The sequence below is a fragment of the Bacillus rossius genome, chromosome 11 (assembly GCF_032445375.1).
Source record: "Bacillus rossius redtenbacheri isolate Brsri chromosome 11, Brsri_v3, whole genome shotgun sequence".
In the NCBI taxonomy this organism is placed as follows: domain Eukaryota; kingdom Metazoa; phylum Arthropoda; class Insecta; order Phasmatodea; family Bacillidae; genus Bacillus; species Bacillus rossius.
This window is the reverse complement of record NC_086338.1, coordinates 25,618,870-25,763,048: the sequence shown is the minus strand read 5'-3', so window position 1 is coordinate 25,763,048 and position 144,179 is coordinate 25,618,870. Positions and strand designations below refer to the sequence as shown.

The 144,179-nt window shown below is 45.8% G+C and overlaps 3 protein-coding genes across 3 annotated transcripts; 1 reads left to right on the top strand and 2 right to left on the bottom strand.

The window, feature by feature from the left end:
* Nucleotides 1-29,119: 29,119 nt before the first annotated feature.
* On the bottom strand, nucleotides 29,120-83,378 carry LOC134536710 (uncharacterized). Its single transcript, XM_063376580.1, has 9 exons — nucleotides 83,197-83,378; nucleotides 77,329-77,528; nucleotides 76,365-76,469; nucleotides 75,566-75,733; nucleotides 74,812-75,072; nucleotides 61,981-62,120; nucleotides 56,840-56,947; nucleotides 31,202-31,350; nucleotides 29,120-29,307 (listed from the first exon to the last, which is right to left on the bottom strand). Exons 1-9 carry the CDS (start codon nucleotides 83,231-83,233, stop codon nucleotides 29,240-29,242), a joined length of 1,236 nt encoding a protein of 411 aa, XP_063232650.1. The 5' UTR covers nucleotides 83,234-83,378; the 3' UTR covers nucleotides 29,120-29,239.
* An 18,989-nt stretch (nucleotides 83,379-102,367) lies between these two features.
* LOC134536435 (ice-structuring protein 4-like) lies at nucleotides 102,368-103,146 on the top strand. Its single transcript, XM_063376150.1, has 2 exons — nucleotides 102,368-102,425; nucleotides 102,767-103,146. Exons 1-2 carry the CDS (start codon nucleotides 102,368-102,370, stop codon nucleotides 103,144-103,146), a joined length of 438 nt encoding a protein of 145 aa, XP_063232220.1.
* A 27,122-nt stretch (nucleotides 103,147-130,268) lies between these two features.
* LOC134536705 (protein SREK1IP1-like) lies at nucleotides 130,269-139,221 on the bottom strand. Its single transcript, XM_063376573.1, has 2 exons — nucleotides 138,985-139,221; nucleotides 130,269-130,842 (listed from the first exon to the last, which is right to left on the bottom strand). The coding sequence occupies exon 2, from the start codon at nucleotides 130,820-130,822 to the stop codon at nucleotides 130,403-130,405; it is 420 nt and encodes a 139-aa protein (XP_063232643.1). The 5' UTR covers nucleotides 130,823-130,842; nucleotides 138,985-139,221; the 3' UTR covers nucleotides 130,269-130,402.
* Nucleotides 139,222-144,179: the final 4,958 nt, after the last annotated feature.

The following is a 144,179-nucleotide window of genomic DNA, read 5'->3' as shown; positions in this document are numbered from 1 at the left end:
GGACTGCAACTGGGCTGGACTGCGCGACGGTCATCCTTCCCGGGCTCGAACTGCGACTTTTCAATCTTCGACAGGATTCTTCTTTCTTCGGAATTGTAAACGGCATTTAATTTTCGTAGTTTCAATGCAAATTAAAGTCATTTGACGATCTTTTGAACATGGATATTTGTCGACTTCTCTTCTTAAGTAATTATTTAAAATCTTGATGTCTGAGTCTTATCTTTGTCAGTGGCGAGGCGTGAGGTTTACATGAGGGGAAGCAATAACTACGTTCACACCAAAACATGATGAGGTTGGGGGGGGGGGGGAAGTCTGGGGGCCCTCCGCCGGGAAAATATGGATTTCAAGGTACAAAATGGTGCTATTTAAGTAGTTTTCTTAACTGAACATTGACTATTCCACAGGTAGAAAAATTGACATTTTTTTTAAATACATTATTTTTGAAAAATAATGATTGACTTACATTATTCTGATAGAAAAATACCTACTCTACATTACTTATATACTAAGTGGGAGTGTAGTATCATCGTACACCCACAAATCCCCCACGCACTGCCAGCCAACAGCCCACGGGAGAGATGCGCGCGCCCCGAGAGACGACCGCCGACTGAAACGCGACATCGCCAACTGCCGTGCCGAACTGTACCGGACATAGCCGAAGCAGTCGGCGGAAAAATTCCACCGTCTGCTTCGGCCATGTTCGCTCCAGTTCGGCAAGAAAGCGTTACCTTCGTAGCTTCTACCGCGTATTTTTCCAGCCAATCCCCTCCCTGAACCTTTGTACCATGCCACCCCCCCTTCCGAAAGGAAACTACTGCAGCAGCCTTCCTGCTGAAAGCGATCCTACCAGCGCTTCTAAACCTAGCAACGCTTCTAAAACAGCATGTTTTTGTGTCAACGAGTTCTTTTTTTATAGCGCACAGTGCACAGTATTGGGTCCCAAGAAGATAGTGTAAAAAATACATACACCTAACTGCACGAGCCAAAGTAAAATACTATTCTGAATAAAATATTTATTTAAAAAATACAATGTCTGGAAACTGCCTGGGCAAGCACTGCTTGTCTTGCTTGCCCTGACGAGACGCCACTGATCTTTGTCGATTAAAATTACTATTTTCTCCAAAATCTCAGTTAATATTGGCATTAAAAACCATTTTCAATCTTCTATAAATATTCAATTATAAATCAATGTCAAAATCGTTGCGTTCTAGCTGTTGTCTTTGCCGTCGTCCGGGGTCTCGGGCTCGAGTCCCGGTGTGGCTCCTAGTGGGAAAAGGCGGTTCTTGCTACGTATTGTCCGGGTGGGCGCCAGACTAGCTCGGTTCTAGTCGTGAGTTTGGGGGTCGTGGATGTATGTGCCCCTGCGTGGCCCACTAGGGCCGGCGGCGGTGTTGCGTGAGATGATTTTAAATAAGAGGCGTGGAGTTGAGGTGGTGGTGTCGTACCTTTTATTCATAGGAACGAGTCGTACACAATACAACACTCTACAGAGGTCCCCGGGGGGGGGTTTACTCGTTATTCCGTGGCGCCGTATGGTTTGTGTTCCGCGTTACGTGGCCTCGGACGCTGTTACGTCTCATACGTCTCACTGGTTACACAGGTAACGTAATTTCGTAACACAAAGGCGGGACACAAAATACACTGAATTAAGGGGGTGCGCACAAGTTACGTTGCACTCGTTACTCGGGTAACGTAAGTTAGCAATACAAAGTACGGGACACAAAAATACACTGAATTAAGGGGGCGCGCACAAGTTACGTGGCACTCGTTACTCGGGTAACGTAAGTTAGCAATACAAAGTACGGGACACAAAAATACACTGAATTAAGGGGGCGCGCACAAGTTACGTGGCACTCGTTACTCGGGTAACGTAAGTTAGCAATACAAAATACGGGATACAAAAATACACTGAATTAAGGGGGTGGACGATTGGAGACGGCCAATCCCGTATGCAAATGTCTCGGCGCGGGTGTTGTGCCCACTGTGGTAAAACACGCACCGCAATTAAGTTTGTCCAAGTTCCCTTGCGGGTTTGTGGTCAGCGCCGTGCGCGTGACCTTAAATAAAGTTCTGTAAGTTGCGGGAGGCGGCCCGTGCCGTATACTGAAGAGCAGCCCCGCTGACCAAGTGTGGTGCGGGGTGTCTTTAAATTGATGCGGCCGGATTAGGTCCTGGACCGAAAAAAGGGACCGGGTACTCACGGAGAGGTTAAGTAATAAAAGGGGTTCTGTTAATTAGTGACTATATTTACCGGACGTTACTTTCGATGTAGACAAAGGATGTTGCCTCTCCGTGGGACGTAGGTCCGCCCCGGTCCGTGAGCTGCGCTGAACTGCCGAACTGGCCTGGCGTCCGAGGGAGGCTCGGCCTCTCTCGCGCCAGGCGTGACCTCATTACGCTAGACTCCAAACGGGTGTGTCTGGAAGAGATTTTATTGTCGCTAAAATCCTAATTTAATGTTTTAGGAGGAATGGGTACGGTTCTTCTCTTGTCTACTCAGGTTTCCGCGGCTTTGTCTTTGGTTGCTGTTCGGGTCGCCTGACTCGGGTGGGCCATGGCCAGGGGTGTGTTCCGTTAGCGGGAGCGTATACTGGCGGGTGCAGGTCGGGCTCTGGGGTGGTCGTCGGCCAGACGACGTCAAACGCCCCCCCCCTGTGAAGCCCGACCTTGCGCCGCTTATGGTCCCGCTAACATGGGGCCACCCCTAGCTCCGGCCACTCCATCCCGGCGTGGTTCGCGGCTCAGCAGCTGGTTGGCTCCGCGTACTGGACCTGGTGATCAAGGCCGACTGGGCCAGCGTGCGCGCCGCCCCGGTTGCCGTCGTGGCAGGCGTGCCGGGGGCGGCGTCGTGGCGCCTGGGTGGGGTCAGCGGCTGATAGGGTCAGCGCACTGGACCTGGTGAACGTGGCCGACTGGGCCAACGTGCGCGCCGCCCCGGTTGCCGTCGTGGCAGACGTGCCGGGGGCGGCGTCGTGGCGCCTGTGCGGGGTCAGCGGCTGATAGGGTCAGCGCACTGGACCTGGTGAACGTGGCCGACTGGGCCAACGTGCGCGCCGCCCCGGTTGCCGTCGTGGCAGGCGTGCCGGGGGCGGCGTCGTGGCGCCTGGGCGGGGTCAGCGCACTGGACCTGGTGATTGTGGCCGACTGGGCCAACGTGCACGCCACCCCGGTTGCCGTCGTGGCAGGCGTGCCGGGGGCGGCGTCGTGGCGCCTGGGCGGGGTCAGCGGCTGATAGGGTCAGCGCACTGGACCTGGTGAACGTGGCCGACTGGGCCAGCGTGCGCGCCGCCCCGGTTGCCGTCGTGGCAGGCGTGCCGGGGGCGGCGTCGTGGCGCCTCCTAGCTCCGGCAACAGCTCCACCCGGGTGGCGCTCTCGGTGGCCGCAGTTGGTAGGGCCCGAGCACCTGTCCCGGGTCGTCCCACGCCGAACATCTGGGGGTCGACTCGTCGAGGTGGCCTTGCGGCTGACAGGCTCTGCGCCTCGTTCCCAGGTCGTAGTCGGCCAGGCGAACTGGAGGTCTGTGGGCCCGTCGGGGTCGTTCCGCGGGCTCGCTGGCGGGTTCGCTTGTCCCCAGTCGATGTCCCGGTCCGCGGAGGTCCTCCTTCGGCGGCGGTTGACAGTTTGTGGACTAGTACGGAGTCCGTTCCCGTTCGGGTATGGCGGCTGATGCTGAGGCGGCGATCTCCGGGTCGGTCTCTCCGGGTTGCGTGACGATCGGCGTTGGCCCGTCGTCGTTGCCCGCATCGGATTGACCTATGCTGTGCGACAGCTCGGCGATCTCCACGGCCTCTGCTTCATCGCCCCGTGGGTAGCATTGCGGTGGGGGGCTCTCGTACACCCCGCTTCCCTCCCAGGGTACCACTGCCGTCTCCGGTGCGTTCTCGTGGACCTCTTCTGGTTCGTCTGGCACGTCGTGGGCGGGGTCGCCCCCGGTGTCCCCCGTGGCCATGCTAAGGGCATAATCGTCGAGGTACGTGGGCGGGCGCCGCCACCGCCGTGGTCGTGGCCTCGCCTCGTCGTCTGACGCGGCCTCTGCGGGTGATGTCCCGGGCGTGTATGCAAGTTCGTCGCGGGGCCTGTTGGACGTGGTGTTCGTGAACACTAGGGTGCGGTATGGGCGCGGTTCGGGTCGGCTCCTAGCGGGGGTCGCTTCTGGCGAGTTGTCCTCTTCCTGGACGGCGTCGCTCTCCGGCGTACGGCGTCCGTTGTCGTCCGGAGTGGGGGGTCCTGCGTCCCCGTCTGGGTTCCTCTCCCCAGGCAGGGCGGTGAGCCGGATGTCGTCCCTGTGCACCTTTTTCAGGCGCCGTCCCTCCGTGCGGACTAAGTACGTCGTCCTGCCTAGTCGTCGCCGTACCGTGTATGGCCCGCCCCAGTGCGGGGCCAGGCCCGCGCAATAGTTGCGGGGTGCGGCTGAAAGTGGGTGTAGTCGCGCGAACACCTGATCGCCGACCTGCACGGCGGGTGGCGGATGATCTGTGATTGGGGTGATCCGGTTGGCGTACCTCTCCTGCCTACGTCTTGCCTCGTCGTGCAGAGTCACCCGTCGTTGGTCGCGTTCCTCCGTCGTCTCGTCGGGGTGTGGAGTGCCGTGTGTGGCCCATTCTCCCGGTAAGGGCAGGTTGTGACCCTGTATCATTTCGGCCGGTGTGCGGCCGGTTGCGGCGTTGGTGCGGCGTCGTACACAGAAGAGGGCGTCAGCCACGTGCAGGTCCCACTGCGTGTGGTCTGCCCCCAGCCGGATCCGGAGCTGTGCCTTCAGTTCCTGGTTCCGGCGCTCTGTCGGGTTCGCTCTCGGGTGGTAGACGGGCGTCGTGTGGTGCTCGATCTGGTGTTCGTCGCACCAGCCCTTCCAATGTCGCCCCAGGAACTGACTGGCGTTGTCCGTCAACACCGACTGGGGGTATCCCCAACGGGACAGGAATTCCCTGGTCAGCAGGCTGATGATGGTAGGTGTGCGCACGTTCCCGCATGGATACGCCTCCGTCCACCGCGTGAAGAGGTCCGTCACGACGAGAAGGAAGCGTTTGCCGCGCGGCGTGCGGGGGTAGGGGCCCATTACGTCTAAGGCTATCGTTTGGAAGGCGGTGGTGGGTTCCCTGGGTCGCTGTTGCTCCTCGCCGTCACGCCGCCTCGCTTTCCTCGCCTGACAGACCTCGCATTCGCGCACGTACGTACGTACGTCGTACGTGACGCGGGGCCAGTGGTAGTGCCGGGTGACTTCTCGTCGTGTCTGATCGGTCCCCGGGTGTCCAGCGAGGTCGTGGTCGTGGAAGAACCGAAGGACCGCTTCTCGGGCTTCCGTCGGGACGTAGGTCCTCCAGTCTTCCTGGTGTCCGGGTGTGTGAGTCTGAATCAGGCCGTCTTGCATGCGCCACGCCTCGTGTCCGGCGGTCGCTTGCTGGCGGCGTCTTGCCGCATCTATTGACGTTTCCTGTGCTCGACGTACCCGGTCCTAGACGTCGGCCACGGTGTTGGGTGGGTCTTCGTCCCCGTCCGCGTCGGCCGTGATTCGTGCGCATGCCGAGTCGTGCGATGCGTGTCCGTGTGGTGTGTCCGGGGGTAGAATCTCCTCCCAGTCGTCCTCGTCCGTCAGCTCTGTTCGGTCGTCGGGTTCCCGCGACAGTAAGTCGGGGAGCTGGTTCTCCGTGCCGGGAACGTGCTCGACGTCGAAGTCGAACGACTGGAGGAATAGCGCCCATCGTATGAGTTTGCCTTTCCGCCCCTGCATCGTACGCAGCCAGGTGAGGCAGCTGTTGTCCGTCCTCAGTGTGAAGCACTTCCCCTCCAGGTGGGGCCGGTACTTTTTCATGGCCCAGACTACGGCTAGGCACTCTTGCTCGTTGCTGTGATACCGGTGTTCGGCTGGTCCGAGCTTCGCGCTAGCGTAGTCGATGACCTCGCGGACCCCGTTCGGGTCCGTGTGAAAAAGCACCGCGCCCACACCGAGTGCGCTGGCGTCGGTCTGAAGGTAGAGGCGGCGTCCGGGGTCTACTCGTGTGAGGGTGTGACAGCGAGTGAAGGCGGCTTTTATTTCTTCGAAGGCGCGTTGCGCGGGTTCGCCCCAATGGTACCGTGCCCGTGGTGACAGGAGGTCGGTCAGTGGTGCGATGGTACGGGAGAAGTCGGGGATGTACCCCCTGAGCCAGTTCACCAGGCCGATAAACCGTTGGAGTTGCTTCCTCGTCCGCGGTGGTGCCGCTTCAGCGATCTTGCGCAAGTGAACGGGTTGGGGTCGGTTGCCAGCAGCGCTTACTAGGTGGCCCAGGAATTCGACCTCCTGGGTCCCGATATGACACTTGTGGTGTGCGGCCGTGAGATGGTGTGTGGCCAAGCGTTCTAGGACCAGCGCCAGGTGTCTGGCGTGGTCCTCCCACGTCTCGGAGAAGACGATCACGTCGTCGAGGTACGCGATCGCAAACCGGCCCAGGTACCCCTCCAACACTCGGGTCATCATTCCCTGGAACGTGGCCGGTGCGCACTTTAGCCCAAAAGGCATGGCGCGAAATTGAAACTTCCGCCCGTCTGGTATCGTGAACGCGGTTTTCCCCCTGTCTTCCGCCCGTATGGGCACTTGCCAGTACCCAGCCTTCAGGTCGAGCGTACTGAAGACTTTCGCGCGGCCGAGTCCGGCTACGGTGGCGTCGACGCTGATTTGAGGTGGGGGTGAGCTAATCGTGATCGCGTTTAGCGGCCGAAAATCGACGCAGAAGCGTAGCGAACCGTCTTTCTTTGGGGCTAATACGACGCAAGCATTGTAATGACTGTTGGACGGCTCGACTACCCCGTCGCGAAGCATGTCCGCCACTTGCTCCCGGATGGCCCTCTGTTCCCGGAACCCGTAGCCTCTCGGGGCCTCGTGTACTGGGTTGTCGTGGGTGGTCGGGATGTGGTGTTCGGTGATGGTGGTGCGTTTCAGTGGGTCGGCTACCGCGAAGACGTCCTGCCTTTCTGCCAACACGCGTTCCACTGCTGCTCGGTACTCGTGGGGGACGTTGTGGCGGAACTGGTCTAAGGTTACTTTCTCCCCCTGACTCTCGGGGGTAGTGCCTATGGCGTACACCGTGAGCCGCTCGCGGGTGCCAATGTAAACTCGTCTGGGTTTCATTTCGATCACCGCATCTTGTCTCGCTAACCATGGTTGGCCTAGTACTATCCCTTCGTGTAAGTCCTCTACCACTAGGGCGGTTACCGTGGTGACGTCGTCCCGAATGCGTACCTCGAGTTCGGCTTGCCCCACTGTCCTTCCCGGTTGCGTGCTGGTTGCTAACCGTAACTCGGCTTGGTGGGGCTGCAGCGCGCCGGGGGGTACCAGGTGGGGGGCCACGAACACGTGGCTCGCGCCCGTGTCTACCAGGGCCGCCGTGGGTTGCCCGTTGACTTCCACTGGGATACGGAGTAGGCCGTCGCGAGGGCGGACTAGCTGGTTTATCTGCGGTGTGGCTGCTTCCGCGGCGGGTGTGGGTTGGCTCGGGTTACTCGGAGGCGCGGGTTTTACCGCCGTGCCCCCGGGTGGGCGTTTCCCGACTTGTTGGTGAAGGGTGGTGTTTGCCGGCGTGGGCAGTCGACATGCCAGTGGCGGGTACCTGCGGGGCAGCCCAACTGGCATCGCGGTAGTGGGGGTTCCTGCTGTGTCGATGACCCATCGGGCCTACCAGGTGGTGGTGCGTCCTCGATGGCTCGTCGCGGGCGGTCGGGTGGGTAGCCCCCTGCTTCCCGGTTCTGGACGCTGGCTATTCTCTGACCCATTGGGCGTCTGGCCAGGTCCCGGTCGGTGTTCGGGGGGTCGTAGTGTCGCAGTCCCCGGATGTTCCGTTCCGTGTCTATGGCTTGTCGGACGTAATCCTCGACTTCCTCTGCGCGGTAACACCTCATGAACGGTTGCAGTTCATTGTGTAGGAGGGTGGTAATGGTTGCGAGCGCGGTGGCTGGCGCGGCGCCGGGTGCTACTCGATTGAACAGTTGCATTTTCTTGGCCAGAAACTGCTCGACGGGTTCGCCGTCGCGTTGGCGTTCGCCATAGAACTGTGTCGTGCATTGGACCAGTGCGTGTTCCGTGTCAAATCGGCGGTTGAATGACGTGGCAAACTCCTCCCAGGGCATGCCGAAGCGTCCCCAGATGTTCCACCATTGGCGGGCGGTCCCCTTCAGCTGTTCGCTCGCTCGCCCCGACCATTCATCGGTCGGTATTCCGGACCGTGCCAGTCTAACCTCGCAGTGTGTTAGGAAGTCTCTGGGTACTTCGTGCCCTATTCCGCTGAACTCGGGTAGTGCTAACTTCCCTGTGTAGCACGGGTTGCGTGTATGCATCCCCATGTTTGGTCCGGTGATTGCGCTTGGTGGTGGGATGTATTTGGGTGCCAGATTGGTCCGGGCACTCGTGAGGCCCATAGTCGGTAGTATGCCTCCCAGTGTGACGTTAGCTTGTGCCTCCGTCTTAAGCGGTGCCCATGACCACGGTAATTGGGTGTGCGGCTCGCCGAGTAACGTCTCGCTCCAGGGCTTGCCCCAGGTCTGTTCGGTGACGTTGTCCCGGGTGTTCGCGCATTGGCATGTCCTGTACCACGGCAGTGATCCCGTCAATAGGTCTATTTCCCTTGGTAATAGGCAACGCGTGCACACGAGGTCTGTAGGTGGTGCCTGCATGTTGAGCTGTATGTTGTACGTTCAAGTTCGCCGTCTGTGACGGGCTGTTCGTAGTCTGGGCGCGTGTTGTAGCGCGCGGGTTTTAGATCGGCGGCGGGCAGGTGCCCGGACAGCCGCACAAAAAGGAGGCGAAAACGGTCCGCGCGGAGTGGGGGTATCGGGATGGTTGCCCGAAGCGGAGAGCGTGAAGCGGAGTGACGAGGTGGGGGTAGGTGCCCGGACAGCCGCACAAAGAGGAGGCGAAAACGGTCCGCGCGGAGTGGGGGTGGTGACGTCGCTCCGTTGCTCGCCTCGCCGTGATGACGTGCGGGGGTGGGGGTGGTTGGAGTGTCCTTTGTCCGCTCGCCTCGTCGCGCTGGTCTGTCTGGCCTTCGACCCTTCCTGTGTCCAAAATGGCCGTTTCGTGTCTCCGCTGTCGCCTGTTGGTGAATTTATTTCGAAAATGTCCAGAAGTGAAAAAAAAAAAATTTTTCACGTTATTTTCTGCCCCACGCAACGGGCGCCAAATGCCGTCGTCCGGGGTCTCGGGCTCGAGTCCCGGTGTGGCTCCTAGTGGGAAAAGGCGGTTCTTGCTACGTATTGTCCGGGTGGGCGCCAGACTAGCTCGGTTCTAGTCGTGAGTTTGGGGGTCGTGGATGTATGTGCCCCTGCGTGGCCCACTAGGGCCGGCGGCGGTGTTGCGTGAGATGATTTTAAATAAGAGGCGTGGAGTTGAGGTGGTGGTGTCGTACCTTTTATTCATAGGAACGAGTCGTACACAATACAACACTCTACAGAGGTCCCCGGGGGGGGGTTTACTCGTTATTCCGTGGCGCCGTATGGTTTGTGTTCCGCGTTACGTGGCCTCGGACGCTGTTACGTCTCATACGTCTCACTGGTTACACAGGTAACGTAATTTCGTAACACAAAGGCGGGACACAAAATACACTGAATTAAGGGGGTGCGCACAAGTTACGTTGCACTCGTTACTCGGGTAACGTAAGTTAGCAATACAAAGTACGGGACACAAAAATACACTGAATTAAGGGGGCGCGCACAAGTTACGTGGCACTCGTTACTCGGGTAACGTAAGTTAGCAATACAAAGTACGGGACACAAAAATACACTGAATTAAGGGGGCGCGCACAAGTTACGTGGCACTCGTTACTCGGGTAACGTAAGTTAGCAATACAAAATACGGGATACAAAAATACACTGAATTAAGGGGGTGGACGATTGGAGACGGCCAATCCCGTATGCAAATGTCTCGGCGCGGGTGTTGTGCCCACTGTGGTAAAACACGCACCGCAATTAAGTTTGTCCAAGTTCCCTTGCGGGTTTGTGGTCAGCGCCGTGCGCGTGACCTTAAATAAAGTTCTGTAAGTTGCGGGAGGCGGCCCGTGCCGTATACTGAAGAGCAGCCCCGCTGACCAAGTGTGGTGCGGGGTGTCTTTAAATTGATGCGGCCGGATTAGGTCCTGGACCGAAAAAAGGGACCGGGTACTCACGGAGAGGTTAAGTAATAAAAGGGGTTCTGTTAATTAGTGACTATATTTACCGGACGTTACTTTCGATGTAGACAAAGGATGTTGCCTCTCCGTGGGACGTAGGTCTGCCCCGGTCCGTGAGCTGCGCTGAACTGCCGAACTGGCCTGGCGTCCGAGGGAGGCTCGGCCTCTCTCGCGCCAGGCGTGACCTCATTACGCTAGACTCCAAACGGGTGTGTCTGGAAGAGATTTTATTGTCGCTAAAATCCTAATTTAATGTTTTAGGAGGAATGGGTACGGTTCTTCTCTTGTCTACTCAGGTTTCCGCGGCTTTGTCTTTGGTTGCTGTTCGGGTCGCCTGACTCGGGTGGGCCATGGCCAGGGGTGTGTTCCGTTAGCGGGAGCGTATACTGGCGGGTGCAGGTCGGGCTCTGGGGTGGTCGTCGGCCAGACGACGTCAAACGCCCCCCCCCTGTGAAGCCCGACCTTGCGCCGCTTATGGTCCCGCTAACATGGGGCCACCCCTAGCTCCGGCCACTCCATCCCGGCGTGGTTCGCGGCTCAGCAGCTGGTTGGCTCCGCGTACTGGACCTGGTGATCAAGGCCGACTGGGCCAGCGTGCGCGCCGCCCCGGTTGCCGTCGTGGCAGGCGTGCCGGGGGCGGCGTCGTGGCGCCTGGGTGGGGTCAGCGGCTGATAGGGTCAGCGCACTGGACCTGGTGAACGTGGCCGACTGGGCCAACGTGCGCGCCGCCCCGGTTGCCGTCGTGGCAGACGTGCCGGGGGCGGCGTCGTGGCGCCTGTGCGGGGTCAGCGGCTGATAGGGTCAGCGCACTGGACCTGGTGAACGTGGCCGACTGGGCCAACGTGCGCGCCGCCCCGGTTGCCGTCGTGGCAGGCGTGCCGGGGGCGGCGTCGTGGCGCCTGGGCGGGGTCAGCGCACTGGACCTGGTGATTGTGGCCGACTGGGCCAACGTGCGCGCCGCCCCGGTTGCCGTCGTGGCAGGCGTGCCGGGGGCGGCGTCGTGGCGCCTGGGCGGGGTCAGCGGCTGATAGGGTCAGCGCACTGGACCTGGTGAACGTGGCCGACTGGGCCAGCGTGCGCGCCGCCCCGGTTGCCGTCGTGGCAGGCGTGCCGGGGGCGGCGTCGTGGCGCCTCCTAGCTCCGGCAACAACTCCACCCGGGTGGCGCTCTCGGTGGCCGCAGTTGGTAGGGCCCGAGCACCTGTCCCGGGTCGTCCCACGCCGAACATCCGGGGGTCGACTCGTCGAGGTGGCCTTGCGGCTGACAGGCTCTGCGCCTCGTTCCCAGGTCGTAGTCGGCCAGGCGAACTGGAGGTCTGTGGGCCCGTCGGGGTCGTTCCGCGGGCTCGCTGGCGGGTTCGCTTGTCCCCAGTCGATGTCCCGGTCCGCGGAGGTCCTCCTTCGGCGGCGGTTGACAGTTTGTGGACTAGTACGGAGTCCGTTCCCGTTCGGGTATGGCGGCTGATGCTGAGGCGGCGATCTCCGGGTCGGTCTCTCCGGGTTGCGTGACGATCGGCGTTGGCCCGTCGTCGTTGCCCGCATCGGATTGACCTATGCTGTGCGACAGCTCGGCGATCTCCACGGCCTCTGCTTCATCGCCCCGTGGGTAGCATTGCGGTGGGGGGCTCTCGTACACCCCGCTTCCCTCCCAGGGTACCACTGCCGTCTCCGGTGCGTTCTCGTGGACCTCTTCTGGTTCGTCTGGCACGTCGTGGGCGGGGTCGCCCCCGGTGTCCCCCGTGGCCATGCTAAGGGCATAATCGTCGAGGTACGTGGGCGGGCGCCGCCACCGCCGTGGTCGTGGCCTCGCCTCGTCGTCTGACGCGGCCTCTGCGGGTGATGTCCCGGGCGTGTATGCAAGTTCGTCGCGGGGCCTGTTGGACGTGGTGTTCGTGAACACTAGGGTGCGGTATGGGCGCGGTTCGGGTCGGCTCCTAGCGGGGGTCGCTTCTGGCGAGTTGTCCTCTTCCTGGACGGCGTCGCTCTCCGGCGTACGGCGTCCGTTGTCGTCCGGAGTGGGGGGTCCTGCGTCCCCGTCTGGGTTCCTCTCCCCAGGCAGGGCGGTGAGCCGGATGTCGTCCCTGTGCACCTTTTTCAGGCGCCGTCCCTCCGTGCGGACTAAGTACGTCGTCCTGCCTAGTCGTCGCCGTACCGTGTATGGCCCGCCCCAGTGCGGGGCCAGGCCCGCGCAATAGTTGCGGGGTGCGGCTGAAAGTGGGTGTAGTCGCGCGAACACCTGATCGCCGACCTGCACGGCGGGTGGTGGATGATCTGTGATTGGGGTGATCCGGTTGGCGTACCTCTCCTGCCTACGTCTTGCCTCGTCGTGCAGAGTCACCCGTCGTTGGTCGCGTTCCTCCGTCGTCTCGTCGGGGTGTGGAGTGCCGTGTGTGGCCCATTCTCCCGGTAAGGGCAGGTTGTGGCCCTGTATCATTTCGGCCGGTGTGCGGCCGGTTGCGGCGTTGGTGCGGCGTCGTACACAGAAGAGGGCGTCAGCCACGTGCAGGTCCCACTGCGTGTGGTCTGCCCCCAGCCGGATCCGGAGCTGTGCCTTCAGTTCCTGGTTCCGGCGCTCTGTCGGGTTCGCTCTCGGGTGGTAGACGGGCGTCGTGTGGTGCTCGATCTGGTGTTCGTCGCACCAGCCCTTCCAATGTCGCCCCAGGAACTGACTGGCGTTGTCCGTCAACACCGACTGGGGGTATCCCCAACGGGACAGGAATTCCCTGGTCAGCAGTCTGATGATGGTAGGTGTGCGCACGTTCCCGCATGGATACGCCTCCGTCCACCGCGTGAAGAGGTCCGTCACGACGAGAAGGAAGCGTTTGCCGCGCGGCGTGCGGGGGTAGGGGCCCATTACGTCTAAGGCTATCGTTTGGAAGGCGGTGGTGGGTTCCCTGGGTCGCTGTTGCTCCTCGCCGTCACGCCGCCTCGCTTTCCTCGCCTGACAGACCTCGCATTCGCGCACGTACGTACGTACGTCGTACGTGACGCGGGGCCAGTGGTAGTGCCGGGTGACTTCTCGTCGTGTCTGATCGGTCCCCGGGTGTCCAGCGAGGTCGTGGTCGTGGAAGAACCGAAGGACCGCTTCTCGGGCTTCCGTCGGGACGTAGGTCCTCCAGTCTTCCTGGTGTCCGGGTGTGTGAGTCTGAATCAGGCCGTCTTGCATGCGCCACGCCTCGTGTCCGGCGGTCGCTTGCTGGCGGCGTCTTGCCGCATCTATTGACGTTTCCTGTGCTCGACGTACCCGGTCCTAGACGTCGGCCACGGTGTTGGGTGGGTCTTCGTCCCCGTCCGCGTCGGCCGTGATTCGTGCGCATGCCGAGTCGTGCGATGCGTGTCCGTGTGGTGTGTCCGGGGGTAGAATCTCCTCCCAGTCGTCCTCGTCCGTCAGCTCTGTTCGGTCGTCGGGTTCCCGCGACAGTAAGTCGGGGAGCTGGTTCTCCGTGCCGGGAACGTGCTCGACGTCGAAGTCGAACGACTGGAGGAATAGCGCCCATCGTATGAGTTTGCCTTTCCGCCCCTGCATCGTACGCAGCCAGGTGAGGCAGCTGTTGTCCGTCCTCAGTGTGAAGCACTTCCCCTCCAGGTGGGGCCGGTACTTTTTCATGGCCCAGACTACGGCTAGGCACTCTTGCTCGTTGCTGTGATACCGGTGTTCGGCTGGTCCGAGCTTCGCGCTAGCGTAGTCGATGACCTCGCGGACCCCGTTCGGGTCCGTGTGAAAAAGCACCGCGCCCACACCGAGTGCGCTGGCGTCGGTCTGAAGGTAGAGGCGGCGTCCGGGGTCTACTCGTGTGAGGGTGTGACAGCGAGTGAAGGCGGCTTTTATTTCTTCGAAGGCGCGTTGCGCGGGTTCGCCCCAATGGTACCGTGCCCGTGGTGACAGGAGGTCGGTCAGTGGTGCGATGGTACGGGAGAAGTCGGGGATGTACCCCCTGAGCCAGTTCACCAGGCCGATAAACCGTTGGAGTTGCTTCCTCGTCCGCGGTGGTGCCGCTTCAGCGATCTTGCGCAAGTGAACGGGTTGGGGTCGGTTGCCAGCAGCGCTTACTAGGTGGCCCAGGAATTCGACCTCCTGGGTCCCGATATGACACTTGTGGTGTGCGGCCGTGAGATGGTGTGTGGCCAAGCGTTCTAGGACCAGCGCCAGGTGTCTGGCGTGGTCCTCCCACGTCTCGGAGAAGACGATCACGTCGTCGAGGTACGCGATCGCAAACCGGCCCAGGTACCCCTCCAACACTCGGGTCATCATTCCCTGGAACGTGGCCGGTGCGCACTTTAGCCCAAAAGGCATGGCGCGAAATTGAAACTTCCGCCCGTCTGGTATCGTGAACGCGGTTTTCCCCCTGTCTTCCGCCCGTATGGGCACTTGCCAGTACCCAGCCTTCAGGTCGAGCGTACTGAAGACTTTCGCGCGGCCGAGTCCGGCTACGGTGGCGTCGACGCTGATTTGAGGTGGGGGTGAGCTAATCGTGATCGCGTTTAGCGGCCGAAAATCGACGCAGAAGCGTAGCGAACCGTCTTTCTTTGGGGCTAATACGACGCAAGCATTGTAATGACTGTTGGACGGCTCGACTACCCCGTCGCGAAGCATGTCCGCCACTTGCTCCCGGATGGCCCTCTGTTCCCGGAACCCGTAGCCTCTCGGGGCCTCGTGTACTGGGTTGTCGTGGGTGGTCGGGATGTGGTGTTCGGTGATGGTGGTGCGTTTCAGTGGGTCGGCTACCACGAAGACGTCCTGCCTTTCTGCCAACACGCGTTCCACTGCTGCTCGGTACTCGTGGGGGACGTTGTGGCGGAACTGGTCTAAGGTTACTTTCTCCCCCTGACTCTCGGGGGTAGTGCCTATGGCGTACACCGTGAGCCGCTCGCGGGTGCCAATGTAAACTCGTCTGGGTTTCATTTCGATCACCGCATCTTGTCTCGCTAACCATGGTTGGCCTAGTACTATCCCTTCGTGTAAGTCCTCTACCACTAGGGCGGTTACCGTGGTGACGTCGTCCCGAATGCGTACCTCGAGTTCGGCTTGCCCCACTGTCCTTCCCGGTTGCGTGCTGGTTGCTAACCGTAACTCGGCTTGGTGGGGCTGCAGCGCGCCGGGGGGTACCAGGTGGGGGGCCACGAACACGTGGCTCGCGCCCGTGTCTACCAGGGCCGCCGTGGGTTGCCCGTTGACTTCCACTGGGATACGGAGTAGGCCGTCGCGAGGGCGGACTAGCTGGTTTATCTGCGGTGTGGCTGCTTCCGCGGCGGGTGTGGGTTGGCTCGGGTTACTCGGAGGCGCGGGTTTTACCGCCGTGCCCCCGGGTGGGCGTTTCCCGACGTGTTGGTGAAGGGTGGTGTTTGCCGGCGTGGGCAGTCGACATGCCAGTGGCGGGTACCTGCGGGGCAGCCCAACTGGCATCGCGGTAGTGGGGGTTCCTGCTGTGTCGATGACCCATCGGGCCTACCAGGTGGTGGTGCGTCCTCGATGGCTCGTCGCGGGCGGTCGGGTGGGTAGCCCCCTGCTTCCCGGTTCTGGACGCTGGCTATTCTCTGACCCATTGGGCGTCTGGCCAGGTCCCGGTCGGTGTTCGGGGGGTCGTAGTGTCGCAGTCCCCGGATGTTCCGTTCCGTGTCTATGGCTTGTCGGACGTAATCCTCGACTTCCTCTGCGCGGTAACACCTCATGAACGGTTGCAGTTCATTGTGTAGGAGGGTGGTAATGGTTGCGAGCGCGGTGGCTGGCGCGGCGCCGGGTGCTACTCGATTGAACAGTTGCATTTTCTTGGCCAGAAACTGCTCGACGGGTTCGCCGTCGCGTTGGCGTTCGCCATAGAACTGTGTCGTGCATTGGACCAGTGCGTGTTCCGTGTCAAATCGGCGGTTGAATGACGTGGCAAACTCCTCCCAGGGCATGCCGAAGCGTCCCCAGATGTTCCACCATTGGCGGGCGGTCCCCTTCAGCTGTTCGCTCGCTCGCCCCGACCATTCATCGGTCGGTATTCCGGACCGTGCCAGTCTAACCTCGCAGTGTGTTAGGAAGTCTCTGGGTACTTCGTGCCCTATTCCGCTGAACTCGGGTAGTGCTAACTTCCCTGTGTAGCACGGGTTGCGTGTATGCATCCCCATGTTTGGTCCGGTGATTGCGCTTGGTGGTGGGATGTATTTGGGTGCCAGATTGGTCCGGGCACTCGTGAGGCCCATAGTCGGTAGTATGCCTCCCAGTGTGACGTTAGCTTGTGCCTCCGTCTTAAGCGGTGCCCATGACCACGGTAATTGGGTGTGCGGCTCGCCGAGTAACGTCTCGCTCCAGGGCTTGCCCCAGGTCTGTTCGGTGACGTTGTCCCGGGTGTTCGCGCATTGGCATGTCCTGTACCACGGCAGTGATCCCGTCAATAGGTCTATTTCCCTTGGTAATAGGCAACGCGTGCACACGAGGTCTGTAGGTGGTGCCTGCATGTTGAGCTGTATGTTGTACGTTCAAGTTCGCCGTCTGTGACGGGCTGTTCGTAGTCTGGGCGCGTGTTGTAGCGCGCAGGTTTTAGATCGGCGGCGGGCAGGTGCCCGGACAGCCGCACAAAAAGGAGGCGAAAACGGTCCGCGCGGAGTGGGGGTATCGGGATGGTTGCCCGAAGCGGAGAGCGTGAAGCGGAGTGACGAGGTGGGGGTAGGTGCCCGGACAGCCGCACAAAGAGGAGGCGAAAACGGTCCGCGCGGAGTGGGGGTGGTGACGTCGCTCCGTTGCTCGCCTCGCCGTGATGACGTGCGGGGGTGGGGGTGGTTGGAGTGTCCTTTGTCCGCTCGCCTCGTCGCGCTGGTCTGTCTGGCCTTCGACCCTTCCTGTGTCCAAAATGGCCGTTTCGTGTCTCCGCTGTCGCCTGTTGGTGAATTTATTTCGAAAATGTCCAGAAGTGAAAAAAAAAAATTTTTCACGTTATTTTCTGCCCCACGCAGCGGGCGCCAAATGCCGTCGTCCGGGGTCTCGGGCTCGAGTCCCGGTGTGGCTCCTAGTGGGAAAAGGCGGTTCTTGCTACGTATTGTCCGGGTGGGCGCCAGACTAGCTCGGTTCTAGTCGTGAGTTTGGGGGTCGTGGATGTATGTGCCCCTGCGTGGCCCACTAGGGCCGGCGGCGGTGTTGCGTGAGATGATTTTAAATAAGAGGCGTGGAGTTGAGGTGGTGGTGTCGTACCTTTTATTCATAGGAACGAGTCGTACACAATACAACACTCTACAGAGGTCCCCGGGGGGGGGTTTACTCGTTATTCCGTGGCGCCGTATGGTTTGTGTTCCGCGTTACGTGGCCTCGGACGCTGTTACGTCTCATACGTCTCACTGGTTACACAGGTAACGTAATTTCGTAACACAAAGGCGGGACACAAAATACACTGAATTAAGGGGGTGCGCACAAGTTACGTTGCACTCGTTACTCGGGTAACGTAAGTTAGCAATACAAAGTACGGGACACAAAAATACACTGAATTAAGGGGGCGCGCACAAGTTACGTGGCACTCGTTACTCGGGTAACGTAAGTTAGCAATACAAAGTACGGGACACAAAAATACACTGAATTAAGGGGGCGCGCACAAGTTACGTGGCACTCGTTACTCGGGTAACGTAAGTTAGCAATACAAAGTACGGGACACAAAAATACACTGAATTAAGGGGGCGCGCACAAGTTACGTGGCACTCGTTACTCGGGTAACGTAAGTTAGCAATACAAAATACGGGATACAAAAATACACTGAATTAAGGGGGTGGACGATTGGAGACGGCCAATCCCGTATGCAAATGTCTCGGCGCGGGTGTTGTGCCCACTGTGGTAAAACACGCACCGCAATTAAGTTTGTCCAAGTTCCCTTGCGGGTTTGTGGTCAGCGCCGTGCGCGTGACCTTAAATAAAGTTCTGTAAGTTGCGGGAGGCGGCCCGTGCCGTATACTGAAGAGCAGCCCCGCTGACCAAGTGTGGTGCGGGGTGTCTTTAAATTGATGCGGCCGGATTAGGTCCTGGACCGAAAAAAGGGACCGGGTACTCACGGAGAGGTTAAGTAATAAAAGGGGTTCTGTTAATTAGTGACTATATTTACCGGACGTTACTTTCGATGTAGACAAAGGATGTTGCCTCTCCGTGGGACGTAGGTCCGCCCCGGTCCGTGAGCTGCGCTGAACTGCCGAACTGGCCTGGCGTCCGAGGGAGGCTCGGCCTCTCTCGCGCCAGGCGTGACCTCATTACGCTAGACTCCAAACGGGTGTGTCTGGAAGAGATTTTATTGTCGCTAAAATCCTAATTTAATGTTTTAGGAGGAATGGGTACGGTTCTTCTCTTGTCTACTCAGGTTTCCGCGGCTTTGTCTTTGGTTGCTGTTCGGGTCGCCTGACTCGGGTGGGCCATGGCCAGGGGTGTGTTCCGTTAGCGGGAGCGTATACTGGCGGGTGCAGGTCGGGCTCTGGGGTGGTCGTCGGCCAGACGACGTCATCTTAATCAAGTCTCAATTCGTTCTAAAAGAATATTTTCTTAGTCACTAGTAAACGATTTTCTTTAGTTTGTTGATAAAACAAAACTAGTAAAATTACTAACCATTACTGACGTGTTCATCTTTAAATTTATAGTGGTTTCAAAAAATACTGCTATGCTAGCCTTGACACTATTTTAAAATAAAAATTAACATAGAGTAATACATAGACAAAACGATAACCAAAGAAATTTACTGTCAGAATGAATCATAGATTACAAATATAAACATACGGAATAAAACGTAATTAAACAAAATAAATATTAAAGGAAATTAAATATTTACTTTCTATAAAGTTTATACAACTGCTGGCTTCATTGTTCGTTACTTATAATTGTTTGTTACTGTCAAATAATTAACCTGAACATGTAAATGTTCAAAATGTATGAAAATAGAGTTTGAAAAATTTGTAAATGCTAATAGTGACTACCGAAAACTATTATTAATTTTTTTACACAATTTGTGTTAGCATCAAAAGAGTTGGAATATCCTTTTGTCGTGTGGCACCTGGCTCTTCCAGAATGGCCTTAAGCATCAATCCTAAGTTCCTGCCTGGGTAAGAAGGTGTGGCCTGACTGGCGCGAGTACCCTCAGAATGGAGGTTCCTAAGAGGGGTAGTTAAGGTCTTCCCCTATCGTGGGATGCCCTAAAAATGGCTCCCAGTGTCCCTTGTCTGATGCCTCTTACTTGCTGCGGCTGGTTTGGCTCTGCGGTCTTTATCTCCCTGCATTATAAGGTCTGACTTGCTTGCTGGCTGGCTGGCTGGCTGGCTGGCTGGCTGGCTGGCTGGCTGAGTAGGTAGGTCCCCGAGTAACTCTCTCACCCCGAAAGGACATTCTCAGAGACGTGGTACGAGCTTTATTCTAACACTCAACTTTTAGGCCAACAGTCTCCCTATACACTCTAGACTACTGCGGACTTGGTCGTCATATTCCAGATCGCGGCTGCTGACAAGGAGCGGCGGGCAGGCACGGCTGCCAGTGAAAGTGCGGTGAGCATTTTGTGGCGCGGTGAGCAAGGCTCGGCTGCTAGTGGTACCTCTAGGACACCAACTGCCCTCCTGGCCCAAGGGCCGGCCTTTTATACCCCTCCTGAGAGCCCAGGCATGATGTTGGGAGGGCTGGAGTTCCAGGAATCGCGGGCGCTTCCAGGAATTCCAGGCGGCCATAGGGCGGTGCGCATAGCGCTGGCCTGGTGGAAGAGAAGTAGGCGGAGTGGCTGGGATTGGAGGAGGAGTGAGGGGGATAGGGGGAGATTGTGCACACACTCGGCTGGGGCGAGAGAGGGGTAGGCGAGGGGTGGTGGCCACTGGGTGGAGTGTGCGCGCGCACCCAGCTGGTTGCCAGGGGCAACCTAGGATGCGGTGTGGTCGCCCTGGTGACGGGTGACTGATTGTGGCTAGGCGGGCCAGCTGTCCCAGCCGGCGGAGGCGGCCCACACACGTGTTATAGGAAGGGAGGGGCTGATGGCTTCGAGATTATAGGTGTGCACGGCATGTCGCACGTCAAACACCCCCCTCCCCCTTCGAAAAGGCAGCAACCACTTCCCACGTGTGCGTGGCCGCGGGGTCTTCCCTGTGATCCATCCTTCCTCCATTGTCGTGGGGGTTGATGCCTTCCATCTGTCTCGGTCCTCTGGGAGTTGGGGATGGGGGGTGGGGCATGGAGGGCCCTCAGGTTGTGCGTGAGGGCGGTGAAATGAACCCTATTCCTCCTTACCTACCGGTAATTGGTGGGAGAAGTTCTTACTTGAGTGTGCTTAGTAAAAAACTAGGGGACTTTAACTTGATCCGCTCTTTCTTATATGGCGGCTGTACAGCACTCACGCGTGCAGGTACTGGCACTAGACTTACGTGGTAGTGAACCAGAGCCCTGGCTACACCATTTCTAGGGTGAGAGGTTGGAGATCTCTCAAGAGTTAATGTCTTTCAGGTTGGGGAACTTGGTGTGCCCTATCAATTTTTACAATACCTTTGAAGTTTTGGGTTGGTTCCTCTTATTTACATCTATACATTATGGTCTGATATGTAAGCATTAACATTTTGCTATCCTGCATGCCTCCACAATACACTCTAATCCTGGGGAAAGCTGTCTCACATTCATTTTTACAATATTTACACTTGTCTGGTACCCTTTGTTACATTGTCATCATTTAATTTAGCCTTTGCTTTGCTCTTATCATTGACAATGCAAAGGATGTAAACAGTATCTCGTTTATCCTTATTTGCTTCGTCAATTCTGGTTGGTTCATGTTCATTTCCCTGATCCTGCCCCCCGCATGCAGGGTTTGACAGGTGGCCTAACGAAACCCGGGGGGGGGGGGGAGGTGCGATGAAGAACATGGCCTCATACCCCCTATTGAAAATGGCCATCTGCGTACTTTTCACTGATCTCACTGGTTGTTTCTGGGGTGACCCTCCTAGTATCGACCGGGCTGGTTTTTCCGGGCAGCCTTGCAGGATCGCCATGGCTGCTCTCGTCTGTGGGGTTGCGGCTGGGCGATTGTGGGCTGCCGCCATGCTGGGGTGGTGGTGGTGGCATTTACTGCTGGAACTGGGTCTGCCTCCTTGGTTGGCAGATCCCTCAAGTGGCTCCCCTGGGTGGCTGGCCCAGTATCTCTGCTGGTCTGGCCGAGGGGGGCGTGCTGTTCAACATGTCTTCTGCAGTCCTGGCTGGGGGAGGCACTGCTACTCCGCCTTCTGTTTGGTGGCTGGGCTGATCAGGGCTGGGAGATCCTCAGCCACCTGGGCGGTCTGGGAGGGGGTCCCCACGGATTTCGACAATCCCGCCTGCCCCTGCTGTATCCCTGGGGATGGACAGGCCAAGGTCGCCAGTCTGAACGGCACCAGGGTGGACATCGGAGGCCGTGCTTCTGTGACCTCATGGTGGGGGCCAGTGGTCGGTTCGCCCAGGAATTCGACCTGGAGCTCTGGATGGGTTACTACATACTCCTGCTTAGTTCTGCTCCCTGCTCTATGGGGAATTGGGTCTCGAAACCCCGGAAGCCTTCTATCTCCTCATTTTCCACGTGGGTTACCAGACCTTGCCTTCCGTCCACGTCCGTCGCCTTCTTCATCTGTTTCAACGGTACTTTCCTCAACTTTCCTCTGTCATCTATCACCTATACTGTGCTGTTTTGTTCCCTGTGGAGGGTTGTAGGGCCTTCCCACTTGGGTGTGAAGGATGCGCAAACTTGCCTGCCCTTGTTGCTTAGGGGGTGGCTCTGTACCCAGACCTGGTCTCACCTTGTCCAGTGAGTTTTTTCTTCTTCCGGCTGTTGGTACTTTCTCCTGATGTACCTCTCCTGGTTGTCTTGAGCTTGTCTCTGTCTTTCCTGTGCGGTGCATCCTGGAGGCTCGCCTGTGGGTGGTTGTTCCATCCACCACAATTCTCCAGGACATCTGAGTGTCCTACGGAGCAGCAGCTGGCTTGGGGACATCCCAATAGCTTCGTTTTGCCTTCTCCTCAGGGTAAATAGGATGGCCGGCACATGCTTCTCCCATGAGGTGTGATTTTTTTAGATCCAGAACCTAATTCCCTTCTTGATCTCCTGGTTCCTTCGCTCTGTCGGGTTAGCTTGTGGATGGTAGGTAGGGGTGGTCCATTGCTCCACGTCACATTTCTTACAGGCCCTTACCCACATTTTCCCCGTGAATTGGGCCCTGTTATCCGTGAGTACCCTCTTTGGGTAGCCCCATCTTGCTAGGACCTCATCCTCCATCACTGTGATGATGTGTTTTGTCTCGGCTTAAAGCCAGAGGGAAACCCTCGACCCAGTGGGAAAACAGGTCCGGTATGACGACGATGTACTGTTTACCCAGCTTGGTCCACGGGTAGGGTTCCATCAGGTCTAGGGCTATGGTGTCCCAGGCTGCTTTAGGCTGCCTAGGGTTCAGTGGCACCTTTGGAGGTGGCCCTGTCTTGGCCTGGGTGCAATTAGTACACCAATTGACATGTTCCCTGACCTGCTTTGTGATCCTGAGGCCTTACTTGAGACGCTCGGGTTTGAAGTCAGAATTCGCAAAAGGGTAGATGCAGTGCAAAGCACAGCCCCTAAGCAGGAAAAGACGGCATGGAAAATAATTAAGTGCATCACTGCCTGTTTGCTATTTAATTTAACGGCATGGTATTGACTTGGTACATTGACGACAGGACAACTGACACAAATTTGCAGATCGCGATCTAGCATTAAAAAAAAATACATCTAATATAACCAATCATTAACAACTACCAATTACGCTTAATTTTACAAACATTTAAGAAAGCTTAGATTTTCCCTAACAACTCCGTTAAAAGTAATCATGGATAACGTAGTTGTCTATAAATGTTTTTTTGACACATTCCCAATTCTCTTCGTCAAATCGGTCTCTAGTTGTGACGCTATAATCCGTGCCTAACATCCCACACCACAGCATAAAAAAAAACGTCCAAGTCTCACTTGCAGTAAATATAGATTTCTCATGTGGCCCAACATAAAAAAAGAAATAGAGTTTAGTTCACGGCGTTAAAGATTTCTGATGCTATTTAGGTCTGAGTTTGTGATCACTATAGTCGCTCTGCTTTTCGTTCCATTGAAAACTCAACCCGATGTCTGGTTGTTAATATCAAGTGCGTCGAGGCTTACTTTCAACCCATGCAGCATGCTGGATGACAGCCCCGGGCTGGGCACTGCTCGAAGCCAAGGAGAATGGAATACTGGTTTCCATTTTGCAGCAGTCCAACACGCTTGCTCCCGCAAGCCGAAGTGTACTCCACCAGCCGCTAGCCCCGTCTGCCCGCTAGCCAGCCGCAGTACTTCGCTCGTCCACACCTCCCCATGACGTCACAACGCTCCGCGCGCGCCGCGGTGTTGGCTCGTGAAACACAAAAGCAGATCCGCTAATGTCCGTAATGTTCTTTTGTTTATTACCATACTTCAAGGCGAGTTGGAGACAAGTGCCAAACTAACTATAATATCATATAATATAATCTAAACCAAATTAAATTAAAAGACGTTAATAATAAAGACGTTCAAACTACAAATTAATTATAAAAGTGAAACTAATGGAGGCGTAGCAAACGCCTCAATCCCATGCCACCAATATCTCTCTGCTATAGCTTCCAGTGTTCCCTGGGCTCCTGAGTGCCCTGCCTGGTCGTGGTCATGCATGTGATGTAAGAGCGACTCTCGGTAGGACGGGGGAACCCATAGCTTCCAATTCTGTCGTTGTGGAGAGGTGCGGGTCCAGATCGCCCTGTCCTTCTGGTAGTGCTCGGGATACTGGTTTAGCAAGTGTCTTTTAGTTGGATTGCTTTGTTGATTTTTCAGGAACCTGTCCTTTTCGCTGTCGACCGTCGTTGCCTGGAAATGGATCTTGGTCCTTGTTTGCTTGGTTTCTGGTTTTTGCCTCGGGGGAAGATTCTTTCGGACTCTACTTTGGCTTGGTATTCCCTTGGGGAAGGGATGGGGAATCTTGACAGCATGTCTGGGAGCTCGTTGTCCTTGCCTGGGCAGTGTTCGAGCTCAAAGTCGAATTCCCCTAGCAGGATGGCCCACCTAGTAAGTTTGGGCTTGCTATCTATCAGGCGGTGGAGTCATGCGAGAGCCTGATTGTCCGTTCGTAAGGTGAAAGGTGCATCTTCCAGATAGTACCTATATATCGTTTGATGGCCCAAACAATGGCCTGACATTCCAGCTCATTGCTATGATACCTCGTTTCAGCATCGTTCAAGGTTGTTGAGGCATAACCTATTATTAGCTTCTGTCCCGCCTCTCCCTGTTGGTACAATACGGCCCCGAGTCCTTTTAGGCTGGCATCTGTTTGTAGTATCATCCGTCTGCCTGCCATGGGGCGGTATAGGGTTGGCAAAACTGTGAACAACTGCTCGGTGGATTCGAAGGCTTGTTCCCATTCGTGGGTCCACTCCCACCTTTGTCCCTTCCGGAGGAGTGAGAGCAGGGGACCGGTGACCTCTGCCATCCTGGAATGTAGTCCCTTAATCACCCTCAGGTGCCTAGGAATTTTTTTAGTTGCCTGGGTGTCCTTGGTGTTTCCGCTTCCCTGGATGGCTCGGATTTCCTCCGGTTGGGGTTGGTTACCCTCTGCAGTGACAATATGTCCTAGGTAGTTGACCTGCGGCATTCCAGACTCGCATTTCTCCATGTGGCAGGTAAGGTTATGCATCTCTAATCACTCCAGAGCTTGTTTGAGATGCCCCAAGTGGTCCTCCCAGCTTTTGGAGAACACGATTATATCGTCCATTTAAGCGACGCAGAATTCTCCTATATCTCCTGACAGTACTTCAGTTGCCAAGTGTTGGAAGGTGCTAGGCGCATTGTTTAATCCAAACGGCATTACTCGAAACTGTAACTGTTCTCCATTTGGAGTGGTAAATGCTGTATACTTGCGGTGTTCCCGTGCTAAGGGTGTTTCCCAATACCCAGCCCTGAGGTCGAGCCTGGAAAAAATACGGGCGTCTCCCAGTTCCCTCAGGGTGTGGCCGACATCCACAACTGGTGGTGCCGCGCTGTAGGTTACTTGGTTTAAGGGGTGGAAGTCTACGTAAAACCGCAGTTCCCCACTGTGCTTAGGGGCTAGCACAATCCGGGAATTGTATTGTGAGTTAGATGGTTCCAATATCCGTTGTTGCTTCATTTCGTTCACTTGTTGGTTTATGATTCTTTGTTTTCCTACGAAGGGCTCTCTGGTCGTTCGTAGATTGGTAGTTCGGAGCTTAAGTGAATTTCGTGGGATGTTGTTTTGGTTTGCCATAGGGGCCCTGATTCTGAGAACACCTCCTTGTGCAGGTTAACCACTTGCAACAGCTGTTCAGCTTGCGGGGATTTTAGTGGATGTTTTATGTCCTCTATTTGCATTGCTGGAGGGCATCCGGCTGGATCCTGCCCTAGCCAATGTTCTGTAGATCTGCTTGTGCTGCCAAAATTCACTCTTTGTGTGGTGTAGTCGAGGATGCACCCTTGTTCCTGTAGCCAGGGTTGCCCCAGGATGATCCCTTGGTTGATTTGTTTGGTTATGATAAAGGGTGTGGGATGAGTCCCTGCTCTTGTCTTTAGGGCAGTTGGATGCTGCCATCTACGTGAATCTCTATGGTTGGGTCTGCCAGCAGTACTTTGTATGTTATTGGTTGGATCTCTTGCTCCTTATCTGACTGTATCTGGCTGTGATGTATGAAATTTGCTGTTGCTGCTGAGTCAAGCAGGGCTACTGCTTCCTGCCCGGTTATGTCTACTATAATTCGGGGTATTAGGTGGTCGGTGCTGACCCCGTTCGGGCATTGAATTGTGGAGACTGTTATTGTCTGATCGGGTTGGCTGGTCCCCTGGTCCTTCCCATCTGCTCGTTTCCCTGGTTCGGAGGGGTTTCTGAGGCTCCTGGGTGGCTAATTTTTCTGGAGGCCTCTGTTCAGTGTTGTTCCCTCGTGTCGGGTAGTCTCGGTTCAGGTGAAAACCTGGGCAAAACCAGCATCGTGGTGGCCGGTTTTAGCAGGGTGTTCGTTGGGCCTAGTTAGGCCTGGGCCTTTGTGGGTAAGACCCGTGATTGTGGGTGCCGGTCAGGGCTGGGAGTTTCCAGCAGCAGGCCTACTGGATCAGTCCTGTTCCAGCTCCTGTGCTTGTTCTACTAGTTCTTCCTCTGTCCTGGCCGGAGGTGCTCGCAAGAATGAACATGTGCTTGGTTGCAGCAACTCTATGACGAATGGGATGCCCGTCTCTTGAGGCTGTTCCGGGTATAGGCACCGGTAAATTTGCATCTTTCGACGAATGAGCATTTCTGCTCCTCCTGTGGGGCTTGCTCCCTGTTATAGAACTGTCGGCTCAGGTCTTCCACTAGTTCGGTTCCCGTGTACTTGGATATCAGCCTCTCCCTAAGTCCCTCCTAGGTTGATATATGAAGCCCCCGTATTTGTCCCACCAGGTTGCGGCATTTTCCTTGAGCTGTCGTCGGCCTTATTGCAGCCAGTGACCACGGGGGAGTCCTGATTCTCGAAGCTGGGTATCGCACTGGGTTATAAAATCATCGGGGTCCTCATGTTACCGTCCTGCAAACTCTGACAGGATCAAGCTATTAATGCCAATATTTGGTGGTGGGAGAGGGGTCCTATAGGCCGGGGCAGGTTGTGTCCTGCATGAGGGACACCTGTACTCCAAACCTTCGATTCCTATGACCTCCTCCTTCAAGCCGAGGCAAATAATATGATAGGAGCGGGCACAGTTTGTGCAGTTTACTCGTTCTTGGCTGGTGCCCTTGCATAGGGGAGAGGCACATTTCTTGGCCTGTTGCAGGCAATGGGCACACGTATATTCCATGCCCTCCCATTTGCGGGCCTCATCGGTCCAACCGAGGCACCTCCCATGAAACTGCTTTGAGCAGGTTTTATACTCGAGGTAATACAGCCTCTCCCCGGTACAGGTGGGTATTGGGCATTTTTGGAAGGCTTCCATGGCGGATGGTAGAGGGGCCTAACTCCCTGGTGCATTATTGGCAGCCATTGTGAATACTGTAGGGTTCTTTGGACGCCACTGACTTTTTACTAGTCTCTGAACTGTTGGTATTATCTGTGAGTTTACTCTATTCCTCTCAGGGGGAAGCAGTGGGTGGCCATCTCCAGACGTGTCCCCAAAATGGCCCCACGTTGGGTGACACTAATTGTCGCGTGGCACCTGGCTCTTCCAGAATAGCCTTAAGCATCAATCCTCAGTTCCTGCCTGGGTAAAAAGGTGTGGCCTGACTGGCGCGAGTACTCTCATAATGGAGGTTTCTAAGAGGGGTAGGTAAGGTCTTCCCCTACCGTGGGATGCCCTAAAAATTGCTCCCAGTGTCCCTCGTCTGATGCCTCTTACTTGCTGCGGCTGGTTTGGCTCTGTGGTCTTTCTCTCCCTGCATTATTAGGTCTGACTTGCTTGCTGGCTGGCCGGCTGTATGGCTGGGTAGGTAGGTCCCCGAGGAGCTCTCTCACCCCGAAAGGACAATCTCAGAGACGTGGTATGAGCTTTATTCTAACACTCAATTTTTAGGCCGACAGTCTCCCTATACACTCTAGACTACTCCGCGGACTTGGTCGCCGTACTCCGGATCGCGGCTGCTGACAAGGTGCGGTGGGCAGGCTCGGCTGCCCTCCTGGCCCAAGGGCCGGCCTTTTATACCCCTCCTGAGAGCCCAGGCGTGATGTTGGGAGGGCTGGAGTTCCAGGAATCGCGGGCGCTTCCTGGAATTCCAGGTGGCCGTAGGGCGGTGCGCACAGCGCTGGCCTGGTGGGAGAGGAGCAGGCAGGGTGGCTGGGATTGGTGGAGCAGCGAGGGGGGTAGGGGGGAGATTGCGCGCACACTCGGCTGGCCTGGCGAGAGAGGGGTAGGTGAGGGGTGGCGGCTACTGGGTGGAGTGTGCACACGCACACAGCTGGTTGCCAGGGGCAACCTAGGATCGGCGTGGTCGCCCTGGCGACAGGTGACTGATTGTGGCTAGGCGGCCAGCTGTCCCAGCCGGCGGAGGCGGCGGCGGCGGCTGCCCGCAAATGTGTTTTAGGAAGGGAGGGACTCACGGCTTCGAGATTATAGGCGTGCGCGGCACGTCGCACGTCACTTTCATTGCTAGTTCTTCACTGAATCCAGTCTGGGAATTTCAAGGTTCTTTCGTTAAGGTTCTATCAGTTAAGGACACATCCTATTTGGACACAGCAAATGCAATTTCTAAAACAAAAAATCAATAGAACTAAAAGATTAAATAAATTTTTGCAATTTTTAAGTGTTATGTATCATATTTTTTTTAGAAAAGTATATTTTGGTTAAATGATCAAAGATAATTATATACAAGATGTGTGTCTCTTGTGGTGTTAAGTGTTAATGTTTGTGCTTAAAATTTATGCCATCAGTTAACACTATACACTATAGTAAAAAAAATTTGCTCAAGCTATTGAAAAATTTTATTTATGAAGTTTGTTTGCTGTTATTATCAAGGGCATACAATTTAAAATGATGTCATTTTCAATCATTTTGTAAAATAAAAGTGTATTCTGCTATTTAAAATTTTCTAGGCAGATTTATTTTTAATTTATTGTAATAAACGAGTAATATGTAAGAATATATTTTCATTGATTTGAACACATTAGATCCCTTGCTCTTTCTGTATACTGAGAGACAGACAGTTCCAAGTACCTAGCTCTACTGAGATAGAAGCCCCCCAGGCATAATCGTAGTTTCACAATGTTTTTCTTTTCAGGTTCCAAGCAACAACTTTTGACGGGCTGCACAGAGCCCTCGCCACAATATAAAACATAAACCTTGGAACACAAAACATCTACGAATTCCTACATAATTTATTTGTAAGCATTTATGCTTTAACTGACAGAATGCTCGGTTCAACCCATAGTTTACAATTTCCTTCGTTCATATATCATATATACGATCGTGCATTAGCAGTACTGAATCTAAGATCACATGAACCGAGATAGAAAAATAGCAATAAGAAACCAAGCAACTCTATAAAAGACACACTGATAATTCCAAAAAAAGTATTTTTTATTCCACTATTAATTTACTACACATGTATGACAGTACACAATGTACGCCAATGATGCCCAGGTTTGAGAACAGATGCTTTTGAAAGGCACTGCAGGAGAGTCATTGAAAGGCGGTCAGGTCGTCAAGAAGCATCTTCACTGTTTGATCTGCTTCCTGGAGCACCAACTCTGCAACAGACACACAGTTCACTGTAGGATTAAAGCAGTTACTGAGTAGTTCTGCTGGATGCTCAATAGCATCTAACTTATTGGTTCTCCTCCTATACACCAGACACTGATCACAGCAAGGTTAAAGCAGTGTTTGAGTATGAGTTCCAGCAGCACTGCCATAGAAGATATACATGAAAATGCATGATATAGGTACAACATACATGGTATAAATAGAACATTATATAGATGAACTTTAAAATGATTATATACCTACATATTGTTTGCATATAATTGACATATTTAGATATTTCAACCATTAAAATAAATGTAAATTTCCGAGTAGGTGCTTTCAAGAGGTCTGATTATTTTCTCCATGTGCCTCCAGTTATTTTTGAGACATCAATTATTGTCCATGAAATTTTTCATATGAGACTTGAGATAGGTATTTAAAAAAAAATAGTTGTTTGGTTTGTGAGTTCATGTTACTAAAGATTACTTAAATATATTTTAATCAGGTGGCATTCGAACAAAAAAATTGTTCATTCGATAACTATAAGTACAGATGATAAATGCTAAATAATTTCCCTTCTCCTTGAGGTCTAGCTAAGCCCGCCTTCCCTTGCGACTGTAGAAGAGCATCCCAAATCCCACATAACACTGTGCTTTCAAAAAACAGCGGATTATTAATTTTTCATGCTTGTATTATTATACATGGCAACTTATGCTATGTTGGATACAGATAATTCTTTTTATAGCTGGAACACACTTAAACATTCTATATCGATTGGTGAAAAGCAGAAATATTTTCATCTTTTAATATTTTTAATATGAAAATTTAAATCTTGCTGATGGATTATTTAAAATCATATTTAAGTATTTGTTTCAATTCAATCACTAAATATGCATCTGAGAATAGTCGCAGAAGCTAATATGTATTATGGTGTAGTTACTGCAGTAAGGAATGTATCTTAAGAATGAATGCTAAGCATCATTATGCGACGGACGCATGTTCGTCACCGTTTGACCTTCATCAGTTTTCGGACTTCGTCGGCATCAGATTAGCGTTCATACCCGCCTCCCCTCTATTCATCACTTGCTCCCCTACCCTCTCCAATATTCCCGTGTCCACCCCTTCCTTCCTTCCTTTTGCAGGGAGTATTTTCTTGTTGCGAGGACGTACTCTGCCTACCTTATGTACCTCTTCCGATCACACTTTTTACCGATCACTCGTTGGGAAAAGGCCAGCTTTCCCTTAGCCTAGCCTGGTTCCCGGTAAGGGGGTTCGGGTCGGGCAGGTAGGTGAACCAGAAGCGAGCTTCACTTGGCAACGCGGGAGATTATTGAAAGGTTCACAGCTGAGTGCTCTGCTTTTTTCAAAGCAGGGTGCCAACCCCCTTTGATGGCAGCCAGCAACACCCATGAACTGCAGCCCTTCACAGCCTAGCGAGCGAATTCACAGCGATGAATAATCAGAGTTCGATAGCTCGCAAATCAAACAACTTATAATTTCAGGATCGACAGCCCTCCTTCCTGGGTTAGACGAGGATGGTTTTACATCTGTCACTCGGAAAAACAACAAGTCTCTTAAGACTAATACCTCCACTCTTGAGGAAGAGCCGTGCTATAGTCGCGTGTCTTTCATCATTAAAAACATGCAACAAGTAGGGAAAACCGACATCGGCCCTATGTTCGAGAAAATGGTAAGTCCAAAACAGGATTACAATTACAAGGCGAAACGAGGTCCATGTCAGGTTTGAGACACAAGCAGACCAAAGCAAGACAGTTGCCTGGATTAAGACCATCAACATCTCACAGCACACCTTCTCGCAACATGCCGAGCGCGGCATTAAGGTTTAAAAATCATATATTTAGCTTATAAACAGTGCGATGGCTGGCAGCGATGGGTGTGTACCTGTGTATGGCTGGCACTCCTGCAGGACGCTGTACAGATCAGTGAGCTGCGACCGCAAAAGTTCCAGCGTCTGGTTGTGCTCTGCAATGACGGCGCCCATGGACACTGCCGCTGGAGCCTCGGCCTCCGGCACCTCCTCGGAGCTGATCCTGCGGGACAGCACATCTCGTCACATCGCTCGAGACCGACAGGGCGACCCTGACTTCAAGGATCATCCTGTTTCATTCTCCCTTCTTCCCCAACAGCTCGAATAAACCTATTTCCCTCTCTGCCTTTTCCCCTAACCTCCTCTGTATCTGCGCATGCGAGGTTGGTGGGCTAAAATTTCTGTTAAGGAGATGTAACCCTGAGCTCCTTGTTATAGTCAGTTCTTTAACAGCATTCATGATGTGAGTCATGGCGAAACCTTATTTCGTTTTTGTGTGTCTGCGAGGTGTGTGGTGGTGTTGTCTTCTCTAAATTTTAGTTTTAGCTAACCACCATCAAAATAACTGTCCTGGTTGAAGTGTTAGTGTTGCTCTGGTTTTTTGCTACCTAATAAAGTAGTTTAATTTTTCCTTGCATGTGTTTTGCCATTATTAGCCTCGGCATGTTTCCTTTCATATAACCTTATCTTGTCTATTATTAAAGGAATTTTGAAGTTGTGCCGTTTCAGTGCTACTTTCAGGCATAAATTTACGATTTAATAATTAATTTTTAATTTTTAAAGAAGGAAACCAAATAATAATTTTGCATTTATAATTTAATTTAATTTTTTTCAATTACTGTACACTCTGACGTAATCTTGTGCAACCCAGTGCATCTGCGCTTGTTCGCAGGCTTCAATTAGATACTGTTTGCTGACGATTTGTGATCGCAGCATCTCAACCGCGGTTTGAATCATGTTTTCTCCCTGTAACAGAATGACTTTTCGTGCTAGCGAACGCTACCCCAAGCCCACTGCTAGCAACTTTCATTTCTCGGAGGCAAGCAAAGGTGAGCCTTTTGCCAGCATGTACAGGACTATGTTACAGCTCTCGGCGACGCCTCGGGACGGTCCACACGACGCCTTTCCCAGGCATCTTAGCAAGTTTATACCCCCTCCCCTCAGCTCCCACCTGTGGCTTCACGAGAACTTCCACTCGGAGCATCGACCCCCCAGTGAACCCAGGCGGGGACATTGTCTCCCCAAGGACATTCGCCCTTGTCAAACAGAGCCCTCAGCGAAGCCTAGCGGCGGGAAAAATTACTAACCTCGCTCTGTCCTCCGGTGGCGTGTGCCCTCAGTGCACTCTAGCGGACGTTTCTGTGACCCTCCAGGCAGGTTCTCATTTTGGCCACCAGAGCGCACTACTCATCCCTCCCATAAGAGACAGCTTGTCACAATCGACCTTGGCAGCAGTCGCAGTGCGATTGCGATCTTAGGTCGCCTGCGACTCGCGTGAGAGCGTGGCGAGCGTTTTGCAGTCTGCTTCGCCCCTTCGGGCATTTTCGGACACCTTCGGGCAATCACCACCCCCCTTCTTTGGATGGGGGCAGTTACTTCCTTTAATTAGGCGCCCCGACGCCATTTTCGAAGATTCGGTGGGCAGCATCTGGTCTGTGCGGACCACGCATCGCGATCCGCGAGAGTCATTCTCTGTTGTTCGACCAAGACTCGACACTACGTAATGTAGTCGCCAACGTCAAGGCATAGAGGCCTATATTTTCTTATTTTTAAATTTTGCTGCCCGTAATAGTTTTTTGTTAATCTAAATTATTTCATTATCTCTCATCATGACTACCGCGAACTTCTGTGCCGGGAGCTGCCTTCTGTGCTCCTGGAGCCAGGCTGCATGACTTCACCCCGCTGTTTTGGGTAAGTGGTCGTCATACCTCTCCTCCCCAGGCGCGTAGGAACCGGGGGGGGGGGGGGGGCAACCCAGGTGACTGCCCGGCCATAACATTTGATGGCCGGGCAAAGTGATGGATTTGCCCGGCCATTGCATCAGATGAACAAGAGGCATTGTCTTCATTGCAATGCTAAATGGTTTTGTGGGATTTTCTTGTCTGTGCTCTACTTTATTCTTAAAATAAATTAAGACTTTTCGATAAGTGTACAGGCACAATAAATATGGCAACTGTTCTTGTTTTTTTCTAAATATTCAGGTTTCACAGTGCTGATAGTGGAAATATTATTGTGGGATATAAGACCAGTAAATGTTTCCGCTCGTTGCAGTAGCTTACGCTCCGTTTTTGTCCACCCTTGTCTACCTGACCTTCAGACCCTTGGATTCACTCCGCCTCGTTTCTACCTAACGGCAGGGCTGCAACTAGGGGGGAGCAGCATCTGCAGCGACCCTCTTGAAGCTCATTCACGAACACAGACTTGAAGAAGGATATCCAAAACTGACCACAGCCCTTAAGATATTTCTTACTCTTCCTGTACTTCAGGCGAAAGAAGTTTCAGCAAATTGAAAATAGTTAAAATTATTTAAGAAATAGTATGAGGCAAGACAAACTGTCGAATTTGAGCATTATTTCCATAGAACACAAGAGATAATCCTCTATTTGCTATGATGATATCATCAAAATATTTGCTGCAAAAAGGTCTCGCAAGTTGAATTTGAATCTTTAAAAAACATTTATGACGACAATTTAATAAACAAGTGTAGTGATTATACGGACTACTTTATGGACATAGTGGGTTCATGCATGGAAGTTACAGTAGCACAGAAACTGTTACATGTAGGTATGGAAAATGCTTAAATAGCACCATTTTTCCGTGGGAGGGCCCCCGGACCCCCCGCTTTATTGGTGTGGTATGTGCAAAAAAATAGGGGGGGGGGGGGCGCATGAATCCATTCATGCCCCGGGTGCCAGAGACTCTAGTTGAGGCCCTGCCTAACGGTAACGACCTGACGTGCAGAGCGCTTTCCACATCAGTCATCATTCAACAGCTGTACGTCTTGCTTTAAGTCCAAGAAACTTTGTGAGCCGTACTACAGAACTTTTTAAAATAAACTTATTTATCTGTAGTATCGTGAGTGAGTAGTGCGGAATGGCAGTGATGAAAAACATTTATCGTTTAAGGAGAAAATTTATAACAGTATTTTAATTTTTGCGGCGTACAATGACTCAGAAAAGCATCAACTTTTTCTTCAACAACCGTTCTGCACAGTCCTGCAGTTCATCACAACCACCGCCTAAAAAGCATTGCACATTAGGTTGTAATGCCTGTGAAGACAAAGATCCTAAAGAAGAGTTGGATACCTTTAACTCAGGTATTACTTTTGAGCAGTTTAGACTGAGACGAATTTTTACATGATCCCGAAAACCATATGTAATATACCTATTTAACATTTAAGTTTAGTATGTCGGTACATTATTTTTTTCCGCTCGTCGCTCGTGATTATTCCATCGAGTAATAAAAAAATTTCTTTGAATATACAAATCATTGAACAAGAATTTATCAAGCAGATTTGCAGTTATTTTTAAGCATCTTCACTTCACATTTTAAACTTATTCTTAAGGGGAGTCTGACAGTAAAAAAATTAAAATATTGACTTTTTTAATTTTTAATACCAAAATAAAATTTCGACTTTCCTGAATAAAATGATATAAATGTTATTGCGAAAAGCTTTTTTCCATCTTTAATTTTAATCTTTGCCTTTTCTACAGCTCTAGATAACTTGATGATATCTGGGGACTAAATTTGAAGGTGCTTGTAATTATTTATGTACTCTGTGCAGTGGGAAAATTCAACAAATTGCCTTTAAAATGAATTCTACGAGGAGAAAACTGAAAAGCGAACACTGTTTTGTGATGCCGAGCCTTAAGTAAATTTGTTATAAAAAAAGTTAAAATTTCTGCTAGTAGTACATTCTATTTTTATGTACGAAAGATGCTTAAATAGCACAATTTTGCTCCTTAGAATACAATTTTTTTTTCTACCAGGGGAGAGCCCCCGGACACCCCCTTTGTTAAATCCACCACTTATAATGATACTTTCCTTTGCCCCCCCCCCCCCCCCCCCAATTAAATATTTGCTTCCTACGCGCCTGCCCCTCCCCCCTTTTTTGCCTTACCCTGGGCATAGTCTTGCCCAGGCTTAGCCGCCTGTTAACCAGTCTAAGTAATTTGGGACTTTGGTTGCAGGCGGGGTGCAAGTTTAGCTGCAAAACTAGCTGCAAGATTAGGCGCAAGAATAATGGGCAAGATTAGCTTCAAGACCCAAAATTAAAATGGAACTTCACTGCCAAATTAGCAGTCCGTGATTGGGCTCATGCAGTCAAACGTTTTCTCCCCTCTCCAGTCGAGATACAACTTTCTACACAAAATTATTTCTTCTGGACTTTAATCCACCGAAACCTCCGGTGCCAGGACACAGGATATAATTTGACGTCGTACCTCCTCTTTATTAAACAAAAACCCGGGTCACAGTCCTGTCCGCGGCGCAACACCCCAGCCATGGCCCTGGTAGTGCCACCACTCGCCACCAGATGGCAGTTGTAAATATAAAGAGACAATGTATTATAGTGATTTTATATGTTATTATTGTAAATATTTAGGTAGATTATTAAGTGGATATTGTAAATATGTTTTGTGGATGTGGAAATAATATTGTAAAATGCAAAAGATCAAAAGAAATAGAAATATGTAAAACTTTAACACAAATGGTTCTAGAAGAAACTTGTATAAATTGTGCGGGCTAACAAGTCTAGACAGATCTCCTCTCCCAGCCAATCTGGGAGATTAATCACCATTGTAAACTCGCCTCTCCCAGCCAATCTGGGAGAAAAACCACCTTTGTAAAGTCTCCTCTCCTAGCCAATCTGGGAGATTAATCACCATTGTAAGCTCTCCTCTCCCAGCCAATCTGGGAGAATAAATACTGACACAGGCAAAAGTGGTATTATTGGCTTGCCTTCCTCCTTTTTCCCTTCCTCAGCTAGCGACTCTTAGTGAGACCGCGGGCTTCCTTCGTTTTCTCTCATTCTACCTCTCTCCCATTCTCCTCAGATAGCGACTCTTCGTGAGACCGTGGGCATCCCTCTCTCCAACTTCCAACCTTTCCGCTAGCGACTCTTCGTGAGACCGCGGGCATCCCTCTCTTCTACACCCAATCTTCCTGCTAGCCACTCCTTGTCCGCACGTCCTCGGTCAGCTGCACTGGGCCGAACGGTCCACTCCCGCCTCAGAGTGTGAGGCTGCTCTACCAAAGAGCTGGCGCCGGGCAAACAACACAACAACTGAACGACCGAGCGACGTCCACCCCGTCTCCACAGCTTCACCAGAGACGAGGCCGCGACATTTGGCGCCCGAACGTGTGGCACTTCATCATCGAGACTACCAGAGTTCATGAACAGTCAGCAGCATTCGGCGACCCGAAGTGTGTATATTCACTAAACGAGTATAGAAGACTGTGTGCAATACAGACAGTGTAGAAATTCATAAACAATGCTACCACACAGACTGACAACCACACGCGAAACAGGTCAACCACCAAGGGACTTTGACCTAATGACAGGAGGGGAACAGTGGCACAACACATCTGAGTGCAAACCAGTGAGAGCAGATTTAGCAATGGGTACATTGGTTTGGGATACAATAGCAACACCAAGGCCCACACAGGCACCAACACAGAAGGCAGGGGCAAACCTCATAGACTGGGAGGTACTTGCAAGCCCAGCAGTGCAACCAAACGTGCATATGGGGCGGACAGCTACCGCAACAGGACGCATAGTGCTACCAGAGTTCAGTGGGCTAGCGCATGAGGACCCATGCGAGTTTGTGCAGTGGTTTCAGGGACGGTTGACACAATGCGGGGTGCAGATTGAAGAATGGACACAACGCACGAGTGAACAATTGCGCGGGCAAGCTCGTGAGTGGTGGAACCTGTGGGGACGCTATGACATGCAGTGGCAGGAGTTCGCTACCCGCTTAACACGGTGCTTCGACGACCGCATGGCAGTCATGAGCTGTAAGGCTCGCTTCTACGGCGAGACCCAAAAGTACTCAGAGTCAGTAGAGCAGTTCGTGGCAAACAAGCTGCGGCTGTACCGGCGCATAGCCCCAGGGGAAGACCCCGAGCAAGCTTTGCCAGAAGTTACTGCATTAATGCGAGAAGAATTGCAACCATTCCTCAGGTCATACTGCAATGGGACGGTAGAGGACTACGTACGACAGGCAACAGCTACAGAAGGCAACCTACGACACCTCCTGGGACGTCGGACCGGGACAACTATCCCCGAACGAGGACCCAGACATCAGGTTGGAGCACCGGCAGGGACAAGCAGGGCCATACCGCAGGAACGTCCATGGCGGACAGCAACACAGGCGATCGAGGGCCCACTTGGTGGGACAGACCAAAACACATCTCCAGGATGGCGGAATGCAGGCAATCGGCGCGATGGAGGCCGACCACCACAGTGCCGTCTTGGATGCCCACAGGGCACGTATCACTGGCATCAGGACTGCCAGAGACACCAACAGCAACAACAACCGGCGGGAAAACGGGCAGTAGGGGGTGTAGGACCTACAGACTTAACCCCCGTGCCAGCCAATCCCCTGCCGCAAGCCACAGAGAACAACTTTGAACAACTGGGGCAGCTCACAACGATAGAAAACCGACTGATGCGGATCCCCATCACCCTGAACGGGAGACAGACTGCCGCACTTATAGACACAGGGGCGAGCCATGTATTCGTCGCCCAGCACTGTGTACCACCCGCAGATATCACACCCAGACGCTGTGCCCTGCGCCTTGCTACGAACACTGAAACCGGGACAGCCATTGGAGATGCCATCATCACTGTGGGTATACGGGAGATGGTGACCCAAACTTCAGCAGTTGTGGTAGAAGGACTCAGAGAAGATTTGGTACTCGGACAGCCATGGTTGGTAGAGCAGGATGCCTTGATTTCACCAGCATCAGGCCTGGTAAATTTAGGTAAACGTGAGCGCCTGGCAGTATATACACTAGGAAGCATACCACCTTCCCACAGGTCACACGACCACAGGCCAAGAGACATGACCTGTCGCCTGCTCACTGTGGGAGATGATGACCCACCTCCAGCGGACCTTATCGAACTTAAACAACGAGTTCTCGACGCCCAATGCACCTCCTCAGATGCTGAGCATCGACGAGCAAAGCAAGCAGAAGGACTGGATGAGATATGGACCATGCCCGGCGAATGGACGGCCCACGAAGTGACAGATGAAGAGGAAGACCCCGAGGATCGCTGTCGGCAGCAAGCGATTGAGCTGACAACAGCGCGAGAACACCAGAGGGCCTACACTCAGCAGATAACCCCGCAGACCACACGACAACCACCGGAGCTACATCCCGGTGACCACGTGTATGTCCGCACACATCCCCTGTCCAATGCAATTAGGAACTACTGTGCTGGACTGAGCCCCAGGTGGTCGGGACCACACCGCATCCTGAAGCGGCTAAGTCAAAGTACGTATTTGGTGTGCCGGGGTAGGCAAAGGCGAAAAGTACACCGGGACCACATTCGAAAAACAGCACTCCCAGAAGGGGGCAATGCCATGGAGGACCCTACTCCAGATGTGATAGGACCGATGCTGGACAACCACCAATCTGTCACACCCCAAGGAATGCAGCATCTGTTCGAGGGATCACCGAGCCCAAAGACAAGAATGGAGATGCCAGCAGAAGTGCCTGCCACGACCCCGAGGCGACAGCACCAGAGGCACCCGGCACGAATGCAGATCCTTGATGTCACGGGGACACCAGAGGCGGGCATAAACACCACAGAGGAGCAGCCCCTGGTGACAGAACCAGAAGACATTGAGACAGCAGAACCACCCTCCCCTACCCGAGGTGGGTGGGGGCATGGAGCCTCCCTCGCCGATGCCGAATTCCGGGTCAACGTGGAGGAACCAGCTGAGGATAACCAGAGACACCGTCGACGACGCCGCTGGCCCCCACTGTACCGGGCAGATTACGTCACAGGCAGCGAACTGGACACACTGGTGAATGGCGACCCAGGGAGTCCGGAACCAGCAGGCTGGCCCTGACGCTCGCAACTACGAGGAGAGAAGGCATCATGTGCCTGCTGGAGGGCGCGCGGACGGCCTAGACCCGGGCTTTTCCAGGGGGGGGCGTCTAACGTCGTAGTACCTCTTTATTAAACAAAAACCCGGGTCACAGTCCTGTCCGCGGCGCAACACTCCAGCCATGGCCCTGGTAGTGCCACCACTCGCCACCAGATGGCAGTTGTAAATATAAAGTGACAATGTATTATAGTGATTTTATATGTTATTATTGTAAATATTTAGGTAGATTATTAAGTGGATATTGTAAGTATGTTTTGTAGATGTGTAAATAATATTGTAAAATGCAAAAGATCAAAAGAAATAGAAATATGTAAAACTTTAACACAAATGGTTCTAGAAGAAACTTGTATAAATTGTGCGGGCTAACAAGCCTAGACAGATCTCCTCTCCCAGCCAATATGGGAGATTAATCACCATTGTAAGCTCTCCTCTCCCAGCCAATCTGGGAGATTAATCACCATTGTAAGCTCTCCTCTCCCAGCCAATCTGGGAGAAAAACCACCATTGTAAGCTCTCCTCTCCCAGCCAATCTGGGAGAAAAACCACCATTGTAAGCTCTCCTCTCCCAGCCAATCTGGGAGAATAAATACTGACACAGGCAAAAGTGGTATTATTGGCTTGCCTTCCTCCTTTTTCCCTTCCTCAGCTAGCGACTCTTAGTGAGACCGCGGGCTTCCTTCGTTTTCTCTCATTCTACCTCTCTCCCATTCTCCTCAGCTAGCGACTCCTCGTGAGACCGCGGGCTTCCTTCTCTCTCTCTCATTCTACCTCTCTCTACCCACCCATCCGCTAGCGACTCTTCGTGAGACCGCGGGCATCCCTCTCTCCAACTTCCAACCTTTCCGCTAGCGACTCTTCGTGAGACCGCGGGCATCCCTCTCTTCTACACCCAATCTTCCTGCTAGCCACTCCTTGTCCGCACGTCCTCGGTCAGCTGCACTGGGCCGAACGGTCCACTCCCGCCTCAGAGTGTGAGGCTGCTCTACCAAATTGCTGGTGCCGGGCAAACAACACAACAACTGAACGACCGAGCGACGTCCACCCCTTCTCCACAGCTTCACCAGAGACGAGGCCGCGACAAATTAAATTTCATTTGAAAAGAAAATTAAAAACAAAATTTAATTGTTTCTTTCTTTTGAGCCTGCGAGCTCACTTAAAATCAGAGTCAAATCCAAGAGGTATGATTGTTTTGCTTTTATATGTATTTTGTTGCCCCGGGGCTCCCTCTTTTTGTAATTAATTTGTTTTAATACATGTGTACTTAAAAGATACAACAAAACTAAGTTAATTATTTTAGTAAAAGGGCAGTTATATAAATCAAACCACCAGTCTTGTTATTTCATTATTATTCAACCTCGATCCACATAGCCTCCTAGAGTTCCTAGTAGGTTATAAATAAATTCCTTTGTACGATCTCTGGGCATCTCTGTGATTATTGTTGTTGTTGTTGTTTTGTTTTCTGGGCTGACACTTCCAAGGCCTTAATTTTTAATTAATAATTTGTTGAGTGTTTACCTGCAACCCAGCGTACGTTACAAAGTGAAACTTTCTTTCTGCCGGTAAGTAAGAGCAGAATCTCAGTGTAACGGAAGTGATTAGGTAACGTAGTTAGCATATTTACAGGATGTCTACCAATCCTGGAAATCCTGGAAAACCTGGAAAAATCAGGGAATAATCAGGGAATTTTTGTTTGGTAGGTTGTAGTTGGCAATATGTTTTTTGTTTATTGATCAGCTTGCATTGACGTCGCATAAAGTGTATCCCCTCCCATTTTTATTTTTGAGTGGCAAATAACAAACATTTCCCAAATCCATTTTCTTGTATTTACCATCGTATTCGGAAGTGGCATCAAATCACATGATACAAACTGGTTCAAACTGGTCTGTTATCCTGCTGACGTGACGTGCTGTGGCATGTGCTTCCCACGTTCGGATTATACCGACAGGTGCATTTAATTTTAAGTATCTATGGATGCCCTCAACGTAAACTGGGCATTTTTGTTAGCTTTGAAAATACGTATCACAGACACTTGTGGTGAAGATTCGCCATCATTGCTAGAAATTGGTAGCTGTGGGCTTCATACGGTCCATGGTGCTTTCAAAACTGGAATTTCTGCTACACAATGGGACGTTGTTAGTTTTTTAAGTCACAGTTACTATTTGTTTAAACATGTACCTGCAAGGAGGGCAGATTACATTAGAATAACTGGATCAGAGCTTTTTCCCAAGAAATTTTGTGCAATCAAATGGAATACTTCAGTTGCTGAGCATGCCATGAAAACGTTACCCCACCTAAATAAATTTGTTAGTGAAGTTTCTATTTCATCTGTCTCTTTCAATGTAGTGAAAAGTGCTCATGAAGATAATCTTCTAGAAGTAAAATTGACATTCTTCCACTTTTTGGCATCAGAGCTGGAATTGTTTCTTACAATGTTGCAAAGTGAAGCACCCATGTCATCTTTTCTCTATGATTCACTGGTAGACATTTTATTAGCTTTGGCAGGAAAGTTTTTGAAACCAGAGTTACTGAAGAGCTTTAGGGAGAAACACAATGTATCTCGATTGGATGTTGATAACCAAGAAAATCTATTGACTGCTAACAATATCAAGTTGGGTTATGCAGTACGCCATGCCATCAAGAAAGAGAAAGTACCAGAAAAGTCTGCCCTGTTACTGATAAATGATGTTAGGACTTGTCTAAAGGTTATGGTAAAAAAAACTTCAAGACAAAAGTCCCCTGAAGTACAAACTTACCAAGGGAATTTCCTTCTTATGTCCGTCTAGGGCTTTAAATTCGGGTGTGAGGAAACAGCATGTGAAGTACAGTTTAGAATGTTGTCTTATAAGCAGGCGGATATCAGGACAAGAAGCTGATAACATTGAGCAATCATATGAGTTGGTATGTTCCTCGCAAGATTCTGAAGCACTGTTCTCGTCTTTTTCTCGAGAAGATGGGCGCCTTGATCACTTGTGGATGCTCATTCTTAAGGCACATACAGTAGCTGCCAAAACAGACATTCTAAAGTTTGTGAGGATGATATTGGTACTTTTCCATGGAAATGCATAATTGGAAAGAGTATTTTCAGTGAATTCTAATCTGCTAACTGAAAACTTGCAGGAAGAAACACTGATTGCACAAAGACAAGTGTACGACATTGTTCAAAGTTCTGGAGTTGTAGAGCATGTTGATATCACCAAGTCCATGTTACAGTATGTAAGAAATGCTAGTTGTAGGCGTAAGGAAGCCCTGCAAACAAAACAAAAGAAAAGGAAGCTACAGACAAGAATAAGACAGAAAAAAGAATAGTTGAAGAGGAGATCAAGGCATTGCAGTTGAAGAAGGCTCGAGTGTTGGATTTGGCTTGTTCTGAATGAAGCAAGTGCAATAGACGCAAAAGTTTAGTCACTGCGAAATTGATGGGAGCTTCCTTTTACTAATGTTTTTGCAAAATTAATCGTGTGAAATATTTGTAGCAGCATGTTTTATTTGCCATCAATTGAGTCACTTTGGCCATGTCTGGAGGAAGGTAATTTTTTTACTAATTTAAGTGAGTTGAAATACTTTGAAACCGGTCAATGTACTGTTATGCAGTTTTTTTGTTCGTGGAATGTCGTAATTGTTTTAAAGAAAACCTGGAATAATTCAGTTTTAGACCTGGAAAACCTGGTAAAGTCAGGGAATTTCATTTGCTAGATCTGGTAGACACCCTGTATTTAACATAATTAAGGTATGTAAAGAATATTGCTTGATGGCGCGGGGTTAAAAAAAAGTTTGGATTTAAATATTTTTACAGCCAGTTTCAGATAGCAGCAGCAACACACGATTTTGTATACTTCCCAAAACTTTTGCATAATTTGGATACGTTTCCATACTTTTGGAATCCTTTGGTATCTTTCGCATTCATTTGCATACTATCGCTACTAGTAATTCACAACTCAAAACTCTCAACTCTGAGGTTGATCCGTTGTTATCATTAGAATTGTGACACTTAGTAGAGAAATTATCAATATGATTAAGATTAAGATTTTGGGTAACATAAACCCATACATTTATTTTTGGATTCCATTGAAGATATGGGCAAAAGCTAGTAAATAAAGGCATATATTCGACCCATGATTATGTGTATTTCAGATATTAGAAGGCATGTCTTAAAAATTCATATTGCTCTAATTTGAGAAGATTCATTTCTAACCCACGTGGGGCAGTCTTTCACCCATGTTTTATTTTCTCTATGAGGAAATCGATTCTTTCGCCCATATCAACTGTAACGTCGTCCAGCCGAAGGCCACCCTAAGCCCGACCTGCACCCGCCAGTATCCGACCCCGCTAATGGAACACACCCCTAGTCATGGCCCACCCGAGTCAGGCGAGCCTCCGATGCCAAGGTAGAACCAAGGGCCGTGTGTAATTAATTAAACACCTCGACCCCAGTTCATTCTCGAGTTTGTGCTTGATATTATATTGAGCTTCCCTACCCCAACTAGGAATCAGTGTATTATGCTGCACAGGGCCTGTGATGTGAGACCAGCTAGGGGCCCCTCCAACGACGAACTTCGCCGACGGTCCTAGCAGGCTACGCAGGGGCAACGCACCCACGAAACCCAAATTTTATTAGACGCTGAGCTAACCTGGCGCCCTCCCGGAACACAATTTCAATAAGAGCCAGTTTCCCACTAGGATACACGCCCGGCCTCGAACATGAGAACCTGGACGACGGCAACTGTACAGAGAATTGTTTGAGGGCTTTTGCTTAGCAGTATGAAATTGTCACCGCATAGAGAGCTCGCTACAGCTATTGCTATATGTACATTTGTAGCCACAGATATATCTCGCTGGAGCTAACGCTACATGTAAGTTTATGGCCGCAGAGAGCTCTCTAGAGCTATTGCTATAAGCAAGTTTGTCGTCGACGAGAGCTCGCTAGAGCTATTGCTATATGAAAGTATCTCACCGCAGAGAGCTCGCTAGATCTATTGCTATATGCCAGTCATGCCATGTCAGTTCTTCAAGGAGTGATGCGTCCTTGGCACAAGCTCCTCTGATGAAACCAGCGCACCAGCCCCTGATCCTTCTCAATCTCGACTATCCCCAGCCCTAACTGTCGTGCGATGAATTCTTCCCCGAATGTGGCAACCAGCATTCCACTAGCCTGGCATGTTAGTCCTGCAAGGAGTGATGTGTCCTTGGCACAAGCTCCTCTGATGAAACCAGCGCACCAGCCCCTGATCCCAACTGTGACTATCCCAAACCCTAACTATCGTGCGATGAATCCTTCCCCGAATGTGGCAACCAGCATTCCACTAGCCTGGCATGTTAGACCTGCAAGGAGTGATGTGTCCTTGGTACAGGCTCTTCTGATGAAACCAGCGCACCAGTCCTGATCCTTCTCAACCTCGAGTATCCCCAGCCCTAACTGTCGCGCGATGAATCCTTCCCCGAATGTGACGCCTATCATTCTCAGCATCCTAATAACATTTTTAATATCTTTGTCGCTAATTCTGTCAGGATTACCAGAGAAAAGTTTCAAGCTGTAATATAAAGAATTAATAAAAATATTCTTATTTTTAAGACTGACATTTTTTTTAACAAATAATAGACATTTAATGCATAAATTCTCACTACATTATAATTTATAACATTGATAGTATTTACCAACCTTTTTTCAAATTTATCAAACCCGAAACACTTAACAAACAAATGTAAATATTTTCAGAACATCATATTCTAAAGCCAAAAAATAGTTGGGGTACTTGACAGGCTGAATTTCACCGTCGTAGTACCATAATATGGGGTGACTTTGGCCCAATCGTTGTAACGGTCAAAGTGTTACATGCATAATTTTTATTTAAATGTTCAGTGTTTTTTATGTGGCTAGGTACTGAGGCAATTTTACATTCGTATAACACAATCAAAATACAACATTTAGGTAATTTTGAAAATGTCAGAAAATTATTGCATATACAAAGTTTGAGCCATTTTCACCCCAAATGTGGGTGACTTTGGCCCATTCTTGTAATTTCCTAAATAAGTCAAGCAAATAATGATCTGGGCCATATGCACCCCATAGATGATGAACAAAAAATGTCCAAATATAAAATTGACGTCGGCTGACCGAAGGCCACCCTAAAGCCCGACCTGTAACCGCCAGTATACGTTTCCGCTAACGAAATGCACCCCTAGCCACAGCCCACCCGAGTCAGGCGAGCCACTAGCAGACAAGGTAGAACCCGGCCCCATAATAAACAGACCGACATTACAGTCGACCACTTTGATAAAACACACACAGAATATAAACAACATTACGTATAAGTTAAACGTTCGCTTAATGAAAGTGCGACGTAGGAGTGCCCGGGCACTCACGTGGGAAAATGTGTCGATACGTGTGTGTGTTTTCCCCTGGCGGCCTTCTGCCTAGATTAGTTAAGTATTTCATGTGACATAATTATTAACCCCTTGTGTTTCGTTATTAGCCCCCACCGGAGCAGTCCGGCAAGAGACGAACAGTCTCTGGTGTGACGTATAGTTTAAAAAACATAATTCGTAAACATACTAACTCTAAATTGTAGAAGGGATGAGTAATGTTAATTAAGCCTTAATAATTAATGTAGGAATTTAGCGCCCTTAAAATCTCTTGTTAACTTGTTAAATTGGAAAATAACGTAATGAGGTCAACCCTAGCACGAGGGACACCGAGCCTCGGCCGGACGCCATGACACAATGGCAGTACAGCGCGACTCGCGGACCGGGGCGGACGCACATCCCACGGAGAGACATCATCCATTGTCTGCATTGAACTCACTTCTGGTAATTATAGTCACTTCCTCGAAACCTCTTTTTATTAATCTCTCCGTGCGTACCCGGTCCAAATTTTCGGTCCAGGACTTAATCCGGCCGTGTAAAATTTAAAACTCCCTGCATCACACTTGGTCCGCGGGGTAGTTTTCAGTATACGGCACGGGCCGCCTCCCGAATCACAGAACTTGAATTAAAGCCAGTCGCCCCGGCGCTGACAACACCCCGTAAGGGAACATGGACGAATTTAGCTGCGGTCCGCGCTCCACTACAGTGGACGCGAACACCGCCTCGAGACATAGATATACGGGATTGACCGACTCCAATCGTCCTCACCCCCCTTTTGTGTAACCATGCTCAGAACCGCCTAGTGCACGTTAATACGTAACATTTTAGTAATTTTGTGCGACACCTTGAACCTGGAACATTCTTGAGTAAACTTGTGCAACGCGCCACCACGTAACATTTTTGTAAACTTGTGCCACGCATTCATTTTCAGAATAACTTTGTGTAATTGTGTAACTTATGTATTGTGTGACGTCACCCTCTGTACGACGTAGTGTGTAATCCACGGTATTACACCAAGCCTACAGTTGCATGAATAAACGACACACGTCATTTGCCGCATTACTTCAGCACCTAATCAATTAACCATACAACTCCCAACCACCACCAAGTAGGGAATCCCTCATATCCCACGCAACACCACCGACGGTTCTAGTGGGCCACGCAGGGGCAACCGACCCAACGACCCACCTCTCGACTAGTAACAGAGCTAGTCTGGCGCCCACCCGGAGACATTCCATTGAGAATGGCGTTTACTGCTAGGAACCACACCGGGTCTCGAACCCGAGTCCCTGGGCGACGGCAAAATTATGTTATCTTTAAAAGATTTGTGCAATGGGAGCGCATGACTTGATGTAAGTTTTTGGACATACGCCATTGCTAAGAACTTTTTCTGTTGAAGAAAAACTAATAAATAAAATAAATAAAAATACACAAGAAAGACAAAAAACACACAAAATTAAGCAAACAATTGCTGTTGTCAACAAGAATATAAACACCACAAAATATTCCGAAACGGAAATATGGTCAACAAACAAAGAAAAAACAAAGAAAAAGTACTAAGTGAACAAAAAAACACACAAATGATGACAACACAAAAATATTGAAACCAAAATAATTCAGCACAACAGTTGAAACGAGACAAAAACACGACAAAACGAAAAGACAAAAAAATACAATAGTTTTACGTCTTTTCGTTTTGTCGTGTTTTTGTCTCGTTTCAACTGTTGTGCTGAATTATTTTGGTTTCAATATTTTTGTGTTGTCATCATTTGTGTGTTTTTTTGTTCGCTTAGTACTTTTTCTTTGTTTTTTCTTTGTTTGTTGACCATATTTCCGTTTCGGAATATTTTGTGGTGTTTATATTCTTGTTGACAACAGCAATTGTTTGCTTAATTTTGTGTGTTTTTTGTCTTTCTTGTGTATTTTTATTTATTTTATTTATTAGTTTTTCTTCAACAGAAAAAGGTTCTTAGCAATGGCGTATGTCCAAAAACTTACATCAAGGCAAAATTATGTATAAAAAATTATCTTATCATTTCCGAAATAAACTATTTGGAAAAAAAAACTGTTTGATATGAAGTACTTAGGTTTCTTTGTTAAAATCTGTAAGATCTGTGTCCTTTTATTGTCATGTTTATAGGTAGGGCATTTTTCAAGATATTAAAGTCAGTATATTTTTTGACGTGACAACGTCTAATAAATTGATGAACGCCGGCTGCACGCACGAAAAAGTGTCCCGTAATGCACATTGTCCCACTACGGATGTCCCACTACGGATGTGTCCTGTTTGCTCATTGTACGCATGCGTGGCATCTCTCTTCCACTCGATTGGAACAACCATCGTTTTGACTTTTCAATCATATTTTCGTCGTTTGAATTATTAATATTATGTAATTTAACGATCGTCCACCGATTTTCAGCACAATCGGTACGGTTATTTAAAAGTAATGTTGAATATTCAAATACGTTTTGAACCAACAATGGTGTTATACAGTTACACATAATAATTCTAATTACACCCGGGATCTTTTGCACAATGTTTTAAAAAAATATTGTAACACATTATAAATAAGTTTGGTGTATTTGGGATGCGTATTTGTTATAAAATCGTGTTATAAAAGCGAAATAATATTATTCCCCTACCGTGAACAAAATTTTTATAAATATGTATATAACACCTGAAACTATTATTTTTCAAGTATGGCCACGTGGCCGTGCGGTTATCATCGCTAACTAAAAAAACCAATTCAAATGTTGTCGGTTTGAATCCCGGCAGCTGCGAATTTTTTTTTTGTACTTGTAAAAATAAATACGGCGCACGCAACATTTCAAAAGTAATAAATATATATGAATTAATGAACGCAAATAAAAGTAAATTTATTAATTAAATTGTACATTCCATTTCACTCCTTCTTTGTATCCATACAAAATAGTGATAATTCAATAAAATTGATTCAATTTTATTCATAAAAGTATGTAGAGGTAGATTTTATCATACAAAAGATAGAATCATTAAAAAAAATTTCTTCCTCAAAGAATATAATGTTTTTAATGCCTAAATGGTTTGGTTGCAAAAACCTATTACGGCTCAGTCTCAGGCCGAATATGATATTTACTTTTCTTCTGGATCAATCATTTCATCAATGTTTTGTTATGACGTTGTCACGTTAAACTATCGTCCGTAAACCGACTTTACAGACAACCAATTTTTTTTATTTTTTTTTTTTTTTTTTTTAAGATTGCGAAAACTTGTTTAGATTATGAATACACTGTTTTAATACAAATTTGAATCTTGTAAATTAATTTCTTTACCACAGCAAGTTTCCAAACAAATAGAGAATATCTGTGCTGAGATCGACCATACATAGGCGTTCTTCAGGTCACGCCGCTAGGATCGCTGCAGTCGAATGTCTTCAGCGTTCACCATGTTAAAATTAATGGGTTTATTATACTGTCTAATACAATATCTGAATCACTAACCGGAACATCATAGTAACAAACCTTTTTTGAAAGTGAGTTAACGATGGAATTAGATAGTATATTTTATTATACATGGAATGGGAAACATTCATACTGGTGACGTCTAACCCACTGCCTCGCGGATCGGTATTGAATGATTGCGATTGTGCCCGGCGCCATTCAGTGATTTCGTGCACTGATACACGAGACTATCTCAGGGGGGATGTTGGCCACATGGCTGGAGGCAGCGGTACGTCGGCAGCCGACTTCTTGTGCCCTTACAGGCCGTCTCAGGCATCACACACACAGTAGTTAGTCAACAGGAATGTTCAGAGAGTACGGAAATATACTATGAAGTACACTCGCGGGGTTTATTCTACAAGTAGCTGACCAGTCCGGTGCATGAGAGAAGCTGGTCTGGCGCGAGTCGAGTTGCTGGCGAAGGCTCCACGTGTCCCGGCGCGTGCGTCCCTCCCGGAGGGTTGAGTTATACTGGCTGCTCGCAGCTGCCCGGACCATTCCCGCGCGAAATCCGCGCGCCAAAACCGAAAGACCGGACAGGCCAACTAGTTTGGCGTAATTGCACAGTGAACAATTTTTAGCAGACAAAACAAGCCTTCCATGGTTTTTAAAATTATTACTGTAAATTGTTACCGAATTCATATCTATAAATCGGCGAAGCTTTCCCTCGTCCTGAATCGATAGCGCCGTCTCGCGTCTATCGATATATCGTTGCGGCGCGGGCCGGTCGACGCACTGCACTGCACATGTCGACACCACGGCAATGGGCAGTAATGGCCTAAGTGACCGGAGGGAGCACCAACAGGTGTCAGCACTGGAAATAACTATTTGCTCTGGGATGAATGTTTTCTAATCACTATTTAGTAGAATAACGTTGTAACTGCAAGAAATGTGGCTCTGACTGTTGTGCTAATTGAAATGATAACCGATGAATAGCAGTTAAAGTGGCGGATGCCTATATTTTTCGAAAATAGGTCACCTTTTCCGGAAAAACTACCACCTAGCAGAATCAAGTTGTAAGTGATACTGATGTATATAATATTTAAAGTGTGTTAACTAATTGTTGAATATTGAAGTTACCGATGTAAAATATTTAGAACACATTCTTATATGAGCCCCGATACACTTTTGGAATAATAGTATGATTAAAGGGCAGTTCTATTTCAAAACATAAACACAAAGATATTCTTAGGCATGTAGATGTCACATCTATAGAGATTAAACCCCAATTTAAAATTCGTTATCACGAAAAGTAACAACAAACAACATTCTAAATAAGTTTTTATATGATAGGTAAATGAATACCTAATTTGTAGCGATTTTACCGAGTTTGTTTTTTAAGAAAAAGTTATCCCCTGTTAGATTTTTGTGCGAAAATGTACCTATGAAATACTAAAAGAGAAATCATAAATATAAATTTGCAACATATGAAGATTTCTGCTTTCCGTTTTTGCAAGGAAAACTTTGCCGTCGTCCGCGGTCTCGTGTTCGAGTCCGGGCGCGAGTTCTAGCGGGGTGGCTGGTCTGACTAACGTTTTATGTTCCGGGAGGGCGCCAGGCTAGCTCGGTGTCTAACCAATGAGGGTTCGTGGTTCGTTGCCCCAGCGTGGTCCGCTAGAACCGTCGGCGGTCTTGCCTGGGAATTTACGTTAAAGAAGAATGTGTGGGATTGCCGTAGTAGCGACGTGCCTTTATTCAAGGGATTGACGTCACACCATACAATTACTGAGTACAGACATGCCCCTGAGGGCTACTTGTCCGTTGCGGGGTGCAGGCCGGTACATGTTCAATGTTTCGTGGCACTGGTTTCTCGGGTAACAGTATGCAGGCCAAGTACACTTGATGCAAGAGAGGCGCGCACAGATGACGTGGCGCAAAGTTACATTAACAAAGTACACTTAATGAAAATTAGGCGCGCACAGATGACGTGGCGCAAAGTTACGTTGACAAAGTACACTTAATGAAAATTAGGCGCGCACAAATGACGTGGCACAAAGTTACGTTAACAAAGTACACTTAATGAAAATTAGGCGCGCACAATTGACGTGGCACACAGAGTTTGTGGGTGACTGGAGTTGGCCAGTCCCGTAAGCGATTGTTTCTACGCTGGTGCCGTGCCCACTGGGGTGGTACACGCACCGCCACTAAACTTGGCGAAGTTTTCCTTGCGGGTTTGTGGTCAGCGCGAAGGCGCGTGGCCTTAAGAAAGTTCTGTGGTTTGCGGGAGACGGCCCGTGCCGTATGCTGAAGAACGACCCTGCGCACCAGGTGTGGTGCGGGGCGTCTTTACGTTTACGCGGTCGGATTAGGTCCTGAACCGTAAAAAACGGACCGGGCACGCACAGAGAGGTGAATAGAAAAAGGTTTGGTTTATGCTAAATGACTATATTTACCGGACGTTACTTGCGATGAAGACAATGGTTGTGGTCTCTCCGTGGGACGTAGGTCCGTCCCGGTCCGCGAGTCGAGTAGAACTGCGGAACTGGCATGGCGTCCGGTGGCGCGTCGGCCCCTGCCGCGCCAAGCTTGACCTCATTACGTTAAAAACTAAATGACTGCGTCTGGAAGAGACTTTAAGGTCGCAAAATTCGTAATTAATTGTTTGAGGGGGAATGGGTGTGGTTCGTCTCTAGTCCACTCGGATTTAGTGTGCTTTATAATAATAATGTCTGGTTTGGCCGTTCGGCTCGGTGGCTCGCTCGACTCGGGTGGGCCACGGCCAGGGGTGCGTTCCGTTAGCGGGAGAGTATACTGGCGGTTGCAGGTCGGGCTTAGGGATGGTCGTCGGTCGGACGACGTCAAACGCCCCCCCCTCGAGAAGCCCGACCTTGCGCCGCTTATGGTCCCGCCACGTGGTAGCACCCCTAGCTCCGGCAGCCCTGTCCAGTTGCGGTTCGCGGCTCTGCAGCTGATAGGCCCCGCGTTCTGGAGCAGGTGTGCGCGCCCGAGGGTCGGCAGCTGGTAGGGTCGGCGCTCTGGACCTGCTGTGCACGCCACCCCGGCTGCCGCGGTGGTGGACCGGCCGGGGGCGGCGTCGTGGCGCCTGTGGTGGCCAGCGGCTGATAGGGTCAGCGCCCTGGATCTGATGTGCTCGCCACCCCGGCTGCTGCTGTGGCAGGCGGGCCGAGGGGCGGCATCGTGGTGCCTGTGGGGGCGGCGGCTGATAGGGCCAGCGTCCTGGTCCCAGGTTGTCCCACGTCGATTGTCCGGGTGCTGGCCTGTTGACGTAGACCCTCGGCACCTGGTACGGCGTGGATGGGTACAGCCTCCTCTCCCGTTCCGGTGTGCCGGGCGGGTTTGGAGTAGAGGCCTCCTCGTCCTCGTCGTCCAGTTCCGTCACAATGGGGTGGTGTCGGCGTGGTCTTCTGCGGTTGTGCCCTAAGCACCTCCCCGGACTCGTTCTCGGGGGGTGACAGTGGTTCCGAGTGTGGCTGCGGTGTCTCGCAGCGAGCGGCGGTGCGGTGGTGGCCAGGGTGCCGGCCGGCAGGGGCGGCGGCGACCAAGGTCAGGCGGTTCTCGGCAGGCGGGCAGTAAGCGCGGGCGGCGCTCGGCACGGCCCGGCTCAGCCTTGCCGACATGCGGGCGTTTCGCGGCCCGTCGTGCCAGACGGATGACAGGTGTCATCGGCCGAGTGACGGTCACGTGCGGTGGTGGGGCGGTCGGGCGTCCAGGTGCCGTGGCGTCGACCTGCATTGCGTCAGGCAGATGCAGGGAGCTCAGGCGACCCGGTAGCCGCGGTGACGTCACGGTGTTGTGGCGCGGCGCCTGTGGCGACTTGAGCGCGCGTCGTCTCGGCGGCTGCTGTGGCAGGCTGACCGAGGGGCGGCGTCGTGGCGCCTGTGGCGGCTTGAGCGCGCGTCGCCTCGGCAGCTGCTGTGGCAGGCTGACCGAGGGGCGGCGTCGTGGCGCCTCTGGCGGCTTGAGCGCGCGTCGCCTCGGCAGCTGCTGTGGCAGGCTGTCCGAGGGGCGGCGTCGTGGCGCCTCTGGCGGCTTGAGCGCGCGTCGCCTCGGCTGCTGCTGTGGCAGGCCGGCCGAGGGGTGGCGTCGTGGCGCCTGTGGCGGCTTGAGCGCGCGTCGCCTCGGCGGCTGCTGTGGCGGGCTGACCGAGGGGCGGCGTCGTGGCGCCTCTGGAGCACAGAGTGCGCGTCGCTTCGGCAGCTGCTGTGGCAGACCTTCCGAGGAGCGGCGTCGTGGCGCCTCTGGAGCACAGAGTGCGCGTCGCCTCGGCGGCTGCTGTGGCGGGCCGGCCGAGGGTTGGTGTCGTGGCGCCTCTGGAGCACAGAGTGCGCGTCGCCTCGGCGGCTGCTGTGGCAGGCCGGCCGAGGGGTGGTGTCGTGGCGACTGAGCCTCGAAGCCAGGCGGGCACCGCGGGGCGAATCCAGGCGGCGGGGCCTCGCACAGGCGTCTCGGCGTCGTGGCCCTGGGCGTTGCCTTGTCCAGCGTCCCTTTTGAGGCCGCGTACTCATGTGGCAGTGAGGACGGCTGCACGACGTTGAAGCTAGGCGGTGGCGACGGTGTGGCGCGACGTGTCGTTGTCGAGCCTGGTGGCGTCCCGGATGAGGCAGGTGTCGGAGACGATGCGGGTTGCGTCGGAATGGTCCTTCGCGGCACGGTGACGGTGGTCAGGTGCGGTGGCGAGGTCAACCCGGCGTCGTGAGATGTCTCCGACACGAGGCGGGTTCGGGACGTCGTGACAGACTGCGGTGGGATGGTCGGCGTCATGCGTCGTTCGGTCGGCTTCGGCGGGTCAAGCGTCGTCACTGTCATGTTGAGTGGCGTCTGGTCTGCGAGGGGTGTTGAGGCTGGTGGCTTTGGGCCCGGGGGTGGAGGGAGCAGGATTGGCGGCGAGAGGTTGACGAGCGTCGGCGTCGGGACGGAAGGCGTCCTTGGTGAGGCGTAGTGCGTCGGCGTGAGTGGCGTCAGGTTGAAGGTCGTCGGCATCGGGACGGTTGTACATGACGGTGCGGATGTCGTCGGGGCGTGTGTTCGTGATACGTCATGCGTCTGCGTGAGTGGTGTCTCGATGTCGTGAATCGTCGCGGCGTATCGTAGGGGAGGAATTATTGGCGTTGCTTCCGGATACTGCACTTGGGTGGCTCGTTCTGCGGTACATCGCGCGCACGTGAACGTGAAGGACTCGCGCCTCAAAGTCCCTTCACGCTCGTTGGTGCAGTCACGATGCCATAGGCTGGCACACTCGTCGCAGTGGTAGCCCCTGCTACTTCCTCCGGGACACGACAGGTTTCCACACATCGTCATCCCGTATGTGCGATACTCTTGACAATAGCCACACTCGTACCCCGCGGCGATCCTGCCGTTTATGTACCATCTCGGGTAGAGGTGGTAACACCCGCTGCATTCATCTGCATACATCTCTTGTTATCGTGCGTGTTCAGCTGTGTCGATTCGTGTTTTTCACTCGTGGCTCTGTGCGCGCTGTGCAAGTCTGCGCGCGGGGTTGCACTCGCCGGCTGGGCAGGTGCCCGGACAGCCGCACAAAACAGAGGCCGAAAATGGCCGCGGCGCGGGCGGGGTTGCGGATGGGTGTGCGAGGCGATGGCCGAGAGCGCCCGGACAGCCGCACAAAGCGGACGGGTGGAGGATTGAAGCAGGGTGGGGGGGGGAGGGTGTTCGGTCCTTCACGCGAAAGAGAAAGCGGGATGGTGCGGAAATGGAGAGGGGTTGGGGGTGGCCGCTGGGCTGTGATGTTCGCCTGCGTCGCACGCTCTGCTGGAATGTCAGCGCTGGGGGTGGGGGTTGATGGATCCTTTGTCCGCCGCTCTTGGTGCGTCCAAGATGGCCGTTTTCTTGCCGTTTGCTCAATTTTCACGTTTTTTTGCTTAAAATTTTGCCACACGCAGGGGCGCCATTTGCCGTCGTCCGCGGTCTCGTGTTCGAGTCCGGGCGCGAGTTCTAGCGGGGTGGCTGGTCTGACTAACGTTTTATGTTCCGGGAGGGCGCCAGGCTAGCTCGGTGTCTAACCAATGAGGGTTCGTGGTTCGTTGCCCCAGCGTGGTCCGCTAGAACCGTCGGCGGTCTTGCCTGGGAATTTACGTTAAAGAAGAATGCGTGGGATTGCCGTAGTAGCGACGTGCCTTTATTCAAGGGATTGACGTCACACCATACAATTACTGAGTACAGACATGCCCCTGAGGGCTACTTGTCCGTTGCGGGGTGCAGGCCGGTACATGTTCAATGTTTCGTGGCACTGGTTTCTCGGGTAACAGTATGCAGGCCAAGTACACTTGATGCAAGAGAGGCGCGCACAGATGACGTGGCGCAAAGTTACATTAACAAAGTACACTTAATGAAAATTAGGCGCGCACAGATGACGTGGCGCAAAGTTACGTTGACAAAGTACACTTAATGAAAATTAGGCGCGCACAAATGACGTGGCACAAAGTTACGTTAACAAAGTACACTTAATGAAAATTAGGCGCGCACAATTGACGTGGCACACAGAGTTTGTGGGTGACTGGAGTTGGCCAGTCCCGTAAGCGATTGTTTCTACGCTGGTGCCGTGCCCACTGGGGTGGTACACGCACCGCCACTAAACTTGGCGAAGTTTTCCTTGCGGGTTTGTGGTCAGCGCGAAGGCGCGTGGCCTTAAGAAAGTTCTGTGGTTTGCGGGAGACGGCCCGTGCCGTATGCTGAAGAACGACCCTGCGCACCAGGTGTGGTGCGGGGCGTCTTTACGTTTACGCGGTCGGATTAGGTCCTGAACCGTAAAAAACGGACCGGGCACGCACGGAGAGGTGAATAGAAAAAGGTTTGGTTTATGCTAAATGACTATATTTACCGGACGTTACTTGCGATGAAGACAATGGTTGTGGTCTCTCCGTGGGACGTAGGTCCGTCCCGGTCCGCGAGTCGAGTAGAACTGCGGAACTGGCATGGCGTCCGGTGGCGCGTCGGCCCCTGCCGCGCCAAGCTTGACCTCATTACGTTAAAAACTAAATGACTGCGTCTGGAAGAGACTTTAAGGTCGCAAAATTCGTAATTAATTGTTTGAGGGGGAATGGGTGTGGTTCGTCTCTAGTCCACTCGGATTTAGTGTGCTTTATAATAATAATGTCTGGTTTGGCCGTTCGGCTCGGTGGCTCGCTCGACTCGGGTGGGCCACGGCCAGGGGTGCGTTCCGTTAGCGGGAGAGTATACTGGCGGTTGCAGGTCGGGCTTAGGGATGGTCGTCGGTCGGACGACGTCAACTTTTACTAATCAAGAGTGCCAAAAAGAAATATCTGTTGGATATTCCTGCTGAAAAGAGAAGTTTCTTTGAAAACTTACTAAGTTTTGCACTCCAGTGCGTAATAGATTTACTGAGGTATTTCATATTTGACTTTACAAGTTAACGTGTACGAAAAAATATTTTCCATTGCAACCCTATATATCTGCAGAATTTGATGTAACGGTACGTAAATAATTTTTTTTGTTTAAATATTTCTTTTATTTATAAATTTACTGTTATGTTTTATTTTTAAAAAATCAGACAATATTATTAGTGTATTAATTAAGAGCAATGTTGTTACTAGCCACTACAACAGCTTAACAAATTCGATTGACCATAATAATTTGTAAACTTTACATCAGCACTTTTTAATGATGGTGTTATCTTATGTAATTTATCCAATTTATGTACAGAAATTATATTTGTTAAAAACTAAACAGGTAATTTCTTCTCTTGTAAAATTTACTTTTTGTTGGATACAGCGTTGCTCGAGAGAATGATTAATTGGGCTAAAGCAGTAAACGTACTCTTTCATGAGGTTGTTGATGGTAGCGAACAGCCACGCCTCGTTGTCATGCTGGTGGTCGTCGGGTTGGTAGTCCACATCACACTTGCTGTGGTACGGGTCCTCCAGCCTGTAACACAGGTGTTCAAGTGGCCCTTGGTTCTGACAACTCCTTCAGAGTTGAGCTCTTCACAAACACCTGCGCGCATGTTCCATTCTTAACTTGCACGCAAACATACGAGAACAAACATTTATTTCATACAAAAAACATTAATATCCATCAAATGATCAGTATATGTGCGAATGTTATTAGTAGGTAGTATATATAGAAAACGAGCTCCGAGCCCTGGTTCATGGTTGAGGTGTGGATTGTGGTCAGTTACCGACCACCATCTAATGTCATGGTGGCCACATTGGATGACCTTTACCTCACCTTTGACATTTAACCTTGACCTTTTATATCAGTCGCCATATTGGTTTCCGCCATCTTGAATTCCACCACTTTGCATCCTGTTATCCTGACATTGCATTCTGGAAGAGAATGAGTGTACTGCATGATGCTAGCGCTTCTAATAACAAAAAGTATTGAGAACAAGATGGCCCCAGTAGGTACCCTTTAACGTGACACTAGCGCTCCTTGTACCGAGTATTGAAGAATAAAAGGTGGTTCAGTCTCGAAAATGTAATGCTATTACTCCATTAAATAAAAAAGTTACAAGTCCAAATATTTGTGTTAATATTTACATAAATAATTTAATTCTCAGTCTGTTAAACATCTCAATGACAGTGCGGTAATAGGCGTATGTTTTGCAACCCAGAAGTCAGAGCTGTCAATTTTTGAATCTCCTCACTTTCAATGTATTTTGTATGAAATATTAAATTAATTATTTTGATTGGGGTCAATGCAACACTGGTAGGTAATGTAAAATCGACCTTATGTGAGTGTGACAGAGCGATGCTGGCGCTCTCTAGGAACAAACAGCAGATAAAAATATGGCATTATACAAGATGGTGGCCTGCAGCAGAACAAAATCAAGATGGCGACAGTAACTTCACCTAATATGGTGGCCTCCAAGATTGCAGACATGTCGGAATCGGAAAAAGTATATATGATATCAGATCCAGATGGAGGACGTAATGTCAGAATTCAATATGGAGGAGGATTCTACTGAAATGAAAAGTGGAACGATCGTGAGTGGGGTGCTTGGAATCAAAATGGTGGAATTCAAGATGGCAGAAATACAGATGAATGAGATCAAAGGACAATATCATGGCCATGGTCAAAGGTCAAGGTCATCCAAGATAGTCCTCACAGGTGACAGATGGTGGTCGATAATTGACCCTACCTACACCTCAGCCATGAAACAGGGCTTGGAGCCCATTTACAATACTAAAGTTATCCTATTTTATATGAAGGTAGATGATCAGGTGATCCAAAGGCATACTCAGACTTGTTAGAGGTAACCATCTGACACTTAACTTAACAGCTTAACCATGGAAACTTTGTCTCATACCATACAAAATATAGCATAATGGAAAGGTGGCTAAGAGTACGCACTTTAAGGAAACACGAAAATATCTTGACATGTTTAATTCAAAACAGTAAACATAATAAGCATACAGTTACTATAATGGTTCAGTTTCACAAAAATATGTACAAATATGTTTCATAATTGCTTACAAAGACAGTACAAGTTGTTCAGTGTAAAAGTGCACTCTGCGTACTCTTGGACGACATGGAGGGCAAGAGTACGAACTTTTTCGGGCAAGAGTCCGCGAAAATCATCATCAACAATGATCGCATACATATGGTCCCCTGCCTTCGTAGTCGGAACATGCCTCATGCCACCATGCACTTCAGCTATTACACTGTACCCAGTCGTCATCAAAATCACATCCACAGCCTGGGCATTCATATTTCCCCCCTTGATTATCTTCTAGCACATTATCCGATCTTAGTTTTGCTGCCACAACAATTCCCTTCCTCTTCTCATCCAGTTTTCTTTTTCTTGCATTTTTCATTATTTCCTTTTCTTCACTCTCGCTTTTTCAGTTCCATATTATTCTTCACTGGTGTTGACGTCAGTATTTCTGATTTTTGTGCTCGTATTTTTCGTTTACCTGCCGAATTGTCCTTTGGAGACGGTTGTATCTCGGATATTGGTGTGTGGGACAGCTGAGATTGATTACCTGTCGAGGTATTTGGTTGGTCATGTAAGTTTATCATAGCCTCTTTGTTAGCTTCTGAAGGCTGGCAAAATGGGATCTGAGAAGTGTCATCTACTTCTTCACAGCCAGCTGCATGAAAATCAGGCCTAATATCACAGTCATGTATCTCGCGGAAAGTAACCAGAGAGGGTGTGAAATCGTCAGCAGAAAATACATTTGCGTTGATAGGGTATATACCAGTACATTCAAAGGATGTTATTGCTTTTTCTACAGTGGCGGTTCTACCATAAGCACTTCGAAATAAACCTGCAACGTGTTTAAGCTGAACAGCAGATGCATAGTTCCCTGGTGTTGTCATCCATGCCTCCACATCTCTAGCATAAGCACATTTTAATGGCCCAAAGAATACTTTGCCCAATGGCTGAAGCATATGGCTGGAATGAGGAGGAAGAGTTAACAATGTAATGTTATGTTCCCTGCAAAACAGAATTGCATCCAGGCTACAGTGAGAGCGGTGTTTGTCGAGTATCAACAATGCCGAGTCGTCGGCTGATGCTTTCATGTGTTTCTGATAGTGCTTTAGCCATTGTACAAACAGTTCTGAGTTCATAAATCTAGAATCCGATCTTTGAGGAAGGGTTCCTTGAGGTGCGTCTTTGTATAGTGCATCGTGCATTCTTTTCCTTGGAAAAATTAATGCTGGAGGAACAGGAAAACCTGTAGCACTAACACAACAGACAGCTGTAACATTGTCACCTCTTTCCCCAGAGGACACTTTGCATACAGCCTGTTTACCTGTTGTTGTGTAAACTTTGGGAGTGGTGTTTGGCACCGTAGAAATGCCCGTTTCATCCATATTTGTTATGCGGTGGGGAGGAAAGTTGAAGTTTTCATAACATACCCTTAGGTTCACAAAAAACCTGACACACTGCACTTCATTAAACCCAATTACTCGACCAAGACTACACTGCTCAGGTGCTCCCAAGGAAAGATGACGCCTTTTAACAAAGTCTACTACCCAGTCCTTGCCAGCCATTCGCTTATCATTGTTAAAGGGATGTGCAATGTTATTTGCGTCAGCAAACTTATACACTAACACCATTAATTGTTTCCTAGTAATACCGTAAAATTTGCAGTCGAAGTCTTTGATGAGGTCTTCAATTTCCTGTTCTTGTTCATCGGTGAACACTTTGTGGAAACGCCCCAAGGATGTAGGAATTTTCCCCTATAAAAATATAAGAACATTCGGTATTATTAGCCAAATGTATAGAAGAGCAGTGTAATATTAACTTAAAGTTTTATAGAATAATACTTACAGATCTCAGCCTCTTTCGCACAGTGGCTTCATTCTTGCCTAATCTAAGTCCAATCTGGCGTATGCTTAATCCTTACTCCCTCAGACTTAGGGCTATCTTCATGTCTTCAGCAGTGAAGAGCTTTCTGTTCGTGGTTCGTTTCCGTCTACCCATTTCTGCACACATAAAATACATACCTGTAGTGTTTACATGTATAAAAAACGAACATAAACAGATAATTCATTTCTTTAATCCTCTTCCCTCTGTTTATATTTATATCCTATGATGGACACTGCTGGAATAATAGATCGGGTAAGAGTACTCAAACAGTGCGGGCAAGAGTACGCGCGAACTCTTAGCCGATATCACCGTGAGTACTCTTGCCCGACTTTGTACTTTTAACTTTAAAATCCGACAGATGGCATCAGATGCTACTTTACGGGAAACATACTCGGGGGCTACTACAGGAAGACATTCATCAATTCTTACACTACTTGACAATGCACATCCACCTTACCAGCATTATTACATTCCTTATTTTATAAGATATAAATATTACAGTAAACAAGCAGAAAATATGTTCTTACCTGTACACTCTACAAATCACGCACTACACTTTCTGTCCAACTACGACTGGAACAACAGTTAAGAACACAATGGCTGGCCGACACTAGTTTTTCGCCACATGTTGCCAACTTAACTGTAACGACACTGCGTACTCTTAGACGATGCGTCCTCTTAGCCACCTTTCCCCTATGTATTCCATGCACTGGCATAATTATTTGCTACATTTTGTTTTAAAATGTCTTGAATCGGACCTTAAACCTACAAATTATTTTAAAAATTTCAAGTTTAGATTGTTTATTTAAAAACAAATGTGATGTGCTTTAGCAGAAAATAAATCAAATGTTCTGCTCAATTTTTTCCCTTCAAAATTATTTTAAAATAGTCAAAAAATGTTTGATCATTAATAATGGCATACTTTAAATTTCAGAATGTTTACTGTAGTACTGACCAATTATTTGTTGGAGAGAATACTGACAACATTGTTGTTTTCGTTGAAGTAGTTTTGTGCGATACCTTGACTGAAAGGAAGGCCTATTGCCATTATATTAATTCCAAGTTTGAAGAGATGAGGTTATAAAATTGCAGCTAACGTGACAAACAATTTATTGAAATAAAGCTAAAGGTTTTTGTTTGAATCATTGGTATATCATGTCAAAGTTATAAATCAAAGCTCATTTAATAATTTTATAATAACTTAATGCACAAAAACTCCCATTAATCAAAAAAAGATTTAATATTTTTCATTTGTATGCATACTGTTAATCTCTTGTGGTTTGTGTGACAATTCCAGTTAGAATGCACTGATTCCTTTAAAAAAAACTGTCGTTTTCCCCCCCTTGAAGCGAAGGCGATGAGAGAAGTGGTTGTATATTGGAGTCGCTACTACAATCAAAGCCAGATCTATCACCTGTCTATACAGCGCAATCGCTGATGAAAATGAAAAAAATAAAAAATAAAAATTCTTAATTAAATTATTTAAAATTAAATAACTGCAGTGAAATAGTGAAAAATAAAGATTAACTTTTGTTTTAAGTTTATTTTGTAACAAAGAGGTGACAGCAACGTGAAACCAGCGGCTGAACCCACTACTGCCTGGTAGCACCGGAGTAGCTGAACAACCCCTGGCGGTCACCTGAGGAAGACATCCTGATACTCGGTGAGTCTGGTTTCCGTCTTCAGTTCTTCCAACACCTTCTCCAGCTGGTCCAGTTTCTCCAGTAGAATAATGAACTCCGGCAAGGGCAACAGCTCCTGCTTCTGCTTTTCATAGCTCTGCCACACAAACCACAATTCACTAGGCATGGCACAGTTAAATAAACAAAATTGTCCAACAGCCCCAATAATTACTAAACACGAACCTTGGTGATCTTGTGGGTTTCCAACCGTAACAATTTTTTTATTATTATTTTTGTATTGCCGGACACTAAAATAGTCAAAAATGGATAAACATTTAGTAAGATGTACAACAAAACTTGATGATAATGGCCATTTTTAGAAAGAATAATGCTACAGGATTGTGCACTGTACAGCACTCTCACTGACCAGGGGTTGAATAAAGCTGTCCATTTGTGCACATTAAAGCACTCTCTCTGACGAGGTGCTGGATAAAGTTGCCAGACTGTGCACATTACAGTACTGTCTCTGACCACAGGCTTGGTAAACATGCCTGACTGTGTATATTACAGCACTCTGTGACCATGGGTTGAATAAATCTCCGGGCTGTGCACCTTACAGCACTATCTCTCGCCATTGTTGTGTATCAATACATTGGTGTATTGTGAGACTCGCACCGGGCAGTTGCAATATCTATGAGCGGATGCTCGATAAATAAAGCTCGCAACGTGGCGACACAACAGCTTGTTCGTTGGTTATTTATTGAATCCTAAATCCCTGCACATCGCAATCATAACATGGCGCTGCGGACAAATTCGTCAAGTTTTCGGTGCGTGGTTATAATGTAGTACGACGGAAAATAAGTCGCGGACGTTGGCTGTGATTATAGTCGGGGCAAGATTGTACAAGCGGCATCAACGCGATGGATAACCTGAAGCCACCACGACCGCTCAGCCTGGAGGGCGATTTGGCTACAAACTGGAGAAGATGGAAGCAGCAATTCAATATTTATTTAATTGCCACGGGAGGAACAGTCAAGGAAGACAACATCAAGATAGCAACGCTTCTGCACGTGTTGGGAGAGGAAGCACAAGAGTTGTATTTTACAATGGATGTTACAGATGAAGCAAAAAAAAATTGAGGCAGTGATAGCACGCTTAGATGCGTATTTTCTTCCTAAAACAAACCAGAGCGTTGAAAGACATAAATTCAATAATCGTGTCCAGGAAGACTGAAACAATTGATTCGTTCGTGACTGTGCTGCGTCGCCTTAGTGCAAACTGTGGGTATGATAGACTTCGGGACGACCTCATAAAGGACAGAATTGTATGTGGTGTTAAAGACACGCGTCTTAAGGACAGATTGCTTCGTGAGCCAGTGCTCACTCTCACAAAGGCAATACAAATATGTAAAGCAGCGGAGCAAACTCGGGTATTAATGAAGACCATTGAAAATGAAGTTGTACATACAGTGAGACTAGATTACAAAGGAGTGGACCGTCAAGACACAGCTGGGAAGCCTGGAGAATGCGCAGGAACTACGTATCCACGCTACAACAACCGAGGAGGCCAAGGAGGGAGGTTTCACCAATCTTCTCGACCAACTGCAAAGTTCCGGAATCCAGGGATGGAGCAACGGAATACGGCACAGGAGTTCCAGAAACAGACTGCATGCAAGATGAGTCGAAGGGAGTATCAAACACCGAGAGAAGGTATGCCTAGATACAATAAGTTGTCGGAACAGTCGTGCTACAGATGCCAACTTAATCACACCAGCTCACACTGCCCAGCATATAATGCAGTTTGTCACCATTGTCAAAAAAGGGGACATTTTTCACGTGTGTGTAGATCAAAGGCACAGGGGAAAGACAGTGCTGTTAATGTTCTTATTGACACTACCAATGATTTAGTTCTAGGATGTGTAACCTCAAAGGGACAAGCAAATGAGAGTTGTGTAGAAAGCAGTGTAAATGTCCAGCAACAAGCACAGAGTGATAAATTATGTTGTAAAGCAAACAGTATCGCTAAAGTAAGTGTTGTAGATGAGGGATCCAAATGCATAACCAGCTCTGTAAATGGATCCGAGTGGTTTTGTAAACTTAAAATTAAAGAACCTAACAGCTTTGTTAATTTTAAGGTGGATACTGGAGCACAGGTCAATGTTATTCCAGAGAGTATATTTTGTAAACTTAAGCTAAGAGAGGGTGCACTCTTGAGATCGGAAGTAAAACTAAAAACGTATACTGGTTCTGATATACCCGTTATTGGTAAATGCTTTTTACATTGTAAAACCAAACATAACAAATCTCATGTGATTGAATTTCAGGTAACTAAGGTGGAAAATTCTCCACCAATATTGGGGCTGTTAGCCATACAACAGTTAGGCATTTTGCAAAGAGTTTAAACGGTCGTTTCACAAACAAACACAAGGGCTCCTGCACACTTGATGACAAGGTATAAGAGTGTTTTTGAGGGATTAGGTGACATAGATGTGGCACCATATACATTTGTGTTGAAGCCAGAGAGTTGTGTACCAGTAGCCACATTCCAAAGGATACCATTTTCCTTGCATGACAAACTACGGGAAGAATTAGATAGAATGATAGGCCTTAAGGTGCTTGAAAGGGTCACAGAGCCAACAGAATGGTTGAACCCTATAGTAGTAGTTCGCAAACCCAATGGGGAAATTAGGGTGTGTCTGGACCCACAACCTTTAAATGCAGCAATCCTGAGGGATCATTATAGGTTACCTACTTTGGAAGAGGTCACAGTGAAAATGAAAGGGGCTCAGTATTTTAGTATGCTCGATGCAAATAAGGAATTTTGGCAAATTAAATTGCCTGAGGAAAGTGCGAAGTTGACAACTTTCGAGTCCCCGTCCCATGGGCGTCTTAGGTTCACACGGTTGCCTTATGGGTTGTCGTGTGCACCAGAGATTTTTCACAGGGTATTCAGTTCTTTGTTCTCTGATATAGAAGGTGTAGAGATTTACGTTGACGATATTATTGTATTTGGCAAGGACAAGGTTGAACATGATGCCAGGTTAGATAAAGTCCTACAGAGGGCTGCGGCAAAGCATGTGACTTTTAACAGGGGCAAATGTAGATTTGGCTTAACTGAAGTAAAATAATTGGCCATATCATTAGTAAGGATGGACTCAAAGTTGATTCTGATAAGGTACAGGCCATACAGGAGTTGCCTGAACCCAAAAACAGTGTTGAACTACAGAGGGTTTTGGGCATGATTCATTATTTAGGAAAATTCATCCCAAACTTGTCAAAGCACACAGCAGGGTTGAGGGAACTGTGTAAACAAGGAGTTGTGTTGCAGTGGACAGACAACCATAGTGAGTCATTCCTGAAGTTTAAGGCAATGTTATGGGCCACACCAGTACTGCAATACTTTGATCCACACGAGGCTGTTGTAGTTTCAGTCGATGCCTCAAAGAAAGGGCTGGGAGCTGTTTTGATGCAAGCAAAAGGGCCAGTTGCATTTGCATCTAAAATACTTACACAAACACAACAAAACTATGCCCAGATTGAGAAGGAACTTTTGGCTATAGTGTTTGGGTGTGAGCATTTCCACCAGTATATTTATGGACGTAAGGTTGTCGTGGAAACAGACCATAAGCCATTAGAGGCCATATTTAGTAAACCATTAGATAAGTGCCCCTTACGACTCCAGCGAATGCATATCAAACTGCAAAACTATGACCTAACCTTAAAGTACAGACCGGGGAAGGAATTAATTGTAGCTGACACGTTGTCAAGGGCAAGTGGTCCCGATGAGGGTTTCAAGCTACATGAGCAGGAGATAGCAGCTCAACAGGGACTAGTCATTCACCACTTACAGGCATCACAGGATATAAAATTAAAGCTTGAAAAGGAAACTTCTAGTGATGTTACATTGGGACTGCTTAGAGAAATTATTTGGAAGGGGTGGCCTCTACACAACAAGCAAGTTCCACATGCTCTAAAACCATTCTGAACATTCAGGGAGGAATTAACAATACACGGGGAGTTGATATATTGACGTCGTTCCAAGTGCTCCCTTCGCTCGCACAGGTCATTATGTTCCCTCGTCGCCTCACCAGGGTGGGGGGAGTAGTTCGCGGCTTGAGGAGTCCTGCTGCGCTTGGGACGTTTTTGCGGGAAGCGGGCTCCGGGTGACGCGCAGCGATGCGGAACAAGCCAGTCGAGCTTCAGACCTGGACCAGGCAGTTGTGTGTAACGCCTCGCAAGTGAACAGTTCCGCCGGGAACTGAGCAGCTCCGCCCGCACCGGGCCACCACCTCTACCGATCCAGCTCCCTGCCAGCCATGTGGCGACATCACGACCCCGAGGATCTCTGCTCTACCTGTGAACTGGCCCACAGGGTCTAAACTTAGGCTAGTTGGCGCCCTCAGCGACAGAAACATCGTAGCAGGGACCGGTAGGGCGACAAATGGCGCCCAGCTAGTGTGGCTACCAAAGTTTAGGCAAATGAGATAAAAATTCAGCTTGCTAGAGACGTACAGCGCAAACCAGTGAAAAACGCGGGCGAAAACGGCATAACTCGCAGGGTAGGGACAAAGGACTTCAGGCGCGCAGCACTAGACAGACAGGCACCGGGTATTGGGGCCGGCCGGAGAAATAAGGTCACGGAACCCCCCACCCCAGCAGCACACAGCCTCCAGGACACCAACTTTCCAACCCTCCACCCGCGCGCCGAGCGTGCGCGAGAACGCCCGAGGATCACCGAAGCAACACATTTCACCACCGACCGCGACCGTGCAAACATCCGCGGGGCGAGGACGTGCGGACAAGACCGCTCGGACGATAGCTAAGGGAGCGCCCTCCCGGATCTGTCCGCGCCCGCCACCGACGCCGCGACCCGTCGTCTGGGTCTGACAGCCGCGAACCACACCATGTACGCGGGAGCTGACATAACCATCGCCATAGAGGAGCCTTGCGACCGCTGCGGAAAACCATACACCAACAACAGCTGTGCTGGTGAGTACCTCATATGTGCTGCATGTGTCAGTTTCTGCACTTAAGGGCAGAGAGCAATCTCCGAGCCCCGACAGGCCCTCTGTGCGCCGCGAACAGGTGTCCGGGCCGCCATGACGAAGTAGCACATTGTCAACAGTGTGGGACTATCAGGCACCGCGCATGCACAGATGCACTCGAGTTTGTAAACTTCCGCGACGGACTTTACCTATGTGTCGAGTGCGAAGGACGCTCACGTAGGCGATAGAGTGGCTCCCTGGCCTTAGTGAACCGCCCCCCTAGCGGACCTGTCACTCTCCCAGAATTCACGGGCCACGCCCACGACGACCCGCGTTTATTCCTAAGTGCCTGTGAAGTGAAACTAACCCGGCACAACACAGCGCCCGAAGACTGGATGGAGCGGGTCAGCGGACAGCTGCGAGGGGAAGCGCGCACTTGGTGGTCTCAGGCGGGGGGATACGATGTGGGCTGGGAAGACTTCTCACCCCGGTTGGAGGCTTGGTTCAACGACGCGCGCACCCAGAACAAATGCCGCAGTGAACTGTTCAGCCGCGCGGGGAGAGCATGGAGGCATTTGTTTATGGCAAACTCCGGCTTTATCACCGCCTTTCACTCGGGGGCCGCGCCGACGACGTGCTCCCTTTCATCGTAGAGTTGGTGTCTCCCGAACTATGTCCATTCTTGCGCGGGGTAGTTGCGCACGGAATTGAAAACTTCCTCGCCCGAGCCAGGGACATAGAATACGATCTGATGGCGCACCGACGTACCAAAAACATCGCGACGCTGCGCCCAACTCCGCAAACTCAGGAGGCGGTGCAACCAGAGGACACACAAGCAGTAGTTCCGTACGTAGAACAGCCGCCTCCGAGAGATAACTACCGGCCTTACACTCCGCCCCGGGGGAGGGGGTGAGCGTTACAAACAGCCCGCCCAGCCGGGCCGCGCAACAACCGCACCGCAAGGAGTGCCGCGGCGGACCACAGGGTGCCCAAGACAGTCGCCCGCCTCGCTGTCGCTACTGCCCCACGGCGGAAAACCACTGGCACAATGTGTGTCCATCACGCGAGGCCATCTGGCAGGCACGAGGGGGGGAGGCCGTACCTCCGGGAAACTCCGTCTAGGGAGCAGTGACATCGCTGACACTGCATCTTTACCCTTCGTCCAGCCCCGCACACGCATGCGCCACCACGGCCACCAGGTCGCGGTGACGCCCCACCCAAGCGCACCATGTTCCAGGACATCAGGGAGCAACACCTCCCTCGAAGAAGCGACGCCGCTCATCGGGCGTCGGCGTCGGCGTCACCCCCGCCCGCATCTGCAGCAGTTGTCCAGCCGCCGTCTCATCCCCCTAGCATTTGTGGGGTCGGCCCGCCTCATCCGTTTGCGGCCCGCCCCAGGTCGCTGGCGAGCGACGCCGCCCACCAGGCATCGGCACTGCCCCCGCCCGCAGCTGCAGGGCCCGATAAGGCACCGCCCTGTCCATCAGGGACCACTGGGGATGGCCCACCTCATCCGTTCGGGGCCCGCCCCAGGTCGCCGGCGAGCGATGCCGCCCACCAGGCATCGGCACCGCCCCCGCCCGCAGCTGCAGGGCCGAGTCGGTCCAAAACCCACCTGGGCCGAATGGGGCCAGAGGCCGCGGAGCTGATCCGGATCCCAGTGGAGCTGAATGGGCAGTCCATAGCCACGCTAGTGTACACCGCAGCCACACACAGTTATGTTGCGGCCCACCTCATTCCTGAGGGGGACCTGGTGCCGGAGGTCAACACCATCCAGCTGGCCACTACTGGGACTAGCACGCTAACGACTGGGTGTGCCCAGGTAAGGATTGGCATTAGAGACATTGTGAGCTGCACCAGTGCCCTGGTTGTGCGGGACCTTCACGATAACCTCATCCTGGGGCTACCCTGGCTGGTGCAAAAGGACGCCACTGTTGAGGTCCTCGCAGGGAGGATCCATGTGGGGACCAGGGGTCGCCGAACTGTATATAGGCATTATGTTCCCTCGTCGCCTCACCAGGGTGGGGGGAGTAGTTCGCGGCTTGAGGAGTCCTGCTGCGCTTGGGACGTTTTTGCGGGAAGCGGGAAGCGGGCTCCGGGTGACGCGCAGCGATGCGGAACGAGCCAGTCGAGCTTCAGACCTGGACCAGGCAGTTGTGTGTAACGCCTCGCAAGTGAACAGTTCCGCCGGGAACTGAGCAGCTCCGCCCGCACCGGGCCACCACCTCTACCGATCCAGCTCCCTGCCAGCCACGTGGCGATGTCACGACCCCGAGGATCTCCGCTCTACCTGTGAACTGGCCCACAGGGTCTAAACTTAGGCTAGTTGGCGCCCTCAGCGACGGCAACATTGTAGCAGGGACCGGTAGGGCGACAATATAAAGGAACAAAGGTTGTTGTTCCACAATCCACGAGACACGAAATTCTAGATAGAATTCATTATAATCATATGGGAATACAGAAATGCAAGTTGAGGGCACGGGAATGTGTTTTTTGGCCAGGGATGTCGAAAGACATTGAAACTCTGGTGAACAACTGTGATGCATGCAGATCAGTTCAAAATCTTAATGGTAGAGAGCCACACATGAACAAAGAAATCCCTGATAGACCATGACAAGTAGTAGCTGCGGATATTTTCCATTTTCAGGGTAATGATTACCTTTTAGTTGTTGATGCCTATTCAAAGTTTCCAGAGTTTTGTCACTTAAGGAATCTTTCCTCTAGTCATGTAGTCACACTTTGCAAAACAATAATGGCCAGACATGGAATACCAGAGATCCTATATAGTGATAACGGTCCACAATTTTATTCACGGGAATTCAAGGAATTTGCTAAGCATTGGAATTTTCATCACAAGACATCAAGTCCTACATGTGCACAATCAAATGGTCTAGTAGAACGACATGTTCAAACTATAAAAAAAATGCTTAAGAAGGTGGTAATAGATCGTAAAGACATAATGTTATCTATCTTAGAGTATTGAAATACTCCCATTGATGACACCCTACCATCTCCAGCACAGTTACTTTATGGCAGGCGTTTGTGTGGTTTGATGCCTCACTCTGGGGATTCGCTCCAGCCTCAGTCCCAACCTAATATACAACATAACCTAGTGTCAAGGCAAGAGAGACAGAGCAGCATTATGACAGGCAGTCAAAAGAATTACAACCAATGTCGGAAGGTAGTCGGGTAAGGGTTAGGAACGGAAAGGCTTCTTGGCAGAGAGGACAGGTTGTTAGAGTTCTGGATAGACCCAGATCATATCGAGTGAGATTGGACACAGGCTCTGAAGTGGATAGAAATCGCAGACACTTAATACATGATAGTAACAAGGAGCCTCTAATATTTGAGAATTGGGACCTATAAGTAGATACACAGGAAAGTTCAATATCTAGCCCAGACACGAATATACAAGCAAAGGGGAAACGAGGTTAGTATGAAAACAATAGATGTAGTGAAGGTGAGGATGAGAGAGGATTCAGAGGGTTTGAGGAATGTGAGGTAAGAAGCCAGGGCAGACATAAAACACAAGTTACGGAGGGTGAAGTTACTAGGTCTAGATCAGGCCGTAGGTGAAGCCTCCAAGATACCTAGAGAAATATACTGCATAGTCCGAAGGAGCAACTTGGCAGTAATGTGTGTAAAATGTTGTAAAAAGATTTAAGTGCCAGAAACTAAACATTAGCATATTGTGTCCATGCAATACTAAATGTTTTGTTGTGTATTGAAACTTGTAAGGTGTCCATGAGGCACTATATGTTTTGTTGAGTATTGAAACTTGTTAGGTGTCCATGAGGCACTATATGTTTTGTTGAGTATTGAAACATCCTTATGTATCGTGCAAGCACTATGTGTTTACAGTTGGTGCAAAAAAATTTATTTTTAAAAGCTTTGTAAGAAGGGGAGATGTTGTGTATCAATACATTGGTGTAGTGTGAGATCTGCACCGGGCAGTTGCAATATCTATGAGCGTATGTTCGATAAATAAAGCTCGCAACATGGCGACACAACAGCTTGTTCGTTGGTTATTTATTGAATCCTAAATCCCTGCACATCGCAATCATAACAGCCATGGGCAACATTAATATGCTGGACTGTGAACATTGTATCACTCTCTCTGTTCAGGAGTTTAATAATGCTCTTGGACTGTACACTTTAAAATACTCTCTCTGGCCATTGCCTGGAAAAACTGTCAGACTGTGAACCTTACAGCACTATCTCTCGCCATGGGGTTGTTAAACTTGCTTGACTGTGCACATTACAGCACTCTCTCTGGCCATGGGCTGGATAAAGCTGCCCGTCTGTGCACATTACAGCACTCTCTTGTATGCGATATAATGTAATAGACATCACAGTTTCCAACATCTTAGCTATCTATCAGCTGCTGAAGCAGTTCGTAGGACAGAGGAAAGTGCGAAAACCATTAGACTGAGCACTTCCATTGCAGGTTTACTTATACGTGCAAATATATCTGGCATCCCAGTAGCTGTACTCCACACTGCCGATTCCAGGTCCAACACTCATATAAGCTTTAGCTGGGCGAAACGAAAACATTCTCGCAAGTTGAACGACAACTGACAGTATGTATTGTTACATGCTTTTATGTATACAGGAACCATGCTGATAGAGACAAGTCAACTTTAAATCAGAGTACCCTCTTTGCGATAGCTGCGAGTTGCTCCTCAGGTGCATTCGCTCTCCAACTTGTTAAAACTGCGAGACTGCTTGCCATACATTGCCATTAGTTTGCACAGTGAACGACAGCCATAGTTTGACTGTAGGTCTACGATTTTGCGGGCCCCGTCACACTACTCTCTCAACTATTCCTTCTGCTCTAGTCCAGTGACAAAAATTATGCCACAAGGATTCAGCATTGTTAAATCGTCAAGAGTGTTTTTTACTTGATGGTACGTAATTTTTTCTTCTTTCGTCACACTCCTAGAAACGATAATATTATGTTAGCCAATCGTTGGTTCTCTTGCTGTTTTATTGTAGTAATTACACAGAGGCCGGAAGATAAAGTAAGAGTCGTGTCTTAAAAGGTACCAGAGATTTACTTGAGAATGAATCTGATATGGCTCTGAAAACTCTGCGGGTTGCAGTACATTTTTACACTAGCAATACTAGGTTTCAGGTACATCTTTACACTAGCAATACTAGGTTGCAAGTAAAATAAATTTTCACATACACACTCACACACACACACACACACACACACACACACACACACACACACACTGGTATTTATGACAGAATTTTAACAATCTTGTCTCGACGATATTACAATGCTAGACGATTGTATGATACAAAAGTCATATGTGTTTAATGTTATATTTACACAAATCGATATTTCGTTACTACAGTCGATGATATTTGAATTTATTTGGTCATCCAGATTGGAAAAGTAAAAAAACCATTAGCGAAGCTTTGTTTCTGAAGTGGTTTCAACTCAGATTTGATAACTGCCTATGACCACAGAACAATTTTCTGGAACTTGGCATACAATATACATGTGAGAAGAAAACTTTTATTTCCAAAGTCCATGTTCATGACCAGGTATGGGTAGATTTCACAGTTTAAAAATATATTCTGCTTCGTATATTGTTTCCTAACACGAATATCCTCAAGTTAGAAAGCTACATCGGTGACATAATGTGTATTCGAATACAGGAAGGCAACTTCAAGAAAGGTTTCACAGCTAATTTGATTCTCGAACTTTTCCTTGTAACACAGATAGTTAATTGGAGCACGGACCTACTACTTCAAATATTTAGACCATGTACCTACTCGCAGCAGCTTCTATGTAAAAGAGATTCAGCCCTCGATGCATCTCGACATTAACTTGTTGCTCTTTGTCATGCAAAGATATGGAGGATCCAGTATCAAATGGTGGGCTTCCACCATCAGAAACGAAATTTGAGGAATACTGAAAAACTATTATATTATATGCTCTCGTTGTAGACTTAAAATTGTAAATAATAAATAATGTTTGTAAACTTTTTCTGTAATTCTTTATATATTGTACTGAGGGCCATGATTTCTCTATTTGTTAATTTGAGTGATCAAGGATCGAACCAGGGACCACAATTGTTGAAATAAATATTAACGGGTATGTTTGGTTAATTTTCCTAATATTTTGTTGATAATTATGGATTTTCGAGAATGCGACCAAGATGGTAGACAATATTGCAATGCTATGATATGTGACGATCTGGTGATTGGCATTTGTGTGCTTTGGCAGGTAACAGTTAAACCAATATTGCACACTTAAGGAGATGAAAATCAAAATCCAATATGGAATTACACTGGTTTGAATTATATACACCTTGCTTTAATGGAGAGGGGTGTAATTCACATGTAAATCTTGTGGAGGAAAAATGTGAATTTTTTTGAAAATACATTCAATGGGGATCGAATCCAATACCTACGAATTCGATGATGTGAGTGCACTTTAAAAATATTTATTAAATTAATTTTTAAATATTTTCAACATTTTTATTAATTTTCAATTATTATTTGAATACATTGATCTCGTTAAGTTCGCACTTGTGACTGTAACTCAATGATGAAAGTGCATTTTAAATTTTAAATTATCTTCACCTTTTAACTTTTTACAAGATGGTAGTCGCATAAATGGAGAGAGAATGAGAGACTAAAATCCAAGGTGGCGGCAAGATGGTGGTGTGTGGAATGTTCTAAAATACAAGATTGCTGCCAAATATTATTTTGTTTTAGTTTATAGTTAAAAACGTAATTGGTGATATCAAATTCCACTTGGGGTGGAACTTTCAGTCCAGATGTCAAATTTCCTTGTTATTTGAGGTCAAGTTCTCCAAAAGCAGGAACCAAGAGACAATCGAGATCAACACCATGCACTAGCACCATGACTCGAACCAGTCATTATATACTACTCCCACCATTATCGGAGCAAGCCATGCAGATACAAAAAACTGTACGCGGAGGACAACCAACCCCAAACAAGCAGGATGGTCCAGCCTTAACCAAGTCATTCAATGAAGATGACCGACTGCAGTAAAAGGATGTCCTTCTGTGTGGGTGCCAGAATAATTTATAACAGAGATGAGGGTGTGGATGCACAGAAACATTGTATTACTTATATTGCAAAGCAGATATAGGCAACACAGAACATGCATGATCACTACTCAATATATACTGTGGTTGGGTTCAAATACTCAACAATAATAATGTATCGCCATTTGCCAGTCACAAAAATTGATAAAACTACTTCACTATTGCATTTTGTCACGTGAACTCAGTTAGTTTCTTGTTCATCTAGATTTTTACAAATCACAGAATTTTCAAGATTTTGATGGTATTAACTATCAATTATTATAAAATTATTAAAAAAAGTGTTAAAATGCTTGATGTAACCTTGAGATGTGTATAGATGCCCAATGAAACAGAAGCCACATGGTTGAAAAGGTGGAGGGTAGAGTGGAGTTCGGGAGCTAGGTTACCTCTGGGATGTCACAGGTTCCAATGAAACAGAAACCACATGGTTGAGTGGAGTTCGGGAGCTAGGTTACCTCGGGGGCCTGGTGGGTGCCAATGAAACAGAAGCCACATAGTTGAAAGGGTAGAGGGTAGAGTGGAGTGCGGGAGTAAGGTTACATCTGGGATGTCACAGGTTCCAATGAAACAGAAACCACATGGTTGAGTGGAGTTCGGGAGCTAGGTTACCTCAGTCAGGGGCCTGGTGGGTTCCATTGAAACAGAAGCCACATGGTTGAAAAGGTAGAGGGTAGAGTGGAGTTCGGGAGCTAGGTTACCTCGGGGACCTGGTGGGTACCAATGATAAACAGAAGCCACGTGGTTGAAAAGGTGGAGGGTAGAGTGTAGTTACCTCGGGGGCGCTGCGGGTGCCAATGCACTGGCGAGCCATGTCCTCCACAGACGACACTCTCTGCGTCATCTCCTCCATGGCATGCTCCCGCTGCTGGCGCGCTTCCACCGCCTGACCCTCCAGCACCTTCTGTCGCTCGCGCAGGCCCACTACGTGCTCGCGCAGATAGGCGTTCAGCTCGGCCGCCTCCAGGATGTCCTGGCACAGCATGTGGTGCCGCCTCGACAGGTCCTCCAGCGTCTTGCTCAGGCGCGCCGTGTCCTGGAAGACACACACACGCACTGCGAGACCGCATCTTGGAACCCAGCCCCTGCAGTTCAAGAGCAAAACATTCTTTATGGATGGGGCTGGATGGCTACAATACTATACAACCCTCCTGGGGCTGCGGAGGTTTGTTGTGGGGCTATAGCATGCATGGACAAACCACACATGTATTTTATTTTTATTGATATTAAACACAAGGTGGCAGCCACAGTGACATCCAAAATGATAGTTTGGGTCAGGATCAATTTCAAATCTCATGGTATGGCCATTTAAGATGGAGGATCCGGTACGGCACTGCACCCTACACCCTGCACTCGGACTGACTCTTATATACTACTCTCGTGCACATTATCAACATCAAATATTTTCTAAAATGTTTCATTATATTTTATTGCTAGATTGAAATTGCAGACTGGCATTTGCATGTTTCCTGCAAGCAGGCTTTGTGGTCTTAACAATGCTCACAATACACACTCACAATAACACTCACATTGGTCAACACATCATGGATGGCTTTGTAAATTTCGTTGACAGAGTTGGCGACTTTCCTCTTCATGGTGGCGTTGTGGATGTTGAGGACGATGGACTGCTCCAGATAACGAGAGAGACAGCCCATCGTGTCTACTGCCACCTCCTTCTCCGATATAGCCATCTCCATCTGACAACACAGCTCACATCCGTGACTCTTCTACTTCAGCTGGAGGTTACAAACAAGTTACAAACAATCAGCAAGCTACTTTGTTTTCCTCAGCTCTCTACTCACCACCGTGCCTTTTTAAAAGAATTAACCATACTACAGACTTTTTAATGCTTGTTATTAAACTTACATGAGCCGAAAAAAATATTGTGTTTTGTTTGGAACTAAAATATAAAAACAGTTTTTTTTAATTTCTATTTTTAAAGGCATATGTTTAAATGAGCAATTTAATTAAATACAAAGATAAATTTTATGTAAATATCACGATAACCATTGGAAATTATTCAGTTGCAATAAAACCACCAGTGCCAGTTCTTAGTTTTAATATGTGTGTGTGTGTGTATATATTATATAGTGAGAGAGAGAGAGAGAGAAAGAGAGAGAGAAAATGCACATGGTACAGAAGAGTTGATTGAAAAGTGGGTTCAACCAAAATAACTATTGTAAGTTAACATACGAGTGATTTATAATCGGTTCATCAGATGTTAGCAGCACCTGATAGCGGGAGCAAACAGCTCACTGGCCGCCCAGGCGACGTGCTTGGACACGCACCAACCCATGAGCCACCCTGCCACCACGGGGATCACACTACCTGCATGTCTTTGATGGCGTTCAGGCATTTCTCCCTCTCGTGCTTCAGCTGGTCCACCTCATGACTCTTCCTCAGGTTCATATGAGCCAGCTTCTCGAGCAGTTTCTGAAACAAGCCACTGTCTGCTGGCTATGTGTCAAGTCAGTACTAACACGTCTGTAACCAAAACATGCTCGCGAGAAACATCCGTACGCAACATGATACATTTGTTTCTTATGTGCTACACAAAATTACCAGAAGTTCACATGCTAGGCAAGATCTGGTGCGATGATAGAAGGTAGATAGTGGCAGTTGTATTTTCTGGAAATAGTTTACTGCTTGTTCCACAGGTGATTATGTTCTATTATAATATCACTGTCGTAGCTACTAACGAACATCTAAAATTCGACTGGAAATAGCCGTGCCCTAATGAACATCATTCATCCAATCACAAGAGGAAGGAAAATATACGCTGTGTTGAGAGATATCATTTCGGCGATTGGGACAGTTTGAGTGTAGAGACATAATACCGACTGATACAAAAGATTGTAAGCACTGCATGGTGTTGCCACGATGTTTATGGAGACCATGCATTAGGACAGGTTGAGTGTAGAGACACAATGCAGTCTTATACAAAAGACTGTAAGCATTGCAGGGTGTTGCCACGATGCATATGGAGACCATGCATTAGGACAGGTTGAGTGTAGAGACAATTCATACTGATACAAAAGACTGTAAGCACATCATGGTATTGCAACGATGCATATGGAGATCATTCATTGGGACAGTTTGAGGGGAGAGACACGTTGCAAGCAGATATACCGGGCTAAGACACTGTGTGGTGTTGCCATGATGTAAATGGAATCATGCATAGGGACAGGTTGAGCAGAGACACATTGCCGGCAGATACCTTGGGCTGCATGTGCTGCGTGGTGTTCTATGCATTGTAGTGGGTTCAGGGGAGGCACTAATGGCTGGCTGATACCTCGGGCTGCATGTGCTGCGTGGTGGTGCGCAGTTGAGGGTCGGCCCACAGCTTCTCGGACAGGTCCTTGCGGCCCTCTTGAGCCACCTCTTGCATGAGGCTCCTTAGCGACTTGATGTCCTTCCGCAGGACCTCGATGCGCTCGCCATTCTTCCTGTGCCTCTGCAGGGTCTTGTTGGCCTCTGTCTGCCTGACCTCCGCTGCGAGCCCCCACACCGCTATTGAGGCTTCATCTTACATAACTTTTTATTTTTCATGGCTAGTTAAGGTCATCTTATTAAATATTTACACAATATCACACTTGAATTTTTTTTGTCACATTTCTTTTCTCAGATCTAAAAATACGATGTGTAATAATATAATGTTCGTAATATGTCGTGCAAGTGATAATTATTACCTGCTATTAGACATAATTACATCCATTAAAATACAGCACGGAATATCTCTTGGAAATGTTGATGTCTGAACAACTAATGCAATAGGAATGTCCTGTTAATATAAACAGAAATAGCATTTAGAGCAACATAATGTAATTTAAATTAAATTAAATTATATTTAATCCATGTTACACAGAGCCTTCGATTTTTCCCTTTCAACTACTCGGGCTTTTTGACCTCTAGATGTACATGTCCTAATGCACTGAATATTAAAATAATGATTATAAAAATGTTGATATATTTAATAACTGACTCGCTTTATGTAGACACTGTAGTGCATGCAGCCTTTAAACTAGTCTTAAATTTAGATGTGTTGCTTGTTAAAAATTATAAAAACGATGCAAAAACTTCTGACAACATCCATCGAGTCTCCCTCCGGTCACACAGGCCTATTGTTGCCCATTGCCGTCCTTTTGCCCCCGTGGGCTCGCGAGCGAGTGTGGGGTGGTGAGTTAGTGCAGCTAGTGGAGCGGCCCCGAAGCACACACATCTGTGTGTGCTTCCGCCAAGGCTTTGTGTATCATTCAGCTATCTGTAAACTTAATTAGGGAACGAATGAATCTTAAGACTTTTTTTATATCGCCACGCTGTCTTAATAATTACATAACGTTTGTTCAATGTGAGCTTCAGACCACGAAAACAGTCTGAGCCGTATTTTCGTCTCCGGCTCTTGGCGCGCGAACAGCGACCCCGCGCGGGGCCAGCTCAGTCGCTCGCCCGGCGGGGAGGCCGGACGTGCAGCCATCAACCACCATTAGCATCGCCATTCCTACCGTTCTCTATTCGCTCCGCGGCGGGCCGCCACCACATCACCCAGTTTCCACTACCCCTGCAGATAGGCACAAGGTTCGGTCGGTGGGTGATCCAATTGTAAATAGGCTGTCTATGGACTGACACTACCATGGACGCTTCAACTTTGGCGCCCCCACCATGCTATGGAGATGGCAAGTCCAAGGACCACGTCACGTGGACCTCTTCCTCGGTCTCCGCGGACTAGCCGCACTGGGCTGGCCACCGGCTGAACGTGCAACCGCTCGACAACTGTTAATAACTGTTAGTTCCGCAACACCAAGAGACTCGCAACCCCACGGACTATTTTGCGGACTCCGGAGTTCGGTAGCAAATGTGTAACGTTTTCGCCCCTCGTGTTATCGCTTTCCCCAGAGTTTTCCCGTGTTTTCCAAGTCAGCGCTAGTTCCCGGTACTGCCGTCTGTGCCGAGCGAAGCCCCCACATGCAGAGAATCCCCCCCCCGCCCCCCCCCCACGTGCAGAGAAACCCCCCATGTGCCAAGCGACGCCCTGGCATGCCTAGCGACACCCCCATGTAATGAAAGGGACGACAGAATTGTATCCCCTTGGAAAGGGTACCTTTCAGACTTATGGTGGCTGTAGCGTAGCTGGGTAGAAACTGGAAAGGTACCCTTTCCGATTTCTTAAAAGGTTTCGGTTTTAATGCAAATATGCACTGGAAAGGTATCCCCTCGGAAAGGGTACCTTTCAGGATTTTCTCTACAATGACACAGCAGAAAATAAACTGGAAAGGTACCCTTTCCGATTTCTTAAAATGCATATTATTTTCTGCTTTAAAATCGTGAAAGTTATCCCCTCTAACCTTACCTAACCTAACCTAATCTAACCTAACCTAACTTAACCTAAACTATCCTAACCTAAACTAACCTAACCTAAACTAACCTAACCTAAACTAACCTAACATAAACTAACCTAACCTAAACTAACCTAAACTAACCTAAACTAACCTAACCTAACCATCCCGAGCACAAACATGTCGCAACCTGGAAAGTTTACCTTTCCAAGGGGATAACTTTCAAGATTTTAAAGCAGAAAATAATATGCATTTCAAGAAATCGGAAAGGGTACCTTTCCAGTTTATTTTCTGCTGTGTCATTGTACAGAAAATCCTGAAAGGTACCCTTTCCGAGGGGATACCTTTCCAGTGCATATTTGCATTAAAACCGAAACCTTTTAAGAAATCGGAAAGGGTACCTTTCCAGTTTCTACCCAGCTACACTACAGCCACCATAAGTCTGAAAGGTACCCTTTCCAAGGGGATACAATTCAGCCCCCCCTAACGAAAGACGTCCCCATGTGCCTAGCGATGCCCCATGTGCCGAGCGACGCCCCCGTGTGCCGAATGACGCCCCTATGTGCTTAGCGATGCCCCCATGTGCTGGAAGACGCCCCCACATTCCGAGTGACGCCCCATAGCCTGTCGCCTGTTCAGTCCCTGTGCCACAGTACTGCTGTGTGAGCGCCGTAGTAACATGGGACTGCAGTACTGATTGGTGGCATGCCAGCATGTTTACATTGTGTCGAGACACCTGTATGGTCAAATAGATGGAAATAAAATTAAACACTTCACTGCATCAGTAATGCATGTCTCAGGTCATTCAAGTTCTCATCGATATGCAGTTCAAGTAATGCCATAGAGGACATACATGTAGAGAAGTTTTTTTGGAGAATAATTTTGGCGGATTTGAAGGCTAGGGAAACGCCATATTTCCGAAAATCCTAGTGAGATATTTCCCAAAATAAGGCATTTTGTAATTGTGACTAGATAGAAAGAAAAAAACTCGTGATATTAGGGGCTATATTAAAAATTGGCATACTATAATCACGAAAGAACATTCACAAAGTTAACTAAACAAATTTAATAGTTTTAATTGCCTCTCCGATTGCTTTACTGCATTTGTAGGTATAGGATCCCACCTTTAGAACAAAATATATAAATAAAAATGGTAATGTCAGTTCTTTCAAAATCTTAAATCTTCGAAAGTTCTTTCCCGATTGCTTTGAAATTTTGACACAACGTTGCATTCGAATACGCCCGTGTTTTGTATACCTAAGTCACAATTCTGACAGGTAAATATATAGATTATTTAAAAACATATATTTTTATTATTTTCATCGCTATATTGACATATATACAGATATAGAGATATAAAGTTTATAGAGGAGAAATATAGAGAGACTAGCTGCCCGACCCGGCTTCGCACGGTTGTATTTATGGGGGGGGGGGGGGGGAAATGAGACCAAATCTCCTATTTACAGGTATAATAAATGAAATAAAATGAAAATTAATTAATTTTGACAAAAACTTAATACAATGCTTTGTAATGTACCGAAGAAAAAACGAATAGCACCGATGGTTTCCCGACTCTCAAGCACGCAACGTTGTCATGGAAACGAAGTACCCACTGTTTCCCGGTCTTAAACACCAATCAACATTGATAATCAGTTTATTATTAATTATAAATTATTAAGACTATTAATCGAAATAAAAACTACCCTATCTCTCAAGTTGGAAACAATTACACATAAATGCCAATTTTCATCGAAATCGGTTGACTTGGTAAAGAGTTCACTGGACCTTTTTAGAAATCAGATGTAGTTAGTAATTGTCTTCTTAATTTGAATAATTTATATCACTTTCAAATCCCGACCGACTTTGTTCTACCAGTGTATAGTTATTTACCTGTATATATCTAAAAATTGGTGGTCTGTATTTAATGAGTGATGAGGACTACACTAACAATGAAATAGTCGTTGCCATGGAGACGAATGAAGCATCAACAATGCTACAGCCGTTGCCGTGGTGATTTTCTGCCAACTCATACATACATCACATTAGAAAACTCTAAAATTATCAGATTAAGACCATTAATCGAAATAAAAACTATCCTATCTCTCAAGTTGGAAAAAATTACACATAAATGCCAATTTTCATCGAAATAGGTTAAGTGGTTTAGGAGTCCATTGAGGACAAACATTGTGACACGAGATTTATATATATTAAGAAGATATAAATATAAAGAGGGTTAGAGAGATAAAGAGAGATACAGAAATGTATATGTATATATGTATGTATGTGTGTGTATATATATGTATAAATATAGGGTAATACTCGGATATCACGTATTTTTAGAACAGAAAGAAAAAAATCTGATAACATGATTTTTCACACACTACACACGTCCCTAAATTTACTCCGAAGGGATGGGTTCGTAATTCCCACTATTTTGTGGGGAAAATATATATATATATATATATATATCTTACATTCTTTGTTTACCCGCGAAAAATAGGAATACCGGTAGGCCTACATATATGTTTTCCATATACTTGAGACATTCCTGAATTAACCTTGAAAGGAAGGTTTCTTAATTCCTACTGGTTTGTTAAATAATAACAGATTACATTACAATACCCGCGTAATCACGCAATCAACGACATTCATTGTTTACCTTTAATAATTAAAAAAAAAAAAATTTGGAGAACTTTAGTCAATGTAGATGTTGTAATAACAAAATTCGTCTAAATGACGACTGCATTGCAATCGTAAAGAATTTTTAATGTTTATATTGCATTAACGTTGTTTTATTAGAATAAGTTAATTGTATTACGAAGTGTTTGTTTTGTTACATTGCATTTAAAGTACATACTATTTTGAATCACGTAACAGACGAGACATGTACCACAGAATCAAGCCATCAGGATCATGCTATCAGGAACTTTCGACGTAGGTACTGAACTAAAATAGCAAGCATCATGTACCACAGATTCAAGCCAACAGGATCATGCCTTCAGGATCCAGGGATAAACTTCAATTTATGAAACGGAAGAATTAGCGTATTTTAAATGCTCCATAGATGGCTACAGTTGTGCTAAACAAAGAGATATACGATCGCGGATAAACAATGACTGGTGGCGGCATTGTGAAAACACAGGTATTGTAATGTAAGCTTTAAACTGTTATTTTTCACGAACCAGTAGAAATTAAAAACAATCCGTTCAGGGTAAATTTAGGGACGTGTGCAGTGTGAAAAACCATGTTTTTCAATTTTTTTTTCTATCCGTTCTAAAAAGCCCCTTACATCCGAGTATTATCGTAGATATAGAGAGACAGAAAAATATATAGGAATATGTAGATATATAGAGAATTAGAGATATGTAACGATATGATTTGTATATGTTTACCTACCTCAAACAAATTATAAAAAGAAAATGATTCAGGCATGCCGGGCATTTGCTAGTAAATAATAAAAATTCAAATGTTTAAAGAGTTTTAGTATAACGTCTACAAAAATAAAGAGAATTTTCCGTTTTAATGGTGATTTTTGTTCATTGATACTTACACCAAGACCTGAAACCATTTAGGAAATTTCGTACAAACGTTTAATGCCCGACCCTATTAGGAATCAAATACAGTAGATACCTTTGAACCACCAGCCGTGAGTGCTGATTGCCAAACAAAACTCCCAGCCACAGAATTGAACAGTATCAAATAGCTGAAGAATGGAACAGTATCAAAAGTATTTAACAATTATTTATATTTTTAATAAAAATTGAAATAACTGTTGTTTTACACACGGATGTCTAGACACTAAAAATATTTGTGAAATTTTTACTTACCCTTGAGTTTAGCAAGTGATAAATTCTGAGCTGCCATTGTACAAATACGTCTCTCCACAAAATTACACAGCACTACTTTATTTTAGAAACAAAATAATTATCGTCTCATTCTTAACTCAATATTTATTTGTTTACACGAACGAAAGTGAACGATCATAGAACAAGGAGACTACAATTACAATGCTATAGAATGATGAAATCAATAAATTGTGATGTGTCAATGCTACAATCTAATAATTTACAACATTAATTTTATATGTGTGTTTTTAACTATCGGTACACACTATTATTTATTTAGTGATCTTATTTAATGTTTTGTTATAAATTATACATCCAGGGGCGTAGCCAGGGTGGAAGGTTAGGGGTTCAACCCCCCCCCCCCCCCTTAGCACCAAATCTTTAATTAATTTCTTATTCATCACTCCAACAAATTTCATATTAAAATTAATAAAAATTTTACCATTAAAATATTTAACTTTAAGTACCGAAAACTGTTAAAATAGCACTATTTTACACCTTAAAATCCAAATTTTTCCGGAGGAGGACCCCCGGACCCCCCGCTTTAATACGGGGGGGTGGGGCCATGCTTCTTATCACCCCCCATACACAAATCCTGGCTACGCCACTGTATACATCCATAGCAATATTACTGTTTTGCATACCTAGTTAATTAATGCTGTCATAACATTGGTTGATAGTGCATTCCAGCTAATCGGAATACTTCTGTGCTAACTTCTCAGTTGAGAAGGTGTTAAAGCAAGAGTAGCCAAACTTTAATTTTAATAGGAAATTTATAAAAAAATTGTTAAAAATATATCAGGTACATTGGATCTTAAGTTGTATATTTATTGTAAACAACAAACACTCGCAAATATTTTTTTATTAAAATTAAATCACATTAATTTTTTTATTATTTTTGAAATTTTTCTTAATAAAATCGGTTAATAATTACGGATTTTCAAGATGGCAGCCGTAACGAAAAGTGAAACTATGGTGGCCGATTCAAGGTCAAAGCTCCCTTCCAGCTACTTAGGGCGGCTTAGCCATGAGGAATTTAAGCTGCTTTGGGGACCATTTCAAATTTTTAAATTTTTCTGGAATAAAAATGGGAAATTTTACTTAAAAACTTGAATTTTTGCCTACAAATAGGGGAATATCTAGGAATTTTGAGAAATTTTGAGTCATTTATGAGGAATTTTGAATATATATGAAACCAAAATGGCCGTCTTGACACCAACACCACACACCACATTCCGGCTCCATTGCCAGTACCGGTTATTATCCAGACTACTACTATCGTTGTTCTCAACGGAGGTGAATAACTTTTAATTAGGAATATGTCAGGTAAAGTTATATATAAAATAGTTTCGTTCAATATCAACCCTGAACACATAACAAGAATTTTACAGTGAAATTTTTTGTTAGTCAAACAATCTTAAATAGTGTTCCCAGCCCATGCTTTAATATGCCACAAGAATTCAAGAATAAGAGTGTGGCATAAATGAAAAAAAAAAATTAAAAAGTACTGCTTTGCGACCTCATTACTTACTTGTTTGGCCAAAGCTGGCAGGGTTTGGATATGTTACTGTGCTGCAATACTATTACACAGACCGCCTGCAAGGTTTAGCACTAAAATTATTTAATGATTTTACACCATTTCTAATTTCGTTTTGCTTTTTCTAAACATTACATTTGGAATCCAAATATTTTTTCTGAATTAATAAGAAATAATTCCCCCAAACAAAAGTAATAAATACATTTTTCAGCTGATTTTTTTTGCAAAGTGCTGCAATTTTATTGTTTATTATTTTTCTATAATGCACTATTTACAATGTATTATGCAAAATGTTTACAGTTTTAGACATAGCTCAGGATTTAACATTGTTTGTTAAAGGGGTTACTTGTCTAAATCAGAAAGTGTATTTGGTTCATATTGGGGCACCGGAGGCAGGAGGGGGATCCAGGGATCCGCGGCAGCCATCTTGGATTACGTCACTCCCGGTGGCCATCATGGATTATGTCACTTCCAGCCGCCATCTTGGATTATGTCATTTCCGGTGGCCATTTTGTTTTTCTATAACATTCCACCATTTTGTTTTTCTAGAACATTCCGCCATTTTGTTTTTCTATAACATTACATCATTTTGATTTATGACATCATAAACAATAAAAAAATTATATAATAAAATTATTATTAAATTTCACCATCACCTTATAATCGAATGCCCCACTCCTATGTGTTGCACATTTCGTTACGTCCACCATCTTGAAAAATCATAATTATGAACTTAGAAAATCAGGAAAAAAAATTTATAAAATTATTAAATAAAATTTATATAAATTTTATCCATCATCTCATAATCGAGCACCCCACTCCTATGTATTGCTCATTATGCTGCTATAACATCTCCAGCATCTGTCAGAGGCAGCCATCTTGTTTATGTCTGCTGGAGACCGCCATATTGATTTCATCCGATGTCGTCATCACCATCCTAAAGTACCTTAATGTATGAATGTAAGGTCGAGTTTAAATTCCCTACCAGTGTTGTTATGAACCTTATAGACAAAAATCCACAAATCCACAACCATTTCCTTAAACTTTTATATAACAAGATATATGTTATCAAATTAACCATCTCATTGTGACAGATTTAATAATTAAAGTAATAATACTTTCTTCAATCATAGATTGCATTCATGACCAGAAATTTTTCAGAGTCCTCACAAGTTCATGTTTGTGTACTCGTGTTTAAAAGCTGCATGGAAGCAGATATTTAGGTGTTTGTGTACAATTTCACATTCTCTAAGCCATTTATAAGTATCAGCACCTTGAGGGGTATAGGTTATAAATTAAAAATAATAAGCAATATATAGGTAAAATCTTATTTATTAAATTAATAACATATTTTGTACAGCAAAAACATAAACTGTACAACAAAAACGGAAACTATACAACATAAATGGAAACTGTACAACAAAATGGAAATATATATACAAAATGTAAACTATACAACAAAAACTGTAACTATACAACAAAATGGAAATATATATACAAAAAATACATGCAACAAAACAAAAAATATATACAGCAGAAAAATATTTGCAGCAAACCATTTACATGTCATCACCAACATACCCGTGGGGGACTGTGCGGATACCGCCTTCGCATATCCTGCGCTTATCGTCCTCCCACGTGATGGCCAGCTTATTTCTGTACTCGGTATAGAGTATGTGCTGCAGGGAGCGAATAGCCCTAACACCTGCCCTCCTTATGCGGTGTTCTTGCAGGGCATCCAGGTAGTCATCGAATGTGATGCGGTTTTTTACTACATAACGCTGGATGCCCTTAGCCTTTTTCTCGACCTTGCCACCGCACCTGTAAGTGTAGAGTTTGGCCCGTAGGCTTACAAACTCCTCCATCACTTCTCCCCCACATTCATCTTTGAATTTGCCAACAACTTTCTTGTTGATGGGGGAGAAGCATGGGTGGTCAGGAGGGTAGCAGCTGGTGTCGAATTCAGACATGAACTTAAAGTCGACTCTTAGATCATGATAGAAGTCTGCTGTCTGAATCTCATACACAAAACTATCGGTGTCCATATATGCCAGATGAATATTTTCCTGATATTTTGGTTTCATAGTATTGTAGTGGAAGTCATACATTAGAGTCTTTAATAGATCGAGTACTGCTAGTCCGGCATAGATCGGCTTGTCGAAAATGATGGTCTCATGGTTCAGATGCACTAGAGACAAGTTTGGCTCATACATTGTGCGGTCCTTGAAGGACGGACGACACACCAGTTTCTTAAACCTCTTCTCGGAGCACACCAACTCCATTTTGAGCCTCCGTCTCTTGTTCTCCATCAGTTTCCCAAATGTTGAGTTCACAGCAAGCTTAAAGAACTCCTCCAATTCGTTGGCTGCTGCTTTGCGCTTGTTGGTGTTCAGCCGAATATAGGGCTCCAACCATGCTGACTGTTCAAACTGGAGGACTCGGCATATCTTAGTCATCTCAGCCCATAAGATACTGCTTGCTGGAGGTTTTTGTAGTGAACAATGTATTGCTCTTTATTTTCCAGCGTTGTCATCAGCTTTGATTGCTTTGTGCTGGACGGACATTGATTCACGGGAAGAAATGGCAAGTCTTTGTGACTTTCGTGGAGTTCGGGAGGGTACTCCACATCACACTCAATAATGTAACCGATAGGAGAATTTTCCGGAATAGACATTTATTTACATCTAAGGGGTAAATTCTTGTAGCTCTAAAACCTTGTACGGCATTTTCGATAGTGTCTGCCTTCTCGAAAGCTATCTTGAAAGCTTCAGCAACACAGGATAAGTTGAAAACTTCCCCTGGGTGGTTGACATCCCAAGTGTCAACAGCAGCATCGTAATATTTTTTCAAGGGACCAAAAAAATTACGATCAAGTGGTTGTGTCTTGTGACTGATGTGTGGTGGCAAAGTCAGGAGTTGAATATTGTTTGATTTTGTGTAAATCACAGCCTCAAGAGTTGTGTGAGACAAATGGTTATCCAATATCAGCAATATAGGATTGTTCTCACTTGGGTTTGCATGTTTTTTGAAGTGCTCAAGCCATGTGATAAATCTGACTGTCGTCATATATCTTTTGTCCGTTATACAATTGAATATATATAATGTATAGAAGTCGCGAGCCCAGGTTAAATTTTCTGTCCGGTTTCTCAGAAGAATTGTTGTAGTTCCAAGCTCCGCCGCTGCGATCGCTTTCATCGCTGGGTATCGGCCGTATACACCCCTGGCGGTATTTGGCAGAACTAGGCGTGACATCATCCTTCACCACCCCCCCCCCCCTCTATCGAAAATCCCAGACCAACGATTCAAATTACCCGGCAGATCTTATCAGCATCGTTAGGCGACCTTGAATAGGAGCTTCCCTTACCGTCGCTTTAAGAATGATGAAATCCCAAAAGAAGCTAGCCATGTGTTATGATCTGGATTATAGTGGATTATGAACTGGAAAACAGTAACGACAAGTCTCTTGGGATGGCCATATTGCCAACTGCTTTAATACCGGAAGTGCATAGATACATGCACTAAACACATAGATACATAACATCTCCTCTCTCAAAATATAAAGTTAGAACAGACATGTCTTTATATCAAAGTGCAGTTTAGTGCACCTTTCAGGATGCTGATAATAAATCCTCACATTTAAAACAATACAGTTATTAACACACAAGGTTTACAAAATGGTAACAAATTGGCTTTATCAAATTCTTTATATTTTACACACATAGTCTTTTAAATACTTTGGTAACTTCACAGTTCGCCCTGAACTTGACTTAACTACTCTCTCACCATTTTGAACAAAATTCCTTTGTGTATCATGTACATTATTGCCTAACCTATGTCTTTCTTCAAATCCTCTAAACCCTTCTTGTGAATTATCATCACAATCCTTTACTAATTCACATGAGAGTTGTTCATGCACAGGTGGGGTTTTTGATTCATATTTATCAACTGTTTGAGTGTCTTCACTAGGTTCTTCTATGTCACCTGCAATGACCAGAGGCTGATTTATGCTATCCCTGATTATATCTTTTCGATTCCTTTCTACCTCATGACCAGTGTCAACCCTTACACGATACGACCGTGGTCTGTCCAAGAGTTTCACAATCTGTCCACTTTGCCATGAATTCCTGTTCCTAACTTTTATGTACTAGACTCCCTTCCTTAAGAGGTTTCAGCACCCTCGAGTGGTAGTCGTAATAGTGTTTTTGTTTTTGTTGTCTAGCAGAGAAATCCTGCACTATGTTATGCTGTACTTGAGGAATAAATCTGTCAGCTGTAGAGGGTAGCAAGCCTCTTAGGCGTCTGCTAAATAACAGCTGGGCTGGTGAAGGAATTGTGGTGTCAATCGGTATATTACGATACTCCAAAAGAGCATGATGTCCTTGCGATCAGGAACAGACTTTTTTAACATTTGTTTGGTAGTTTGTATATGGCGTTCTGCTAGTCCGTTGGACTGCGGGTACATAGGACTCGAGGTTTTATGTTTAAAATCCCAACACATGGAAAAATCCTTGAACTCTCTAGAGGAAAATTGAGGACCATTGTCACTGTAGAGAATCTCCAGAATACCATGTCTAGCCATTACAGCTTTACAGTGTGCAATTACTTGAGTTGATGAGAGGTTTGGAAGGTGGCTAAATTCAGGGTATTTGGAGTATGTATCAACTAGCAAGAGATAATCTTTGCCCTGGAAGTGAAATATGTCAATAGCTACTATCTGCCATGGTCTGCCTGGAATTTCTTTATCAATTTGGGGTTCTTTAGTATTAGCATGCTGTGCTTCCCTGCATGTAGTACAATTGCCTACTCTGTTTTCTATGTCTCTTGACATTTCAGGCCAAAAGACACATTCACGAGCCCGTAGCTTACATTTTTGAATCCCTAAGTAAGTGTAATGAATTTTGTCTAACAAAGCCCCTCTCATGGATGTGGGAATTGCGATTTGGGTTCCTTTGTATATTAGGTCATCCTGTATAGTCAAATCTTCCTTAAATGAATAATATTCTTTTACGCAGGATGGTAGTTTTTTACTTGTATTAGGCGAACCCTTTAAGATGACTGCTTTGAGTTGGATCAATGTTTCATCCTTAAGTGTTTCAGACTGAAGGTTTCCCAAAGTTTTGTTAGATGCTTGTATGTGGTGTACAACCAAGCCTTGTTGAGCTGCAATCTCTTGTTCATGCAGTTCAAAGTTTGTATCTGGGCCACTAGCTCTAGACAAGGCATCAGCCATTGCTAATTCTTTACCTGGAACATATTTCAGGATAATGTCATAAGTTTGTAACTTGATTCTCATGCGCTGTAATCGTAACGGGCACCTATCCAAGGTTTTTTTAAATATTACCTCCAATGGCTTATGATCTGTCTCAACAAGAACAGTACGCCCAAAAATGTATTGGTGAAAACGCTCACAGCCGTAAACTACCGCTAGTAGTTCTTTTTCAATCTGTGCATAGTTCTGCTGGGTCTGTGTCAATGATTTTGATGCATATGCCACTGGACCCTTAGACTGTAACAGAACTGCTCCCAAACCCTTTTGGGATGCATCAACTGAAATGGTGATAGGCTCATGAGGGTTATAAAACTGTAATACAGGTGTAGTGGCCAACAAAATTTTCACTTTTTCAAAAGCATTTTGATGTCGTTCTGACCACTGCCAGATAGCCCCTTGTTTGCACAATTCCCTTAATAATGCAGTGTGTTCAGACAGATTGGGAACAAATTTTCCCAGGTAAGTTATCATCCCGAGAAACCTTTGCAAGTCACTCACTCCCTTGGGTTCCAAAAAAGTCAGTTATGGCTTGGACTTTACTCGGGTCAACTTTTATTCTTTCTTTGCCGAAGATATGTCCTATGTATTTGACCTCGCTTAGGCGAAACCTACATTTATCCCAGTTAAATGTTACATTTTTTTCCAATGCCCTTTGAAGAACCATTTCCAACCTCTGATCATGTTCATGTTGGTCCTTACCAAAAACAATGCTGTCATCAATATAAACTTGTACCCCATCAATGTCCTGAAACAATGTGCTAAAAACTTTGAAGGAAATTTCTGACGCACAAGACAGTCCATAGGGTAGGCCTGTGAACCTAAGCCGTCCCTGTGATGGTGAGTGAAAGGTAGTCAGCTTTGAGCTTTCCTCAGTAAGCTGTAGCTGCCAAAAACCTTTATTGGCGTCTAAAGTGCTAAAGTACTGTGATCCTTGCATTTTGAGTGTGACCTCCTCTAGGTTGGTAATCTACAGTGTTCTCTTAAGATTGCATTGTTTAATGGTTGAGGGTCTAAACAAACTCTCAATTCCCCAGAAGGCTTTTTACGACAACAATAGGGTTCAACCATTCAGTTGGTTCATCCACCTTGATTATTACTCCTAGTTTTATCATTCGATCCAGCTCTTCTTGCAGCTGGTCATGTAGACAAAAGGGTATTCTTTGAAAAGAAACTGTCGGTGGTGCACTATCTGGTTTTAGCACAAACTGATGTGGTTCCACCCTAATGTTGCCTAAGCCTTCAAAAACAGCCTTATATTGAGACAACATTTTGTGCATTTGCGGTTCCTGTCTCGCATCCACTGTGTCTACTCTCTTAAGTATTCCAAGTTGCTGAATGCCAGGTAACCCTATTATAGGTGTAGAGTGATCAACTTTTGTCACCTGAAATTCTAATTTGTGCGAGGTCCCTAGGTTAGTCCTACAGTCAAGAAAACACTTTCCTAAGAGTTTTATTTCTGACCCCGAATAGGTTCTGAGTGCCACCTGGGACTTTAACAATGCAGTATTAGTTAACTTTAATTTTAAGAAAACACTTTCAGGAAGTACATTAATTTGTGCCCCTGTATCAACCTTGAAATTAATATTTACATCAGAGTCAGTTATATATAAACTATAAAACCATTCATCCGTTAGGTTTGTTGCTATACCATCAACAGGCATAAGCATTTTAGAAGTAACACAACCTAACAACAATTCAACAGGCTTTTCACTACCTACATTACTTTCCTTATTTAACACTTCATTGACAGATTTCAATCTACACATTCTCGAATAATGACCCCTTTTATTGCAATTATAACATGCAGCATTGATCGCAGGGCACTGTTGGTAAGAATGTTTATGTCCACATTTGTGACACATCCTATCAAAAGATTGACCATACCTTGAAAAGCCTTCATTGTGTGTGCCATGTTTCGGATGTAGCTTACTTGTTGATGGCTTGTTGTACTGCTGATGCATGGCTCTTTCATCTCGTGGACCCTTATAGCTGTTATTAGAGTGAGAAGGGTATGCTGCTCGTCCTGCGGGTTTTACTCTTGTCCTGTAATTTGAAGTTCTCTTCTCACAGATTTCTTAATCTTCTGTACTTCTTTCTGACGACTTCATAACTTTTTGATTGCTACGATACACTGTATGTACTACCTCCTTTCTATCGATTGTCTCCATTAATTCTTGTGTCTGTTCAGCAGCTTTGCAAATTTGTGTTGCCTTTGCCAGCGTTAGTATCGGCTCCCGTAACAAGCGATCTTTGAGACGGGAATCTCGAACTCCACACACTATTCTGTCTTTGATGAGGTCATCTCTTAGTCCATCATAACCACAATTGGTGCTTAGACGTCTTAGTGCTGTGACAAAGGCGTCGATAGTCTCCCCTTCTTCTTGTACTCGATTGTTAAATTTATGTCTTTCGACACTTTGATTAGTCTTAGGCAGAAAATATGATTCTAAGCATGCCAGAACAGAATCATATTTTTTACTGTTTTCTTCAGATATATCCATGGTGAAGAATAAATCCTGCCCTTCTTCACCGAGCACGTGCAGCAATGTAGCTATTTTAATACCGTCGTCTTTACCGTCACCACCTGTGGCTTTCATATATATTAAAAATTTTTGCTTCCAGCGCTTCCAATCGTTAGCCAGATCTCCATCAAAGGTGAAAGGTCCCGGTGGTTTCAATCCCTCCATTACGCGTGCGTTTTAGGGTAACACTTAACACATCACAAAACCAAACTATTCTTCAATATATATTACAGTCCGGTTACCAGAATGCGACGGAGATATTCCGCTTCGTACACATACAATAAACAGTCCGCAGTGCCATGTTATGATCTGGATTATAGTGGATTATAAACTGGAAAACAGTAACGACAAGTCTCTTGGGATGGCCATATTGCCAACTGCTTTAATACCGGAAGTGCATAGATACATGCACTAAACACTTAGATACATAACACCACGGGAATCACTGAATGATGGGATTCTGTACCCGAGTGAAGAAAAATTAGCTATATAAACTTTGTATTGGGCCAATAGTCAGTGTTCCATTCAAAATATGGTTTTATTTTAAAAGTAAAATACTTATTTAAACTATATTTCGCGTTGGTACTTTTAGAATGTCCAACATTCTAAAGGGTAAAAAATGTGCCTACACAGGTTGTCAGAATGCGAGGAACCATTCACGGGGCATATCAATGTTCCGTTTTCCAGTGAAAGACAAAGACCGGTAAGTTTTGAATTATACGTTCGTTTCACTTTATCAGTTATATGCCGAGTGAATAAAGGTGAGTAGGGCCTATGCGATATATGTCCTAAATTATTTAATGAATTTTAATTTCCCTGAAAAATAATTTAGGACTTAGTTTTGACTACAACCGACCACACTAAATAATTTTCAGTGTAAATTATAATAAAAAGTAGTTTTACCTTATTATTCCCCACATCGTCGGTTTTACAACAGATGCATTTGTTTAGGCAAGTGTTTAAACATTAATTTAGGAATAGACTACTTAAATTGCTGCTTAATAAATAAAATAAATATTTAATTATTTGTGATTATGTATGATATATTTACATGAAATTTTTTTATTACTTTACAATATTTTAATGTCAGTAGATTAATGGCACTGTCAAAGAAGACTGTGAGATAAAGTGGTTTTATTTTCCAGAGTACATACTTTGTAAGAGAATTTATCAGCATAAAAATAAAAACAAAAACATAGTGGGAAAATCTAGTCCACACAAACATACCAGTATATAGAATTTGGTTTTTAAAACGTAGTTAAATCTTTTTAAAATGCATTGAATACTGCCTTTACTACCTAAGTCATAAGCAACTTTTCTTTAAAATAAAACATTTTATTGCATATCCAAAAAAATTATTATATAACACATTTATTTCGATATTCTAAGATGTAGGGTAGCCTACTCATTTAGACTCGAGGTGTTACAACACTATCTTTTGTGTTCAAAAAATTGATTTGAGTTTTGTATGCGGCACAAATAGAATGAATTTTAAGAAAAATGTTTTCTCATTTTAGATGTCTCGAGTGGATTTTAAGGAGTGGAAACAACAAGCTTTTGGAACTCCCAGATAGTTCATTAACACGTTATGTTATATGTGCTGATCATTTCGATACCAATCAATTCAAAAATGAACTGAAGAACTCTTTAAACTATTTTGCAATTCCGAATATGCACAATCCCAGTACAGAAATAAAACTCTAGAGAACAAGAAACAATCAAGATTACTGAACATGATGACGCAACACAAAAACTTAGCCCTTCCAAATGTCATACATCAGAATTTGTTTTGAATGAATCCCAAATATGTGATACTTTTTCCAACGATATAGAAATAGCAGCATCACTCAGTACTAGTGATCCTACCACACTGCCAAGCAATAATGATACACCGAGGAAAATACGACTTAAGGCCAAGCTTCGTAAGAAAATATTGATGCTTAGAAGTAAACGGAGCCAACTCCAGTTTGTAAAAAATAAATCGAAAAAATTATCTGTATGTGACTTACTTTTACAGCTCAACTAACATGTTTCCGGCCCCCCATTTACTTTATTAAAAATGCAAATAATCCACAAAAAACGAGTCCCTTGGGAAAAAGACGAAAAACAATTTGCGATGTCAATTTTTTACAGGTCACCTTCACTCTATCGGTCATGGATAAAACAAGGGTTCAAACTTCCTAGCGAAAAAACTGTAAGAAAGTGGATCAATGTAATGAATCTTGCACCTGGCATCACTCATGAGGTGACAGAAAAGTTGAGAGCTAAAATAAATTCCATATCACGGCACGAAAAAGAATGTGTACTGATGTTCGACGAAATGGCTATCAAAAAGTGTCTCACGTATAACACAAAAAACGATGGGGAAGAGGGAAGACAAGATCTTGGTGAATTAGGACGAAGCAAATTACTTGCTTCGCAGTCTCTGTGTTCATGGAAAATGCCATTTTCTTATTATTTGTCTTCTGGAACCGTCAAATATTTTGATTTGATGATTTTAATGGATTTGGTCTTAGAATCATTAATAAATATAGGTTTGAAAGTACGTGACATAGTTTGCGACCAGGGTACTTCAAAACCAAAAAGTTATTGAAAATCTTGATGTTTGTGAAGAAAACCCCTTCTTTATGTTCAGAGAATATAAAATATTTGTTGTTTACGATGCTCCTCACCTGTTAAAATGTGTGCGAAATAATCTAATGGCGAATGACTTTTTAATCGACGGACAGAATTTGGCTTGCAGTAACTCCCGAAATAAACTTGCCAGGGCAGTACCAAAACTGAGTGAGCGTCATGTCAGACCCAACTCTTTCGAAAAAATGAGTGTCAAGTTAGCTGCACAAATATTCAGCCATTCAGTTTATGCAGCACTTATGGCATATGCCACTGCAGACAGTAACTGCAAGAACCGTGAAGAAACTGTAGCGACTGCAAAATTTGTAGAAAAAATGAACAACTTTTTCGACAATTTAAATAACATACAAGCACCGATCCAAACCCACACCGTCAACCAATTTCGTGCACAAATACCCTTGATAAATAACATGGAGGAAGACATTGCTTGGTTACGTCGATGGACATTGAGAAGTAAAAAAAATCTCCCTCCGACATTTAAAAATTTACGCCTTACATTAAGGAGCATTTTGATGCTCTGGGAGGATCTCAGAAAGGAAGGAGTTCATTTTATTCTTACTTCAAGACTTCAACAAGATCCCCTGGAAAATTGATTTTCTGTACTGCGACAGCGGTGTGGTTATGGACGCAAGTAGTATACGAATGTATGTTCTGCGGCAGGATTCAGGATGTGGTGTGTGGTGTCGGTGTCCGCCATCTTGGATTGTGACGTCACAGCGGCCATCTTGGTCTCAAAAATTCCTTAAAATTCCTCAAAATTGACTCAAAATGACTCAAAAATTCCCGTTTTAAGAAAAAAATTCCCGTTTTCGAGGGAAAAATTCCCGATCCGAGGGAAAATTTCCCGTTTTATTCCGTAAAAATCCCAGCAGCTAGAAATGTCCTGAAAGAGGCTTAAGCATCCTTAACTCAAGCCTCAGTTAAGCCTCTATCAGGATGTGACCTTGACCTTTGACCTTGACCCCGATGGCCATTTTGGATCCGCCATCTTGGATGACGTAATTTTGTCTTCTCGATCATTCCGGCATTGTGTTATCCGCCATTTTGAATTATGATGTCACCGTTGCAATTTTCGTTACGCCCGCCATCTTACCTTTATATTATCCGATTTTAATGAAAAAAGTTTTAAAATTCATAAAAAAATCCATTTAATAAAATTTTTATAAAAATATTTAAAAAACATACTTTTACGACACGGAGTTCGGAGTCCTCGCTTCGAACCCGACGGGTGCAAAAAAAATTAAAAATGGCGACCGATCCTTCCCCCCGCAGTGGGTGCTGGCATACTGACTCCCACCACTTTTTTCAAATCATATATATCGTCACCTAGTATGACGTCATGTCCGCCATCTTGTCTTCGTTGCTGGAGACTACCATCTTGTTTTCACCCGCTAGAGTGCGCTGACGACATGTTAGTTTAGTTCTTATCCGCTAGAGTGCAGTAATCATTTATTACTGTGACACCCGCCATCTTGAAATTTGGACGCCATCTTGAAAATCCGTAATTATTTAGCTAGAAATTCGGGAAAAGTTCCAAAATTAATTAAATAAATCACTCATTAATTTACATATTGATTTGATCCGCTCCTGTCCTCGGTTCGAAACCGGTGAGGGCAAAAAATAAAAAATCATCAGATCCTTCCTCCACAGAAGCCACCTTCAGACTGACCTACCTCCACCAATAACCAGGTATTTACCGTCAGCCGGTATGACGTAATGTCCGCCATCTTGTCTTCATCCGCTGGAGACCACCAACCTGTTTTCGTCCGCTAGAGTGTACCGATACCATGTTAGTATAATTTTCTGGACACCATACCATTGTCCTCAACTGTTGACCTTGAAATTTGACCTTGACCTTGAAATTTGTCTTTGACCTTGAAATTTGACCTTGTTATTGTCGTCCATCATGGATCCGACATTTTATGTTCAGTACATGCTACCAGGAGCTACCGCCTGCTAGTGGTCATTGACACCATCTTGTTTTCGTCTGATGGAGGACGCCATCTTGTGTGTACTCGTCTTACCATCATGCTAGTTTTATTCTAACCCGTTACAGTGCAGTAATCATTTATTACTGAGGTGCCCACCATCTTGAAAATTCGTAATAACTAACACATAAATTCAGAAAAAATTCCAAAAGCCTCCAAAAAAATCAATTATTAATTTACAAATTGAATCGATGGATTCGTGTCCACGGTTCGATTCTTGACCAGTGGCAGTTGTAACTAATTATTAAATAAATTTTAGATTCTGTTTTCCATTACCTTTCGCGGAGTTTATTGCCCATTCACTCCTAAATTCACCTAAAAAATCACCCATTCAAGTAATGATTGATTCGATACTTGGTTCGATCTATGGTCGAAGATAAAAAAAATAAATTTAATTTAAATACCAGATATGTGTAAGGTTCGAGAAATAAAACACCGCAAATTCTTTTACAAACATAATATTTATTACATCATTTCTATTCTACTACAGGATCACTTGCGAAAGCCAGCAATCTTATAAACATTTAACCCTGCATAGGCGTGAAATGACTAATTCTTAGCTCCAATCGGTTTATACTAGACAGAGACCAACCAGAACCTTTACTAACATAGTTCTCCTCTTCTTGACAGAGTTTCTGGATACCGTTTTTAACAGTTTGCTTCACATCGTCAGAACTGTAAATTACTGCAGCCGATGTCTTGAATGCACATTTCTTCAATTTGTCATCTAACGGATATGGCTTTCCATATATACAGTCCAGCCACAAGTTATATTTTAATGGTCCGTTTGTTGCTATATCATCAGTAAGCTGATTGATTATGTGCTGTCTGATATCATCGAGAAAAGTACAAATGTCCTTCGACTCACCGAACGTATTTAAATAATAGTCTTTCAACGTTCCACGAAATGCAGACTGCGCCAAGTAGAAGCCATTATCATTCACCTGTAGAGCACCGACCACAGTCTTAGGTTTAGTTCCATGTCCAGATACCATAGCAATCGGTTGCTGCGCATCTTTTTTTTTGCCTGTACGCTCACGAGCCTTCAACCTAAACCGAGGAGTTGAAATTTCTGCAGGTAGTTCTGCAGTAGGCGCACGGACTTCACCTTTACATTTTTTCGCATGTCGTCGCAAATTATCAATTCGAGTAAACCATTCATGACACTCATCACAGCGAAACTTCATGCGAGAAGGATTCTTCATGCATTTGCTACGCCCATGTCTTCGTGCATCATGGGAAAATGCGAACGACGTATCACAGTAGCTGCAAGGATACCGTGGTGATGAAGACGAACCTTTCAGACCTGATCCAGATGTCGATGTTACTACGATTTTACTATCTCCAGGCATACTCTTATGAACATCAATGCATCGTTGTTGCACCGAAACCTTTACTTTCTGCCGCACAGCAGGACCTTTGCATGCCTTCATGTGCGTTTTCATATTATCTTTTCTAGCAAACTGCTTATGACATTTCTCACAACCAATCATTTTGCGATAAAGGTTCTTAGCACATTCGTTCTTCTCGTGTCGTCGAGCATTGCTGTTGTTTGAGAAAATCTTGTCGCAGTAACAGCACCGATGTTCGTTAGTTGTCAAATCAGCATCCATTGAAGTCTCCATCGAAGTCGAATCGTCGTTCGTCGTGGTTTCCTGCACAGACAGCTCTGTAGTCATTAAGCTCTCTTCTGCTGGTGGTACCACGACTGATGAAGTCTCCTCCAATGTTGTCGTTCTCATTGCCAACGGGATCTGCACCTTCTTCGTCGTCGCTGACGTCAAGGTTCCCGTAGACGATGGTACATCGTCCATCATGTTCGTCGTTAAAGATGGTAAAGATGCCATCAAGTTCGCAAGATCAAGTAATTACGCGACTTACACACCACATGAATCAAATTAGGTGATCCTTGCAACGTCGTCGTCAGTAACAAACTGAGCGACCAGATGTCTAGGACTCGCTTATATACATGCACCGGATGGAATAATACGCTAGTCAAATCAAGAACAATTTACTATAATACTAGAGTCAAAACAACATTAAAAATAGAAGCGCCATCAAAAAGGCAGCACATTTTGGATGCGCCGTCAATAAAAAGGAAGCGCATTCTATAAAACGAAAGCTCATTTAACGAAAAGGAGGTACATTCGCACTTACATTAAACTCGATAGGATGCGATCGTCAGTGTTAAGCTAGGATATAATGTCTCCATCAGTCTATGAATCCACCAGTTAGTAGTTCTATAAGTAATTGGCATCATCAGTCTTTTGGCTCCAATATTCATTGTCTCCAATATTCGTTGGCTACAATTTTCGTAGGCTCCAATATTCATTGTCTCCAATATTCGTTGGCTACAATTTTCGTAGGCTCCAATATTCGTTGGCTCCAATATTCGTTGTTTCCAATATTCGATGTCTCCAATATTCATTGGCTCCAATTTTCGTTTGCTCCAATATTCGTTGACTCCAATATTCGTTGGCTCCAATAATCATTGGCTCCAATATTCACGGGCTCCAATATCATTTGGCTCCAATTTCTCCAAATGCTCCAACAGGCTCCAAAAGGCTCCATCAGTCTTTTGGCTCCAACATTCTTTTGGCTCCAATATTCGTTGGCACCAATATTCATTGGCTCCATTATTCATTGACTCCAATATTCATTGGCTCCAATTTTCATTGGCTCCAATTTTCATTGGCTCCAATATTCATTAACTCCAATATTCATTGACTCCAATATTTATTGGCTCCAATATTCATTGGCTCCGATAGTCATTGGCTCCAATAGACATTGGCTACAATAGAAATTGACTCCAATAGTCATTGGCTTCAATATTCATTGGCTCCAACAGTATTTTGACTCCAAAAGTCATTGGCTTCTAAAGTCATAGGCTCCAACTGCTTTTTGTCTCATCAGCGCCAAATATATTTGGCTAGAATGCTACGAGTCTAAGAGACTATGAGCCGCAAGACTACAAGTCTAAAAGGATCTAGCTGGTTACGAGTTATACATGCCTGCGAGGCTACAGAGCTACGAAGCTTCTAGAACTCAAGTTTAAGTGACCGCGAGGATACAGGACTACAAGTCTGCATGAGTACTTGACTACGAAGCTACTCATCTACAAGGCTCCAATTGCCGCATCTGTCTACGTCGGAATTTTCTCTTTTGATCCATCTGCTGCAACAGCATTATGTTATAAGAATTACAAGGCTACTTGATTACGTAGCATCAAGTCTACAAGGCTCCATTGCATCATTACTACGAGACTACGAGCCATGAGGTTACGAGACTATGCGATTGCAAGTCTTAAAGGTTACGTGATCGCGAGGCTATAGGACTACGAAGCTTCCAGAACGCATGGTCACGAGACTGCATGACTAATTGGCCGCGTGGCTACGAAACGTCGTGTCTCTAACTGACTACAATAGCAATATTCAGTGGTGAGAGTTAATTTATCTCATGCAAAGGTACTTGGTGCAAGTAGTTCCGCTTTTCAACATCAGATGACGTCACGTGTTGCTTGCAGGTAAATAATATTTATTTCCTTTATGCGGGATGCGGGATGCTCACTATCGATCGCATAAGAAGGATGGCTTCGATAGTCTCCAAGGAGAAGGAAGTTCATCCTTCCTGCTAGTGCTTCTCAGATTTCTCACGGTCCGACATATTGGAATGCAACGTCACGGCGAACATCTTGGATGGGTGTGACCTTGACCTTTGACCGAAACCGCAGGATTTATCGCAAGCACACGGATTAACCATCAAAATATTGATAAGAATAATCAGGAGCACATGGAGAAAACCATCATAAAATTGGCAAGAATAATCAGGATCACACGGAGAAAACCATAATAACATTAGCAAGAATAATCAGGAGCACACGGAGAAAACCACCAAAATATTGTCAAGAATAATCAGAAGCACACGGAGAAAAACGACACTCGTTTTCTTTGATATCATAAAATTACAGGAAAAAAATATTTAATAAATAACAAATAAATTAATAAAAAATTAAAAATGACAAAAAAATACCAAAAATACATAAACAGATTCTGCTAGCTTGTGAACTTCTCATTGTTGAGCAAAGATATAGTTCTAGTACAAGCCAGCGGAGCTATGCAGTCGAGCTTGTTGATTTGCAGTTATGGTCGCGAGTTTTCCTTTTATTATTCGCACACGCGTGTTCTGCTTTCAATTCGGGAGAGTCGCGATTCATTTTTTTCAAACTGGTCATTCGCAGTCATAGGTTCTGTGTTTTTTCATTTCTTTCTGGCCAGTGCGGAGTACAGTCAACAAGACATCCTATCACGCGCGGGTCATAAGATTTATATTCCTTACAGTGGGAGTGATAGTCATCACGGGCGGAACGTCCCGTAATTTCCTTAACCAGAACAGTGCGCAGAACCGGGTTTCGACCCACCTAGAAATAGTCACAGGCGGAAACGTGGCAGCCCCATGTAAAGTGTTCGGAGTACTCAGCATAAAGGACCATCAAACTTTATTAGAGTTGTTCTCATTTAATCTCTGGAGACTAAGTTCCACGGCCACGCGGCCTGAACCCCCTCTCTACCAAACCCTGAGTAGCCGGCAGTACAGCAGCATTGTCAGGAACTAGTCGACCAGACCACGACATGTGGCGCCCTAACTAGTGTGGCCTAGCCAAAATACGTTTTCGAACTTTGTCTATGTTAAAAGCCTACGCATGCGGAGCATTGAACAGTGGCAAAAGTCGTAGTGCGCGGGACATTGGACATAGTTATTTGGACATTGTGTGCGGGGCGAGACGAGACGCGGAGACAGTCGTGAGACGTGGGAGCAGCTGCGTAGGAAACGGGCGCGACACAGCGGCGCGGGAGCGAGATAACGCGGGGCGTCTCACGCCGGCATCGTATTTCGCGCGGTGGAGCAGCGCGGCTTATCGCTGGCCGCGCGGATCAGGTATCTCGCGACGGGAAGAGATCGCCGACCTGGGGGAGATAAAGTCGCGGGAAGATACGAGATAAAGCGGAGATTGAATACGCGGGGAAGACGAGTAACGGATAATGGGAGATAACTACGAGCGGGGCGAGTGGTGTGGATAACGAGACAAGACGTGCACGAGTCGAGAGTGGAACGGGAACCTGCTGGCGCCTGAGCAGACGCCCCGAGACGTGACTGAGATTGAGCGATCGCGACTACGACACAGAGGCTACACGTCGTGACAATCATGAACGACTTCCAGGAAGCATATGAGTCGTGGGCCGACGCAGACTTTCCAGAGTCAGGCGAGAGTTGCGAGCACTTTACCAATTATGAATGTGAATTTTGTTTCGTATACCGGATGTACGGCATAACGAAATACTGTGCGCATTCATGCCCCGGCGGGACACCTGATGGGTGGTTCTGCGAGGAGTGTGGGAATCTGAGGCACGAGGAAAGTTTACATCCGACCGCTCGTGAAGAGGCGTGGATGTGTGGCTTTACATGTGAACCATGCCGAATGAAGCTGTACTGTGCGGACGCCGACATGTTGCAATTGCGTGAGACGACAGTTCAACTTATGCAACCACACCAGACGCCGCCGCAACTGACGCAACCGCACCAGACCCCACCGCAACAGACACAGCCGCAACAGATTCAGCCACACCAGATGCCACCGCAACAGACGCCACAACAGATGCCGCCGCCACCACACCAGACGCCGCTGCAACAGCCGCCACAACAGACGCCGCCGCCACTACACCAGACGCTGCCACCACACCAGACGCCGCCACCACACCAGACGCCGCCGCAACAGATGCCGCTGCCGCAACAGATGCCGCCGCAACCACACCAGACGCCGCCGCAACAGACGCTGCCACAAAAGATGCCGCCACCACACCTGACGCCACCACAACAGACGCCGCCAAAACAGACGCCAACACACCAGATGTCGCTGTACCGGACGCAGCCGCAACCGACGCTACCACTCCAGACGCCGCCTCCGACGTCGCCGCCCCCAGCTGACCAGTGGATTGCTGGTGCGACGTCGGGCAATATCGTCAGCGAGACAAACTGCGAGACTGCCGAGTCAACGCCATACCATGCCGTGGTCATCACACCACCACCACCGACGCCGCCGCCCTCAACTGCCATGAAGGCTCACAGTGGGCTGACGCGGTGCGAACCGGCCCTGCTGCCACGTCCACCAGAGGACAAAACAACACAAGATCACCTGGAGGAACTACCCCGATGGCGCCGCCCACGGGTGCTGAGAAAGCTGCTGGCACGGAACGGCATCGCAAAACGACGATTTTGCAACACTCTCAAGGGAATCAGCCACCTGTCGAGCCATTCACAGTCAACCCAGCGCCAACTACACCCATCACACGTGCTGCTGAAGGCACTGCCACACCGCCGCGGCCCGCCACGCGCACCACCTGGGGCACGCCGCCGCCTGATGCAGAAGGTGCCGACACACCACCGCCACCTGCCACGCGCACCACCTGGGGCACGACGCCGGCTGCCACACGCACCACCTGGGGCATGACGCCGCCTACCACACGCACCACCTGGGGCATGCCGCCGCCTGATGCAGAAGGCGCCGCCACACCGCCGCCGCCCGCCACGCGAGCCACCTGGGGCGCACCGACACCTGCCGCGGAAGGCGCCGCCACACCGCCGCCGCCGCCCTCCTCGGCCGCCCCCATGGCAGCAGGTATGGTCAGCGCGGACATAAGTCACGAATAAGGGTTTCCCCCCCCTTTTCTTTGATAACCCAGCGCTCTTAGCAATAAGCCCTACCGCCCTGGGGCCCCCACGGGCGTGGATGCGGATACGCCGCATACGCAACCAGGAAGAGTGTTAGAGCTTTTGGCTATGCAAAGGGACTGAGGCTACCCATCTCAGTTTATGCACCACCTCCGGCCCCCCACTCCACTCAGCTGACCAGAAAGTTGGATGCTCCCTTAGCCCTCCGGAGTTGTCATCACTACTGGCGCCTACCCCAGTCTCCCGCATCACACTGGGACTCCTCAATAACCCAGGGAACCCGCGGTCCGGTGGAGGCCTACCCAACCTCTCCCAGCTGACAAGGCTGGTAACCGGAGCAGTTCTCGCCGCTCAACACGCCGGCATATCAGCGGATTAGGGAACCCTAATACCTGCCCCTAAAGCACTCGGGGCACCACTCCCAAGTACGAGTCCTTCCCAACAAGAATTCTGGGCCTTAGAGGAAACCTCAGCGGGGCACCATTCAAACATGGTGGATTCTCCCTGTACTACGACCAACTTTTGGTCTCGTCGGCAGACTGTTCGCCGGTAGTTTGACCAGACCACCGCGCTTCATAGTGCAGCCACGAGGTGTCCTCGTCGCCTCGGAAAACCCTCCGACCCGCCGTACCTCGGCCCGGCGGGTTTACAGCCGATTAAGGCCCGGATGCGACCGCACTCGTCGGGCGACGACCGCCGTCAACCCCAGCTGGAAAATGGCAACTACAGTGCCCAGGCAGGAGGCACCTAGGGGTTTCCTCAGTACCTCCACCGACTACAAGGCTAACGGGGAAACCTCGCCGTGCAGTTTACAGCCCGTTTTTAGGCCCGGTCGCCCGACACCATGACCACCATACCCAGTCCTTCCTTTACCATGGGGCCTAATCCATTCACAATGGGGCCCTTTGGGGACCGATGCACCGAGGCTCGGCCGTCGAACCCCCCGGAAAGGTTTCTATCGCATCTGCTGTTGCCCGCAGATTCAGCCCTTTCTCCATTTCCGGTCTCATACATGCAATTGAGGATGCAATGAGGCAGAGCTAGACCTGGCAGCGCCCTCTTTAGTTAGAGAGGTGCTATGACCAGCGGTTGGGGAACCCTCCCAACATAGTCACCACGATCCTCCCCCAACAGTGGTGCCAACGTGGAGGCAGAGGGTTGCCATTTGATGTGGAGAGGCTATATAATCGCATCACACACCCTTTCCGCGGGCTTGATGGTTCATGTCTCGGATACTAGAACCGGCAACAGTTCCGACACCTCAAGCGACAATCACCTTCCTAACAGTATGTGGAAACCTCAGGACAGGCAGAGGAGACCTCGGGGTTTCCTGAATCCCCTCACCGACTACAAGGCTAAAGGGGAAACCTCGCCGTGCAGTTTACAGACCGTTTTTAGGCCCGGGTACCTGTCCTTCAGCGCCACTCCCAGATAGGCCAAACCCGCTCACACCGGTCAGCGCGGACACCACGACGACGCCGGACACACCAGGTCAGTGTTCCAGTACAGCGACCCAATGCATCACGTTCATGCGGGTAAATGAGTGGCGCTGCCGGACATAACGGCCTCGTCGGAGGGGGAGCATTTGACGTCGACCAAAGTGTCTCCCGGCTCCTTCAGGCCGTTATGCCTCGCCAGCGCCATCTCTTGAGTGTGTGGTGCGACGCAAGTGACGGTGACGTGTGACCTTGTGTTTCTTTACAGGATATGACCTATTATTTTATTATAAATATATTTTTGCTTTACGGTTTTTGTATATTTTTCTTATAATTAATTTTGTATTGAAGGGTTTTGTATTTTATAAGTTTTAATTGTTCACCGGGCGCCAAGGCCGCACCTTCCGCCTGTGACCAATCAGCGTGTTCCGCGGGCTCGCGGAGAAGGGGGGGAGACGCGGGCGCTGAGGCGCGGCAGGGGAGTGGGAGGGAGTCGTCGCCAGGACTCGGCAGACAGCGGTCACGCGAGTGTCATCGCTCCGCCCTAGCGGGAGGGAGTCGTGCACCCGGCACAAGAGGCGACGGACGTCTTGGTGACGCCGCTCCGGGACGGTGAGACAAGAGGGCGCGGTATTAGCACAGGTTCTAGACTTTTGCCGTGCGGAGACGTTTTCTCAACTTTGCAGTCGAGCTTGTTGATTTGCAGTTACGGTCGCGAGTTTTCCTTTTATTATTCGCACACGCGTTGTCATGTCCACCATTTTGGCCTCGGCTGGTATGATAGCACAAGCCCCAAGTGCGCCACCCATCCTACATAATCTATGGGGAGGAAAGTTAGTTCGCCACCCGCCCCTAGATGGCAGACAAAGGGGAATGTAAATTAAGGAAACTTTGTCTACCTGCCCAGCCTAATTCAGGACAAATATGTAAATACACAGTGTTGTAACAAGAAGCCTGTAAATTATACAAGTGAATGTAAATAGTATTGTAATTCGAATATGTATGCACAGGAAGGGTACAGATGTGCCCTCCCTGATGAATATGTACATACATTGTATATTTACTCTGGCTGAGCTAAGCCAGGCAGAAAGCTCTTCCCAGTAATTCTGGGTAAATAAAAGTGGCAAGAATACTTGAGCAGTATTATTTAGGCAGTGACCTCTCTGGAGGACCGCTCCTCCTTCCTACCTCTCCCTGAACTTGGGCAGCAACCCCATCTCGGGGACCGCTCCCGCTCTCTCCCCCCCCCCCCTCTACCTGATCACTCCCTGCTCTTGGGCAGCTACCCCTGCTTGGGGACCACTCCCGCTCCTCCCCTCTGCCCGATCTTCCCCTGCTCTTGGGCAGCGACCCCTGTTCGGGTACCGCTCCCGCTCCTCTTCTCTGCCTGGGACAAGTCAGCGTGTTCTGCTTTCAATTCGGGAGAGTCGCGATTCATTTTTTCAAACTGGTCATTCGCAGTCATAGGTTCTGTGTTTTTTCATTTCTTTCTGGCCAGTGCGGAGTACAGTCAACAAGACATCCTATCACGCGCGGGTCATAAGAATTATATTCCTTACCGTGGGAGTGATAGTCATCACGGGCGGGACGTCCCGTAATTTCCTTAACCAGAACAGTGCGCAGAATCGGGTTTCGACCCACCTAGAAATAGTCACAGGCGGAAACGTGGTAGCCCCATGTAAAGTTTTCGGAGTCTTGAGCATAAAGGACCATCAAACTTTATTAGAGTTGTTCTCATTTAATCTCTGGAGACTAAGTTCCTCGGCCACGCGGCCTGAACCCCCTCTCTACCGAACCCTGAGTAGCCGGCAGTACAGCAGCATTGTCAGGAACTAGTCGACCAGACCACGACAACATTATAAATACTTTAACACTAAGCGTACATTAAAAATAATATGAAATTATTTCAATGGTTCTTTAGTTTTAAAGTATTTATAATGTAACTGACCTGACTTAACAAACCGGGACAAAGGATGAACAGTAACAACTCACGTGAAATTTTTTTTGTTACTTATTACTTGCGCAACAATAAAAAGTAAGACTTTAAAATTAGAAACGTTAAAAACTCGCCGAAGTTGGAGGTGGTAATTAAACACCGTTTTAAAACAATATGCCGCCGACCGCCAATGCTCCTCTGTCGCATAGACCGCTATGCCTCATCAACGTCGCGTAAAAACGTGTGCACCGAACGCGCTCGTGCGCGCAGCAAAGTGCAGTGCGTGCGACGAGGCGAACGCAATGCAACGAGTGCTGCGCCGGCGGAAGGATCCGGCCGGGTGTGGCATGTCCCTCCGCCGCACTACAACAAATTATTTTAATCATGTTTTCCACAGGTTTTTATTAAACATTATTTTCCATTAATTAATAATTCAGTCTTTGCAAAATCATGTTTCACTGTGCGATTTGTCCCGAACCTGGCCGGTTCAGTTTCCCGCGAAATTCACACGTTTCCGCGGGAGGGCTGGCGGGGGAGGGGGGTCGCGCGCGGCGACACCGTCAGTGTCCTTCGAGAGCTCACCCAGGCCGGCAGCCTGCGCGCAACGCGGAACCTTCAACCTTTGCATTCACCGACATGTAGTTTTTTCAATAGTGTAATTTCTTTTCAACCTTTTACGTACAGTTCCGCGGTCGGCCTAAATTTACCATGAGGTACTTAACTTAATTCAATCAGTGCTCCAAGATGAGTGTTCTACGTCATACGTAAGTACTGTGGGGAGATTATGTGGATTTACGTCGGCGCTTCACGCCCAACCTAGCCTACCGGCTACTTAGTTTGGCCTGCACGGGGCAGCCAGCAGGCGACGCGTGCCATCGAACATATTAACGATTCAGTCCCTGGGACACATCTAGACACCACGTAGAGTCGCCGGAGACACGGGCCTACGTGCTGCTAGCCCAGTTTATTTAGAGTTAGGTAATAGTGTAGTGTATTGTGTGTCAAAAAATCATGTGCCATATCAGAGTGTATTTTTTGTAACTATCGCATCACGGGTACGAGTCCGCCCCTCACGCGCATAGAAATCGTGAGCCGCCACTGAGGAAGTGCGCTGCGCGTGTGACTAGTCGCGTCGGGCAAACAGTTACGGCCAGAACGGGCAGCACCATGTATTGGGCTGTGCTGTATTAAATTCACCAACTATCTTCAGAAGCTTTGTGTTATTATTCAGGCGTCCCGAGTGGCCATAACAGCTCGGGGGGCCCTACTGCGTTGACCCCAACCTCTAGCCACAAGGCCAAACCTTCCCTGAGATCTCGAACTGAACAAAAATCACGTTTAAATAATCAGAGGTAGCGGTGACAGCGTCAAAATGGCGCCCAAAGTGGGGCTTTCATTTTCTAAAAAATTAACTTTCAAATTTTTTTTTAAATTTTTCAAATTTTTTCTCAAATTTTTTTAAATTTTCTATGTTTCAAATTAGTGTACCAGTAAGGGCTCGCGTAGGAATAAAGGAATCGCGCGGAAACGGACGCGACGCGCAGACAGCCAAAGGAGCGGGCACCTGGCGTTAGGCGCATGTCGAGTTACGCGCCAGACGCGCATCAAGTTACGTGCCAGGCGCGATAACGGCTGTGGGAGCGGAAGTCCGCGTGCCTCACACAGGGATCGGGTGGCGCAGCTGCGCAGCTGCTACGCGCATGATAATGAGCCGTGACGGAGCGGTAAGCATAGACATGGAAGGGGTATGCCACGCATGCCTTCTGCCAGGGTTGCCAATAAATCATGCCGCGGCAGGGATTTTCGCCAACTGTACCTGCGACACGGAGAGGAAGCACAAAACAGACTTTGACGACGGAAAACCAGGGCCGACGTCTACATTTAAGTGCGGCGCGAGGGGGTGTCATCGGCGGCCCGATGAGGTGGCGTTCTGCCATCAGTACAGCACCGTGAGGCACAGCTCGTGCACCGAGGCCCGGGAGTTACTCAACTTCAGGAATGGGCTGTTCATGTGCCGCGCGTGCGAGCTTGCGCTGGACAGACCGTCAGCGATGCCGGCGGCCCCTATCGCACCGCGCCCGGCTGCACTCTCAAACTACCGGAGTTCGGAGGGCAGGAGCACGAAGGCCCCCGTAAAATTCCTACAGCGATACCGGAACAGGCTGGCTCGATATGCGGTACCCACGTACGCACCATGGCGCCCCGTCAGGACGGACGGGCGCGGCTCACACTACCCGTCAACGGCCCGCACCAGGTCGTCGGCGAGCCGCACCGTACCCCAGGTGGCACCGGCGACACCGGCAGCACCTGCGGTACCCATGTACGCACCAGCACGCCCTATCAGGACGGACGGGCACGGCTCACACTACCCGTTAACGGCCCGCACCGGGTCGTCGGAGAGCCGCACCATACCCCAGGTGGCCCCGGCGACACCAGCAGCACCTGCGGTACCCACGTACGCACCATGGCGCCCCGTCAGGACGGACGGGAGCGGCTCACACTACCCGTCAACGGCCCGCACCGGGTCGTCGGCGAGCCGCACCGGACACCAGGTGGCCCCGGCGACACCGGCAGCACCTGCGGTACCCACGTACGCACCAGCACGCCCCGTCAGGACGGACGGGCATGGCTCACACTACCCGTCAACGGCCCGCACCGGGTCGTCGGCGAGCCGCACCGTACCCCAGGTGGCCCCGGCGATACCGGCAGCACCTGCGGTACTCACGTACGCACCAGCACGCCCCATCAGGACGGACGGGCGCGGCTCTTATCGCCCGTCAACGGCCCGCACCGGGTCGTCGGCGAGCTGCACCGTACCCCAGGTGGCCCCGGCGATACCGGCAGCACCTGCGGTACCCACGTACGCACCAGCACGCCCCGTCAGGACGGACGGGCGCGGCTCACATCGCCCATCAACGGCCCGCACCGGGTCGTCGGCGAGCTGCACCGTACCCCAGGTGGCCCCGGCGACACTGGCAGCACCTGCGGTACCCACGTACGCACCAGCACGCCCCGTCAGGACGGACGGGCGCGGCTTACACCGCAGTCAAAGGCCCGCACCGGGTCGTCGGCGAGCCACACAGACACCAGGTGGCCCCGGCGACACCGGCAGCACCTGCGAACCGCCTGACGGCAGCGGCAGCGCCCCGGGAGCAGTGCATTGAGTCGTTCCAATTAGGGCAGTTGGGACCTGGGGCGGGGCATTAACTCAGGATTCCCGTCAGGATGGATGGACAGCCAGTGCATGCTCTTGTCGACACGGCCGCCAGCCACACGTATGTGTCGGCTCAGTGCTCGAGCGTACGGGACATTGACTCAGGTGCGGAGGAGGTACAGTTAGCGACGCAGGGGGCGACAGCGCGTATTGTCGGTCGCGCGAACATCACCCTCTCCATCAGGGACCATGTTAGTCACACAACAGCACTAGTAGTAGAGGGACTACGGGAGACGCTGATCCTAGGGCTGCCTTGGCTGGCTCAGGAGGACGCCACTGTGGAGGTCAGGGAGGGGAGATTGCACGTTGGCCACCACGAGCGGCGCACAGTTTACAGCCTGGGCTATCGGCCACCCGCCAAGCAGGGGACACCCATCACACTCGCGGACTTGAGGAATGGTGTGCCCGCTGCCCATGTAGAGCTTATAAACAATGTCTTGTCTCAACAGCCACAGGTGTTTGCGGCCACAGATATGCTCCGCCGTACCACAACCACGGAACACACCATCCCCACCCGACCTCACCAACCCCAGTCCGTAAAACCATACGGGTTGGGACCCACTGAAAGGCACGTCATCCAGACCCAGATAACGGAAATGCTACGCGATGGAGTCATCGAACCCAGTGAGTCGCCATACAACTGCCAGATTGTCATGGCGAACAAGAAAGATGGCTCCATGCGTTTTTGTGTGAATTTCAAACCAGTCAATTCAGTAACCATACCCGCCCCACCGCCGCTCATCAACATAACAGACGCTTTGGCAGGGCTGGGCGACGCCCGCATCTTCACGTCCCTGGACCTCAAGTCCGGGTTCTGGCAGGTGCCCGTACGTCCAGAGGACCGCCCGAAGACCGCGTTCACTGCCCCTGACGGCCGGCGTTTCCAGTTCTGTGCCATGCCGTTCGGGCTGATGGATGCCCCCGCGACCTTCCAGGCCATGATGGTGCGTGTGTTAGACGGGTACGCGGGCGAGTTTGCCGCCGCGTACTTGGATGACGTCATCATCTGGTCACGGTCGTGGGAGGACCACGCCCGGCACCTCGGCCTGGTCCTTGAGCGGCTGGCCAGACACGGCCTCACGTGCGCCCCCCAGAAATGCCACGTGGGCGCAGCTGAACTGGAGTACCTAGGGCACATGGTGGACGCGGAGGGTTGCCGCCCTCTGCCAAAGCACCTGAACCTTATTGAGTCCAAACCCGCCCCACGAACCCGCAAGCAGCTGCAGAAGTTGATGGGCCTTCTCAACTGGCTGCGCTCGTTCATTCCGCATTTTGCCAGTGTCACCGCCCCGATGATGGACTTGCTGTCACCCAAGCTCCGGTTTCAGTGGACCAGCGAGGCAGACGCCGCCCTGGACGCGGTGAAACAGCAGTTCCGCGAGTGCCACCAGCTCGCCCATCTGCAGCCTGACCTTCCCCTGTTCCTTCAGACAGACGCGTCAGGAGGGGATGGGGGCCATCCTATACCAGGTGGGGGACAAAGGCGTGCGCCGGGTGGTGGAGTACGCCAGCGCCAAGTTCGGCCAGCCCGAACGGCGGTACCATGTGAACGAGCAGGAGTGCATGGCCGTCGTTTGGGCTATGCGCCGCTACCGCCACCACCTGGAGGGCCGCCGGTTCACGCTGCGGACGGACAGCCAGTGTCTCCCCTGGCTGGACTCCGCCCAGGGCCGCAAGTCAAAGTTCACGAGGTGGGCGCTGATGCTCCAGAACTTCGACTTCGCGGTCAAGCACGTCCCTGGACGGGACAACCAGTTCGCCGACGAGTTGTCGCGCCATCCCGACCCACACAACACGTTTCAGGATGACCAGGACTGGGAGGGGCTGTTGCCGCCAGAGGGAGTCGCGCCGCCAGTCACTCCGGGGGAGGCGCCCGCAACCTTATTTCACATCCCAAGGGCCCCCGACCATCCCGCCGTCTTGTCTGTGGAGACCCTGAGCGAATTAGTGGAATTCGTGAAACAGGCCCAGCGGACAGACGACCCCACAAAGGCCGAGGTGTGGTCATGTGGGGAGCAGGCTCACCCCTACCACAGGTGCGTAGACGGGGTGTTGGAGACCCGGTTACCAGGGGACATGGACGCCTGGTGCCTTCATGTGCCGCTCGGTGCCCGTGAGCAGGTAATGGACTTCCACCAGATCAGGTGCGCACCAAACACAGTTAGACGTCCGTAAGACCTTCCATTGGCCGGGGGTGACGCGGGACGTACGGGACCTGGTGCGGCGCTGCCAGCAGTGCCAGCAGAGGAAGACAAGGCGGTCTGACGGGGTGGAGCAGCAACATCCCCGCCGGCCCCGCGACCCGTTTCACACCCTGGCCCTGGACATAATGGGGCCCTACCCGCGGACCACCCGGGGAAAGAGGTTCTTGGTCATCATCACCGACATTTTCACCCGGTGGGTCGAGGACTTCCCGGTGTCCAACGTGCGCACCGGAACCATAGCCACCCTGCTGGACCACGAGATATTCCCGCGGTATGGTTTCGCGCGCGTGCTGTTGACGGACAACGGCTGTCAGTTCAGTGGGAGGCGCTGGAGAGCTGACTGTCGCCGATGGGGTCTCGACCACCACACCACCCCCATTTACCATCCCCAGGCCAACCCCACTGAGAGGCGGAACCAGGAGGTCAAGGTGCAGCTGCGGCTGAGGTTGGGGGACGACCACTCCAAGTGGGACGTCCACCTGCCGAAGCTGTTGTATTGCCTCCGGCGCCGCACCAACGCAGTCACCGGTCATTCCCCTGCCGAGCTCCTGTACGGGAAAAACTTGGCGTTGCCCGGGGAAAGCAGGGTGGCCGATGTGGCCATGGGCACGGTAGCGCGCCCCAATCGTGAGGAGGGGAGGGAGCACACCAGACAACAACAGGCTCAATTCCTGGCGGCCCACACGCCCATGAGTAGTCACCCCCCACCCCCGATCCAGCCAGGTCAGCTGGTGTATGTCAGGCAGCACCACTTGTCGTCCGGGGCGCGTAACTTTTGCGCGGGGCTGGCGCCCCGATGGTCGGAGCCGCAGGAGGTCCTGTGGAGGACGGGCCCCTCATCCTATGCGGTCCGGATGCCAAGGGGGCGGCCCGCTAAAGTGCACCGGGACGACCGGCGCGTAGTCGCGCACGGGGTCAGAGTGGGCCCAACGACCCCCTCTTCATCGTCCCCCACACTCCAGGAAGCTACAGATACGCCGCAGGAAGGAGCAGCACCTGAACTCACCACCCGGGGGGACATGCACACGGGCGACACAGACATGGGTAGCCCCGATCAGGCACATGAGTGCACCCAACCTGACCTCCGGGACACCCCGAGCAGGTCCCCGGTGCCGCTGGCCACAGTTCCGCACGTCCCCGAGGAGGTGGGGAGTCCGTTGGTCTGGTTTCTTGACGAGGAGGGGGAGGAGGTCGGTGAGGAGGAGGACGTCGAGCCACTGTGGCCGCTGGACCTCAGCCTGGCGGACGCCACGTGCCGGGTGTCCATGGACGAGCCCGAGAATGGGGAGGAGGAGCCGGACAGTAGGGATAGGCGCCCCACCCGCAGACGTCGGGCCCCGGTCAGGACGTGCTGCGCGGACGACAGCGAGCCGGTAGAGTTCGCTCCTGTCCCCGCCGTGGAGGCGAGTTGCCCGACCACCCAACCGGACACGAGGGAACCTACCACACTCTGCCCAGTGGAGACCCCTACCAGCACAGTCCCCACCACACGACCACAGAGGACCCGCCGACCCCCGGCCTACCTGGCGGAGTACGAGTGGTCCAGGTCCCCGTCGAGCTACTCCACCCGGGCGCAGCCCGTAAGGGGCGTTCCAGTGGTGCCAACACTCGGGGCCGGACACATAGCATCCCCCCCGTCCACGTCATCCATTCCACTACCATGTCACACCCCGACCACACTGACCCCCCCACCCACTTGTCACCATATTGAGCTAGAAGAGGCGCCAGTCGCTGCCCAGTCCCAGGGGGGTAAAGGACACGGGTCAGGGCGTAACCCCTTATCATTCATTGAGTGGGAGAGGTATTCAGGGCAGAATCTTTGCATCACAACACACCACCACTCCACCGTGTAGTGTAGGGCTCGCAGTGCGGCGAACGTCAGTGAAGTGCTCAGCGTGTGAAGCGAGGCGTTGATGCACATAGCGGTCTCAGAGAAGGGGGGGCATTTGACGCCGACCGCCAATGCTCCTCTGTCGCATAGACCGCTATGCCTCATCAACGTCTCGTAAAAACGTGTGCACCGAACGCGCTCGTGCGCGCAGCAAAGTGCAGTGCGTGCGACGAGGCGAACGCCATGCAACGAGTGCTGCGCCGGCGGAAGGATCCGGCCGGGTGTGGCATGTACCTCTGCCACACTACAACAAATTATTTTAATCATGTTTTCCACAGGTTTTTATTAAACATTATTTTCCATTAATTAATAATTCAGTCTTTGCAAAATCATGTTTCACTGTGCGATTTGTCCCGAACCTGGCCGGTTCAGTTTCCCGCGAAATTCACACGTTTCCGCGGGAGGGCTGGCGGGGGAGGGGGTTCGCGCGCGGCGACACCGTCAGTGTCCTTCGAGAGCTCACCCAGGCCGGCAGCCTGCGCGCAACGCGGAACCTTCAACCTTTGCATTCACCGACATGTAGTTTTTTCAATAGTGTAATTTCTTTTCAACCTTTTACGTACAGTTCCGCGGTCGGCCTAAATTTACCATGAGGTACTTAACTTAATTCAATCAGTGCTCCAAGATGAGTGTTCTACGTCATACGTAAGTACTGTGGGGAGATTATGTGGATTTACGTCGGCGCTTCACGCCCAACCTAGCCTACCGGCTACTTAGTTTTGGCCCGCACGGGACAGCCAGCAGGCGACGCGTGCCATCGAACATATTAACGATTCAGTCCCTGGGACACATCTAGACACCACGTAGAGTCGCCGGAGACACGGGCCTACGTGCTGCTAGCCCATTTTATTTAGAGTTAAGTAATAGTGTAGTGTATTGTGCGTCAAGAAATCATGTGCCATATCAGAGTGTATTTTTTGTAACTATCGCATCACGTGTACGAGTCCGCCCCTCACGCGCATAAAAATCGTGAGCCGCCACTGAGGAAGTGCGCTGCGCGTGTGACTAGTCGCGTCCGGCAAACAGTTACGGCCAGAACGGGCAGCACCATGTATTGGGCTGTGCTGTATTAAATTCACCAACTATCTTCAAAAGCTTTGTTATTATTCAGGCGTCCCGAGTGGCCATAACAGCTCGGGGGGCCCTACTGCATTGACCCCTACCTCTAGCCACAAGGCCGAACCTTCCCTGAGATCTCGAACTGAACAAAAATCATGTTTAAATAATCAGAGGTAGCGGGGACAGCGTCAAATAAATGAACTAAATAATCACGTATTGGTTAATTTGAATTCTGGCTTATCACGATCAATCACGTGACATCATTATCCAATAAAAAAAAATACTCGTAAACTAGAAACAATGTGGAATGCCACATGAATGTACTGGTATAATTGTGATGAAATTTAAAAATTCGATATCTTCTAAATATTTGAAATTTCTTATCTCCGCCGCTTTTAATGAAAAGAGTAAGTTGAAGAGCATCTACTAAAGGTATTTTCGGATTTTTAACATTTTTTTTCCGCAAATACCGCTCAACTACATATGATGAAATTTAAAAATTCGATATCTCCTAAAGTATTAGGAATTTCTTACCTCCGCTGCTTTTAATGAAAATAGGAAGTTAAAGAGCACAGAATAAAAGTATTTTTGGATTTTTAACATTTTTTTTCGCAAATACCGCCCAACTACATATTTACCCTCTTTTCTTCTTAGTTAGCTGAGTATTCCTATCATTCCTAAAAACCAAGATATTGATCAGTGAAGTAGTTATAGGTTATACTGTTATCATTAAACCAAGTATTAGGACTGGTTTCACAAAGTCTGGTTATTGTCCGATTATCTTCTGATTAAAATGTAAGTGCTGGTTAGCAGAATTACCTGTTTCTCAATATAGGGTTAACAGTAATCGGCCGATTAACTGATGGTAACCTATTGTTAAGTTAAACACAAGAAGAGGTTCCGATTAGTTGACTACTGCTGATAGTTTTGAGGTTATGTATATATTTGAAGCTGTTCATGGTGTTCAAAACAAAGATGATTGATTGAAGTGCCGCAGTGATGATGGCGAATGAATTGAACATTTTGTTTGAATATGATGAAGAAAATGTTGATTATTTAAATAGACCACGAATATTTTGAGTACCTAAGGCCAAATCACTTTCAAATGAATGACAGTGATTTTGCAATGAGGTTTCGGCTTAGCAAAAATACGGTCCTAGCACTGTTGCAAAAAATAGAAAGACAGTTGGAAGTGCCCAGACAGGTTAGTGATGGCTTTTTTCTTCTTAAGCTATTACAAGCAAACAACAAAAAAAGTACTTTTTGTGTAAGCTTCCATTTGAAATTTATTTGGCTATGTAAACATGTGAGTATAAACAAGTATTTTTGTTTTCAGGAATTTTTCTGTCTCTCCTATTAACCAACTTCTAGTAACCTTAAAGTTTTATGCATCTGATGGATTTTTAATTTCCGTTGGTGATTACTTCGGTTTACACAAATTCACTGTATGTCATATTGTAAAAAAGGTTATTCTTGTGATAGCAATGCTCCGCAATAGGAGCTATTGACTGTACCCACATCGAAATTATTTCTACAGGTATGAAGACTTACGTAGTGTGTAGTTTAGGGGTATTCCTTAAAGAATATACTTAAAAATCCTAAAATAACTTCATTCCATTCTCTAAACCGTCCTGAATTTAATAAAAAAAAAAACTGGAGATATGAAATTCCAAATAGTTAGGGAGAAATTGCCATTTTTATTTTCCATCACTATACTTTTGCATTCATGCTGTCGACACCATTGTTACTTGTTTACTAGTATCAAAAATATTTTATTTTTTATTTTTTTGCAATTGGATAATATTGTCACATGAGTCACATCATAGGCTATTGAAACATAAATAACAAAAAAAAAATTATGAGAGTCCTTACTGTTTAACCAAGCTCAGGTGTCAACCCTTGACAGGGATGTTTTTTAGCAGTATGGAGGCGTGGAGCACCGACTTGATTACGTGCCACAGCACGTAAATTGACGTTTAAAAGGAATAAAAATACTAAAGGAAATATTGTATCCAACATAAAAATTCCTTTTTACGTCAAGTTACTTGCTATCGCACGTAACAAGTAATCCTTTGCCATGCATCTTCTTTTTGCCGCCATGTAACTGCATCGGTTTTCTTGCATTCTACGATACTGGCATACTTTTCCACTAAAGATATGAGTAACTCCGTTTCCGAAGCAAGAAAATTTCCGGATCGTGGCCGCTTATTTTCGTCCATATTGATGTTTGTTTACAATTTTCTCTAACCGAACCTTAAACACTGGCCAAAAGTAACAAACGAAGGTGGTACGACAGCCAATTGCGATCTGATACGTCATAGCCTGGTTGCCATATTTCCCTTAACCATTGTTTAGTTAAACACTTGTTAAAAGTACGTTGGGAAACAGTCAAATGATAATCAATACTTTAATGTCCTGTTTAAATTAGTTGTTCGTTTAGATAACCGAAACTTTAAACAGACTTTGTGAAACCGGCCCTAAGTCAGACAAATATCATAGTGGGAGATTGCGATATTATCAGACGGTTTAGTTCTTAATCTTTAATTGTCATTCTGACAGTAACAAAATGTAATTAAAAATATGATATTTTCATAGGTACAAAATATTGTGTAATATTTTGGCTATTACAGAATAAAATAATTATCATAATAATATATAATTGTATGTGACTGAGACTTAAAAAAATAACCTAACTTATTAGAATATGCCACTACATTCCTGTAAACAAATGGCATTATTAAATTTTTACTATACACATTTCAAAGTTTTACAACCTCGAAAAACACAAATAGATAAAGTTTTATACGACATAGTTTTTTTCATACACCAAGAAATTTTTATTTTTATTTTTTATACTGCTGTTTTATAAATTTTTTCGAAGGATGAGATGACTAATTAGTAGAGACCTGAAATTGGCGGTGTTATTTTTGGCCAAAAGCGGTATTATTTTTGCCAAAAAGCGGTGTAAAAAAGCGGTGTTATTTTTTTTATCTGTATAATTAAATTAAATAGTTTTAACTGTATAGGCTTAATATTTGTTATGTAATTAATTTTCTTTGGCATAGCTTATAATTATCCTAATTTAAACACACTCTTTACATTTGCTTAAACCAAAAATAAATAACAATGAAAACATTAAATTTCCAGTTGTACATAAAAATTTCGGTAAATCTGTATTGTACGGATTAGCGCCAAAAAAAAATCGTACAAATATGAAATAACTTTCATTATATGCTCTTTTACGTCCTCTTTTCAAAACCGCCTGCGGAGATTAAAAATTCCAATTACTTTTGGAGATATCGAATTTTTTAATATTCATTTTTTGGCGATTTTTTTAAAAAAAAATTTTAAAAATCCGAAAATACCTTTATTCTGTGCTCTTTAACTTCCTCTTTTCATTAAACCCGGCGAAGATCAGAAATTCCAAATACTTTAGGAGATATGGAATGTTTTAATTTTCGTGATGTCCACTGATGCGGCGTTTCAGCCGGAAGCCTACGATTCACACATCCTTCTGGACATACCCGAATACTCACGTTGGCAAGCCTTCTTTTCTTAAAATTAGCAAGAAGTAATTAAAAATACTTTAAAACACTGTGGATGGTTGGTTATATTAGGTAAGTATAGCTACATTAAAAAAACTGTAAAATCATTTTATGGTTGCTTAGCAAATAACTTTTTAATATGTACCTAGCTATCCAGCGCTAGGAAACCGTTTACATGATTTCACAGTATTTTTAATGTAGCTATCCTAACCAAATCAACCATCCACAATGTTTTGAAGTATTTATAATGTAGCTAACATAACCTAATTGACCATTAGTTTTAATGAGTTGCATATTTATTTACAATAAACAAAAAAAAAAACGAAGATGCACGATCGTGCGTTCGCCTCTCGTCTGTTGAAAGAAGGCTTGCCAACGTGAGTATTCGGGTATGTCCAGAAGGATGAGTGAATCGTAGGCTTCCCGCGTTCCACCATTGTTGCTTGTTTACAAGTATGATTTTTTTTTTTTTTCGCGACGTAGTTGAACGACTACATCACGTAAAAAGAAAATTACGTGAGTTCCTACTGTTCATCCTTTTTTCCGGTTTGTTAGGTCAGGTCAGCTACATTATAAATACTTTAAAAGTAAACAATCATTAAAATTAATTTTATTATTTTTAATGTCCGTTCAGTTTCAAAGTATTTATACTGTAGCTGACCTGAACTAATCTACCTTTGTCCCGTTTTGTTAGGTCAGGTCAGTTACATTATAAATACTTAAAACTATACAAGTAAAATTAATTAATATTATTTTTAATTTCCGTTTATTTTGAAGTATTTATCGTGTAACTAACCTTACATAATGGAAAATTTCTGTTATTTAGGCATTCACGCACACACGGCAAAATATAAAATGGCGTCGTTGAATGATTACATAGGGCTTGTATTGCAAAATAAGAACGGCGATATCTCCAAAAGTAATTGGAATTTTTAATCTCCGCAGGCGGTTTTGAAAAGAGGACGTAAAAGAGCATATAATGAAAGTTATTTCATATTTGTACGATTTTTTTTGGCGCTAATCCGTACAATACAGATTTACCAAAATTTCTCACCACTGACTGAAACTTCCATACAGAAATTTTTTAGTCACTTGGTTGCTTAATGCATTGTTCAGTACATAACATAAGAAATTAAAGAACTGTTCATCATATGTAGAACCACAAAAACATTTCATTTCACTATTGAACACTATGTGTTAATAATTTCCTTGTAAAAATTTTACACACACATTAGCTTAACATAACTGTTGCATAAAATTCTTTAAAAAAAAAATATATATATATATATCAATCATCAAAGGAGAGCATTGTAAACACTTCAATATTCTCTTCTTTTAAGTTCTGCCGTCTATCTGAAACAACAATATTGTAGTGACTCAACAACCTCTCACTCTCAACATTATTTGTAGGCATCCATATTGATTTAAGCACAGCTGAAGCAAACTGTTGACAGTCAGTTGTCAGTGCAGTGAGAATTTTCACTACATCAACAACTTCACCAGCTCTGCACAGTGACTCTGCTGCATCTTTTAGAGACTGGTACCCTTTAAAAAGGTCAACACTGTCTATCATCTTCAGGTCAGCAATTGATTTTAGTTGTGTAACTATGTTTTCAGTTTTGTTAAGCAGAATGTTCTTAGGGTTGAAAAGCTGGTTCAATGACCTGTAAACATGTGCACAAGGATCACTGTTCATGAGTGTCTGCAGTTTGTTCATGCACAGTGTTGTGGCTTTTTGGCAGTTGTGCTTCACATGTGCAATGTCAGTGGTGTTCAAATTTTTGAGGACACTACTGTTTTCGAACGTATTGGAAAATATACCCTTTGCTGCACAGTCCAAACCTTTTTGTATATTTTCCAGATCCCCATACAGAGTATGTGATGTAGGGTACTTAGACCCTTCAAGTTTCGTTAGCAGATCCATTATTTCAGAAGCATGCTGCTGTACAAAAATACACTGTGCTAAAATTACGGATACTTCTTTGTCTGAAAGCATGATCAGATACTTAATTCCTGCATTGTTAGTTTCCTGAAAGTCACTATTTCTGAAAAAGTTAATGATTTCCAAAAAATATTCAGCCAAGTAGAACACTGCACGAAACCATGAATTCCAACGAGTATTGACTGGCATTGGAAACAATTTATCTGGTTTCACAGTTTCTTCTCGCAAATATTGCAAATATTGGTGTTTCCTCTTGCGAGTGTTTAAAAAGGCAGACTTTACCTTCACTACGACATCGTTTACCTCAACAAGTTCACATGACAACACATTTCCTACTAGGGCAACTTTGTGGGCCCAGCACTGAATATGGAGTACGTGATCTCCATACAGAACTTGCAAGCTGTTGACACACTTTGTCATGTAGCGAGCTGAGTCTGTAACCAAACCTCTGATGTTCTTGTATGAAATTGCATACTTATTTACACATTCTGAAATAACTTGTGCACATGTGGTCGCATCCGCTTTTGCAAGAAAATTAATTGAAGCTACTACCTGAGGTTCGCCTACTGGTTCTTGGAGCACTAGAAAGAGTACCACAAAAACACATCTTCCCTGACTATCTGTAGTCTCATCCGAATAGATAAAAATTAGTTTATCTTTAACAATTTCCATCACGTTTTCAAAGTGTTATTCAGCAAGTTTAGGAACATACTTTTCCCTCAGTGTTTTGACACAAGGCATGTCTCCAGAACCTGCCACAAATTCATTTAACCATGCCCTTATGTTAGGATCATCCAATTTTTGAAGAGGTATGTTAGCTTTAGCGAAGGCCTCTGTTGTCCTCAGTGCCAAATGTTCGACGTCTGCTTTTTTACGTTTAGCACTACCAAAGCACTCTGCAACAGAGCTCTGAATTTTTTTATCAGCACACCCATCATCATATTTTTTTCTTTTAGTTATGTGTTTTTCGCTCTTAGTGTGCTTTATCACGGTGTCTTTTCTCTCAAATGCGACTTTACAATTACAAAATTTGCACATTAACGTCGCCGTATCGGGTGCATATAGCCCGTCGCTTTTGAAATCGTCGGCACGTTGCCGCGCACTTGCAGCATTTTTCGGCATATTGTTACACAAACTCAAGTTATTTTATTTTAATGTTCCCATGCAGCAATAAAATACGATACATTAAACGAAAGAAGTTGCAATGTATGGTTGTACGGTGTTTATCTTATACTTCAGCTGGAATCGCGTTACAAACACATAGCATTGATCCTTACGGCAGACGTGCGCATGACTGCCAGTGCCGGTTAGAGGTGGGTCGAAAAGTATCAACCTGATACTTTGTCACTGATACGCGCCTGTATCAGGAACGGCAAACGAGTACACTGGAAAAGTATCAGAGACTTTAGTATCAGTTCAGAATTCACCTGGAACAACACCACGGCCAATGAGCGCAGTACCCGATCGCAGATGACGGTCACTTGGGCGGAGCTTGTGGAAGGGGAGGGAGCAGGAACGACGAATAAGGGATAAAGAAGGGAAATAATGTAGGGGAGGAAGCGCAGGGGAAGGCGTTGAAGGAGAGGCGCAAAGCGATATTATTGTTACAAGCAGGGCTGCCACTCATGGGTTTTTCCAATGGTGTTTGGGTTTCTGGGTTTTTAAATAATGAATTCCAACAATTCTAGGTTTTTTATAATTTTAATTATTTTTATACCTAAAACAATAATAAAGGTAGTAGCTACTGTATCTGTTGCAATATATGTTTGATAAATGCAAACAAGTCTATGTGTTTCACACACAAAAATACATATAAACACAAAACTAGTTTTCAAGAAGCTAAGTCGAATATTAAATTAGACACATTCTTCAAAGAGGCTTGCAGAACACAAAACCAATGCAACAATTAACCTTCAAACCAATCTTGTAGAATCAGACTCTGAATAAAGACTAACATACATGATGCAGTTTTATAAAAACAATTACCGGTTTAAAGAATGCAGTGATGGTGTTTGTTTTGTCATGTATATATTTGTAGGTTTTTTTATGATATGTGCTGGTCCAAGAATTACTTATACAGCCATTTTGCTGCAGTGTAATTTTCTTGTATTGGTTGTATTTAACCGTTTTCAGTCTTGTAAGGTAATTAATTGTTTTATATTAAAACCAGTTATGTTTATATTTTTGAATTAGTACGCAAACATTTTCGACGATAGCATTTTAGACGCATCTGGGATTTTTACCCATGTGTCTGGGTTTTTTTGTAGGTTATCTAGGTTTATCATGAATATCAGAGTGGCAGCCCTGGTTACAAGTAGTTTTGTTTATTGTCCTACTTCAAAGTACGCTCAGTGCGCAGTGCGTGCACCGTCTCGTTCAATAATAAAACTAATGAAATTTTAATATTAAAAAGTACATTAATACAAGATATAATATTTATATTTGTACACCTAACAGCTATGAAAATGCAAATAAATTCTCAGTTGACACTAATAACAGATGTAATCAACATATGGACTTTCTTTTTTCGAAAACAATTAGTAACTAGTGTTTTTATACATTAAAAATTCACGATTTTATCAAAAATAAAAAAACAGATAGGTACATTAGTGAGCATACTATATCAATGTTTACGTTTCAAATGTTTCTTCAGATTAGTCGATGATTTATAACTCAGTTTTTGTTTACACAAATTACAATTAGCAAACTCATTATTTTCCGTGAAAAAATTTCACACAAATGAAGTTTTTTTCGTGCACTTATCAATTCCTTATTTCACTATAATGATACTAACTACAAAGCATGACAGCCCGCAACATGGTGATACACGGCCAGGACGAACTGCAGAGAATGTTGAACTGATTGATACTGGCTGTATCAGGCGGGCATGAGAGTATCAGAGGTAGAGAATTACCAGGCGTGATAAATAATGTATCAGATTCTCCTTCCGGTCGCACACTCTGCGTACACGGAGCTTTGTTGCCTCCTGGGACCGTCTGATACAGAAGTATCAGAGACTTGTAACATGGTACAATGCTGTATCAGTATCAGGTTGGAACAGATACCGAAAATTGCTGTAACAACCCACCTCTAGTGCCGGTTGTTTGCGAAATAAAAGCTGATTCTTCCCAGCATGCAATCTTTTGTGGCGTCACAAATCGTTTATTCCATAACTGCGTTGTGTGAGAACAAGATTTTAATTCGTTTATTTCGTAATTCTATTTCATGGCAAAATTAAATCACGAAGTCATTATTGTGCAATAGTTTTATTAATATAATCGTAAAAAAAAAATTCATGTACGGACCTGGATCGGGAAATACGGTCCAAATGACATTTTCGTACGGACATTTCTTGCTGAAGGGTTGGCCAAGCTGGTTCCGCTTGCTCACAACTTGCCGCCTCCTTCCAGCCATTACATCAACAGTATCGCTCATGTATGACGTGGAGTTGTGGTTGTGTACATTATGTTTATTTTGAGTTGTGGTCACATCTTAGCAGCAATATATTTCGTTCTTCCATACATACATGTAAAGTATGTGATTTTCGAAACGTAAACAGTGGCAGGCTACCACTAAGGTTGGTTAGTTTTAGTTCTGACAATGGCGATGCCGGCGAACTCAAGATGAAACCAAGTTTGTTACCGTACATTTCTTAAAATTTCGCGTGTATACAGAAAACTAGACGAAATCGTATTATTTCGCGAAAATCAATGAAATTCGCGTTTTTTTTCGCGTTATCGCGATCGCGAAAATTTCAGGTCTCTACTAATTAGACACATCATGAATCAGCGCTTCACATCGCCGGTTGTGGTCCTCTACTAGGTCCTGTGAAAGGCCAGTGAAGGAGCTGACGACCGACTCTGAGCCACTTCCGAGGAACTGGCAGGAGGCTCTACCAGTTAGTCCTGCACTCAACTATTTATGACAAATAAGAATCAATGAATATCTACATAAATAAATTGCTGACCATTTCCTTGGTACTTGTTTTTTACTAAATTTACTCACTAGTGTCTTAGTAGGTACCTAAAACCTCTTATATTTTATAGTTGTTAAAGGTTAAGTTGTTTGTGAAGCTGTAATATTTACTGTATTTTTATTGGTGTTCATGCAATATCTAACAGGATCGCAAATATTATTATTTTTTTAAACTAAATTGGAACAAAAAAGTTAAAATAAGGTATACCGATTTACTAAAAAAATGTGAATATTAATATTAGGCTTGCAACTGACAAATTACTGCTTCAGTAAAAACTCATCAAAATTATAGTTTTCTTGCCTGTTGGTTTAGTGAAATTTAACTTACAAGAAAATACATTTAAAAAATATCTTATACTTAACATATATATGCTAGATGTTGCAAATATGTTTTTTACCATTCCAAATTAGATAACTTAAAGAAGTAATAGCAAAAAAATCTACTATAATGCTTAAAACAGCAAAACATTTTCACTTAAAGTTGTTAAAAAATTATTTTAACAATTTGAAGGGAAAAAATATTGCTATATAGGCATTCTAATAACCATCAAACAATTCACTAATTAGCTCAAAGGCCAAAAATTTGCCCACTTAAGTCAGTATTATTCGTTCACATTTAAAAATAGAAATAGTTTTTTTTAATGCTGTGGCTCACAATTAGGTGATTGGTTCAAGGACCTTACATTTGAGGTGCCAACAGTGGCTGATTTAAAACCACAATTGTTGAAACAGTTTAAATCAAGTGGTTTTTTTTTTAATGGTTTTTATAAAAATGTATTTTTGAATAAAATATCTTAACTTTAATAAAAGGTCTAATTCCCCCATAATAACAATAATAGTTTGCTCATTTATGTTTCTTGTGTTTACAGGAAAAAATAAATACGTATATACTAATCAAGATCTTATCATTTAAAATATCTTAATTAAGTTGTAAATTTCACCCAGCTAAACACTCCTCTAAAATTAAATTAATTAGTAAATTGTAGTCAAAAGTGTGAAAAAAGACGAACAATAGATATAGTATTAAAAAAAATTCCTATTTTGTGGTAAATCACTAGGCCTGTGCAAATATAATTTTTATAGTTTGAATTGCATATGAATACGAACATTGAATTTGAATAGTAAGAATTAGAAATAAAATCCCTCTAAAACATTCCCCCCCCCCATGTAACAGCTTCTGGAAAAATAGACAAATAATACTAAAGTGAAAAGGTTGATTAAGTCAACTACAATAATTATATGAAAAATGTTTGTTAAAATATTTAGATTATGAAATCAAAGAATTTGTTTTAATTATGCAGATAAACCTAACTTAACCTAATCTAAATTAACTTACGTAACCAAACAACCTTTTATTTCAGTTCCTGTTCACCTTATTTTCCACAAACTGCTAATATACACATTAATAAAAGACCATTTTCGCAACCGCAAATGACTGTGAAATCCACTGAAATCTATTTTACGAAAAACGTGAATCTTTCGTTAAAATGCTGTATTCCCAAAATAGTGATTGAAAGAGCTTATATTTACATATTTAAACTAGGGATGGGACGAATCCACATTTTGGTCGAATCCGAATCCTTGTTCGAATCCTCAGTGTTTGTCATCGAATCTCGAATCCCAGTCCCACACTTCGCTTCACCACATGTTATTAAAAAAAATCACACATTTATTTTAAAAAATTACATAGGCCTATGTATTAAAAAAAATCACATGTGTATTTATAAAATTATAAAATAAGTGCATAGTGTATACACCTGATATAAAATAGAGACAAATAACTTCAAAAACCACACACGTAAGTTTGCATCTGTCTAATTCTCTGTTAAATTAATCCTTCCTATGTTTTCAATAAAATACGTTTGTATAACAAACACCATTTAAAAAAAGTTACTTTTTTTCTGCAATGTTATATTATTGAAAGTTGGAAATGATAGAGTAGTTATGCTAATTGACAAAATGCAGCGTAGTTTATCTTATGTTTGTGCCATTTCCGTTAACTTTATAATATAGTTTAGGTATACCTACAATTTTCTAGAGCTGGACGAACCTCAGTTCTCTGGTTTCGAACCGAGCCGAACCTCATACAGAAATAATTGTTTTCAATTAAAATGAACCGATGACCAGCATTTTGGTCTTTAACTGAGTGGTGAGAAAGAAAGGTTCTCCATCCATATGTAAAATTAAAACATTATATAGCTTAGCTTATATATATACCAACTTTTAATTCGTGAAGAAGTTACATCTAAATTTCAAAAAGACTATATTCCTTTTTAAGTGAACACTAACCTTCATTTTAAAAAAATATTATAAAGATGACGAACATTCAGCATAAGGCCACATAACATATTTTTGTGGTAGACATAACCTAACATTTTTAATAAGTAAAACTTTTTAATAGGACATAAAAAAAAAGACGAATGTGAATTAAGTTACCTATCCACATATTATTGTGGTAGACATAACCTAACATTTTTAATAAGTAAAACTTTTTAATAGGACATCAAAAAAAGGCGAATGTGAATTAAGTTACCTATCTACATTACAAAACCCGCTGTCTGCAGTTGCTGTTTTCTTGGAAGAATGCTGCTCGTTAGAAGAAACTTTAGACGGTTTTTTTGGGGTGGTTCTGGGTCATCCGGGTCGTCATTATCTTTTCTCCATTTGTAAAACTTCAACGACGTTAGCCTGCTCATCGCAAATCACCTCAAGAACAATAGTATTGTAAACGTAACGTAAAAAGTGTGGTTATAGAAATTTGCGTCGGAAAAAAGAAAACACAAGAAATAATGATGGCTGCCGCGACTACGCTAGTCAACTTAGTACCGTACTGTAACATTTACTGGACCAGTACTTTTAATACACAAGATTATATTAATATTTTCATTACCTGACTGTTATGACCAAAAAGGCCAAAGAAAATAAATACATCCCAGTAATTTAAAATACGTAATTTACGTAATCATTTCCTACCGCATTTGTCTTGTGTTAACTTGATCACGTTAGTTTTGCCGAAATACGAGAGTTCTCGTACAAGCGCTTTAGTTTAACGTATGGGGTACGCAATGTTTGGTGATTTTACAACACTTCTCGTATACGCACTATAGCTAAAGGTATAATATACAATACCTTTGGCATTTGTACGATAGTTTATATTACGTAGTACGACAAATGCATACAAAATTCTCTAAAGTAATCAAAAAACAAAGCGCGCCCATATGAAAAGATGCTATGCGAGTTATGCGACGATTAATAATTTTATTTTTATTTTGTCTGCGCTTGAAACTGTTGAGGCGACGATTATGCGATAAAAGTCGGAATATTACAAGTAATAGAATTTTGTTGAGCTGTTTTGTGAATGGTCTCAAATGGGGGTTAGAAAATTAGAAAAACTTATTTTTTTTTTTTTTTAAACGAACGTTCGGTTTTTCGAATATATTTTAAGAGGTTTCGAACCGAACCGAACGTAAGGGTTCGGTTCGGGTTCGAAATTTTCAAAGTTCGCCCAGCACTACAATTTTCAATTACTACCTAAAACTCTTAAAAACCCACCTCGAATCCCACCTCGAATCCCACCTCGGATCCTACGAATCCTCGAATCCATAGGATTCGGTATATTCGACGAATCCAAGATTCGAAAATCCCATCCCTAATTTAAACCCTTATAATTCCTAAGTTTTCCTTGTATACGGCAGCCAGGTAGATTGTATTTTAGTTCAGCAATATTATAAACACAATTTTTGCTAATTTCATTTGGAATATTTAAACATTAATTAAGTTTTTTTTATATATCTTTAAGTTGCAACGTCTGTTTTGTTAAAGATATACACAGCAAGTAAGTTGCTACTGTGTCATATGGTGTTAGATTGATTGTGACTATCGATTTATACGCCATTGAAATTATGATTAGGCCTACTTCTTTTAATACCCATCTCAATGGAATGTCTCTGTTTTGTGGTATTGTAGTCCATGGTCGTTGACGTTTATTTTTTTCACCCACTTCAGGTGTGTGTGCCAAAAAGAATACAAATAATATTTTGTTTTAAAGTTTGAAATGAAAAATATGAATTGTTTTGAATTGTTAACACAGTTTTTTTCCTTTACAGTTTAGCGAGACAGTAATGAAAAAAAAAACATTGAATACTCGTTCTATGTTCAAAACATTGCTTATTGTTTAGGTTTCTGATTATGAAGTCCCATTAAACATCAAAAAAAGGTAATTATATCATACAAAAGACAATCTCAGCAGTGAACGTTAGTAAATGACCAACTCACGAGGTATGCTATGTCAAGTATTCATAAGAAAACAAACATTTGTTATTTCAAAGTGTTAGTATTTGAGGTCGAATTGAATACAAATAGTTTATAATTCGTATTCGAATATTCACAAAGGCCTAGAAATCCCGAACTGTACTGTAAATCCTCTTTCTGTGAAGAATCCTCCTCTGATGGAGAAATACCCTTTCTGTGGTTAAGTCCCAGACAGGTGTGCAGATTTGCTGGACTTAAGTTCTTTGATGTATAACTTTTCTGGTTCAACATGAGTGGCAGAAAGCAGGATGTTGTCTGGCTTTCATTTGAACATGCTGAGAACCAAAATAACTAACGTAACCAACCCCGTACGCCGAATCATCGCTATGTTTTAATCATTACTATGGAAGAAAGAATGCTATAAACCTCTGTGTTCTGTGATCACTTCTCAATAAATATCTCACTACCACCACATCCAAATGTGGGATTTTAGATCAAAACATTAGCTGAATGATTTATTAATCATTTACTAATTAAAAATTTTGTTATTGATTATTAATTTAGGTACATTCAACTACAGACAGCTTTCAGTATCATTATTTTAATATAAAAAGAATATACACTAGCATAAATTTTTGTGCACTTTTAAAAATGATAGTAAACTGTAAACTAAATTACTGACACCAGCAGACCTTTCTGCTTGTTGGACACACAAAAATTTAAGCGAATATGGTATTCAGTTGTGTGTGAGTTGTTTAAGGTCTTTGCAGGTATGACTGTTTATAATAATAAATACCCATTCACATGCATATCCATCAGTGGATGATGTTAAATTTGGATTCATCATAATAAAAAATTTAGTTAACTGAAGCATGCATAAGTTAACTTTATAGATATTCTCTAAAAATAAATTATTTAAAAAAAATTAGGTATGTAAAATATTTAATTTTTAAAATGTATATATTACAAAACTGTAGTTGCATCTGCACAGGTATGAAAGTCAGGTGAGATTTGAGACTTCACAATTTGCCGGAACATGAACCTGGCATCACAAGCCGCTCAGTCAGATTTCGTCGGTGACTGAGAGCGCTTCCTTTTCTTGTGCTTGTGGTGGCCATGTTTCTTCTTCTTCTTGTGTTTCTTGTCGCGTTGCACCTCCTCTCCCTCCCCCTCCCCATCGGGGCTGCGCGACCGCGAACTGGAGCGGTGCTTGTGCTTACTCTTCTTCTTCTTCTTCTTCTTGGCGTCGCTGCTCCGAGCGGCCAGCTCCTCCTCGCGCAGCGCGGTCAGAGGCGTGACGTAATCGTCACTGTCACTGCTCGTGCTGCTCACGTCCAGCACTATCTCCTTGTTGGGGTCCACCTTGATGAAGTTGCGGCACTGGAAGGTCAGGTGGCCCGCGTAGCCGCACTTCTTGCAGGCTGCTCGCAGGGTCTCCTTGGCCTGGGGGATGAGGCGCGACAGGATCTCCGGGTCCATGTCCGGGATCTGCAACAGTCCTGCGAACAAGCACAGAGGACGTCCCCTTTTCCTCACGCGAGTTCCTCCGACGACATCTGACGAGATGGCAACAAAAGCACTGCATATGTATTCTTTGTTTGGTTAGTTCTAAAGCAATAAGCAGTTTTTTTTTAATGCAGCTTATATATCAAATACACATGTATAAAATCATCTTTACAAAAAATTATCAACAAGAAAATAGGCCTAAAATTTTATTGGTGTTTCGTATCTTATCAGAGATAGATAAACTAAATTATGTATTTTTATATGTAGTTAATGTAATTATACCACCTAATTCTAAAATCTGTCAAAATACTTATCAATTACAACATTTCTACTAAATATTCCCACTAGGAAGTTGTTGGTTTTCTTGTTGATGTGCCGACCCGTGTGCACAAGCACATGAGTAAGAGTCAAAACTGCAACCCCGGATCCTCTCCTGTCATCCCACAAGTCCCACCCTGTCCATATCTAATTAAGAAGCAAAGAATATTTTTTTTTTAAAAAATTCTTAGTCAATTTTCCGTTCACTGTCAGTAGGTAACATGCTATGTCTCTGTGATCAGCGTTCAAATTCAGATGCAGTCTGTTTACACACTAATACTCATAGGTACTTATACAAAGAAAGAAACATAGAAAAAAGACAGTGTATGTGAGTGTGGATTTGAATATTTTTTTTGTCAAATCACACCATTCTAGTAGCAGTTTATTTTAAATATTAAGGTCTTCCAAACAAGAGTCCCAAATTGCACTACCTTAGCCAAACATGAAAGTTAAAATTGATTCTCATGTGAAATTGCGATGCTATAAGAAAAATATTTGTATAGTCAAAATCAAATAAATTGTTAGGTTTAACATCTTAGTTGGACGGCCTGCCAGGAAACTTCATGAATAGACAAATGTTTTTAGCAAAATAGATAAATATATTTACAATAAGGGAGCGTTCAAGTATTACGTAACGAATTTGGGGGGTCTTGTAAAACGTTACGATGCGTTACAGGGGAGGTAGGGGGGGTTTGACCTACGTGTTACATCACATAGGTTTTTTTTAACCCTTCAGAACGGTCGCGTAGAGACAGATTCTTTCACACATTTTTTAAAACTTTTTTCCCTCAAAATTTCAAATGGCATGATAACTTAATTTTTTTACCTCCACAAAATTGCTTCTGCTTGCTTTACAGGATTAGTGAATAATGTTTTTTTAACTCCAAACGTAAAGCAAAAAAAAATACATATATTTATCAACAACTGTGATAGTTTTTCTCGTCATTCCAGTAAAGTAGTTCAAACAAACAAGCTGGTGGTACCTAGTCAGATAGACAAAGGATCATGCAAGTTTTCGCCACTTCTTGTGAGGTTGTCTGTTGATCTGTCGCCTCCTCTAGAAGGGTTTAAGCAGATGCGTTACAATTTATTTTGCCCATCAGTACAATCAGACCTAAAGAACCGAGTATGTTCAACCTGTGGGATTTATTTTACACCCCACAAGAGTGTGCAAATGCACAATCGTTACATGCATGGCAAGACTGCCCAAGACCTTCGTGAAAGTCGAGTACGGCCACAGCGACTTGCTGCAAGAAGGGAAAATGAGCTTCTCTGCATTGTGCGTCGCTGTGAAACATCGTCTGAGGATGCCGATGGCTCGACGAAGACGAAGTTGATGCAAGCGGGTTAACAGTTCCGGAACCCTCTTCGTCTGCTCTCCGGATGCCAGTAATGAAAGAATCTGAGTGGCTGGCAAACCCATGGACAGAGGAGCAGTAAAACTCAAATTGAATTGTTTTTTTTACAATCTATTTATTTTAATTATGGCTGATTTTATTTTAAATGTTTTCGTTTTTGTTTGATCGTATTCTTAAATACAATTATATTTTGACAAATATATTTTATGTTTGTAATTGCATTGCCAAAGGTAAAAATAAATTATTAGAAATAAAATTTGTTATTCGATTTTAATAGCTTTATTAGTAAAACGCTAAAATAGGAGAATGCATGAGAAGAACAATGGCGGATAAAGCAAAAAGTGTGTAAGGACAGGGCCAAGTCAGGAAAACGACGTAATTAAATGTATGTTTGCTAAATGTATGATTGAGTAGTAAAAATTTATTAGGACAAAAAAAAACATTAGATAGCTCTTGCTTTTAAAAACAAGACATTTCAAATGTTAATAAATAACATTAACGTGATTAAAACAATAACAAAGGTATTTTAGTGACTTATTCCGGTACATTACGCCAGATAATTGTGACTTTTAGGTAAAAATGGTCACTTGGGGTTACGTAACTTTTACTAGGGGAGAAGGGGGGGGGGTACAGAAAAACGTTACGTCGCGTTACATGGGGGGAGGGGGAGTCAAAAATATCAAAAAATTGTGTTACGTAATACTTGAACGCTCCCTAACTGTTGAAAAATTCTTAAGCCACTTACACATCACCAGACCGAACCTCGGACGAGACAGTTCGATCATTGTCCGGGGGCTGTTCGCCAAAGTTTAGGGCTGTCTGCGGACAAAAAGTGACGACAAAGACGGCCCGGGTGACGGGAGATACGTGGGTGGTCCGTCTCCCCCACCACTCTTCTTTGTCTTGTTTGGTAATGAGTAGCATTGTCAGCCGCACCAGACAGTTCGAGAGCTTCTCCGTTGTACAAGACTTGCTGTGTGGCTTCTCTCTTCCAAGCTTCATTGTTTGTTCACAATTTTTGTTTCCTAGTGATTCCTCATAAAATGGTGGATGAGGAAAGACAGATGAACACAGAGCTTGTTTAATGTTGGAAAAATTGTTGCTGTTTGTGAAACATGAAGTGATGAATTTTCAAATTGTGGATCCCTGAACGTGGCCCTCAGCCATTTGCTGTAAATCTTCAACAAAATCCATCCAAACGCTACTGTTAACATGCTGAAGATAAAATTGGACAAACTGACATGTGGTTACAGAAGATAAGCAAGAAAAGTACAATCTTATAAAAGTTGATTTGTAGTTTCATTCTTTTCCTCTCTTTTTCTATCAGGGGGAACTTAAGGGTAAGCAAATCTTTACTAATGTTTTGTTCTTAAAAAATTTTACTTACCAATTAAATTAATTTAAGTTTTACATAACTTTCTTTAAAGTTTAAGCCAATGAAACAAATGGGATAGCCAAAGATGGCACATACGTCCCCCCTCTGTGCAACTGTTAATACTTGATGTTTCTGGATGAGGAGGGTGTTAGAGAAGGAATAGGTACATTAGACAATGAATAAGATAGCATAACAGAAAAAACAGTAAGAATAATTTGTTTATGTTTATTCTACACATGTCTTCTTGAAAAGACACTGCTACTTCACCATTGAAATCAGTAAAATTTTTACGAATGTTTTTCCCTTTTTCATATGCATGCCTTGTATCCAACTGATTCACTGAAACAAGTGGAAGTGTTTCAAGCCAGTCACCGGGATGTATTTGCATTTTGTTGGTATCTTCTATATCAACAAAATTTTGAGATAAAGAACGAAAAAATTTTCTTGTTGAAAAAACTGTGCAGAGCAGAATATGAAAGTACAATTTAACCAACTTTTTTTTAATCCAAAGCCATTTTCGACTTTTCTAGCATGCAAAAGTCTATAATTGAAGATACTTTCATCATGTGAATTCTTTTTCCAAGGATATGGCTTAAACAGTGGTAGATAACAGAACAAGTCACTGGGATGACAGCTGATAGAAGTTGTTTAGTAATGATGGCGCTGAATGCCATGTCCTCATAACTTCGACCAGTGACAAGGTATCACAACTTTGCTATGAGTCTTTCTTCATTGCTCACACATTCGCGACAGCGAATATTGGGCCTCTCGATTTGGAACTTTACCGTGTCCAGGTGACTCTGTAACCACGCCTCATCCATTCACAAATAATTATGAAAATGGTTCTCGTCAAGCTCTTATAACAAGTTAGCACGTGTAAACATTTTCTCCTCCTGCAACCATTTTATGAATCACAATTTTTGTTTCTTTTTATAAAAATTCTCATCACTTAGAAGCAAGGCACTGACAGCTAGCCCAATTTTTTTTTTGTTTTGCTTAGTAAGTACAAGAGACATTATGTATAGTTTCACTCCGTGCAAAGGCAGATATAACTTCACTAATCAATGTCCTCACGTTCTCTCTTTACTGTTTGTCCGATCTTCTGTCTGGTAGTGTGTACGCTTGCCACGAACACAAACAGCTCGCCCAAACTTTCTTGTACAAAGTTCAGGCCAGTAATGTGTAGGCGGCTATCGAGGAAGATAAATAAACTAACTGCAGTATGCTTTATCACAAACTGCATCTTTTATAAGGTTATCTAGTGTTCTGTTATTAATTGATGATTATTTATATTTTTTTATGTAATTTCTACCCGTGCTATGATCACGAAGCATTATATATATATATATATATATATATATATATATATATATATATATATATATATATATATATATATATATATATATATATATATATATATATATATATATATATATATATATATATATATATATATATATATATATATATATATATATATATATATATATATATATATATATATATATATATATATATATATATATATACACATATACACACACACACACAACACACACACACACACATACATACATACATATACACATAGACTTTTCCGGAAATTAACAATAAAATTCTAAAAGTACTTTTCTCAAACACAAAAGGTGTTATCCACCCTGAAACAGAATCTTTAAATTCCTACTGGTTTCTGAGAAATCACTGTTTAATGCTTACATTACAAATGATAAGGTAAATATGTAGTGTACGGATTAGCGCCAAAAAAAATCGTACAAATCTGAAATACCTTTCATTACATGCTCTTTTACGTCCTCTTTTCATAACCGCCTGCGGAGATAAGAAATTCCAATTACTTTTGGAGATATCGCTGTTCTATTTTTGCAATACAAGACCTATGTAATCATTCGACTGTCACAATTTTTTATTTTGCCGTGTGCGCGTGAATGCCTAAATAACAGAAATTTTCCGTTAGGTAAGGTTAGTTACATTATAAATACTTCAAATTAAACGGAAATTAAAAATAATATATATTTATTTTACTTGTTGTATAGTTTTAAGTATTTATGATGTAACTGACCTGAACTAACAAAACGGGACAAAGGTAGATTAGGTCAGGTCAGCTATATTATAAATACTTTGAAACTGAACGGACATTAAAAATAATAAAATTAATTTTAATGGTCGTTTAGTTTTAAAGTATTTACAATGTAGCTGACCTAACCTAACAAACCGGAACAAAGGATTAAGGGGCCCGCCTACCTGGGCACACATATGGTGTGCAGAGCTTCAGGAAAAACAACGCGATTTCAAAACTACTCAAGATATCCGAGTGGGGCCTATTTACGAATAGCATTTAAGAGTTCGCTGAGGCCCGAAAAGTACTTTTAATTTCGGATTAAGTTTTTAAACTGTATTTTTAGAAGCGTTAAAATGCCTAAAACGCGTGTTTTCAGAGTAATTTTTAGGCATACAACAATCAGTACAGACTCTTGAAAGCACTTAAGGGGCTTGCATAACACCTTTATCTTCATTTCTCCGCCATATAATGTTACGGTCACCGCTCAAATTTCACAGTTATCCTGTGACGACGAGACGAATGCGCGCCAGTTCAGAGCCTCGCTCTTAGAGGCTATACCGCGCTGGAAGCACCAGCGAGCGTCGCGCTTATCATCCCGCCTCACTAACACACATACACCCCTGACGAGGCGGGCCCCTTAACAGTAGGAAGGAACGTAATTTTTTAAAGCATAAAAATTTGAAACGTTAAAAACTCACCTAAGTTGAAGGTGGCCTATTGGTTCATTTGAATATTGGCCTATCACAAACTATCACGTGACAACATTATCAAAAAAAAAAAACAATTGATACTCGTAAACAAAAAACAATGGTGATAGCCGTGTGAATGTGCAGGTATTGTGATTAAAATTTAAAAATTTGATATCTCCAAAAGTAATTGGAATTTCTTATCTCCACAGGCTGTAATGAAAAGAGGACGTAAAAGAGCACATAATAAAAGTTATTTCAGATTTTTATAAAAATTTTTTTTACAATAATTAAAATTTAAAAATTCAATATCTCCAAAAGTAATTGGAATTTCTTATCTCCGCAGGCGGTTATGAAAAGAGGACGTAAAAGAGCATATAATAAAAGTTATTTCAGATTTGTACGGTTTTTTTTGGCGCTAATCCGTGCTCTACATATTTACCAATGATAATTTACAATATTTTTAATGTAGTTATAGTAACTTTGGTAAATATTTACTTGGGCGGTATTTCCGAAAAAAAATGTTAAAAATCCGAAAATACCTTTATTTTATGCTCTTCAACTTCCTCTTTTCATTAAAATCGGCGGAGATTAGAAATTCCAAATACTTTAGGAGATATCGAATTTTTTAATTTCTTCATATGTAGTTGAGCGGTATTTGCGAAAAAAAATGTTAAAAATCCGAAAATACCTTTATTATATGCTCTTCTAATTCCTCTTTTCATTAAAAGCGGCGGAGATTAGAAATTCCAAATACTTTAGGAGATATCGAATTTTTAAATTTCAGCACAAAACCAACGCATTCCTGTGGCGTGCGTGCACCATTGTTTCTTGTTTACGTACAAGTATCTATTTTTTTATTGGATAATGATGTCACGTGATTGTTCGTGATAGGCCAGAATTCAAATGAACTAATACGTGATTATTTAGTTCAATTATTGTTTAAAACTGTGTTTAATTACCGCCTCCAACTTAGGTGAGTTTTTAACGTTTCTAATTTTAAAGTCTTATTTGTTATTTTGATATTGTTACGCAAGTAATAAGTAACAAAAAAATTTACGTGAGTTGTTACTGTACATCCTTTGTTACGGGTTTGTTAGGTAAGGTCAGTTACATTATAAATAATTTAAAACTAAAGAATAATTCAAATTAATTCACATTATTTTTAATATCACCTTAGTTTGAAAGTATTTATAATGTAACTGACCTGACCTAATCGACCATTTTAGTTTACTGTTCACCCTCTGTCCGGGTTTGTTTGGTCAGGTCAGTTACATTATTAATATTTTAAAACTAAACAGCCATTAAAATTAATTCACAAAATAATTTTTAATGTCGGCTTAGTTTGAAAGTATTAATAATGTAACTTACCTGACCTAATCAACCATTTTATTAATCACGCATTCACGATTCACGTATTCACGAACACACGGCAAAATAACAAAAATAGCGCCGCTCGAATGGTTCCACAGGTCTTGTATTACAAAATTAAAAAATTCGATATCTCCTAAAGTATTTGAAATTTCTTATCTCCGCCGCTTTTAATGAAAAGAGGAAGTTGAAGAGCATATGATAAAGGTATTTTCGGATTTTTAACATTTATTTTCGCAAATACCGCTCAACTACATATGATGAAATTTAAAAATTCGATATCTCCTAAAGTATTTGGAATTTCTTACCTCCGCCACTTTTAATGAAGAGGAAGTTGAAGAGCATATGATAAAGGTATTTTCGGATTTTTAACATTTTTTTTCGGAAATACCGCCCAAGTAAATATTTACCGTAACTTTACCAACGGCACACAATATTTTCAAGTATTTTTTAAGGTCGCTAACCTAATTGATCATTTTTACGATTTCATTGAAGTTCTCAAAAACATTAAAATTTCTTCTGTCAATGCACAGATATTGTAATTTAACCTATATAAACTGTTATTTCTCAGAAATCAATAGGAATTTAACAACTCTGTTTTCAAAGAAAATACAGGAACGTCTATAGTGTTCCAAAAAAGTATTTTCTGAATATTATTAATTTCCGGAAAAGCCGCGACGTAAGAATTTTACCGGTTGAGTGCATTTTTAATATGTAGTATCAATTAACATGCATGATAGGTTAGGTATGTTAGGCACATTTAAAATTGTTAACAGCGTTGTATGGATAAGTCGTAATCGGAAGTCTTTTTCCCGAAACAATGCTACACTAAGAAATTACTCAATATTTAAATGTAGTTTAATTATTAACAGCACCTAATATTACAACCTCGTTCTTGATAAGTATGTTAACACAAAATTGAAATTAAAGTATTCAAAAGAGATTACCTTTATTTATTTTACTTAAAATCCTCTAGTTGTAATAAATTACATCAATCTCTGAACTCCAACAGCCAAAACACATAATTATCCAAAGTTAGTTGGCTATAAGAGTATAAACAAATAGTATAAAGCGGGAATATACAAGAATCTAACGACAGGAATGCTACTTGCTGATTTCACTAGCCGTAGCAGCAAATACCGAGTCTTTCCGAAGTTGGCCGATCAAGAGCTCCTACCCACTTGATATTTTTTTAACGCGCATTTTTTTCCTCTTCTGTATAAAAAAACCAACACACTACTCATAGCTTAGCACTCACTGTAATTGAAAACAAACAAACATGAAGAAACATTTAGTAAAAAGAAAGCCCACTTATCCAAGAAGTAGTGTGTGTTTTCTTATATAGAAGAAAAAGAATTAACCTTAAAAATAAAAAATTAAAATCCAAGGAGTAGGTGCTTCTGATGGGCCAACTTCGGGTATGCTAGGCATTTAAGGGCAGTTTCAGCATGTAGCATTCCTGTCGCCAGACTCTTGGGTAGAAATTTAAACCATTTCTGGTCACTGCACCATCATTGGCTTCAAGCATGTGACAAAACGAGAAGGTCGGTGAGTGAACTAGAAGTTGCACAACAAGCGCAGCAATATGCCGCGATAAAATAAACTCGTAATTGTGGAAAAACTAAAGAATCAAAATGTATAAAATTTTTAGTTTCTATTCCTTAAGGTACATGGCTTCCAACGGTTAAGTTTGGACGTTAATACGTCTTTAAAATTGCTTCCATAGTGCATTGGTGTATCTAGGGGGGCATAGCGTCATAGACTGAAAACATGGCTGCGGACATGAATGACAGAATATCAGCTCACTGGACTCGCTCTTCTACATGTTGACACCGCCGTCGGTGCTCCCTCTGAGAGCACAGGCCGCTATGTGTACTCAACACCTGAGTCAGTGCTAGTGCTACGAACACGCCCGCGCGTGTGTCTTAGTGCAGCGCCTCGGACGGCGTGACGTCAGTCACTGCCAGCTAAATGCCCAAAGCGTCCGGCCGGGTGTGGCAATGCGCATCAGGTATCTAGTGCACATGTAAATCAATTATCAAACAGAAACTAAAACTTTTAATAAGTATAAAAATTGTCTTTAATTAATTAATGGTTGTGTCAAATATTTCCGCTCACAAAACTGGCCGGCATCGCCTTCCCGCGCTCCGTCGTTTTCCCGCGGGTTTTCCTCCCCTCCCTGGCCCGGTTGCCAGGGAGAGTCGTCAGTCGCCATCCAGCACTCGCCAGGGCCGGCAGCCCCGCGCATGGGGAGCATCCAACTTTCGCGCCAATATCCCCGTTTAGCATCAATAGGTAGGTAATTATCTCCGAATCATCTTTCTACAGCTCCCCGGTCGGCCCTAACTGTCCGTACGAAATGTTGTGCGGTCCTTAGTTAAGAGTGCGCGATACATGTGGTTCCGAGCAGCAAAATCGATGTTTGCGGTGGAGCAGATTCTGTAAATGCCATGACATAAATTGGATTTTGGTAAAATATTATTTACAGAGTAAGGATGGATCTTAAAATGTTATTACTCGAAATTTCGGTATGCATCTTATTTTATTAACTAATTATTCCTAAAAACCGTGAAGTTTAGTAGACGAATGCTAGTATAAATTGATTGTAAATGGGAAACAAAATAATAATATTATACAACACATATGTGTGCATGAGTTATTAGAAACAGCAGGATGCATTTAGAAGCAATACCAGCTGAATAATCTGTTCCGCCGTAACCATTGTAATCGGTAGACGAAGAACGAATTTTACACATCGTAGTTCACGCGTCCACACACAGATGTCGGGCACACCGCACGCAGAGGTTCATTGCAGTAACACATGACAGATGTCGCACATGTCGGAGGTCGTCACTACTTGTTTTGTTGTATCGCGCTACCACGAAGCCACATTTTTAAATTGAAATAGGTGGGAAACGCTGCAATTGGTGGCAATAAGACACGTTTTAAAAAGAATAGTGACAAAGGAAACCTGCTTCTTTCTGCAAGGCGGAAAAATAAAAGTTAGGTAACTTATTTATAAATTGATGATATTAGTTTGTTTTTGATTGCAAAATCTTTAAAACTAGTGTATAACACTTTCCATGTATCTGAATATTTCAAATAACAGCAGCACAGAGACTGTAGCATCCGAGACCGGCCGCAGCGTGGGAAGATAGCGGGAAGAGGGCGGGCGGCGCAGCGCCGGGCTGGCGGGGCGGTCCAGTGCGCATTCCACGTTCACACTAGAGGTGTAAAAGTAACGAAAAAAAGCGTACCCGTATGTATTCGTTTCTATAACCATGGGCGTATCCTGACAAATTTGGTAACGCATGCAATATAGAATACATCCAACCCCCTCCCCCCCCCCCCCCCCCCCCCGGGAAGAAGTGGGTCCGGGGGCCCTCTTCCGGAAATATTTTGGTTTTCAGGGAGCAAAATGGTGCTGTTTAGGCAGTTTTTTAAACAATAATTAAACATAAAACTGGTTACAACATTAAATTTTTTGTGATAAACTTAGAGAGAAGAATTAACAAAGATATCAAATTGTCACTCACCATGTATTTACTTATAATGGAACTCGGCTCTGTGGTTTTTCCTGCAGAACTGCTCCGTGACTTCGTCGATAAACGAGTTGCGGGCTTTCATCTCCACCAACAGATCTTTTTCTATGGACATGATGGAGAGTGCAGACAAACGACTTTGTCCTTGCGCATTTCTTGTGAATGATTTTATTCGTCTTAGTGCAGAAAACGAACGTTCTACGGATGACGATGTAGCAGGAATAGTTGAAACCATTACGCACAGTTTATAGAGTTCTGGAAGTCCACTTTGGAGTTCATTTTGATACAGGAAATGGTGCATTTCTTGCACTGTCTTTCCCTCAAAATGTTTAGATGTAAACATAGCACTCAATTCAGATTTCAGCCTAACAATATCAAAAAAGTAATAGTAAAATTAAGAGTTGAATTACAACTAAATGTGTCTACGAATGTTATATAATTCTAACCCAAACATTTAATTTAAAAAAAACCCGACTGAACAGACATTAAATGGACTCGTTCGCGGCCGCACTGTGTTACTGATCAGTGAATGCAGAAGCAACTAGTGCATGCATGCGACACCGTCTTCGCGAGAGTTGGTAGTGACGTCACATCTGGAGAGTGGCTTTTGAGAACACCACAGCGCCGTACCGCGACAATCTGAGGAACTATTACAAGTATCATTCACACTGTAGTCAATAGGTAGCGCTATAATGCATTTGTTTGCCACACGTCGCACAAATCGTGAACGGAACGAGATTAGCTATAAATAAAAGGGAATAACTTAAGTAGAAAACAATTACAGAACTAAACAGCGAGATAGTGATCAATGCCACAATGCCCATAAAATATTAGTTTCATTTAGAGCATGCACTGCATGCATTGCATTCATGGAGAATACGCCCCTGACTATAACCTTTGAATATATATACTGTATAGAAGTCGCCAGCCCAGGTTAAATTTCTAATACGGTTTTGAGGTAGTTGGTTAATTCACCGCCGCAATCGCCACCATCTCCAGGGCATCGACTTGTGGTGGTCCCTAGCGGACAAGTGTCGGACTCTTCAAACACCCCTTCCCCCTCCCGTTGAACGAACTTGAGCTGCAGTGAATGATGGGTGGGGGGTTCGGGGTATGACAGCGGGCGACAGAGCTGCGCTCTAACGTGTAAATAACAACTAAGACGATACAGGGCGTTACGGCAGCGCACTGCAGCAGTGAAGTTCCCAAGCTGCTCATCATACGCTTTTGAAAAACGTAGAGTAAATCCTATCCACTCGCGACTTCTATACAGTATATATATTCAAAGCTATAACAATCAGTACTCGTTACTATCGTATCGTTACTCGTTACTTCTGATACCGCATAACATGCAACGAATCAAGTCGTATTGCGTACGCGTACAGTATGACATCGCGTAAATAATAATAAATAGAATATATACAATTAACAATATTTGATAATTAACTTTTTTTGTTAACCAAGAAACAATTAAATCTCATTAGAGCAGCTTTATTATATTATCGCTTTTAAGATAATAAAAAAACGTGAAAATTCGCGATAATAAAAAACAAAAACATACATATTTCTAATTTGTAAAATTTACTTTCTTACGTTGTTTCTGTTCCAATCTCAAACTTTGTCTACACACACAATACCTTCAATAAACAGTAAAAAACTTGGACGACGAATTACCAAATTATACTTTACTTAATAAACAAACATAGTTCTTTGTAACGTAAATTTATCGAATATGAGCGCACATGCGTGAAACATACGAAAAATGCGAGTAACGAAATGCAACCGTGTGCAACGTTTCGTTACTCGTATATAGACAGCGCACCTGTTACTCAGTAACGAATACATACGGTTTGCTACAGCTCTAGTTCACACGCTACGGCCGGTGGTTTTTTCCCCCCCTCGTTGTAGTAATAGTCGTTAATATTTAATTATATGTTGTTTATAACGACAAAATACACACAAGTAATACCAAATTACCAAATATATTTAGTTCGAAAAGTTAAAGAAATTAAATGGTGCGAAAAGGGGGGGGGGGGGGGGCAAATGGGCCAGCCCCGATTTTACAAAGGCAGCGATTTTACGAATGCCATCCTTGGAACCGTGAGCCAAGGGCGCCCATACCCATGGGCAGGGTAGGGCTGTGGCCGCCTCCCCCAGCTTTCAGGAAGAGGAAAAAATGTATGGGTTTTTGAGGATTTTTGGCAAATTGTAATTTTTGACACTTTTTGTCAATTTTTGAAGGTCTGCCCCCTGCTCTTACAAACTATTTTTTAGTCTGCCCCCCCCCCCCCCCTTACAAACTGCCATATGGGCGCCCTTGCCGTGAGCATACATAAAATCGTAGTTCTATTATTATTAAAATGTGGAAACTAACAAGTTCTAGTGTTGTCACAAAAAACGAACTTGAACCCAAATTTGTTGACACGAACTTGAACCGAACTATTTTAAAGTTCGGTTTGAGTTCGAAATTTCGAACGTTCGTACAGCCTTATGCAATACTACTCTTCAAATGTCACACGTGAATGGAAACTTATCAAATAATCGTAGCATAGCAATTATATATCGCGTCTATTAAAAACATTAGTTTAAAGAATTTAAAA

Bases quoted from the DNA above. Each gene is read 5' to 3' on its own strand.
- LOC134536435 (XM_063376150.1), top strand. From the start codon at position 102,368: ATGAACGACTTCCAGGAAGCATATGAGTCGTGGGCCGACGCAGACTTT. The intron at 102,426-102,766 runs GCGAGAGTTGCG...CAACAGACACAG, and splicing joins CGCAGACTTTCCAGAGTCAG to CCGCAACAGATTCAGCCACA.
- LOC134536705 (XM_063376573.1), bottom strand. From the start codon at position 130,822: ATGGACCCGGAGATCCTGTCGCGCCTCATCCCCCAGGCCAAGGAGACC.
- LOC134536710 (XM_063376580.1), bottom strand. From the start codon at position 83,233: ATGGCAGCTCAGAATTTATCACTTGCTAAACTCAAGG. The intron at 75,734-76,364 runs GTAGTGTGATCC...CTGTGTTGTCAG, and splicing joins ACGCCATCAAAGACATGCAG to ATGGAGATGGCTATATCGGA. The intron at 56,948-61,980 runs GTGACCGCCAGG...CCTGTGTTACAG, and splicing joins TATCAGGATGTCTTCCTCAG to GCTGGAGGACCCGTACCACA.